This window comes from Arvicanthis niloticus, chromosome 9 (assembly GCF_011762505.2).
Source record: "Arvicanthis niloticus isolate mArvNil1 chromosome 9, mArvNil1.pat.X, whole genome shotgun sequence".
Taxonomy (NCBI): Eukaryota; Metazoa; Chordata; class Mammalia; order Rodentia; family Muridae; genus Arvicanthis; species Arvicanthis niloticus.
The window spans coordinates 61,421,322-61,553,433 of NC_047666.1; the positions used below are offsets into that span (position 1 = coordinate 61,421,322).

A 132,112-nucleotide genomic window follows, 5' to 3' on the forward strand; every position below is an offset into this window, starting at 1 on the left:
CGACTTAATTATGTTTCCACTGGTTCACTTCCCTTTGCCTTGGGCCCTTGAGAGATCTCAGCTCACAATGGGTGTGCACCCCACAGGTGTTTTAGAGGACTTCACAAGTGTTCTTAATTCTATGTTTTCCTGATGAGAATGTTTCCTCAGATGCCAGGTGAGAGGTTCCTAAGCCCTTTGAGACTCACAGTGATTCTGCAAAGGGGAAATAATCAAGGGGTAAGTAGGTAAAAGGTAGATTATACTCCCATGAACTGAGGGAGTGTTTGAATACTGCTGGGCCTGTATCAGGACAAAACAATGCTTTATAAAATTGATCCACATGGACCACATAGCTACATGTTTTATCAATTTGTCGATGTGGTACGAGCGTCTATTAATTCAAGATTCTCAACTGAACAGATATCTGGGTTTTATCAATTATTTTATCAATTTTAGTATGAAATTACTCATTGCTTTTTTTCTCCTGATTGTTCTGATTGTATTCCAGGAACAAGTTTCTTGTTTCTCCTTAAATATACCTGCTTCTCCTGGTTACTATCAAGATGGGGATTTTGTTGTTGGAGGACTCTTCTCCCTTAGAGTGACCTCTGGAGACACCACAAGTAAATTTGGCTTCATAGATGCAAACCATACACCGGATATTGTTTATGTGTAAGTGGCTTCTCTCTTTAAAAAATTAATGTTTCAGTATTTTATACAATTATATATGTTGATCACACCCACCTCTACTGCTTCCCCTCCAAAGTTTCCTGCCTTCAACTTCATGGGGATCTCTCTTTGTTTCTGTCAATCTCTGTCTCTTTTTCTGAGTCTCTCTCTCTCTCTCTCTCTCTCTCTCTCTCTCTCTCTCTCTCTCTCTCTCTCTTTCTCTCTCTCTCCCTCTTTCTCTCTGTCTCTCTCTCTCTCTCACTTTTTAATCTACTGAGTTCATTTAGGCATGCCAGTAGTGCAGGAGTATAGGACATCATCTAGAGTCTAAGCAAGCTACTAGGGCAACCTCCTAAGGAACTGAACTCTCCATTCCCCAGTAGCCACCAAATGCCAAGAGCTACTCACACATGACTGGCTCTCTGTGTGTCTCTCCCCTACTCATGCTGAATTCTCTTAAATATGTAAGAAGGTGTGAAAGCACTTTGCAATTGATAACAATTTTTCTTTCTAGTAATTTAGTGTATTATACTGAGTACACATTATTTTTCCTGTTTAAATTGACTTGATACTATTTTTTGAATTTTTATGCTTGATCAAGCACTGTGTATTTTCCTAAGGTTTATCCTATTTTTGAAGACCACATGAAATATTAAGTTTCAATGTTTGCTATTTCCCACATTCTTTACACTTCCATTTTAATTTCTCAGACACAAATTGGACAGTAAACAGTGAAAGTTGTACATTTGATAGTATGTGGTGGGGAAAACCTTTAATCCCAGAACTTGAGAAGCAGAGCAGGTGGATCTCTGTGAGCCTGAAATTAGCTTGGTCTACAGTAGTGAGTTTCAGTCAAGCCTGGGCTGAATACTGAGACTCTGTATCAACAAAAATTTCAAAAACAATAACTGTGAATTTGATAATGTGTTGTACTATGAATCTTCTTTTTATGACTAATTTCTTTACATTTTAATATAGAATATGCTTCTTGTTTTTTGGAATATCATGTATAATATTTATATGACTTTGATTGCTATAAATAAAAATCCAGAATTTGAGAGGATCATGGGAGAAGCTGCAGGGAAAAGAGAGGGATGTAAATGATGTAATCATATTTTAATTAAAAAATCGAAACAAAAAGAACATAAAAATTTGTCTTTTCAATTTATCCTCCTAGGGATCTCACTAAACATTATCAGCACATGTTGGCAATGTTATTTGCTATAGAAAAAATCAACAAGGACCCAAATATTCTATTCAACATGTCCCTGGGATTTTATCTCTTCAATGTTAACTTTATTGAGATGAAGGCTGTGGAGAGTTCTATGGCATTACTCTCAGGAGAGAGCCCCCCAGTTCCTAACTACAGCTGCAGGCCTGAGAAGACTGATAAGCTGGTTGCTGTGATAGGAGGCATTTCAACAGGAATATCAACTCAGGTCTCCCGAGTTCTAAGTCTCTACAATGTCCCACAGGTATGCAAAGAATCCTGGCTCCTTAGGTTAAACATAGTAATAAATGCTAATTAATCCATTTATCATTTATTGATGAGGTATAAAACTACTTTAAATTTACTATTTAGTGATTATTTTTAACTCTGAAGAATAATTTATTCATAAGATGAAATCATGTTTGTATAATAAATTTAATATCAAAACTGTAAAACATGAAAAAATAAAAATACAGTGATGACAACCTGTATTCTGACCACTCCAAGAAAATGTCCTTTGCCGTTTACCATTGTTAACACTGTTTTTCTTTTGTATGCAATTTTAGAGCATCACAAAGCATAAAGAGTTAATAATTCTACTCACAGACTTTTACGATGCCTGATGTGGGCATATGCCTTATTATTTTGCTGTGGTTTCAGCTCAAATTGCCACATAACATTTATTTTTACAAAGAACCGTGGGTCAGACTTACTCTGACTGGACGTTGGGGCTCTTTGTAATTTTCACCTGTTGGCAGGAAAGTTTTCTGGCTTTGGATTTGTTTAAAAATCTCTCTGTTGATCAGTAGGGATTCCTTATAAGCAATGCTAGAGAGGTAGCATTTACAAGTTAGATTCATCTTAATTAATAACAATATTGAAAAGAACTACTATAAATCTATTAATTTGCAAATAACCGTGATCCAGCATGAACTGTCCCCCAATATCCTCAGTGAAGTGACTTAACTCTTAGTAAATGAACTAGGCTCCCATGGTGATTCATTGTTATTTTTGATTTTTACCTATTTGTTCATTTCTAAGACAGGTTCTCACCATGCCAACTTACCTGGTCTAGAACATCATATGTAGCCCAGGATAGCCTTACAGTGATCCTCTGCCTTTGCTTCCCAGAACTGAGATTAAAGGCATGCACCATTATGTTCTATCTAGATTTTTATTTTTATGAGATTTTATGAGTGAATTTTTAAAAATTGATTATTTATTTATATTTCAAATGCTGTCTCCCTTTCTGGTCTCCCCTCTGTAAATCCCCTATCCCATCCCCCTCCTCACTGACTCTAAGAGGGTGCTCACACACCCACCCATGCTGATCTCACCCCTGTAGCATCCCCCTTCCTTGGAGCAACAAGCCTCCATAGGACCAAGCATCCCCCCTCTCACTGATGCCAAATAATTCAGTCCCCTCTGCTATATAAGTATTGGTGTACCATGGACACATAGGCTCCTATCAGCAAGCACAACATGGCATCAGTAATAGAGTGAAAGATGGATTCCCAAGCATGGAATTGATTCTAAGGTGGGCCAGTCTTTGCTCCATTTTTGTCCCTCATTTTCTTTAGACAAGAACAATTCTGGGTCAAAATTTTTTAGGGTAGTTTAGTGATGCCATCCCTCTACTGGGGGCCTTGTCTATCTACTACTGTTGGTCTCTTCAGATTCTATCTCCCCACTGTTTGTTATTGCTTCTAAGTTCATCTCCATTGAGTTTTGGGAGCCTCTGACTTTCCAGTTCTCTAGAGCTTTCTAGAGTTTCTCCCTGTCCTCTACCACCCATAACTACATATTTCCATTCATTTTCCTGGCCCTTTCAGCTTCTCTCTTGTCTCCCTCCATACCTGATCCTGCTCTTCTTTACTCCTTCCCTCTTCCACCCAGGTCCCTCCCTACCTCTGCCTCCTATGAATATTTTGCTCCCCCTTCTAAGTGGGATTGAAGCATCCTTACTTGAGCCTTCCTGCTTGTTTAACTTCTCATGGTCTGTGGTTTATATAATGGGTATTCTGTATTTTTGGCTAATATCCACTTATTAGTGAGTCTATACCTTTTGAGTGTGTCCTCTTGGATCTGGGTTACCTTACTCAGGGTGATATTTTCTACTTCCATCCATTTGTTTGCAAAATTCATGATATCCTCATTTTTAATAGCTTATATTCAAATTTTGCTCTTCAACCTGGGGCAAGCCGGCAGCCTGTGTCCACTGATAGCTATGTACTTGGCCCAACACAACTTCAACACACTTACAAAGTCCTGTGGCATTTTTGTGATTTCTTTTTGTAATCCACTGGAAAGGGTCTTAAGTGTGAACTGTGGAGCTGGCAGTCCTGTGCTGCTGTTTCCTTTATCATATAGGCATTTTTGTTTGAGTTTTTCTGTGTAGAATAAGTAAACCATCTTCAGTGTATATAAATGAATCCCTAATATATGAAAATTATCCCAACTTTACATATGACAGACAATCCTTTCTTTCTATTTCTTCTCTTTGCTAGCCTACACGCTGTATGTCTGTTCTCGAACATTTTTCTGTGCTGGGTCATCTGTATGCTAAGTCTACATCTTTCTTTCTTCATTTACTTTCACATTTTCCAGAGCACATCCTTGAGTTAAAGAAATTTTATAAAGGTTGTTCAATGGTGGTTTTCATTTGACTGACTTGCATTTTAACTTTCAGCAACTTTATTTGGATGTTTTGTTCTGATTTTTCACATTTTTCCTTCCACATTTAAAAATGTCTCCACTAAATGCCTGTTTGCTAGGTTCTATTTAGATTCAGAGTTGATTCTCTTATTGCAGTTACCTGCTTATATGAGATCTGTTTGTGATTATTTGTGATTATTGATCGCTCTATACAGCAGTGTGACTGACATCCAATCTCATGTCATTTTTCTTATTAGCTTTGATTTCTAATACAGAGGAATTATGAACTCATGGAGGTACATAGTGGTTTGTTCTTTCTATTACTCACTCTACTTCTCTGTATGTCTGTGTACAAATATGTGTGTGCTTGTACATGTGTGTGCATGCATGTATATGTGTGGTATATATGTGTCTGGTGTGTGGCACATGCAAATGAGTCACAAGAATATGTAGTTAGATATGTCAATGCACCCATACATGCAGGCCAGAGAGTCTTCTATCACTTTCTATACTGCTGCCTTGAATTGGAGTCTTTCACTGAAGACCCTGATTTCACAACCTTGAGATTTTGGACTGGCTAGTCATCAAGCTCTTGGGATTTACCTGTCTCTACCCTGCTGTATTGGAGTACACGCAGACGCTGCTATGTCTGACTTTTTATGGAGATGCTGAGGATTCTAACTCAAGCCCTCATGCTTGCAGAGCAAGCCTGAGCTACCTCCCCAGCCTCATGAACTATATCTATGTCTATCTATTTTTTATCTATATATCATCTTTATCTGTCATCTATAGCTATATATATATGTATCATCTATATCTATATATTTTTTAAATTACAAAATAATGGATTTATCATAGCATCTTCATCCATGTATATCATCATACTTTGTTCTACAGTCCCCTCAGGCTTTGGCCTTTCAGATTCCACAGTTAGAGTCTAACACTCCTAGTCAGCAAGACAGTGAACTAAATCCTCCCCCCATAAACTGCCTGAGCAAAGCCTTCTCCTGCCTAACTCTTCAGTTTGTTGCCATTATGACCTCCATTTCCACGCATGCCTCCTGAGGCAGCCTCATCCAGGCCTATTCAGGTGCTGCGGACTCTATGATGTGCTGCTCCCCATTTTCAGCACCCGACAGTAGGTCAGTGTTAGATGATCGGTTCTATTCTAGAGGGCAAACTGCCACACTCCTCTGAGTCATAAGGAGTGACAAACTATAGCTCTTCTGTTTTGTCCATCTTCCTGGAGGAACAGTTGTCTTCCTGAAAGCCACACCTGGATTGGAGACCTGAAAGGACCATGGGCTTGTTCTGGAGGCAGGACAGGTCTTTCCACCACAAACATTTGTCCTATCTTTTGGATACAATTTGTCACACTTCAAACATATTATTTTTTTTAATTTATGGTTTAAAAGTAGTTCACTCAGATTTTTAAAAATATGTTTAATTAACAAAGTTATGTTGATAAAAAACAAGACTCAAATTATATTTTATTAATTAATTTATTTTCATGGGACTCATGAACCCATTAACAAAGTTCGTTGATATAAATTATTATATTATGTGTCCTCTATTTAAAATGCTTACTTTTGTACATTTATTAATACTGGATATTTATGCTACTGTTTTCTTCCTCAAAGTATTCATGTTTACTTCATTTTGTGATTTCTTCTTTCCTATTCCCCCTCCTTCCCACCCATGCCTCTTGCCCAGCCAATTAACATATATTTAGTGTCTTTATTCAATTATCATGATTTGAATTCAATTTAGTGAATTTGAATTCACTAAACACTCAGATTCAGATGCCTGGTGAGAAGTCAGTGACTGGAGCTAGAGCATGAGCAGTGGATTAGGGCATAATCTAGTGGAAATCTGAATTTAGGAGATTATCGAGGGGATTTGTGTGGAAAGGGGGATGACGTCCTAAACTGAGCCATAGGACACTGGGATATTGTAACCACCAGTGTAGAGAGAACTAGAAGATGTAGTAAGCTGGATTAAAATTTTGGCCAAAGCTTGGAAATACTTTCCTTGATCAAAGAAAGATTACTGGAACTCATGAAAGAGTGCACTTTAAGTAAAAGGATTTTTTTCTTTTTATATATTTTTATTGGATATTTTATTTACACTTCAGATGCCATCCCCTTTCCCCATTTCCCCACCTTAGAAAACCCCTATCCTATGCCCCCTTTTCCTTTTGCACTTATACATTTTTTTAAAAATGTTAATCAAAGGCTTTATAAGTTTGGTATTGCTCAATCAGAGGTGTAACCCACTACCCAACATAGATATATCAACTATCTTTGACTGGTGGAGATACATGAACATCTGACTTCCTGTCTCCCCCCTCTTTCTCTCTCTCATCACCTAGCTTCTCCTCTCCTTCTTCTCTTCTTCTTCTTACTCCTTCTCTTCCTTTCAGTACTCCTCCCACCTTAGTTCCTCCTACATATAACCCTTCCTGCTTTTTTTTTCTTTTTTTTTATTAGATATTTTATTTACACTTCAGATGCCATCCCCTTTCCCAATTCCCCCCCACCCCCCTTAGAAATCCCCCATCACATGCCCCCTTTTCCTTTTTGCATTTATACATTTTTTTAAATAATGTTAATCATAAGCGTTATAAGTTTGGAATTGTTCAATCAGAGGTGTAACCCACTGACCGACCTAGCTATAACAACTATCTTTGACTGGTGGAGATACATGAATATCTGCCTCCCTGTCTCCCCCCTCTTTCTCTCTTTCATCACCTAGCTTCTCCTATCCTTCTTCTCCTCCTCTTCTTACTCCTTTTCTTGCTCTCAGTACTCCTCCTACCTTAGCTCCTCCTACACATCACCCTTCCTGTTAAAATGAAACTTTTCTCTCAAAATACAATTAGAGCATAATTATGCCAATTTGTACCAGTGAGGTACAAGATAGTCCTAATACCCAGTCCATCATTTTGTTGACTAACCAGCACCTCTGTCATCTATCCCAACTAAAACATTTAGTTCTGAACCTGGCTTTAGGATGAATGTCAGCTGACTATCATCCACTCAAATCTTTTCTCTTACGGTAAATAGCTATAAGTTTTCAACCCCGTCAGAAATCCAGAATGACTGAGTTAACTATAATTGTGGGAAGCACAAAGCATAGCTTCTAAAACTTAGCCAATTTATAGAGACCTCTGAACACCTGAAAAGCCCCTATACTACCGAACGTTGGAGCATCAAATCTTCAGCCTTCTGGCCCAGAATCATCTGACAGACCTTGGTGATGCAGGATTATAAGGACTGATTACTCTGTCTAGGCAGATATAATCAGTCGACTATTCTGCATGTGTGTCCTTTTCTGGACAGTAATTTGTCTGTAGATGGAGAGAGGCAATTCTTGCCTAGTGGCTGTTACCACACAACTGGAGTAACTCCAAGGATGCTCAATTTCTTCTTAGAATCCATGACAGGAAGCTGTCAGGAGCAGACAGGTCTCTAATCAATATGAACATTAATATATAAATATTTGTAGCATCAGTTCTATGGACTTCTGATGTTTTGAAAACCAACTATCCATGTAAGGTAACCTGGACTGTTTTCTGTTAACTCCTCTCAGCTATTTCTAAGTAAAATATGGAAAGCACCCTAACAATAAACTCAAAAATATGAATTTGCTATAGTCCCTTAACTCATAGGTTAACCATCCCAAATCAGTTAAAAAAGGGCTGGGTCTAGGCATTGTATTCCTAAATGTGTTATACAGGCACAATGCCCATGAATGTATCAATATTCATCTCATTTTTATATTAATAAGAGGCTCGTACCAATGAAAACCTTAAATTTGAGATCAAAGTAAATTTTGTACCATTTAAGAATTTATAACTTCATCTTGATAATAAGTATATAGATTTCTACCAGTAGGTTATGGCTATGCAGTAAGTCCTAGCTAATCCCCCCTGTTCCAACAAAACCACTACTTGTCCCTAGAAAGACAGACCATTATTAACCACATTAGTCCCCAAGCTCAGGGAATAGGGGCGCTGACTCTTCTTTAACTTCTTCAAGCTGATTAAGGGCGTTGAGATTTTAGAAGAGGGGTGGGGGGGAGAGTAAGTTGATAAGCCTCTGATGCTGTGTCTTCACTGAATCCAGATGGAATTCCAGGACATCAGAGGTTTGGGCAGGTCTGCTCAGTTTGCTTGATGAGTAGATACACCAAGGCTGTGCATTCTGCAATATACAATTCTCAGAACAAGTTTTAGTATCAAGAAAAAAGAAAAAAAAAATTTCCACCCCCAGGGGGCTGACATTTTTTTTTTAAAGATGTTGGTTCTAAAGACTTTTTTTTTCCCACTTCTTAAAATTGGTTGTAGTATTTACGTTTCATATTTTATCCCCTTAGCCTACTTCCTCCCACCACCCAGAAACCTATCCCATCCCCCTCTCATGCTTCTATGAGGCAGTGACCACACCTACCCCCCTCACTATCCCCTCCCCGCCCTCACATCCCCCCCCCCACTGTGTGTTCATTCATTCATTTTTCATTCATTTTTTTTTTATGGGACCAAGAAACTCCTCTCCCACCTATGTCTGACAGGGCCATCTTCCCCTACATATACCTCTGGAGTCTTGGGTCCCTCCCTATGTGTTCCCAGGCTGATGGTTTAGACCCTGGGGGGCTCTGGTTGTTTGGTATTGTTGCTTTCCACCTGGGGTCAATAACCCTTTCTGCTCCTTCAGTCCTCTCACTAAGTTCTCCATTGGGAAACCCCTGATCATATCAGTGGTTAATTGTGAACATTGTCCTCTGAGTGTTTTAGTCTTTGGCTGACCTCTAAGGAGACAGCTATATCATGTTCCTCACATTATGCACTTCCAGCCATCCACAACAGTGTTTAGATTAGGTGGCTGTACATGGGGTGAATACCCAGGTGGAAAGGTCTCCTGATGGCCCCTCCTTCAGTTTCTGTTCCATGTTTTGTTTCCCTATTTGCTCCCTTGAGCATTTTTATTTCTCGTTCTAAGTAGAACTGAGGCATCCCCTCTTGGTCTTCCTTCTTCATGAGCTTCATGTGGTCTGTGGGTTGAGTCTTCGATAATACAAGCTTTTGGGCTAACATCCGTGGAGATATGTTTGTGTAACTCTCTTCTTTTGGGGTTTTTGGAAGATTACTTTCTTGCTTTTTCTAGCTTGTAGTTTCCCTCCTTGTGTTGGAGTTTTCCACCAATTATTCTTTGAAGTGCTGGATTTGTGTTGAGATACTGTGTAAATTTGGATTTGTCATGGAATATTTTGGTTTCTCCATCAATAATGATGGACAGTTTTGCTGGGTATAGTAGTCTGGGCTGGCATTTGTGTTCTCTTAGGGTCTGTATGATATCGGTCCAGGATCTTCTGGCTTTTATGGTCTCTGGTGAGAAGTCTGGTGTAATTCTTATAGGTCTGCCTTTATATGTTACTTTGCCTTTTTCCCTTACTGCTTTTATTATTTTTTCTTTGTTTTGTACATTTGATGTTTTGACTATTATATGGCGGGAAGTATTTCTTTTCTGGTCTAAACTATTTGGAGTTCTGTAAGCTTCTTGTATATTTATGGACATCTCTTTCTTTAGGTTAGGGAAGTTTTCCTCTATAATTTTGTTGAGGATATTTACTGGTCCTTTTAGTTGGGAGTCTTCCCCCTCATCTATCCCTATTATCCTTCTCATTGTGTCTTGGATTTCTTGTATATTTTGGGTTAGTAGCTTTTTGTATTTTGCATTTTCTTTGACAGTTGTGTCAATGTTTTCCATGGCATCTTCTGCACATGAGATTCTCTCTTCTATCTCTTGTATTCTGTTGGTGATACTTGTGTCTATGACTCCTGATCATTTTTTTAGGTTTTCTATCTCCAGGGTATTGTCCCTTTGTGATTTCTTTATTGTTTCTACTTCCATTTTTCGATCCTGCATGGTTCTGTTTAATTCCTTTTCCCGTTTGGTTGCATTTTCTTGAAATTCCTTAAGGGATTTTTGTGTTTCCTCTTTAAGGGTTTCTATCTGTCTACCAGTGCTCTCCTTAAGTTCTTTGAGAGTGTTATTTATGTCTTTCTTAAAGCCCTCTATCATCATCATGAGAAGTGATTTTAATTCTGATTCCTGCTTTTCTGGTGTGATGGGGTGTTCAGGGCTTGCTCTGATGGGGGAGCTGGGTTCTGATGATGCCATGTAACTTTGGTTTCTGTTGCTTACATTCTTGCTCTTGCCTTTTGCCATCTGGTTAACTCTAGTGCTGCCTGTACTTGCTGTCTCTGACTGAAGCCTGTCTTTCTAGGTATCTAGCTTGTGTCTGATCTCCTAGGGGTCCAGATGTCTCTGTGATCTTTTCCAGCTGCACTGATTATAGTGGTACCTCTAGGATGCCTCAGGATATGGTGCCTCCAAGGTAGTAGTCCAGCTAGGTGTCTGCTGTTCTGGGTGCAGTGTCTCCTCTAGAATATCTCAGGATACGTTGTCTGAAGCTCTGAGTTCATTTGTTCCTCTGTGGATCTGGATTGAGTGGAACTTCCAGTATGTCTCAGGTGGAATCCGGGGTCCACACAACAGCAGACCTGGCAGAGGTCTGATCTAGGCCTCAGATCTGAGAACTAGTTTCTAAAACACTGTCCAAGTTAGAGCACCTGGGATCCCTGCTTCCTCTGGGTTCTTGGAGGTTGGGAGCAGAGCTGCCACCCAAGGTCTGCTCAGTGCTCTGGCCCAGACCGGAAGGAACCAGTGTTCCAGGCCGGGAGTGACTTCCTGGGTCCTTTTGGTTCCCAGTTACTCCCTGTTTAGGGCAGGCCCTGCTGTCTGCTTACCTAAGATACTGCCTGAGTTCGAGCACCTGGGATCCCTGCTTCCTCTGGGTTCTTGGATGTTGGAGGCAGAGCTGCCACCCAAGGTCTGCTCAGTGCTCTGGCCCAGACCGGAGGTTCCCAGTTACTCCCTGTTTAGGGCGGGCCCTGCTGTCTGCTTACCTAAGATACTGCCTGAGTTCGAGCACCTGGGATCCCTGCTTCCTCTGGGTTCTTGGATGTTGGGGGCAGAGCTGCCACCCAAGATCTGCTCAGTGTTCTGGCCCAGACCGGAAGGCAACCCTTCCTGTTAAAATGAAACTTTTCTCTCAAAATACAATTAGAACATAATTATGCCAATTTGTACCAATGAGGTACAAGATAGTCCTAATACCCAGTCCATCCTTTTGTTGACTAACCAGCACCTCTGTCATCTCTCCTAACTAAAACACTTAGTTCTGAACCTGGCTTTTTCCTTGGCTTTAGGATGAATGTCAGCTGATGACCATCCACTCAAATCGAAAAGGATTTTTTTCATGCCAATATTAGTAAAGTGAATTTGATAATTGGTCATTTGATATAGCAGATAAGGTAATTAATGATCTAGTCCACATCCCACCCCAGAGGAGATGCCCTAAAGTGCACAGGAATAACTGTGTACACATCTCAATTAAAGAATTCAGGTAAAAAGGTTAGCAAATAGGGGTTAACAGACAGCCTGTTAAAGAAGAGATTTACAGCAATTATTGAGGTAGATAGTCAGCCTTCTATTCTAAGCAAGATTATTTTAGAGTAGCTGACTACAGAGTAAGCATTACAGAAAGACAAAAAACTTTGAGAAAAATAGAGAATTCATTAGTAGATTTTTCAGTGCTTCATAGATTCCTCTTTATTGGTTTATTAGTTATGGATTTGTGATTTCAAGTAAAAGGCCTTTAGTGTTAATGTTCCTTCATTTCCATTATCAGGAAGATGAAAGTTTTGATATGGGAAGTGACAGATTCGCAATGCTCTTGTTTGATTAGTTTTACCTCAAATAAAAGCAAGAGATAGACACTCTGTGGTCATGTTTGGTATGCTCTACAAAAGTACAAAGAAAAAGATACACTTGGTGTAAGCAATGAGAAGAAAGTGATGGGTCACAGGTAACAAAATGGTATTTCTTAGCAAAGTGAACTGTTTAATTTCTTATACAGTTCATTAAGAGAAAATGCAAACTGAATCATTTGAGAATAAACCTAATTGTCTTGAATTGAGTTGTAACTTTCTTTCTCTTCAGATCAGCTATGCTCCTTTTGACCAGAGTCTTGGGACCAGAGTCCAGCTCCAGTCTCCTTACCAGTTTCCTTCACCCACCACAGTTCTGTATCAGGGAATTATTCAACTGCTGCTATACTTCTCTTGGGTCTGGGTTGGCCTGGTGGTTCCAGATGATATGAGGGGAGAACTCTTCCTTAGGGACATCACAGAGCAGATGACCAACCATGGCCTTTGTGTTGCATTTGCAGAAAAGGTTCCAGAATTTCCTGCCAAGGACACAGTAAACAGGGAACTTTTTATGGAAAGATTCACATTGACACGTGTTATCATTGCATTTGGTGACACATACTCTCTTCTGAGATTTGTCTATAACATCTTCTGCAATACTCCTTTTGGTAATGTCTGGATCACAACTTCTGATTGGGACATTACCACATTACCCTTTGAACAAGATCTAGGTTATACATACTTTGGTGGAGGGTTATCATTTTCTGTGCGCACAGATAAAATTCTGGGATTCAAGGATTTTCTTGGAAGTGTCCAACCTAGAAAATACCCTCATGATACCTTTATCCAGGATGTGTGGTCGATCATATTTGAATGTCCATATTTTGTTCAGCATGGAGTCAGAGAACTGAGTCAATGTGAGCAAAATGGCAGCCTGAGCACACGACCTCTGCATGTTTGGGATATGAACACCTCACCCCCGAGCTACAAAGTCCATGCTGCTGTGTATGCCATTGCCCAGGCACTGCATGAGGAGCTGTCACTCAGAGTGGAAGGAGGCTCACTTGATAAAAGGAAGGCTCCTCTCCCATGGAAGGTAAAAATAACTGGTCTTGTATTTTCCTAGAGTGCTGGGCCTAAGTTTGTAAGTTCTGCATTTTGATTCATGATCTTTCTAGTTACTGTTAGAGAAATATTTTTATGTTTGTGTGTTTCTTTATGCTACCATGTCCTTCCTCAAACTATTCATGTTTATTTCAAGGGCATAAAGTAGCACAAAGATATCATGATAGAGAAAAAATAAAAAAATCACATTGAATTGTTTTAAAGTTGAACTAACATTTCTATCAGAAAACAATACATGCATGGTGCTGAAAAATAGTTATCTTATTTTAAGCACATTCAAGCAATAACATTTGTGCCTTTTAATTGTCACATGTATTTTTATTATTGCTTTTAATGATATGTGAACTAATTATAATATATAAGTCAAGAGACTTGTACAAGTATAAATATGATATATTTTAATGGATTTAAGGTACATTTGATGCCAAGAGCCTGTTTTGCTTTGATAAAGATTCTAAAAGAACACCTAGCTTCTATAAGGCTAGACAATATCATCCATGACTGTTCTCCAGCCTATGGGAGGCTGAGACAGAAGGATCATGAGTTTGAAGCCAGTCGGAGCTATATAGACAGACATAGTCTTACCAATCAAATCCCAAACCAAACTGAAACAAAAGCAGGTTCTTTAAAATGAAGCTGGATTGAATGGAGTGGCACTAGTCATGACACATTAACTTCCCACATGTCTACTCCTCTGCACCTGCTTATCATTTCAAACCTATTGTTTTTTCAACAATGTATTGGGGTCCTTTCTTCTACATCCTTGTCAATACTTTATATTTTGAGATTGTTTAAATTTGTTCATTATTGTTGGGCACTTTCACACATTTAAATAACAAACATTTAAATATTGGGCATCTTCTATCCCTGTCTCATTGAATTTCCTGCAGTGAGAAAGTGGTTCATGTCATGATGAGTTATATTTGCCTTTCTCTGAGATCAGTGATGTAAAACCTCTTTCCACACTTTATGTCCATATGTACACCTTTCTTGAAAGAAAGATATAACATTCACTTTTTCTTATTTAAACTTTTTGGCTAAATAATTTCATTAATTTCCTATAATTTGGTATAAAAACCCTTCATTAGGTGTCTTGTATGCAAATATCTTCTTCCATTCCATGAATTGTCCTCTTACACTGTCGGTTGTTTTCTTTGCTATGCAGAAACTTTTTTGTTGGGATAGTTTTTGATGGCTTTCATTGACAGCTTTTGATATCATGTTTGAAAATATCATCAAGACCAATGATACCAATGGACTTCCCTTTATATTTTACTCTAGGAGTTTTTTATTCCAAGGTTTTTTATCTGTTTTTTACTTTATTTGATGTATGAAATAGACAAAAAATCCAACTGCAGTTATTTACATGTTGATGCCTTGTTTTAACAACAGAATTTGTGTAATAGATTACACTTCACCCTTTGTGTGTTCCTAGGGTCTTATTGGTTCAGTTGGTTTCTCAATTTCTGTTCAGGTCTTCTGCAATATATGCATGTTATAGGCCATTCTTGTACTGCTGTAATTTTATAAAACTGTTTGGAATGGGAAATGCACTGCTTTCGTTTTTTGTTTTTTGTTTTTTTTCTTGATCAAGTTTGCAAAAGGTATGTGTCTTCTTTGTCGCTCTCCTCTTCTGTGGGGAGTTTAGGCCTTGTTAATCTATGAGAAAAAAACATCATTTAAATTTGAAATGACATTGCCCTAATTTGTGATACCTTTTATATAATGAAGTATTTTTAAACAGTATTAACTTTTTAAATTCTTGATGCTGTTACTTTTCTATGTCTCTTCAATCTCTTTCATCAATGTCTGTCATGTTTTACCATAGGGATACTTTAACTACTTGGTTAAATTTGTTTCTAATTAGTAAAATAATCAGAAATATTGTTTTATTGTTCTTATTGACATATATTTATTATACATGGTATTGGTTTTCATAAGGATACTTACATTTAAGTATATACAATATTAGTTTGGCTATGTTTCCCCTTAATTCCTTCATTCTACTTTCTATTCACTACAGAGGTGTGGTGGTTTGAATCAGAAATGTCTGCCACAGGTTCAGGATTTGAACAATAGTTTCCCATGGCATTTTATTAGGGTAATTTTGATGATGCAGTCTTCCCAGATGAAATACATCAATGCAGAAGGGTTTTGATATTTATATATCTTCATCTTATATCAGGTTTACCTTCTCATCTTGCAATTGAGGATGTGAACATTCAGCTTCCTATGACATCACACATGTCTGCTGCCATGCTCCTCCCCATGATAGACTCTGGTTCCCCTGGAACCATAGGCCCAAATAAACTCTTCCTTCTGTCAGTTGCTTGGATCATAGTGCTTTATCAGAGCAACAGATCAGTAACTAATACACACTTGTGTTAGTCACATTTGATCCTCTACAAAGTTCTTTCTTTACTCCTGAGTCTTTTATTTTTATATATGAGTGTGTGCACACATTTGTGTGTGTGCATATGTGTGTTAATATGTGTGTGCATGTGTCTATGTATGTGCATATTAATATGTGTGCATGCATGCATGTGCACATGTGCGCATTTTGTTTTGTGTGTGTAATATTGGGAATTATAAAAACTATAAACACTACAAACGAGACAAAAAACTGCAATATGTGACTTTCAGAGTCTGATTTTGTTCAATATAATTTTTTTGAACCAATTTTCCCATAAATGGCACAGCTTCATTAGTCTTTATAAGTGGATATAATTCCACTGTGTTTATGCCAATTTTAAGCATTTATTAATGGATAGACACCATATTACTTTCCAGTTACTGTGACAAAACACCATGACCAAGTAAACTCGTATGAGAAAGGGTTTGGCTTGCAGATCCAGGGGGACAAGTGTTCATCATGGCAAGGAGACATGGCAGCAAGCATCAGGCATGGTGATAAGGGCAGGACTCTTGTGGATTTCAACCACAAGACAAAGCAAAGAGAGTAAACTGAAATGTCTCTATATTCTCAAAGCTCACCCAAGTGACATTCTTCCTCCAGAAGGGATGCACCATTGAAACCTCCTGAATAGAGCCAACCAACTAGGTGACAAGTATTCAATACCTGAACTGATGAGTGAAAGTTTTATTCAAACCACTACACACTCCTAATCTGAGTCATGAAATCATTATTGTTGCAATAAGACCTAATGTCAAATACTTCTGATACACTGACTTAAACGTCCTTCAAGTAAACAACAGCAGCTGATATAACTGGATCATGTTGTATGTCCATTTATGATATTTTTAAAGGAACATCCTTTCTGTATTCCAGAGTGGCTGTACTAATTCACGTTCCCACTAGTACTGTGTAATCATTCTCTTTTCTCCATATTATGGCCAATATTTGTTATTATATGGGCTTTCTATTGTTGTAATAAAGTAGCCAAAAGTGACTTATGGAAGGAGGTTATTTCGACTTAGGTTCCACAGGGAGAGTTCTTGATGGTGGGAAGGCATAATAACAGATATCTAGAATAAGAGCAGAGAGATCATATCTTCAACCACATGTAGGTACCCCATAAAGGTAGTGAGATGAGGGTAAAGTCTCAAAGCCCACTTCAGTGACATACTTCCCCCAGCAGTGCTCAATGGTCTAAAAAGTTTATCACTTCCCCAAAACACACAACACACTTCCAACAGTAACAAGTTTTCTGATTATCCAAACATATATTTCCACTGTGTTTTGTTTCTGTGTGTGTGTGTGTGTGTGTGTGTGTGTGTGTGTGTGTGTGTGTGCACACGCACGCACATGCACGTGCTCATCTTTGAGAGGTCAGAGAATTTCTTTTTTTTTTCTTTTTGGTTTTTGAGACAGGGTTTCTCTGTGTAGTCCTGGCTGTCCTGGAACTCACTCTGTAAACCAGGCTGGCCTCGAACTCAGAAATCCACCTGCCTCTGCCTCCCAAGTGCTGGGATTAAAGGCATGCGCCACCACCACCCGGCTTTCAGAGAATTTCTTACAGTGTGTTTTGATTGGATTCATCCCTCTCCCCCTCCCAACTTTTCCTTTCCCTACCAAGATTTGCATCCTACCCTCTTAAAACTCATCAAGACCAATTAATGATGCCCCAGTAATTTGGGACACATTGTCTTCTGCTGGAGCATGGTCAACTTTGCTCCAGGAAGTTGATGTAACTGGAACATATTGTAGGTCCATTTAATCTACCTGCCCCTCAAAACCAGGAAAACAAAATAAAATCACACCCCAAAAGAACAAGTCAAAACAAAATTTCTAATTGTAATTAAAATTGAAGCATGCATGCATGCGCGCACACACACACACACACACACACACACACACAAGCAAAAAACACATAGGGTGTCCATTATTTGTTAGTTGATTATGAGACCTGAATATGAGACCTGCCCTGAAATCGTTGATGTACCCAGTATCATTTCATAGGAGAAACCAATTTTTCCCTCTCCCAGCAGGGATAAGTAACAATTCAGTTGTTAATTTTCACACTACTGTCTAGATTTTCATTCATTCATCCACCCACCCACCCACCCACCCACCCATCCATCCATCCATCCATTTATCCACTTGGTTTTTGTAAATAAAACAAAATTTTAATAAAATTAAACAAAACCTATCACATGGATGTCAGACAACAGGGGGGAAAAGCCCAAATGAGGATGGAAGAGCCAGAACCCACTGGCTTGCATGCTCAGGAGTTCCATAAGAACACCAAAATTGGAGCCACAATATAAGAGCAGAGTACATGGTACAGATCGTTGCAGGCCCTGTTCTTGCTGTTTCAGTCTCTGTGGGTTCATATGAGCTTTGCTAATGTTATTTTAGAGGGAGCATACTGTTTTCCTGGTGTCCTTCATCCCCACTGGCTCTTACAATCTTTCTGCTTCCTCTTCCATAGTGTTTCTTGACCTGTAAGAAGAAATATATTCTTTTATAATTTTGAAAAAAAATCTTCTCTTATACAATACATTTCTAATGCAGATTCCCCTTCTTCCACTACCTCCAGTTTCCATGCTAAACTCCCCTCTCAAACAGATGCCCTGGTCCCCTGTTTCCCTTAATAAAGGAGCAGACCTCCCAGGAATATCAACATGACATAACAAGATACAGTGAGATTAGGCTCATATCCTCATATCAAGTCTGGATGGGGCAACTGAGTAGGAGGAAAAGGATTGCACCAGGAGGCAAAAGAGTCAGAAACACACCCTTTCCTATCCTACAAACACCCCAAGGTAAAGAACCCCAGCATGTATGTAGATGGCCTAGTGCAGACCTGTGCAGGCTCTGAGCTTATCAATTCAGTCTCTGTGAGCCACTCTGTACCCTGCTTAGTTGATTCTGTTGGCTGTGTTCTCCTGCTATCCTCGACTTCTCTGGCTCCTATAATCCTTTTTCATCTTCCATGACTTCCCCAAGCATTGCCTAATGTTTGGCTGTGGGTCTCTGCATATAATTTCATCAGTTCCTAGATGGAGTCTCTCAAATGGAAAATGGGTTAGGCACTGGTCTATAGGCATAGCAGAATATCCCACATGAATCCAATGAATCCAAGTTCATTGTCTTGTTGCTGTTGTTGTTTATTGTGTTTGGTTTTACCTTAAGTCTCTGTCTGAGCCACCCAGCTTCAGGAACCTGGCCATCCAGGCAGTGACTTTTATGGGTTGCCTCTCATGTCTTGAGATTCAATTAGACCAGTCATTGGATTGCCATTATGAACATAGTGAGAACATGTGTCCTTGTTATATGTTGGAACATCTTTTGGGTATATGAGTAGGAGTGGTATAACTTGGTCCTCGGGTTCTGAGGAACTGCCAGATTGATTTCCAGAATGATTGGAACCACTTGGAATCACATCAGCAATGGAGCAGTGTTCCTCTTTCTCCAAATCCTCACCAGCATCTGCTGTCACCTGAGTTTTGATCTTAGCCATTCTGACTGGTGTGAGGTAAAATCTCAGGGTCATTTTGATTTGCCTTTCCCTGATGACAAAGGATGTTGAATCTTTCTTTAGATGCCTCTCAGCCGTTCAAGGTTCCTAACTTGAGAATTTTTTATATAGCTCTGTACCCCATTTTTTAATACAGTTATTTGTTCTCTGAAGTCTAACTCCTTGAGTTCTTTGTATATAGTGAGTATTGTCCCAGTTTTGGATATAGGGTTGATGAAGATCTTTTCCACATCTGTAGGTTGCTGTTTTGTCCTGTCCACAGTGTCCTTTGCTTTACAGAAGTGTTTCAATTTTATGAGATCCCATTTGCCTATAGTTGATCTTAGAGCCTGGGCCATTGGTGTTCTGTTCAGGAAAATTCCCCTGTGCATATACGTTCAATACTCTTTCCCACTTTCTCTTCTATTAGATTCAGTGTATCTGGTATTATTTGGAGGTGATTGATCCATATGGACTTGAGGTATGTACAAGGAGATAAGAATGGATCAATTTGCATTCTTCTACATGCTGACCACCACTTGAGCCAACACCATAGGTTGATTATGCTGTCTTTTTGAAAGTGGATGGTTATAGTTTCTTTGTCAAAGATCAGGTGACCATAGGTATGTGGGTTTATCTCTGGGTCTTCAATCCTATTCTATTAATCTTCTTTTCTGTGTCTGTTCCAATACCATGTGGTTGTTATTGATATTGCTCTGTGGTACAGGTTGAGGTCAGGGATGGTGATTACCCCAGAAGTTCTTATTGTTGAGAATAGTCTTTGCTATCCTGTGTTGTTTATTATTCCAGGTGAATTTGAGAATTGCTCTTTCTATCTCTGTGAAGAATTGATTTGGGATTTTGATGGGGATCGCATTGAATCTGTAGATTGCTTTTGGCAAGATGGCCATTTTTACTAAATTAATCCTGCCAATCCAGGAGCATGGGAGATCTTTCCATCTTCTGAAATCTTCTTCGATTTCTTTCTTCATATACTTGAAGTTCATGTCATACAGAACTATCACTTGCTTGGTTAGATTCACACCAAGATATTTTATATTATTTGTGACTATTGTGAAGGGTGTCATTTCCCTAATTTCTTTCTCAGTCCATTTATCTTTTGAGTAGGCTACTGATTAGTTTGAGTTAATTTTATTTCCAGCCACTTTGCTGACATTGTTTATCAGGTTTAGAAGTTCTCTGATGGAATTTTGAAGGTCACTTAAGTATACTGTCACATCATCAGCAAATAATGATAGATTGACTTTTCCTTTTCAATTTGTAACACTTTGACCTATTTTTGTTGTCCAATTGCTCTGGCTACAGCTTCCAATACTATATTGCAGTAGGCAGCCTTTTCTATGTCCTAATTTTAGAGGGATTGATTCAAGTTTTTCTCTATCAAATTTGATATTGGGTATTGGTTTGCCCTATATCACTTTTATTATATTTAGGTATGGGATTTGAATTCCTGATCTTTCCCAGACTTTTAAAATGAAGGGGTGTTGTATTTTGTCAAATGCTTTTTCAGCATCTACTGATATGATGATTTTTTTCCTTTGAATTTGTTTATAAAGTGGATTACATTAATGGATTTCCCTATATTGAACCATACCTGTATCGCTGGGGTGAAGCCTTCCTGATCATGGTAAAAGATCATTTTGATGTGTTCTTTGATTCAGATTATGAAAATTTTATTGAGTAATTTTGCATCTATATTCATAAGATAAATTGGTATAAAGTCCTCTTTCTTTTTTGGGGTCTTTGTGTGGTTTAGGTATCAGCTTAACTATGGCTTCATAGAACAAATTGGGTAGTGTTCCTTATGCTTCTTTTTTGTGAAATAGGTGGAAGAGTATTGGTATTAGGTCTTCTTTGAAGGTCTATTACTATTCTGCCCTAAAACTATCTCATCCTGGGCTTGTTTTTGGTTGGGGGAATTTAATGGATGCTTCTATTTTTTATGGGTTATTGGTCAGTTTAAATGGTTTACCTGCTCTTGATTTAACTTTTGTATCTGCTATCTGTCTAGAAAATCATCCATTTCATCTAGATTTTCTAGTTTTGTTGAGTAGGCTTTTTTAGTAGGATCTGATGATTTTTAAAAATTTCTTCATTTTCTGTTGTTATGTCTCCCTTTTCATTTCTGATTTTGTTAATTTAGATACTGTCTTTGTGCCTTCTGTTTAGTCTGGCCAAGGGTTTAGCTATCTTGTTGATTTTCTCAATGAACCAGATCCTGGTTTGATTGACTCTTTGTGTAGTTCTCTTTGTTTCTACTTAGTTGATTTCAGCCCTGAGTTTGATTATTTCCTGCCATCTACTCCTATTGAATGTAATTGCTTCATTTTGTTCTCGAGCTTTTAGATGTACTGTTAAGCTGCTAGTGTATGATCTCTACAGTTTCTTTATGAAGGTACTCAGAGGTATGAGTTTTCCTCATAGCACTGCTTTCATTATGTCCCATAAGTTTGAGAATGATGTGTCTTCATTTTTGTTAAATTCTAAAAAGTCTTTAATTTCTCTCTTTATTTCTTCCCTAATCAAGTTATCATTGAGTAGAGAGTTGTTCAGACTCTATATGTATGTAGGCTTTCTGTTGTTTTTGTTGTTATTGAAGACCATATTTTCTCCATTGTGATCTGATAGAATACATGTGACTATTTTAATCTTGTATAGGTTGAGTTTCCTTTTGTGTCTGATTATAGGTCAACTTTTGAGAACGTACTATAAGGTGCTAAGAACTTTGTACTGGCTGGTTTTGTGTGTCAACTAGACATAAACTAGAGTTATCACAGAGAAAGTAGCTTCCCTTGAAAAATGCCTCCATAAGATCCAGTTATAAGGCATTTTCTCAATTAGTGATCAAGGGTGGGAGGACCCATTGTGGGTGGTGTCATTGCTAGACTGGTAGTCTTAGGTTTTATAAGAAAGCAAGCTGAGCAAGCCAGTAAGTAACATTCTTCCATGGCCTTTGCATCATCTTCTGCTTGCTGACCTGCTGTTGTTCCAGTCCTGACTTCCTTTGGTGATGAGCAACCATGTGGAAGTATAAACTGAATAAACTCTTTTCCTCTTCAACTTGCTTCTTGGTCATGATGTCTTGTGCAGAAATGGAAACCCTGACTAAGACAAAGGTATATTTTTTTTCATTTCATAGTGAAATGTTCTATAGATATCTTTTAAATCCATTTGGTTTGTAACATCTGTTAGTTTCACTGTGTCTTTTAGATAAGGTTTCCATGATCTGTCCATTGGCGAGAGTAGGGTGTTGAGGTCTTCCACAGTTATTGTGTAAGTTTCAATGGGTGTTTTGAGCTTTAGTAGAATTTCTTTTACACATGTGGGTGTCCTTGCATTTGGAGCATAAATGTTAAGAATTGAGAGTTCATCTTGCTAGATTTTTCCTTTGATGAGTATGAAGTTTCTTTTTTGAAAGTTGATTATATTCAATATTAGAATGGCTATTCCAGCTTTTTTCTTGGGACTACAAATTTTTTCCAGCCTTATATTATGAGGTAGTTTCTGTCTTTGTCCCTGAGATATGTTTCCTGGATGCCTCAAAATGCTAGGTTCTGTTTATGTATACATTCTGTTAGTCTATGTGTTTTTTATTGGGGAATTGAGTCCTTTGATGCTAAGAAATATTAAGGAATAGTGATTGTTGCTTCCTGTTATTTTTGTTGTTAGAGGTGGAATTATGTTTGTGTCACTCTCTTCTTTTGGACTTGTAAGAAAACTAATTTGTTGCTTTACCAAAGGGTGTAGTTTCCCTCCTTGTGTTGAAGTTTTCCGTCTATCATCCTTTGTAGGGCTGTATTTGTGGAAAGATACTGTGTAAATTTGGTTTTGTCATGAAATATCTTGGTTTCTCCATCTATGGTAATTGAGAGTTTTGCTGGGTATAGTAGCCTGGGCTGGCATGTTTGTTCTCTTAGGGTCTGTATGACATCTTTCCAGGATCTTCTGGCCTTTATAGTCTCTTTTGAGAAGTCTAGTGTAATTCTGATAGGTCTGCCTTTATATTTACTTGACCCTTTCCCCTTATGGCTTTCAATATTTTTTCTTTGTTCTGTGCATTTGGTGTTTTGAATATTATGTAATGGAGATGCTTTTTTTCTGTTCCAATCTATTTGGCATACTGTAACTTTCTTGTATGTTTGTGGGAATCTCTTTCTTTAGGTTAAAAATTTTCTTCTATAATTTTATTGAAGATGTTTACTGGCCCTTTGAGTATGGAATTTTTGCTCACTTCTATACCCATTATTCACAGGTTTGGTACTTTCATTGTGTCCTGAATTTTCTGGATGTTTAGATTTCGGAGCTATTTGCATTTTACATTTTCAATGACCATTGTGTCAGTGTTTTCTATGGTATCTTCTGTACCTGAGATTCTCTCTTCTAACTCTTGTACTCTATTGGTGATGCTTGCGTCTATGACTCCTGATAGCGTCCAAAGTTTTCTATCTCCAGGGTTGTCTCTCTTTGTGGTTTCTTTATTATATATATTTCCATTTTTAGATCCTGAATGGTCTTGTTCAATTCCTTCACTTGTTTGGTTGAGTTTCTCTTTATTTTTTTAAAGGGTTTATGTGTTTCCTCTTTACGGACTTCTACCTGTTTACCTGTGTTCTCCTGTATTCCATTAAGGGAGTTATTTATGCCCTTAATATCCTTGAACATTGTCATGAGATGTGATTTTAGATCAGAATCTTGCTTTTCAGGTGTTTTATGGTATCCAGGGCTTGCTGTGGTGGGAAAACTGGGTTTTGCTCATGGCAAGTAGTATTCGTTTCTGTTGCTTATGTTCTTGCACTTGCCTCTTGCCATCTTGTTATCTCTGGTGTTATCTGGTCTTGCTGTCTCTGACTGTAGCTTGTCCCTTGCAAGCCTGCAAGTCTGGGTTTGTCAGCATTTCTGGGATTTAAGCTTTCTCTGGGTGGTATATGGGTGCAGAGGACTGAAGCACAGGGTCAGCTCTCAGGCATAGATGGAAACCAGAAGGAATTCCCCAGCTGTGCTGTGGTTCCTGGGTCTAGGTGGGTCCCACTTGGAATAAGTATTCAGTCTGTAGTGGTGGTCTCACCTGTGAGCTTGGGTTTGTCAACACTCCTGGGAGACATACTTTCTCTGGCAGTATTGGGGTGTTGAGGACTGTAGCACAGGATCAGTTCACAGGAACAGATGTAAACTGGAAGTGTCAGTTTCATTTTCCAGCTTATATAATTTTCCTTTTCTCTGAAAGTTTCCTTTCACATTGCTACAAGGATGAAACATGAACAAAATTTCACTCCTGTGTATTTTTATCTCAGATCATATTCATTTCCCCTTCATTTTAAAGAATGATTTTGCTGATTCAATCTTAAAAGTAAATCATCTTCTCTAGGGAAGGATTATTTTTCATTTATTTCTTCAGAGAATATTTGTTTGCTTTTCTAAATTTTCTTTTTAGTTTAAATTACAAGGTTAGATGTAGTTGTTTTTATATCAATCCTATGTGGTCTATTAAAATAATTTATTTTATGACAGCTCCTTACAAGCATACAAGTATATAATACCTTCTGTTCACACCCATTTTCCTCCCTCCTTTAACCTCTCTTCATCCTCACAGATCCTCCAGCCTCCTACCATGACCTATCTTACATTCATGTCTTTTGTTTGGTTTTTCTTTTATAACCCACTGGATTTATGACTTACAGGACCTTCCATATGGGCATGAGTATGCAGTTATCCACTGGGGCAGAAGTAACACAAAAGTGGCAGTATCTTTGACAATGACTTCCTCTCCCCCAGAATCTTTTGGTTGCTAATTGTGCTGATGTGGGGGGTTGTACATCATTAGCCCCCTTCCTCATTTTTGGTTAAATATTTTTATGGGCTCAATCTGGTGCTGGTTCTTTACAGGCATACTTAGCTGCCATAAGCTCACAAGTGCCATGATCATGAAATACCTAAAAAACAGCATTTCATGAACCTCTTCCCCAGCATTTTGCTTTTGAATTTTCTATGTTCCCTCTTTCACAATGTTTTCTGTGCTTTGGGAACAGTCACATGGCTGTCTCATTTCAATTTGAGCACTCAATAGTCATTTTTTCTCAAGCACTGATGTTCTTGGCTAAGAGAAGATTCTTTGATACAATCTGACAATAGCACTATTCTATGTGTGTAAATATGTAGCAGGCAATTTAATAATATGCCTTCTTAGCAAAACAGATGTAGTAGGCTCACCCATAGGGCCTCTGATCTTCCTAGACATGGATCTTGAAGAGGTTTGCAGTAATGGGCATGAGTTTCTCTTCTTAAAAAGCCCTCAAATGCAGTCAGTAAACAGTTGTTTATCCCCATAACAGTTGCACCAGTATGTACATTGTGTCTGTGAAGTTGCTATTATAGAATGCAAGGTCCACAGTTGGGAAATGCGTCTGCTGACTTTTCTTCCCCAGTAGCTTGAAGTGCAGCTTCTGGCAGTATGAATAGTGCCAGACAGACAGACAACCAGAACATACAACAGGGAGGAAGAGCCTAGTTCTAGCCTTACTAATGTATCCTGATGCCAGGGTGGTGTCTTCAGCAACAGGGTCTTGCTATCTCGTTGCTATGGGTAAGCAAGGGCAATGATCATAACCTACATAGTCTTGGGTTCTTTTAACAGGGAGGTATCTTCATCTGCTGTAGAAATTATTTATATAATAAACTGTAATACCTCTGTTCAATCTCTTTTAAATTACATTTTTGAATTAGCTTATTGCTGTAGGTTTTTATTATTTTATTTTATTGAATATTTTTTATTTACATTTTAAATGTTATCCCCTTTCCAGGTTCCCCCCTCCCCGAAGTCCTCTAGTCCATCCCCTCCCCTGCTTCTATGAGGTTGTCCCTCCACCCACCAACCCACTCCTGCCTCCCTGCCCTCAAATTCCCCTACACTGGGGCATCGAGCCTTCACAGGACCAAGGGCCTCTCCTCCCATTGATGCCCAATAAGGCCATCCTCTGCTACTGTGGCTAGAGCCATGGGTCCCTCCATGTGTACTCCTTGGCTGGTGGCTTAGTCCCCGGGAGCTATGGGGGGGAGGGTCTGGTTGGTTGATGTTATTGTTCTTCTTATGGGGTTGCAAACCCATTCAGCTCCTTCATTCCTTTCTCTAACTCCTCCATTGGGGACTCCATTGGGGACCCAGTGCTCAGTCCAATGGTTGGTTGTGAATATTTGCCTCTGTATTTGTCAGCCTAAGGCAGAGTCTCTCAAGAGACAGCTATATCAGGCTCCTGTCAGCATCTACTTCTTAACATGTAGAAGCCCTTAAAGAGGAAAATGCTGTAGCTTTACATGTGAGTTCTTCAAATACCTTCAGGTTTGGTTAACTTACCCCCACTCTATTCTCTGTGACTCCCATCAATCTTTGCAGCTCTCCATCACATGATTCTCTCTATTCTACATTACACGTGTTCTGCTTTCCTCTTCCTCCTTATTTACAACCTTTATATTTAAAAGCTGAAAATTTTATTTTATTCAAACTTTCACAAGTAATTTATAGTCGTGAAAGAAAAGGGTATTATTTCTAAAAAGCTATTAAGCAAAAAGTTTAAACCCCCTTATTCAAATTGTTCTTGTTTTTCATAAAAAATAAAATTTGATGGCTAGAGTTCCCATTTCATCACTGATCCATTGAGAAATGCTCAGTCTTCAAATTTGAGTAGTAGTGATAGTGTTGCTAAATATCATGACTATCCTAATATCTACATACAGCCATACTGCTGTCATGTATTAGCTGTATGATAAATATTATTCTTCAAAGTTCCTGTAGAAAATTGTATGTACAACCAGGACAGAAAACTCCACCTAGGGCGTATTGTATCAAGGTCTACTGTGGTAAACAAGGTCTTTTCCCGCCTGCTCAAGGCTGGGGAAGGGCACAATTCCTCCCTTTTCATTTTTTTAAAGATGAGCAGTAATAGTAGCTGATTAGTGGCACAAGATTTACTTGTTTTCCATCATCCCGTCTAGGGCAGAGTGGCCAGACAACCATGTCTTAGGTTGGTGTCTATATCGATCCTTCTTACCTGTCAAGGAGGACAAACATAGCACTGTTGATGTTTGCCTCTGTCTTATGTCAATAGAAGCTCAAGAACACTCTTACCCATCTCTGACTACCGGCCTTTTATAACACACTCTTTCCCATACAGACCAAAGCAACATATAAATATAAACCAAAAGACCTATGAACATGCAGTCAGTGCATTTCTTCATAGCAATGGATAACTGTCATGGTAAATAGCTGAGCTTGTTGAGAGCAATCCTGCATGAAAGCAACCAATCTATTTAAGATATAAGGTCCAAAAATTAAAAGCAACAAGATTATAATTAATGGTCCAAGCAATAGAAATTAAAGTTGTAAGTACAAATGTCTCAGGTTTCTAATACAGTTATTAATTGGTAAGTCCATCAGGTATATGGGAAGTGGTTTTGAATATTAATAAAAAATACTTGCTTTCTAGTAAGAGTGGAGACTACACTCCAGGTTAACTCAGCTGGCAGATATGGATTTTGAGCTATCTTCATCAGTAGCGTTATAGTCGTTAGGCTCAGGATCCATGTCCACTTGACAAACCAATCTTTTAGGCAGACATCAAGCTCCATTTTCTTTTTGTGAAAAAAAAAAAAACACAGATAAAACCTTGGCCCCAAATTAAAACAGGGTGGGGACCATTCCATGTATTAGTTGGGGGGGGTGTCATTTAACCCAAGCAAATGAGCTGGAAGTGACTGGATGCCAGTGGTGATCCACTGAAGACTGACCTTTACCATCAGTTTGCAAAAAATTTAAAACAAATAAGACAAAAGCAAAGTGTGCTTTTGGTGACATTGGAGAGTATAACTCCCCTTTTTTGTCTTCAAAAGCCAAGTTTTTCAGAGTTCCTTGCAAAACCAGGGCAGAAGTGCCAGTAGCTGCTCCTCCCACACTCAGTGAGTTTTGAAGATATTTGAAAGTTCCACAATACCTGTTTCACAATACCTTATCCTTGAGGATTATAAGGAATCCCAGTAATATGTGTAATATGAAATTGTGAGCAAAACATTGCAAATTCTTGACTGCAATAGCCATTACCATTATCTGTCTTAATCTGATATGGAACACCAAGATAGAAAAGTAATGTAGGCAATAACTAATTACATTTTTAGTTGCTTCTCCTGTTAAAGCAGTTGCAACTAGAAAGCCTGAAAAGGTGTCAAGTCACATGTACATATTTTAATTTTCCAAAATCAGAAGTGAATAACATCTATTTGCCATAAATGATTAAGTATAAGTCCTCAAGGATTAACACCATTATGAAGAAATTGAGGACATTGAGAACTAGCTTTTACAATTTGACATACACATTCTCTAGAAATACCAAATTGTTGTCTCAAGCTATTACTATTTCAATGATATAAAAATGAGATTGTATGGCCAAATTAAGGCCTATAATCTGCCTGGTATACAAATCTGTAGATTTCTGGGGACCTCAGGCTGGTCCCTCTGTCATTTCCTGACAAGGGATGGCCCTGATTATCTGTTTTAGATTTACATTCCCCAGCCCAATGATTACTTTCTTGCACCTAATTCTGCTCCTCTCTTCTGAGGCAGCTCTTAGGCTGTGGATGAAGGCCTATCTATGATTCCCACACTTGAAATTTCACTTTCACCCCTAGATGAACTTGGCATTGGGTCAACACCAATTCAGCTTAGTTGTATCTGCTTAATGCACCTGGAATACAGCCTCGGAAAGATAACTAGCCCTGGCATCAATGGTGTTTATTGCTTACCATGCAGGATACTCTTACTTTTTCTATTTTCTGTGGAGCTCCACCAAAGACAGCGTTTCTCAGTCATCCCCCACCCCCTTCTCAGGTCCCTTGTTCAGGTGCCAGCTGTAGCCATTCAGTGGCCACAGACAAACTTGTTTCACCTGAAAGAAAGGCTGGAAATGAAAAGGAGACAAAGAGCAAAGGAAACATGGAGCCAAGACAAAGTTTTCTGACCAAGGCTCAAAGTTTAATATTCAGCACTTTGTATATATAGGAGAAGCCAATGGAACCCATCCTTTGTTTCAGCTAGATTATGTCCAAGGCAAGCTCAGCAGGCAGTCTATTCTTCTCAGTCCTTGTAGGAAGTTGTACATGCAGCCAGGGTGGATAATTCCACCTAGGTCCTATTGTAGCAAGGACTATTGTGGGAAATGAGGTCTTTTCCAGCATGAACAAGGCTGGGAAAGGGCACAACAGTGACTTACAGTGCAAGTTCTAAATAATATGTTCTCTTTTAGCTCCATCCATTCTTACAACAGGGCCAACTTGGGAGAAGCACCAATGTAAAGAAGGAAGGTTCAGCAACTGAGCTTGACATCCTTAATTACCAGTCTCTGCAGAGTGGTACCAAAGCTCAAGTGAAAGTTGGCGAGTTTGTCTTTGAATCTCACAGTGTTCAGCATCTTTCCCTAAATTACAAACACATAACTTGGGGTGAACACCAGAGTCAGGTAAGTATCTTTGAAGTCGGCATTATTTGCTGTTCTCAGAGTGGAATTCCTCAGAGAACACGGATAACAGGACTACTGAGTGCCATCAGGCTGAGAATGCCCTTACTTTGTCCTTTTCAATGCCAAATACCAGAACATTCTGCCTATAGAATCATTAAAAGATGAATTGATTCATTTTGAATGAATTCTTCAGGTGCTCTACCCTTGTAATGATCAGTTACACCTTTTTGTGCCTTTGTTTTTTAATCTTCTAAGTTTTGGGTGATTTATTGTTTGGTTGGGGATTTTGGTTTGTTTTCTGAGAAAGAACTTAAATTTGAGTGGATATGGATAAGGAGAGGATCTGAATAGACTTGGGGGAAGGGAAGGAGGACATGATCAAAGTATATGCAACCTTAAAAACTACATTAAAAATAACAAAATATGCTATATAAAAATAAAAAAAACAGATCAATGAAACAAAAATAAAACAAGAGTTCAAAAAGAGGAGAGAGGGAGGAAGAGAAAGAAAGAGATAAACAAACACTTTGGTTTCACCTTCTCTAAAAGCACGGTAGTTCTTTGTTGTTACAGTACACAGATGTTCTGCTGAAAGTTACCATCTGGATGCTAATACTGAATGTCATGTATTGACTGATTTCCCTCCTCCAATGTCTCCTGTACAGACTCCTGTATCTGTTTGCAGTCACAGTTGTCCACTTGGATTTAGGAAAACACCTATTGAAGGGAAACCATTCTGTTGTTTTGATTGTCTCCCATGTCCAGATGGAGAGATTGCAAATGAAACAGGTATTTGCAAAATGATACTGAATGTGGAAATTTCTAAAAATGGTTCGAATGTGGTAATTTCTAGAAGTGTTTCTGTATGTGGAAATGATACACCATGGGATACAGGTTACACAACACAACACCTGTAGGCACAGTTATATTTATGTATCTAACTTTAAAACAAGTTCTTGCTGTGTAGAGGTTGCAAAGGTTTTAATCCCAACTATCAGTATGTGTATCTCTGAGTATAAGGACAGCCTGATCTGCACAGTGAATTCCAGAACAGCCAGGGCTGCACAGAGAAAAACTCTTAAAAAACAAAACAAAAAACAAATGAAAATCTTGATTTCAATTTAATCATTTTGTTCCTGTTGTTTATCTGTTTGTTTTATTTGCTATGCTACATAGATTGGTCTCAAACTCCTGGCCTCTAGCAATCCTCCAGGCTCATCTTCCTGGGTGACTAAGACCACCTTAAGATGCTCCTGCATCTTAGAGTCTAGGATACCCAGTCTGCTAGAGAAAGTCTCAGGAAGAAAAAGGGATGCTCTGAAAAGTAATTTTAATCTATATTTCTAAGTTCTTCTCCAAAAAAATTCTCTCCTCTAAAAATTCTCTCCATAAGTTCTTTATTTCTAAGTTCCATTTTAATTTCTATTTTCCCTTTTAACTTCTAAATTCCTTTTTAGTTTCTAAGTTATTCCACTCTAATGTCTCCCTCATTTCTGTCTTGTTCTCTCCTCCTGCCTTAGTATAATAATGGCCTACAGGGTATTCATTTCTAGTTTTTCAAACAATTTCTACTGGAGTATATCACACATTTTTTTCCAACCATCACTTTTATTTTTTCACAAAAGTTCATTAAAAGTTCAAACATAAATTCAAATAATGAATTGAATTTTAAGTTTCCAACAGAGATTTTATTACATATGTATCCATTAGAACTCAACATTCATTATCTGTCATCAGCACTACGGGTTCATTGAAATTTAAAACCCATAATTTTGTGACTAAGTTATTATTGAAGTTTTGTATAGATAAACCCAGTAGCAATTTATTTTCTGTCCTTGCACTTACACTAAATCATTAGTTCTCTTTTCATAACCTTTGGTTTATTGTTTTGCAACCTCTTGGAATATGTTCTAAGTTGTAGATGCCTGCTTTCTGTCTCAGGATTAATTAACTGGTAACACTTGAAGACTGGCAGAGTTCTCATTGCAGTTTTAAAAATCAAAGAGGACATAGCAGTCCTACTACATACAGCTTAATAATTGCTAGTATAATTTTAGGAATTCTTACAGAGTCATCATTAAGAATTAAGAAATCATCTATTTGTCTATATATAATCACTATAAGAGAGTATATCTTTGTTAATCTACAGAAATCTACCTCAAAGAGTTAGTACTTTGTGATATGTGTATGTGTGTGTATGTGTGTGTATGTGTGTATGAGTATGTATAACAGGAAATGCATATTAATAAAAGAATCTTTGCTTATATGTATTTCCTTCAGTCTTGCTTAGAAGGGCAAATCCATGTTGACGTCACAGTCCATGGTGAAACCACCTCAGAAAATCACCTGCTAGTTTTCAGCTTTTCTAGATATCTCTTGGCACTCTCCATAATAAAAGCAAAAAGCTTGCAGGAATAAGAGCACCAAGAATCATTGAGGTAGAGAGGGCAAAAAGATTGTAAGAACCAGAAAGAGGACATCTGTAGGGAAGCAGAACTTGTTAGACATGACAGGATCCTTGAGCAAATAAACTCACAGAGGCATGCACCAGATCAATCCAGATCAAATCGGACAAAATACCAGAATGTGTGGGGCACAGGGTCAACAAACTCACTTCTAGCTAGAATCTATTGGAAGCTGATGGCTGCTGGAGGGAAAGAGTCAGGTGTTTGATTGTTTTGTTGGTTTGTTTTTCCAGATATGTGGTGCTGATAGGCAGCTCATGTTATGGTAGATGGCCCTATATTGATATGCATACAGGTGGCATTAACTGAATTCAGTGGGAAAAAAACAAGTAAAGTTGGGAGAAAAATTGTTGGAGGGAGAGAGAGAAGGAGTAGCAGGGGGAAGAAATTCATGGTAGATTTGATCAAAACACATGATATAAATGTATGATATTCTCAAGTAATAAAAAAATTAGTAAACAAAGGGACCAAAAAATATAAAAGCTTCAAAATGAACTTTCTTTTTCTTTTATATGTAGTAAAATATGATTTTTCATATTGCCTGACTTCCCTTTAACATAATTTCTAGATTTATGCTTCTCTCATATTGTTCAAATCCACTCACTTTTTGGACATAATATGGATAGAATATATCTGTATTTTTCTCTCATGAAAAAAAAACATTCATCTATTGTTTTTCAATATTATGGCCAGTGAATATAACCAAGGACATTTCCTTCAAAATTCGACAATTGTTCTGCACAAAATATATGTCCCATTTGTCCATCTTGAGAGTGACTGGTGGAATGTAATAAACCAATCTGCCTCCCTTTCAGATAAGGATCATTGCATCAAGTGTCCTGAAGATCAGTATCCAAATAAGCAGAGGAATCAGTGTCTGCCTAAAATTAAGGCATTTTTGTCCCATGAAGATACTCTGGGAGCTGTTTTGGCTTCTGTGGCCATTAGTTTAGCTGCCTTTTCAGCCATGATTTTAGGATTATTTATCCACTATCGGGACACACCCATTGTCAGAGCAAATAACAGAAATCTCAGTTATCTCCTCCTAGTTTCTCTAATGCTCTGTTTCTTTTGCTCATTAATATTCATTGGTCAACCTAGCATAGTCACTTGTGTCTTGAGACAAGTGATTTTTGGGGTTGTATTTTCTGTTGCCATTTCTGCTGTCTTGGCAAAGACCTTCATTGTGGTTGTGGCCTTCAAAGCCATCAAACCAGGAAGCACCTTACGAATGTGGATGGTGACCCGACTCTCAAATGCTATAGTCTGCTGTGGTTCCATCATTCAAGTGTGCATCTGTGCAGTCTGGCTGGGAACATATCCCCCTTTCCCTGATGTTGACATGCAGTCAGAGTTTGGGCAAATCATCCTGTTGTGTAATGAGGGGTCCACCCTTGCTTTCTATTGTGTTCTGGGGTACTTGGGCTTTCTGTCCAGTCTCAGCTTGTTTATTGCCTTTCTGGCTAGAAGGCTACCTGACACCTTCAATGAGGCAAAAACAATCACGTTCAGCATGCTGGTTTTCTGCAGTGTGTGGATTTCTTTTGTCCCCGCTTACCTGAGCTCCAAAGGCAAAACCATGGTGGCTGTGGAAATTCTTTCAATTCTGGCCTCCAGCGCTGGCTTACTGGGCTGTATATTTCTTCCCAAATGCTATGTGATCCTTCTAAAGTCAGGTGGCCATTCTAGAAAGAAGTTCTTTAAATGACTTCCTCTTTAAGACAAAGAAAGTTATTGTGATTTGTTTGAAATCAACCATGTAAGAATATTTAAAGGAGTGGTGTGAAGTCAATGCAATTCACCAAACAATGACAACTGCAATTTAATCAAGTATCCCTGCTAACCTTGGAGCCAACTAGTCAGAGTGAACCAAGCCACCACAGGTTAGACAATTGCCAACTATCTGGACTTTTGGTGTGTCTACTAGATGTCTTTTTAAATCACAGTTTTCTTATTTTTTTTTAACATAATGCAACAGTACTAAAAAGACTAATTGTAAGAATGAGAGTAAATCACTTGTATGGAGACAAAAGTAACAGAGGTTTAAAAATGTTCTTTCTCTGTGTTAGTCATATGCAGATAGTCATTGCATATTTTTTATATCAACTACAATCAATTTTAAAGTAATCATCAGTTCTACAACAGAAATTTCGTGGTCCCTGCTTCTCCCTTTTGAAGGCCTCATAAGCAACACAATATAAAATGTAAGTTGGAGAGTTTTGTGAGTGTTTTGTGCTTTTTTTCTATGCTCAGGTAGAACAGCATGGGTGGGAGCTTAGCAAAAGTCTCAGGGGAAACACAGACATGTTTACCTGAGGATGTCCAACACATCAGTGGATAGAAGCTTTCATGAGAGAGGGAACAGCTTCCACAGGAAGTTTTTTACTCTAGAGTTAGGAGTTTCCAATTGTCTTTCCACAGTGAAAGCTGATATTATTTACATCAATTGGATTCTATCCTCAAGGAGGGAATGTGTATGATGGTAGATGTGGGCATGGAGAAGAGGTATAAGGCCAGGGATTCAACAGAACATGGAGAATCATGGAAATATGCATGCTAGACCTGTGGCTTTTCAGGTATTTTCTTATATCTAGCCAAAAGCTTGTTTTAAACTTGATTGCCAGATCAGGCCAAGGGGAAACTCAAGTTGGATCTTGTGACATTGTACACACTCACTGCTCAACCATGGTCTTATTAGAAATGTATTAGAAATGGCAACCTGGCCAAAATGGTTTTGTTTATGTTTTGGAACAAGACTTACTTATAGCTTCCATACTTTTCTACTCAAGAGTGTTTGTACACTGTAATGTTAGACACGGTTCCACTGTATGATCAAGAAACATATAAAGTATTCAGAGTCTACTTTGATTCTCAATAATTGATTCCCTTTCATTTATTTAAACTGATATTCTATTGGACTGCATTTGTTATGTTTGTCCATGAAAAAAAGCACAGAATATTTCATTGGAATCTGCTTTGATATGGGTAAAATAAAGTTTGTTCAAAATGTATTTCTTGATGAGCATAGAAACACTTGTGTTCAAAGTGTCTGAAACTATGTACTCATAGGATCTTAACACCTTAAGAAGGAAGACACTCCGCTCTGAAAAGCTCCCATGCAGATTGATACAGGTATAAAGAAATCCCTGTTTTCTAAAGACAGTTTCTCTCTTAGAGCTGTGTACCATCATGTTACAAGCCAAGCACAACACTGACAAATAGATAGAATACTTCCAGGACAGTTCCAGGTAGTTGGCAAGAATCTTACATCCTGGTTGATGCTTATCCAAAAGATTAAGTACCTGGTCTTCAAATATATGTTGCTAACCAAATGTTCAGAAATTCAAGTGTGTTGTAAATGGGCATACCTTGGCAACCACTGTGGGGTTAATTGAGGCTATTCATTACCCAGTAATCTCTCTAAAACAGTTCAAATTTATCACTTGATTTTGACTCATAAGTACATGTTTCCCTTCAAGCATGTTCCCTTCCTTGCAGTTCGCCAGAGGAAGCCTCTTTGTAAGCTTTGTCTTAATTTCATTGTTATGTCTTAAATATCAATTTTCAATTTTAAATTATACTTTGTTAAATTGTTAGTTTTCAGTCTTATGTAAATATGGCATACTTTATGGATTCTCTGATTTACTCCATTTCTTAAGCCTGCTTTAGGAGTTTTCACAAGTATCAGTCTATAATGTAGCCATATTCATTCTTTTCGCTGATGAATATTAAATTTCTGTACATAAAATTATTTCAATAAGCACCAAAATTTCTTGATGAGAGAAATTGGAACTTAATCATGACAAAATTAAAATAAGCTTTATTTGTGTACACATCAGAACTGAATCACCAGATGTCACCCCTAAGGAGAAGTTTATAAGACCAAATTTGCAACATTTTCTATTTTCTTTTTATAGGGCAACACCACAAGGTGGGAGATCTTTCCACACAAGCATGGCTACAGAAGCAAGACCAGGCAGTTACAATTTTATAAAGCATTTAATGAAAATTTCTGGAGTGTTTATTATAGAATGTTTCATGGTTACAGGACAGGGTGTAGCTCAATTTCCATACAACCCAGGCTATTGCCCACACAATACATTGCTTTCCACAAACTTTTACAGCAAGACCCCAGTGCTGAAGACAACACTCACACAACTCATTGAACATGGAGAAGTTAAGCTGGTACCTACATAAAGCAGGAAGGTACTCTACACATTCTCAAAAGGGAAACAAATCTGTCCATGAACCCTTTTGATCTACATTGGTGTCTTACTTGTACGATATGTCAGGGCAATACTGCAACAAAACTTGTTGGCTTAACCAAGTAATAACTGATTTGATTTAAGGCCCACTCCCCAAGATGGAACTCATACCTGACACTGCTTGTTGATCAAGAATATGAGACTAGATAGCTCAGGGATCTAAGGAAAAAGACAACTAACACTGATAAAAATTACTCCTAATGACATTCTGTTACACCCTTATATTTGTAAGTTGTTCAGCTATCATCAGAGTAGCTTTCTTCACAGCAAATGGGAGCAAACACAGAGACCCACAGCCATACATTACACAGAATGAGAGACCTTGGAGCATTCAGCCCTACATGAGATGTCTCCATCAAATCCCTTCGCTCAGAGCTCAGGAATCACTTTGGAAGTGGAGGCAGAAAGAATGTAAGAGCCAGAGGAGATGAAAAATACCAAGAAAACACAACTCTCTAAAGCAACTGAGCATGACCACTCTGTATATATCATGACTTCTAGTTTGATGTTATTATGAGATTCATGAATATGTAAACTTGGTTTCTTATTTTTGGGCTCTTTCCTTGTGTTGGGTTGTCTTGTCCAACTTCTATGTTTTTATTTTACCTCATTATATTTTATTATATAAATTAAAACAAAAAAATATGTGTAAAAGTGTGAAAATTAAAAAATAAAAACCAAGAATAACAAAATAGATAAACAAGCATTATACTGACAGTCAGCATACTTTTCATAGTCAGATGGTTTCAAATTCCCCACCACATTGTGATGTTTTATGGAACAAGCAGTTCTAATGGGGAAGTGTAGTTTGTAGCTCCAGGTTCATTATGGAAAACACAAGCAAGGTTGCTAGGCCAGGGTGGCAATTTGAGTGCTGGGTGACAATCTGAGCACCCAGTATAGGAGGGCTGTCACCTGGGGCTGATGCTTTTGTGATTAGTCTCTCCTTGTCCCATGAGGCTCCTTGTTAGGCCCCATTTTGGCTCTGGTTTGGGCTTTGTGGACAAACCCAAGCCAGGCTTAAGTTTTGAGACCTGTCTTAGTCACTTCCATCCTGGAGTGACTCAACAGAACCTGTTTGGCCCTGCCTCTGCTCAGCTATTGCTGATGTATAGCTTTGCCATTGGCCCTGTCAGTTACCCCATACTCTCTGTTACCCTTCTCTGCCTCCTACGTCATCTTACCCCTCCAAAACCCCTCCTCTCTATGCTCCAAGTTTATATTAACAAGAGGTTGTTACATTAAAGTTGAGTTCCTGCACAACAAGACTCTTGGCCGGATGTGTTTCTTTGGACCATCGACACTCACCATCCCGCTCAGCCCTGGACCTTTCTCCTCTCACCTGGACCTGCCAGCTACAAGGAGCCAACACCTCTCTCTGTCTTCCTACCTAAGAAAGCCTTGAAAAAGAGTCTGGAAATGTGCTGGGATAGGTTGGTGGCTGAGTGTTTGCCTGGGTTGTACAAGCCCTAGATCCTATCTCTGGTGCTGAAAACACAAAATGAAAAAGTAATTTACTGTCTAAAAAGTTATTCAACTTCTTCTCTTTTGCACTGCTTAGAGTAGTCTCTACTATAAAGAACAAAAGTTGCATTTGGGTTAGTGATAAAAGAAAATGAACATCCAAGGATGTGGTAAGAAAACCTCAGGGACAGAGATTGAGCAGAGACTCAGGGAATGGACAACCAATGACTGCCCAAAATTGTGACCCATCCCATGGTCATTAACCAATCCCTGACACTATTAACAGTACTCTGTTATGTATGCAGACACAAACCTAGCATAACTGTCCTCTCAGAGTCTCCACCTAGCAATCAACAGAAAGAGATTCAGAAACCCATAGCAAAACATTAGATGGAGCTCGGGGAGTCATATGGAAGAGTTGAAAGAAAGATTTAGAGACACAAAAAAGATAGGATTGCCATAGGAAGACCAACAAAGTCATAGTTAACCTGGAGCATTAGGACTCCCAGAGACAAACTCAGAACCAGAGGGAGCAGGTCCTGGACCTAGGCTCCTTGTACATACATAGCATATGAGTAGCTTGGTCTTCATACTGGTCTCCCAACAACTGGAACTATGGCTATCCCTAAGTCTGTTCCCCTTCTGTCTGCCTGTGGATTCTGTAGCTCTAAATGGAATCCTTGTCTGCCTTCATTGGGAAAGTATATGCATAGTCCCACAATAAAGTTAGGGAACTTCTGGGAGGTGTTGACACATAAAGGATGTCTTTCCCTTCTCAAGGGAGAAAAGGATGGTAGAATGAGAAAAGGACTTTCATGAGGGGGAACAGGGAAGAGAGGAGGGACTGATATTGTGTTGTAAAGTGAATAAGGTTATTTAAAAAAAATTTATCTAGTCATGTACTATATACTTACATATACTATATACTTAAATATACCTATATGCTTATGTACTATTTAGCATTAATATCAGAATTAATATCTGCCATTTATATAAAAATGCTTAGAATTAATTGACCAACACACAGAGATGGTATATTCTGAGATCTTGTTGACTTCCTGCTTTTGAACCCACTGAATGTAGGACCATGAAAGGCAGCCTGATTCCTGGCTGAGCTAGGTTTGAAACCCCAGTGACCCCATAGATGAACCCACAGGGTCCCCTGCAAGTGACAGTAGGCATTTGCCACACTCCCCAACTCCAGGCTCCTGACAGGAGGCCTCCATAGATTTGGGTCTTTCAGTCACATAAGGGCAACGCCCCTACTAGCCCCTCTGCAGGTAGAAGGCGTGACCACAAGTCAAGTTGCCTCAAGACAGATCTCCATATTAATGAGGTACCTAAAGGCCAGAAGGGCTTAAACAATCATTCCTTCCCAGACCCCCTTCCCTGCAAAAGGTATTTAACTTCAGACCCTCCCTGAGAAAACAGAGTATGGTTTCTCATTTCCACCATGACAATAAAACCCTTAAAACCACGGACTGTTTCTTTTCATCAGGATCCACCTTGGAGAACAACGGAACAGGTCTTTGCTTACAGACCTGCCATCTAATCTCCTGCAGAAGACCTCTCTGCGTTCCCAGCCAGTGTTTGTCTGTGGGTGTCTGCCTCTATCTGAGTCAGTTAGTGGGTGGGGTCTCTCATAGGACAGCCATGCTAGACTCCTGTCTGCAAGCATAACCAAGTATCATTAATATTGGCAGGGATTGGTGCTTATCTATGGGATGCATCTCAATTTGGCCCAGATAATGGTTGGCCATTCCCTCAGTCTCTGCTCCTTCGAGTATTCCTGTATTTCTTGTAGACAGGATAAATTTTTGGATCAACATTTTTGTGGGTGGGTTGGTGTCCGTATCACTCTAACAGGGCTCCTACCTGGCCACAGAGGGAGCCTCCCCAGGCTCCATATCCACAATGCTGTCAGTCACAGCTAAGTATACATCCACTGATCCTTGGGTACCTTCCCTATCTCAAGTCACTCTCTCTTACTGGAGATGCATTCTATGCCCCCATTTGTTGCTTGAAGATTTCTATTTATTTTCATGGCCATCATGACATCCACCCTCCCCTCCTCACACCTGCTTCTAAAGCCCCAAGTCCCCCACATATCTTCTCTTTTATTCAGTTCCCTCCTGTCCTCTGCCTTCCACTATCATTCCATTCCCAATTCCACCTAAATCTTAATATTTCTTATATGTGGATAGTTAATATTACTTATATGTGGATATTAGCTATAAAGATAACCATGCTGCAATCCACAGACCCAAAGAAATAAGCTGAGAATAAGGTATGATTTTCTTCATGTTCTAAGCAACAAAGCCACTGTACACCTTCTTATTTATAGGTTCTTACCCTCCTAAGGGCTTTGATGAAGTGAGTTTTCCACATGAATGTATTTGATATGAGTTGAAAAAAACAAATTACATACCTCTTTACACATCTGAATTTGTTATAAATATGTATTTTTTTTCACATCAAAGTGTGTTAAGTGGTAGGCTTGGTGATACAGACTCGTAACCTCAACTAATCAGAAGATTGAGACAAGATGTTCCCAAATTCAAGGACAACCTCAGAAGCTTAGTCCTTTAAAGATTTATAAAGGATCTGCTTCCCTCTGGAAACTGAGTTCGGAGGCATCCTAGGGAGGTCACGGACCACAGAGCAGCAGGTAGGAGAACCCACACACTGCCCTAGGCCTTAGAACCACAACTGGCAGTAGGGAGCTCCAGAGCGCACCTGGCATCCAGACCCTGCCCCTGCGCAGAACCACTCCCCTTCCGCCAGATACCAGTGGCTGAAGCAGTCTCACAGCCGATCTGCTCCCCTCTGGAAACTGACTCTGGTGGCACCCTAGGGAGGTCACGGACCCCAGAGCAGCAGAGGTACCCAAGAGAGGTCAAGGACTGCAGAGCTGCAGGCATCCTAGAGAGGACACAGCCCACAGAGCTGCAGAGCAGGGGATGCCATATTCTGAAGCATCCTAGAGGAGCAACAATATTCAGAGCACCAAACACCTAGCTGATCTACTACCATGGAGACACCATATCCTGAAATATCCTAGAGGAGCCACTGTACCCAGAGCAGCTGGAGCTCAGGATCATAGAGTCATCCAGACCCCAAGGAGTTCTGACACAACCAAGATAACTGGAAAGGCAGACTCCAGTCAGAACCAGTGAGTGCCAGTAGCACTACAGCTAAGCAAATGGTGAAAGGAAAGCGTAAGAATGTAAACAACAGAAACCAAAGTTACTTGGCATCACCAGAACTCAGTTCCCCCACCATAGCAAGTCCTGAACACCATATCACACCAGAAAAGCAGGACTCAGAATTAAAATCACTTCTCATGATGATGACGGAGGACTTTAAAAAGGACATAAACAACACTCTCAAAGAATTTGAGGAGAATGCAAGTAAACAGGTAGAAGCCCTTAAAGAAATGCAAGAAAACACAACCAAATGGTTGAGGAATTACACAAAACCATCCAGGATCTAAAAATGGAAGTAGAAACAATACAGAAATCTCAAAGATAGATACCAGGTACCAAAGTTAAATGAAGAGCAGATAAACTATCTAAATAGTCACATAACCCCTAAAGAAATAGAAACAGTCATTAAAAATCTCCCCACCAAAAAAAAGTCCAGGCCAGATGGTTTTAGTGCAGAATTCTATCAGACTTTCTAGGAAGACCTAATACCAATTCTCTTCAAACTATTCCACAGAATAGAAACAGAAAGAACAATACCCAATTCATTCTATGAAGCTACAATTACATTCATACCTAAGCCTCACAAAGACCCAACAAAGAAAGAGAACTACAGATCAATGTCTCTTCTGAATATTGATGCAAAAATACTCAATAAAATTCTCACAAACCGAATCCAAGAACACATCAAAGCAATCATCCATCATGATCAAGTAGGCTTTATCCCAGGAATGCAGGTGTAGTTCAATATTTGGAAATCCAGGCCTGGCAGTGGTGGCGCACGCCTTTAATCCCAGCACTTGGGAGGCAGAGACAGGTGGATTTCTGTGTTCGAGGCCAGCCTGGTCTACAGAGAGAGTTCCAGGACAGCCAGGACTACACAGAGAAACCCTGTCTCAAAAAAACAAACAAACAAAAAAAAATTTTGGAAATCCATCAATGTAATCCACTATAAATAAACTAAAAAAAAAAAAAAAAACTAAAAAAAAAAAAAAAAAAACATGATCACCTCAGTAGATGCTGAGAAAGCATTTGACAAAATTCAACATCCCTTCATGTTAAAAGTCTTAGAAAGATTACAAATTCAATGTCCATACTTAAACATAGTAAAAGCAATATACAGCAAGCCAGTAGCCAACATCAAACTAAATGGAGAGAAACTTGAAGCAATCCCACTAAGATCAGGGACTAGACAAGGCTGCCCACTCTCACCCTACCTATTCAATATAGTACTGGAAGTCCTAGCTAGAGCTATTAGACAACAAAAGGAAGTCAAAGGGATACAAATAGGGAAGGAAGAAGTCAAAATTTCACTATTTGCAGATGATAAGATAGTATACTTAAGTGACCCTAAAACTTCCACCAGAGAACTCCCAAACCTGATAAACAACTTCAGTAAAGTGGCTGGATATAAAATCAACTCAAACAAATCAGTAGCCTTCCTATACTCAAAAGACAAACAGGCTGAGAGAGAAATTAGGGAAATGACACCCTTCACAATAGTCACAAGTAATATAAAATATCTTGGAGTGAATCTAACCAAGCAAGTGAAAGATCTGTATGACAAGAACTTCAAGTCTATGAAGAAAGAAATCAAAGAAGATCTCAGAAGATGCAAAGATCTCCCATACTACTGGATTGTCAGGGTTAATTTAGTAAAAATGGCCATCTTGCCAAAAGCAATCTATAGATTCAATGCAATCCCCATCAAAATTCCAAATCAATTCTTCATAGAGATAGAAAGAGCAATTTGCAAATTTATTTGGAACAACAAAAAACTCAGGATAGCAGGAGCTATTCTCAACAACAAAAGAACTTCTGGGGGAATCACCATCCCTGACCTCAAACTATACTACTGGGCAATAGTAATAAAAACTACACGATATTGGTACAGAGACAGGGAGAAAGATCAATGGAATAGAATTGAAAATCCAGAAATGAGCCCACATACCTATGGTCACTTGATCTTTGACAAAGGAGCTAAAACCATCTAGTGGGAAAAGGACAGCATTTTCAGCAAATGGTGATGGTTCAACAGGAGGTCAACATGTAGAAGGATGCAAATCATATCTCCTTGTACAAAGCTCAAATCCAAGTGGATAAAAGACCTTCACTTAAAATCAGATACAACAGCACTTGGGAGGCAGAGGCAGGCAGATTTCTGAGTTCGAGGCCAGCCTGGTCTACAGAGTGAGTTCCAGAACAGCCAGGGCTACACAGATAAACCCTTTCTAAAAAAAAAAAAAAAAACAAAAAACAAAAAACAAAAAAAACAAAAAAAAAAAACAAAAAACAAAACAGATACACTGAAATTAATAGAAGAGAAGGTGGGAAAGACCCTCAAATACCTAGGCACAGGGGAAAAGTTCCTGAACAGAACACCAATGGCTTATGCTCTAAGACCAAGAATCGACAAATGGGACCTCATCAAATTGCAAAGCTTCTGTAAGACAAAGGATATTGTCAATAAGACAAAACAGCAACCAACAGAATGGGAAAAAGATCTTAACCAATCCTACATCTGATAGAGGGCTAATATCCAAGATATACAAAGAACTCAAGAAATTATACTCTAGACAACCATATAACCCTATTGAAAAATGGGGTACAGAGCTAAACAAAGAATTCTCAATTGAGGAAACTCGAATGGCTGAGAAGCACCTTAAGAAATGTTCAACATCCTTAGTCATCAGAGAAATGCAAATCAAAACAACCCCGAGATACCACCTCACACCAATCAGAATGGCTAAGATCAAAAACTCAGGTGATAGTAGATGCTGGTGAGGATGTGGAGAAAGAGGAACACTCCTCCATTGTTGGTGGGATTGCAAGCTGGTACAACCACTCTGGAAATCAGTCTGGCAGTTCCTCAGAAAACTGAACATAGCACTACCTGAGGATCCAGCTATACCACTCCTGGGCATATACCCAGAAGATGCTCCAACATATAATAAGGACATATTCTCCACTATGTTCATAACAGCCTTATTTATAATAGCCAGAAGCTAGAAAGAACCAAGATGTCCCTCAACAGAGGAATGGATACAAAATATGTGGTACATCTACACAATGGAGTATTACTCAGCTATTAAAAATAATGAATTCAAGAAATTTTTAGGCAAATGAATGGATCTAGAAATTATCATCCCAAGTGAGTTAACCCAATCACAAAAGAACACACATGGTATTTACTCACTGTTAAGCGGATGTTAGCCCAAAAGCTTGGAATAGAGAAGACTCAACCTGCAGACCACATAAAGCTCATGAAGGAAGAAGACCAAGAGGGGATGCCTCAGTTCTACTTAGAATGAGTAACAAAAATACTCAAGGGAGCAAATATGGAAACAAAACATGGGACAGAAACTGAAAGATGGGCCATCAGGAGATCATTCCACCTGGGTATCCATCCCACGTACAGTCACCTAAGCTAGACACTGACGTGGATGGCTGGAAGTACATGCTGTCAAGAACATGATATAGCTGTCTCCCAAGAGGTCTGCCAAAGACTAACACATTCAGAGGACGATGCTCACAGTTAACCACTGATATAATCAAGGGTTTCCCAATGGAGAACTTAGAGAGAAAACTGAAGGAGCAGAAAAGGTTTGTGACCCCATGAGGAGAGCAACAATACCAAACAACCAAAGCCCCCCAGGGTCTAAACCACCAGCCTGGGAGCACATAGGGAGGGACCCATGACTCCAGCAGTATATGTAGGGGAGAATGGCCTTGTCGGGTAAAGGTGGGAGAGGAGTTTCTTGGTCCCATAAAAAACGAACACAGAGTGGGGGAGGGAGGAATGTGAGGGTGGGGAGGGAGTAATGGGGGGGTAGGTGCGGGCACTGCCTCATAGAAGCATGAGGAGGGGGGATGGGATAGAAGGTTTCTGGGTGGTGGGAGGAAGTGGGGTAAGGGAATAAAATCTGAAAGGTAAATATAATACCCAATTTAAAAAAAAAGAGAGATAAAAAAGTAAAAAATGAGAAAAAAGAGAAAAAAAATAGGAGATTTAATAACACAAATGGAAGGATTTAGAAATTTAGAAGGCAGTTTATGTTAATGGAAACAGCATCATAGAAACTGGGAAATCACACCCTCATAGAAGCACAAGGAGGGGGGATGGGATAAGGGGTTCCTGGGTGGTGGGGGGAAAGGGATAAGGGGATATAATTTGAAATGTAAATATTACAACCAATTTTAAAAGGGGGAAAAAAAGAAAAGTTGATAGAACCAACATCTTTAAAAAAATGTCAGCCCTCTGGGAAAAAAATTTTTTTTTCTTGATACTAAAACTTGTTCTGAGAATTGTATATTGCAGAATACACAGCCTTGGTATATCTACTCATCAAGCAAGCTGAGCAGATCTGCCCAAACCTCCGATGTCCTGGAATTTTATCTGGATGCAGTAAAGACACAGCATCAGAGGCTTATCAATTTACTCTTCCCACCACCCCTTTTCTAATATCTCAACGCCTGTAATCAGCTTGAAGAAGTTAAAGAAGAGTCAGCGCCCCTATTCCCTGGGCTTGGGGACTAAGGTGCTTAATATTGGTCTGTCTTTCTAGGGAAAAGTAGTGGTTTTGTTGGAACAGGGAGGATTTGCTAGGACTTATTGCATAGCCATACCCTATTGGTAGAAATCTGTATAATTAATATCAAGATGAAGTTATAATTTCTTAAATGGTACAAAATTTACTTTGATTTCAAATTTAAGGTTTTCATTGGTATGAGCTTCTTATTGATATAAAAGTGAGATGAATATTGATAACCTCATGGGCATTGTGCCTGTATAACACATTTGGGAACACAAGGCTTAGACCCAGTCCTTCTTTAACCTTTTTAACTGATTTGGGACAGTTAGCCTATAAGTTAAGGGACTATAGCAAATTCATGGCTTTGAGTTTATTGTTAGGGTGTTTTCCATATTTTATTTAGAAATAGCTAAGAGGAGTTAACAGAAAACAGTCCAGGTTACCTTACATGGATAGTTAGTTTTCAAAATGTCAGAAGTCCATAGAATTGATGTTACAAATATTTCTATATTAATGTTCATTTTGATTAGAGACCTGTCTGCTCCTGACAGCTTCCTGTCTTGGATTCTAAGAAGAAACTGAGCATCTTTGGAGTTACTCCAGCTGTTGGGAGACAGCCACTAGGCAAAAATTGCCTCTTTCCATCTACAGACAAATTACTGTCCAGAAAAGGACACACTTGCAGAATAGTCGACTGATTATATCTGCCTAGACAGAGTAATCAGCCCTTAATAATTCTGCATCACTAAGGTCTGTCAGATGATTCTGGGCCAGAAGGCTGAAGATTTGATGCTCCAATGTTCGGTAGTATAGGGACTGTCCAGGTGTTCAGCGGTCTCTATAAATTGGCTAAGTTTTAGAAGCTATGCTTAGTGTTTCCCATAATTTCAGTTAACTCAGTCATTCTGGATTTCTGACAGGGTTGAAAACCTATAGTCTCATAGCCAATCCTGGCTATTTACTTTGAGAGAAAAGATCTGAGTGGATGTTTTTCAGCTGACATTCATTCTAGAGCCAAGAAAAAAGCCAGGTTCAGAACTTAATGTTTTAGTTAGGAGAGATGACAGAGGTTCTGTTTAATCAACAAAATGATGGACTGGGTATTAGGACTATCTTGTACCTCACTGGTACAAATAGGCACAATTATGCTCTAATTATATTTTGAGAGAAAAGTTTTATTTTAACAGGAAGGGTGATATGTAGGAGGAGCTAAGGGGGAAGGAGTACCGAGGAGAAGAGAAGTATTAAGGAGAGAAGAAGAAGAAGGAGAGGAGAAGCTTAGTGATGAGAGAAAGAAAGAGAGAGAAAGGGGGGGACATGGAGGCAGATGTTCACGTGTCTCCACCAGTCAAAGATAGTTGATGTATCTAGGTTGGGTATTAGGTTACGCTTCTGATTGAGCATTACCAAACTTATAAAGCCTTTGATTAACATTTTTAAAAAATTGTATAAAATCAAAAAGGAAAAGGGGGCATGGGATAAGGGTTTTCTAGGGAGGGGAAGTGGGGATGGCATCTGAAATGTAAATAAAATATCCAATAAAAAATAAAATAAAAAAAGAATAACAGGAATAAAAATAACAAAGTCTGGAAAAAAAAGATCTATAAAGGCTAAGAATGTGACACTATGGTACAATACCAGCATAGCAGGCACCATACTCTAGGTTCACTTTTACAATGCCTGTATCAAAAAAAATGAATGAATGAATGAATGAATAAAAATAATGAAAGAAAGGAAGGAAGCCAGAGAAAGAAAGAAAGAGAGAGAGAGAGAGAGAAAGAAAGGAAGGAAGGAAGGAAGGAAGGAAGGAAGGAAGGAAGAAAGGAAGAAAGGAAGGAAGGAAGAGAAAAAAGATTAAAATGGGGGAGCAGTAGGTATGGTATTTGAAGCAGTCAGGGGGCAGAACAGAAGGGGGTTGAAGTCTGGACTGTAAAAAAGGATTAAAGAGGAGTGACCTCGCACTTGGAGGCCCCTGATGCACGCGCCCAGAGACCCCGCGGCCCCACCAGGCGTCCTTGATTGGAGCCAACTGCGAGCTCACAAGGACGCTTGGGAAGTGGGCAGTGGACAGATGGCTAGCGGCTGGTGCCCAGAGACGCGGCCCTGCGGACCAATGCGCACGGAGCAGGTTCAGGTGGCAGTGTCCTGCTGCCTCAAACACCAGCAGTACACGGACGCAGAGGGCTTTTGAAGCAAGGCCTGAGACTCTCACAGACCCCTGAGGAGATGGCAGCCAAGCCAACCTCACAGTCCAATCAGAATCTAGCTGTGCCAACGCGGTGTCTGCAGCCCCTTGCCAGGCAGAGCCCCAGCAATGTGAAGTGCAGTTTGGACAACTGAGAAGCTATCTCACTGATTCTGACTCCCAGTACAGCAGTGAAGTTATGCCTCTCCTCTACCCTCTCTTTGTCTACCTCCAACTCAACCTGGTCCAGAGCGGCCTCAAGAGCACCGTGGAAAGCTTCTAAAGCCACTTCCATGGAATGTTCCTGCAGAATGCATGTCAGAAGGACATCATCGAGCAGCTGCAAACCATGCAGACCATTCAGGACATTCTGTCAAACTTCCAGCTTCGTGCATTCTGGATAACAAGTACATAGTCCGTCTCCAGGAAGATAGCTACAACTACCTTATCCGTTACCTCCACGCGACAAGAATACTGCAAAAGGTGCTTGCCGTGCACATTCACTTGGACGTGCAACCTGCCAAGAGGACAGTCTACCAGCTGTATGCCAGCGCTGGCTCCTCCCACAGTGAGAGCAGCAGCCTGGAGCCACCAGATGTGCCCAACCCTATTCAGCAGAACAAGGCTGCCCTGAAAGTCTTGCAGGAGAGTATCAAGTGGGTCAAGGATGGACCTCTCTCCCTCACCACCATCTGCTTCTATGCCTTCTATAACATGGAACAGCTGCTGAATACTGCAGAGATCTCCTCTGATAACAAACTGCTGGCTGCTGGGTTTGACAACTTCTGAATAAAGCTCTGGAACTTGCGATCCAAAAAGCTGAAATCAGAGCCCCACCATGTGGACACATCCAGAAATCCATATTCGTCTAGCTTGTGACACTCTGGAGGAGGAGGAGAATGAAGAACAGGAACAGAGATGAAGATCCTGCAGGGACACTGTAGCCCAGTATACAGCACACGGTTCCTCGGTTCCTCGCAGACAGCCAGGGCTGCTCTCTTGTTCTAAAAATATGTCCATCAGGTACTGGGACCTGGGGAGCTTCTTTACAGGTGCTCTCCCTTTCCTTTTCTCCCAATGGTAAGTACTTGGCATCTGCTGGTGAGAAGCAGAGTTAAGTTAAAGTTGTGGGACTTGGCCTCTGGGATGCTTTTTAAAGAACTGAGAGGCCACACAGACAGCATCACCAGTCTGCCCTTTAGCACGGACAGCGGTCTGATCGCTTCTGCCTCCATAGGCAACTCTGTGCATGTCTGGGACATCAGAAGCACACCTACTGACGGCTCTTCGGGTGAGCTCTCGGGTGTGTACACTGGGCAGATGATCAACGTCCTGAGTGTACAGTTCATGGCCTGCAACCTCCTTCTGGTGACTGGAATCACACAAGAGAATCAAGAACATTTAAGTTTTTATCCAGGTGGCAGACTGGGGCTGGAAGACTAGTCACAGTCCAGGACTTGCTAAAACTGAATCAGTGATTGCAAACGAGCCCTCCCCTCCCCCACATGCTCTCAGCACAGCCCTGGTGCACAAGACTCCCTCCTGTTGAGAGCTGGGATGCTCCCGGGCATGAGGCCTTCTGCTTCATGCAGGCTCCTTGCTTTTGCATCTGTCTGTCCCCAGTGGGTGGACAGTTGCAGAACTCTCCCTGTAGCAGCTGTAGACAGCCTCTTCTGTGCCTGCCCCTTGAGGGAAGTGGGGACAGGAACTAGAAAAGGAAGGGATGATCTGGCAGTCTTTTTATCCCATAAGGATAAACCAGGATTTTTATTATTATAATTAATAATTTTATTATTGAGAAGAGAAAACCTAGCACTGGCAGCAAGTGACTCCTGGCATTGGCTATAATACTTAGAATTTTGAGGTTCAGTGAATTGAGACTTTGGTGGCCCAGTGTATCAGGGGAAAAGGGGCACCGTATGCTGTACTTCTGTGAGCAGGCAGGTAGCTCCTGAGCATGAGCTCCTGCAGTGATGGTGGCAAAGGTGTTCTTCTGTTGGGGGCCGACTTTTAGCAGAAAGCGGCTATCAGCTTTGCAGCCATCTTGAGCCATATACCCTGACATATGACTTGGATTACAATAGCCTACAACAGCTGAGAACACTCCGATAATCTTGGTTTAGATACCTTGAGATTAAAGGTGTGTGAGATTAAAGGTGTGTGAGATTAAAGGTGTGTGACTTAAGAGTGTAATTTAGAGATAAGGTTTAGAGACAAGACCTAAGGGCATGATTAAAGGTGTGACCAAAAGGCATGGCTTAGAAGTGAGACATATAAAAGGCAGAGACAGAACAGAACAGAACAGAACAGAACAGAACAGAACAGAACAGAGAACCAGACACAGCAGAGAGAAGACAGGTAGAAGGCACTTGGAAGAGAACTTGGAAGAAGTAACTTGGAACTTGGAGGGACTAGGAGCTAGGGACTAGGCACTAGGAACTCAAGACTTAGGACTTAGACTGAAGAATAAACGGGATTGAATTACACTCTATCTGGTCTGCATTCTTCGAGTTCGTCCTCACTCTAGCTCTTGCTGAACCCCAACCCTCAGACCGGAGCGGCAGCTTGGGCCGGGATACAGTGGCCGCCCAAACGTGGGTCGGCCTAGGCCTCAACATTTTGCTTGGGCCTCAACATTTTTGGCACCCGAACAAGGACTCGAGCTTAGGCCCCAACATTCTTCCATTGGCTGCACTTCTGTCAGCACTTGTACCTTGGGGAGAGGCACTGTGGTGGGCAGAGGGTGGGCCTGAGCACTGGGCCAGTTACCCAGAATTCCCATCCCTACACCATCAACAAAATTATGATAAAGAGTAATTTTGAATAAGTCACAAGACAGACTTAAGAAATGCTGGATTTAAAGATGACTATTTATTCCAAGATGTGGCCTGTTGGTCGTCTTCTCCCTCATGACCTGCGTCCACCTCACTGCAGTGTCAATGAATCACGAGTACACACTCACAAGTATAGACCATGCTCTTAAGACAAAGCAAGTTCTGGTGTCGTCTAAATGATTAAATATTTCTGTTTTCTGAAAAGAGTTATTTTGTATTTTGTTTTCTATTAAAATGTATATAAAATGTAGTTTCAAAAAAGGATTAAAAAATAAAAAAAGATTAACACACTGGACCTCATACAAAATAGACATTTTTTAAAGCTAGTAATATCCTTTGATTTACTTACTTTAGAGTACCTAAATTTGAAATAATGCCAGAGCTTGAAAAAAAATCTATGGGCATTAAAAATTTATATTTAATTTTCACAATGTGTACATATTTCAAATCATTGTATTCATAAGCATATATAAGGCAAGATGTTAAACATATATAAGCTGCATTTTGGCTGGGGCAGACACCCAGCTGGTCTGCTCCTGTGGAGACATTGTATCCTGAGCCATCTTAAAGGAGCCACTGCACTCAGAGCAGTGAGCACCTAGCTGGTCTGCTCCTGTTGAGACACCATATTCTGAGCCATCCTAGAGAAGCCACTGCACTCAGAGCAGCAGGTAAGAACCCTCTCTCACTACCCTATGCCCCAGAGTTACAAGGGGGAGCCAGGGGCACTCAGGACCCATCAGCCACCCAAACCCCATCCCTCCAGAATACCACTTCCCTTCTGCCCCCTCTACACCCTCCCACACACACACCTGTTTTTTTTTTTTTTTTTGGCTGGGGCAGACACCTGCTCCTGTGGAGACACTGTATCCTGAGTCATACTAGAGGAACCACTACACTCAAGCAGCAGACACCATAACCTCGGCCATTCTAGAGGAGCATTCCACTCAGACCAATGAACACCTAGCTGGTCTGCTCCTGTGAAGACACCATATCATGAACCATCCTAGAGGAACCACTGCACTCAGAGCAGCAGGATTTCAGGATCCCAGAGGTGGCCTGAGTCCCAGGAATTCTTCCACCCAGGAGCTTAGGATCACAGGATCACAGAGACATCGTTGACATCTGGTCTCTGAGAAGCTCTGACACAAGCAAGATAACTGGAAAGACAGATTCCAGTCAGACACAGTGAGTACAGGTAACACTAGAGTTAACCAGATGACTAAAGGCAAGCACAAGAACATAAGCAACAGAAACCAAAGTTATCTGGCATCATTAGAACCCAGTTCTCCCACCATAGCAAGCCCTGGACACCACATCACACCAGAAAGGCAGAATTCAGAATTAAAATGACTCCTCATGATGATGATAGACGATTTTAAGAAGGACATAGACAATTCCCTTAAAGAAGTACAGGTGAACACAGGTAAACAGATAGAAGCCCTTAAAGAGGAAACACAAAAATCCCTTAAAGAATTGCAAGAAAACACAACCAAACGGGTGAAGGAATTACACAAAACCATCCAGGATCTAAAAATGTAAATAAAAACAATAAAGAAATCTCAAAGGGAGACTACCCTGGAGATAGAGAACCTAGGAAAGAGATCAGGAGTCATAGATGCAAGCATCACCAACAGAATACAAGAGATGGAAGAGAAACTCTTATGTTCAGAAGATATAATAGGAAACATTGACACAACTGTCAAAAAATGCAAAATGCAAAAAGCTCCTAACCCAAAACATCCAGGAAATCCAGGACACAATGAGAAGACCAAACCTAAGGATAATAGGTATAGATGAGGGTGAAGACTCCCAACTTAAAGGGCTAGTAAATATCTTCAACAAAATTATAGAGGAAAACTTCCCTTACCTAAAGAAAGAGATGCTCATAAATATACAAGAAGCCTACAGAACTCCAAATAGACTAGACCAGAAAAGAAATACCTCCCGTCACATAATAATCAAAACATAAAAATGCACAAAACAAAGAAAAAATACTAAAAGCAGTAAGGGGAGAAGGTAAAGTAATATATAAAGGCAGACCAATAAGAATTATACCAGACTTCTCACCAGAGACTATAAAAGCCAGAAGATCCTGGATTGATATCATACAGACCCTAAGAGAACACAAATGCCAGCCCAGACTAGTATACCCAGCAAAACTCTCAATTACCATAGACGGAGAAACCAAGATATTCCATGACAAAACCAAATTTGCAAAATATCTTCCCACAAATCCAGCACTTCAGAGGATAATTGATGGAGAACGCCAACACAAGGAAGGAAACTACAACCCAGAAAAAGCAAGGAAGTAATCTTCCAACAACCCCAAAAGAAGATAGCTACAAAAACATAATTCGACCTCTAATAACAAAAATAACAGGAAGCCACAATAATATTTCTTTAATATCCCAACATCAATGGACTCAATTCTCCAATAAAAAGATGTAGACTAGATACACAAACAGGACCCAGCACTTTCCTGCATACAGGAAACGTACCTCAGTGACAAAGACAGACACTACCTCAGAGTAAAAGGATGGAAAACAATTTTCCAAATAAATGGTCCCAAGAAACAAGCTAGAGTAGCCATTCTAATATCAAATAAAATCGATTTTCAACCAAAAGTAATCAAAAAAGATAAGGAAGGACACTTCGTACACATCAAAGAAAAAAATCTACCAAGATAAACTCTCAATTCTGAATATCTATGCTCTAAATGCAAGGGTACCCACATTCATACAAGAAACTTTACAAAAGCTTAAAACACACATCACAACTCACACAATAATATTGGGGAAATCAACACCCCACTCTAAGCAATGGACAGATCGTAGAAACAGAAACTAAACAGAGACACATTGAAATTAACAGAAGTTATAAACCAAATGGATTTAACAGATATCTATAGAACATTTCATCTTAAAACAAAAGAATATACCTTTTCCTCAACACCTCATGGTACCTTCTCCAAAATAGACCATATAATTGGTCACAAAACAGTCCTCAACAGATACAAAAAAAATTGATATAATCCCTTGCATCCTATCAGATCACCATGGACTAAGGCTGGTTTTTAATGACAACCAATGAAAAACCGACATGCATGTGGAAACTGAACAATGCTCTACTCAATGATGACTTGGTCAAGGAAGAAATAAAGAAAGAAATTAAAGACTTTTTAGAATTTAATGAAAGTGAGGACACATCATACCCAAACTTGTGGGACTCCGTGAAAGCAGTGCTAAGAGGAAAATCATAGCTCTAAGTGCCTACAAAAAGAAACTCGAGAAAGCATACATTAACAACTTGACAGCACACCTGAAAGCTCTAGAACAAAAAGAAGCAAATACAAACAGGAGGAGTAGACGGCAGGAAATAATCAAACTCAAGGCTGAAATCAACCAAGTAGAAACAGAAAGAACTATACAAAATATGGACAAAACCAGAAGGTGGTTCTTTGAGAAAATCAACAAGATAGATAAACCTTTAGCCATATTAACCAGAGGGCACAGAGACAGTATTCAAATTAATAAAATCAGAACTGAAAAGGGTGACATAACAACAGAAACTGAGGAAATTAACAAAATCATCAGATCCTACTATAAAGGCCTATACTCAACAAAACTGGAAAATCTGGGTGAAATGAACAAATTTCTAGACAGATACCAAGTTCCAAAGTTAATTCAGGAGCAAATAAACAATCTAAACAGTCTCATAACCCCTAAAGAAATAGCAGCAGTCATTAAAAGTCTCCCAACACAAAAAAAAAGCCCAGGACTAGATAATTTTAGTGCAGAATTCTACCAGACCTTCAAGAAAGACATAATACAAATTCTCTTCAAACTATTCCACAGAATAGAAACAGAAGGAACAATACCCAATTCGTTCTATGAATCTACAATCACCTAAGCCTCACAAAGACCCAACAAAGAAAGAAAACTTCAGACCAATCACCCTTATGAATACTGATGCAAAAATACTCAATAAAATTCTCACAAAACAAATCCAGAACACATCAAAACAATCATCCATCATGATCAAGTGGGCTTTATCCCAGGAATACAATATTTGGAAATCCATTAATGTAATCCACTATATAAACAAACTCAAAGAAAAATCACATGATCATCTCACTAGATGCTGAGAAAGCATTTGACAAAATTCAACATCCCTTTATGGTAAAAGTCTTGGAAAATGCAGGAAGTCAAGGCCCATACCTAAACATAGTAAAAGCAATATACAGCAAACCAGTAGCCAACATCAAACTAAATGGAGAGAAACTTGAAGCAATCCCACTAAGATCAGGGACTAGACAAGGTTGCCTGCTCTTACCCTACCTATTCAATATAGCATTAGAAGTCCTAGCCAGAGCAATTAGACAACCAAAAGAATTCAAAAGGATACAAATAGGAAAGGAAGAAGTCAAAATATCACTATTTGCAGATGATATGACAGTATACTTATGTGACCCAAAAACTTCCACCAGAGAACTCCTAAACCTGATTTAAAAAAAAAATCAGCAAACTGGCTGGTTATAAAATCAACTCAAACAAATCAGTAGCCTTCCTTTATGTGAAAGATAAACAGGCTGAAGAAGAAATTAGGGAAATGACACCTTCACAATAATCACAAGTAATATAAAATTCCTTCATGTGAATCTAACCAAGCAAATGAAAGATCTGTATGACAAGAACTTCAAGTATATGAAGAAAGAATTCAAAGAAGATCTCAGAAGATGAAAAGATTGCCCATGCTCATAGATTGGCAGGATTAATATAGTAAAAATGGCCATCTTGCCAAAAGCAATCTACAGATTCAGTGCAATCCCCATTAAAATCCCAACTCAATTCTTCACAGAGTTAGAATGAGAAATTCTCAAATACATTTGAAATAACAAAAAACCCAGGATAGCGAGAACTATTCTCAACAATAAAAGAACTTCTGGAGGAATCACCATTCCTGACCTCAAGCTGTACTACAGAGCAATAGTGATTTTTAAAAAACTGCATGGTATTGGTACAGAGACAGGCAGGAAGATCAATGGAATAGAATTGAAGATCCAGAAAGAAACCCACACAACTATGGTCACTTCATCTTTGACAAAGCAGCTAAAACCGTCCAGTGGATAAAGGACAGCATTTTTAACAAATGGTGCTGGTTCAACTGGAGGACAACATGTAGAAGAATGCAAATCGATCCATTCTTATCTCCTTGTACAAAGCTCAAGTCCAAGTGGATAATGAACCTCCACATAAAACCAGATACCCTGAAACTAATAGAAGAGCAGGTAGGGAAGACCCTCGAATACTTGGGCACAGGGGAAAAGTTTCTGAACAGAACACCAATGACTTATGCTCTAAGATTAAGAATTGACAAATGGGACCTCATAAAATTGCAAAGCTTCTGTAAGGCAAAGGAGACTGTCAATAGGACAAAACAGCAACCAACAGATTGGGAAAAGATCTTTACCAATCTCACATCTGATAGAGGGCTAATATCCAATATATACAAAGAACTCAAGAAATTAGACTCCAGACAACCAAATAACCCTATTAAAAATGGAGTACGGATCTAAACAAAGAATTCTCAACTGAGGAAACTTGAATGGCCGAGAAGCACCTAAAGAAATGTTCAGCATCCTTAGTCATCAGGGAAATGCAAATCAAAACAACCCTGTGATACCACCTCATACCAGTCAGAATGGCTAAGATCAAAAACTCAGGTAATAATAGATGCTGGTGAGGATGTGGAGAAAGAGGAACACTCCTCCATTGTTGGTGGGATTGCAAGCTGGTGCAACCAATTTGGAAATTAGTCTGGCGGTTCCTCAGAAAATTGGACATAGCATTACCTGAGGACCCAGCTATATCACTCCTGGGCATATACCCAGAAGATGCTCTAACATATAACAAGGACATATGCTCCACTATGTTCATAGCAGATTTATTTATAATAGCCAGAAGCTTGAAAGAATCCAGATGTCCTTCTACAGAGGAATGGATACAAAATATGTGGCACATTTACACAATGGAGTATTACTCAGCTATTAAAAACAATGAATTCAAGAAATTCTTAGGTAAATGCATGGAACTAGAAATTATCATCCTGAGTGACATAACCCAATCACAAAAGAACACACATGGTATTCACTCACTGATTATTGGATATTAGCCCAGAAGCTTGAAATAACCAAGATTCAACTCACAGACCACATGAAGCTCATGAAGAAGAAAAACGAAGTGTGGGTACTTTGATCCTTCTTAGAAGAAGTAACAAAATACTCGAGGGAGCAAATATGGAGACCAAGTGTGGGATAGAAACTGAAGGAGGGGTTGTCTGGAGACCATTCCACCTGGGTGTCCATCCCATGTGCAGTCACCAAAGGTAGACGCTGATGTGGACGTCAGGAAGTGCATGCTGACAGGAGTCTGATATAGCTGTGTCCTCAGAGGTCTGCCAGAGCTTGACATATTCAGAGGCAGATGCTCACAGCTAACCATTGAACTGATCAAGTGGTTTCCAAAGGAGGAGTTAGTGAAGACTGAAGGAGCTGAAAGTGTTTGTAGACCCATGAGGAGAGCATTAATACCAAACAAGCAGAGCTCCCAGGGTTTAAACCACCAGCCTTAGAGCTCTTAGGGAGAGACCCATGGCTCCAGCTATATATGTAAGGGAGAATGGCCTTGTCGGGCATAGGTGGGAGAGGAGATCCTTGGTCCCATGAAGGCTAGATGCTGTGTGTGTGGGGGGGGTGGAATTTGAAGTTGGGGAGGTGGGAGTTGGGGGGTGGGGGGAACACCCTCATTGAAGCAGGAAAAGGGGGTGGGATAGGGGGGTTTCTTGTGGGGGGGATGGGGAAAGGGGATAACATCTAAATTATAAATAAAATATCCAATAAAAAAGGAAAAAATATAAAAAATAAATAAAAGAAACTCAACCCATTTAATATATATGCTGAAAATTGACCCTATAAAATATCAGAAATAATGCTTTCTGATGTAAGACTTTGGCTTTGCCTCACAGAAACACTCTAACAGTGATGTTAAATAATTAAGAATCCAGCCCTTCCACTCTTGATGCCTCCTTCAAATGACCTTTCACGACTTAATTATGTTTCCACTGGTTCACCTCCCTTTACCTTGGGACCTTGAGAGATCTCAGCTCACAATGGGTGTGCACCCCACAGTTGTTTTAGAGGACTTCACAAGTGTTCTTAATTCTATGTTTTCCTGATGAGAATCAGGGTCCCCAGGTGCCAAGTGAGAGGTTCCTGAGCCCTTGGAGACTCACAGTGATTCTGTAAAGGGGACATAATCTAAGGGTAAGTAGGTACAAAGTAGATTATACTCACAGGTACTGAGGGAGTGTTTGGATACAGGTGGGCCTGTACTGGGACAAAATAATGCCTTATAACCTTGATCCACACAGTCTAGACAGACACATGTTTATCAGTTGGCTGATGTGCTATCAGGGTTGATTAGTCCAAGATTCTCAACTGAAAAGATTTCTGGGATTTATCAATTATTTATCAATGTTAGTATGAAATTACTCATTGCTTTCTTTCTCCTGATTGTTCTGATTGTATTCCAGGAACAAATTTCTTGTTTCTCTTTAAATTTACCTGCTTCTCCTGGCTACTATCAAGATGGGGATTTTGTTATTGGAGGACTCTTTTCCCTTCGAGTGAACTCTGGAGACATTACAAGTAAATTTGGCTTTAAAGATACAATCTCTACAGCAGATATTGTTTATGCGTAAGTGGCTTCTCTCTTTAAAAAATTGTTTCAGGATTTCAAACATGTATACAATATATGTTGATCATACCCACTTCTACTGCTTCCCCTCCCATGTCTCCTGTCTTCACCTTCCTGGGGTCTCTCTCTCTCTCTCTCTCTCTCTCTCTCTCTCTCTCTCTCTCTCTCTCTCTCGTCACTATCTATCTCTGTTTCTGACTCTCTCTCTCTCTCTCTCTCTCTCTCTCTCTCTCTCTCTCTCTCCATCTCTCTCTCACTTTTTAATCTACTGAGTTCATTTAGGCATGCCAGTACTACAGGAGTATAGGACATCATCTAGAGTCTAGGTAAGCTACTAGGGCAACCTCCTAAGGAACTGAACTCTCCATTCCCCAGTAGCCACCAAATGCCAAGAGCTACTCACGCATGACTGGCTCTCTGTGTGTCTCTCCCTACTTATGCTGAATTCTCTTAAATATGTAAGAAGGTGTTGAAAGCACTTTGCAGTGGGTAACAATTTTTATTTGTAGTTATTTAGCATATTTTACTGAGAACACTTTATTTTTCCTGCTTAAATTGATTTGACATCATTTTTTTGAATTTTTATGTTTGATCAAGCACTGTGTATTTTCTTGAGGTTTATTCTATTTCTGAAGACCACATGAAATACTTAACTTTAATATTTGCTATTACCCACACTCCTCCATTTTAATTTCTCAGACACAAATTGGACAGTAAACAGTGAAACTTGTACATTTGATAGTATATGATGGGGGAAACCTTTAATCCCAGAACTTGAGAAGCAGAGGCAGGTGGATCTCTGTGACCTGAAATTAGCCTGGTCTACAATAGTGAGTTTCAGTCAAGCCTGGGCTGAATACTGAGACTCTGTACAAAAAAAAAAAAAAAAAAAAAAATTTTTTTTTAAAAAAAAATTGTGAATTTGATAATGAATTGTGCTATGAATTTTCTTCCTGTGACTATTTCCTCCACATTTTTAATATAGAATATCTGGCTTGTTTTTTGGAATATCATGTATGATCTTTACATGACTTAGATTGTTATAAATAAAAATCTAGAATCTGAGAGGAAGCATAGGAAGAGCTCCATGGAGAAAAGAGAGGGAGGTAATGGATGTGATTATATTTTAATTAAACATTAATATAAAAAAGACAAAAAATGGTCTTTCCAATTTTTCCTCCCAGGGATCTCACTAAACATTATCAGCACATTTTGGCAATGGTTTTTGCTGTAGAAAAAATCAACAAGGACCCAAATATTCTATTCAATATGTCCCTGGGATTCTTTCTCTTCAATGTTGACTTTATTGAGATGAAGGCCGTGGAGAGTTCTATGGCATTACTCTCAGGAGAGAGCCCCCCAGTTCCTAACTACAGCTGCAGGCCTGAGAAGACTGATAAGCTGGTTGCTGTGATAGGAGGCATTTCAACAGGAATATCAACTCAGATCTCTCGAGTTCTAAGTCTCTACAATGTCCCACAGGTATGCAAAGAGTCCTAGTTCTTTAGGTTAAACATAGTAGTAATATAGTAATAAATGCTAGTTAATCCAGTTATTGTTTATTGGTGAGGTATGAAATTACTTTAAATTTACTATTTAGTGATCATTTTTAACTCTGAAGAATAATTTATTCATAAGATGAAATCATGTTTGTATAATAAATTTAATATCAAAACTGTAAAACATGAAAAAATAAAAATACAGTGATGACAACCTGTATTCTGACCACTCCAAGAAAATGTCCTTTTCCATAAACCATTGTTAATACTCTTTTTCTTTTGTATGCAGTTTTAGCGCATCACAAAGCATGACGAGTTAATAATTCTACTCACAGGTTTATCTGTACCTAATGTGGGCATATGCCTTATTATTTTGCTGTGGTTTCAGCTCAAATTGCCACATAACATTTATTTTTACAAAGAACCGTGGGTCAGACTTACTCTGATTAGACGTTGGGACTCTTTGTAATTTTCACCTGTTGGCAGGAAAGTTTTATGTTTTTGGATTTGTTTTAAAATCTCTCTGTTGATCAGTAGGGATTCCTTATAAGCAATGCTAGAGAGGTAGCATTTACAAGTTAGATTCATCTTAATTAATAATAAACTTGAAAGGGCTACTAGAAATCTATTAATTTGCAAATAACCGTGATCCAGCATGAACTGTCCCCTGATATCCTCAGTGAAGTGACTTAACTCTTAGTAAATGAACTAGGCTCCCATGGTGATTCATTGTTATTTTGGATTTTTACCTATTTGTTCATTTCTGAGACAGGTTCTCACCATGGCAACTTACCTGGTCTTGAACATCCTATGTAGCCCAGGATAGCCTTACAGTGATCCTCTGCCTTTGCTTCCCAGAACTGGGATTAAAGGCATGCACCATTATGCTTGATCTAGATCTTTATTTTTTATGAGATTTCATAAGTGAATTTTAAAAACTTGATTATTTTATTTATTTATATTTCAAATGCTGTCTCCCTTCCTGATCTCCCAACTGCAAACCCCTATTCCATCCCCCCTCCCCACTGACTCTAAGAGGGTGCTCACACACCCACCCATGCTAGTCCCACCCCTGTAGCATCCTCTTTGATGGGACAACAAGCCTCCACAGGATCAAGTACCTCTACTCCCACTGATGCCAAATAATTCAGTCTTCTGCTGTATAAGTACAGGGAACCATGGACCATTCCATATATATACTTGTGTTGTTGGTTTAGTCCCTGGGAGCTCTGAAGGGTTTGGTTAGTTGATACTCTTGTTCTTCTATGGCATTGCAATTTCCTTCAGCTCCTTCGGTCCTTTCCTAAATTATTCCACTAAAGTCCCTGGGCTCAGTCCAATGGCTCACTGTAAGTATCTGCATCTGTCTTAGTTAGGTGCTGGCAGAGGCTTTCAGAGGACAGCCATACTAAGATCCTGTCTGCAAACACAACATGGCCTCAGTAATACAGTCAGGGTTTGATTCCCAACCATGGAATGGATCCTAAGGTGGGCCAGTCTCTAGATGGCCTTTTCTTTAGTCCTTGCTCCATTTTTTGTCCCTGGTTTCAGACAAAAAAAATTCTGGGTCAAAAATTTTGAGAGTAGTTTAGTGATGCCATTCCTCTACTGAGGGCCTCGTCTATCTATCTATCTCCTCACTGTTTGTTTTTTCTCCTAAGTTCACCTCTATGGTGTTTTGTGAGCCTCTGACATCCCAGGTTTCTGGAACTTTCTAGAGATTCTCTCTGTTCTCTAGTACCCGTAGCTGCATATTTCTGTTTGTTTTCCTGGCCTCTGGGCTTCTCTTTTGTCTCCCTCCATACCTGATCCTGCTCCTCTTTACCCCTTCCCTCTTCCACCCAGGTCGCTCCCTACCCCTGCCTCCCATGAATATTTTGCTCCCCCTTCTAAATGGGATTGAAGCATCCTCACTTGGGCCTTTCTTCTTGTTAAACTTCTCATGGTCTGTAGTTTATATAATGGGTATTCTGTATTTTTTTTGGCTAATATTCACTTATTAGTGAGTCTATACCTTTTGAGTGTGTCCTCTTGGGTCTCGGTTATCTTACTCAGGGTGATATTTTCTACTTCCATCCATTTGTTTGCAAAATTCATGATATCCTCATTTTTTTTATTATATATATATTTTTTTATTAGATCTTTCATTTACACTTCAGATGCCATCCCCTTTCCCCATTCCCCCCCTTAGAAAACCCCTATCCCATGCCCCCTTTTCCTTTTTGCATTTATACATTTTTTAAAAAAATGTTAATCATAGGCTTTATAAGTTTGGTATTGTTCAATCAGAGGTGTAACCCACTACCCAACCTAGATATATCTACTATCTTTGACTGGTGGAGATTCATGAACATCTGCTTCCCTGTCTCCCCTCTCTATCTCTCTTTCATCACCTAGCTTCTCCTCTCCTTCTTCTTCTCCTCTTCTTACTCCTTTTCTTCCTCTCAGTACTCCTCCCACCTTAGCTCCTTCTACACATCACCCTTCCTGTTAAAAGGAAACTTTTCTCTCAAAATACAATTAGAGCATAATTATGCCAATTTGTACCAGTGAGGTACAAGATAGTCCTAATACCCAGTCCATCCTTTTGTTGACCTATCAGCACCTCTGTCATCTCTCCTAACTAAAACATTTAGTTCTGAACCTGGCTTTAGGATGAATGTCAGCTGACGACCATACACTCAGATCTTTTCTCTCAAGGTAAATAGCTATAAGTTTTCAACCCCGTCAGAAATCCAGAATGACTGAGTTGACTTTAATTGTGGGAAGCACAAAGCATAGCTTCTAAAACTTAGCCAATTTATAGAGACCTCTGAACACCTGGACACTCGCTCTACTTCAAAACGTTGGAGCATCTGTTCTTCTGCCTTCTGGCCCAGGATCATCTGACAGACCTTAGTGCTGCAGAATTATTAAGGGCTGATTACTCTGTCTAGGCAGATATAATCAGTCGACTATCCTGCAAGTGTGTCCTTTTCTGGACAGTAATTTGTCTGTAGAAGGAAAGTGGCAATTCTTGCCTAGTGGCTGTCTCAACACAACTGGAGTAACTCCAAGGATGCTCAATTTCTTCTTAGAATTTAACATAGGAAGCTGTCTGGAGCAGACAGGTCTCTAATGAAAATGAACATTAATACTGAAATGTTTGTCATGCCAATTCTAAGGATTTCTGATGTTTTGAAAACCAGCTATCCATGTAAGGTAATCTGGACTGTTGCCTGTTAACTCCACTCAGCTATTTCTAAATAAAACATAGAGAACACCCTTATAATAAACTCCAAGTCATGAATTTGCTATAGTCCCTTAACTCACAGGCTGACCATCTCAAATCAGTTAAAAAAAGTTAAAGAAGGACTGGGTCTAAGCTTTGTATTCCTAAGTGTGTTATACTGGTACAATGCCTATGAGAGTAACAATATTCATCTCACTCTTATATCACTAAGAAGCTCATGTCAATGAAAACCTTAAAACTTGTAAACAAAGTAAATTGGTGCCATTTAAGAATTTATATCTTCATCTTGATATTAATTATACAGCTTTCTACTAATAGGTTATGGCTATGCAATAAACCCTAGCTAATCCTCTCTATTCCGACAAAACCACTACTTTTCTCTAGAGAGACAGCCCAACATTTACCACCTTAGTCCCCATGCCCAGGGAATAGGGGCGCTGACTCATCATTAGCTTCTTCAAGCTGATTATGGGCGTTGAGATATTAGAAGAGGAGTGGGGGGGAGAGCAAATTGACAGTCCTCTGATGCTGTGTCTTCGCTGCCTCCAGAAGGAATTCAGGGACCTCAGAGGTTTGAGCAGGTCTGCCCAGCTTGCTTGTTGAGTAGATACACCAAGGCTGATCATTCTGCAATATACAATTCTCAAAACAAATTTTAGTATCAAGATAGTTTTTTGTTTTTGTTTTTTTTTAGAAGAGGGCTGACATTTTATTAAGAATGTTGGTTCTAACCGCTTTTCTATTTTTCCCCTCTTTTATTGGATATAATATTTACATTTCAAATTTTATCCCCTTACCATATTTCCCCCACCACCCAGGAACCCCTTATCCCATTCCCCCTCCTCCTGCCTCTATGAAGGTGTTTACCCACCTACCCCCAGCCTCCCTCCCCACCCTCAGATCCCCCCCCCTCAGTGCTCAGCCTTCAGGGTACTAATTATCTTGTCTCCCACCTATGCCCAACAGGGCCATCCTCCCCTACATATAGAGCTGGAGTCATGTGTCTCTCCCTATGTGCTCCTAGGCTGGTGGTTTAGACCCTGGGGAGCTCTGGCTGGTTGGTATTGTTGCTTTCCTCATGGGGCCACCAGCCCTTACGGTTCAGGGTTCCTTCAATTTACTCTCTAACTCCTCCATTGGGAACTTTGATCAGATTAATGGATAGCTGTGGGTATCTGTCTCTGGGTATGTCCGACTCTGAGAGACCTCTAAGGAGACAGCCTTATCCGGCTACTGTCAGCTTTCCCATCCTGACATCCCTATCAGCGTCTATTTTTGGTGACTGCCTATGGAATAAATACCCAGACGCAATGGTCTCCCTACGACCCCCCCTTCAGATTCTGACCCACACTTTGTCTCCATATTTGCTCCTTTGGTTATTTAGTTACTCCTCCTAAGAAAGACCTAGGCATCCTCACTTGTTCTTTCTTCTTTATGAGCTTCATGTCGTCTGGTAGTTGAATCTTTGTTGTTTCAAATTTTTTGGGCTAATCTCCGCTTATCAGTGAGTAAATACCATGTGTGTTCGTTTGTGATTGGGTTACCTCACTCAGGATGATATTTTCTAGTTCCATCCATTTACCTAAGAATTTCTCAAATTCATTATTTTTAATAGCTGAGTAATATTCCATTATGTAAATGTACCACATTTTTTGTATCCATTCCTCTGTTGAAGGGCATCTGGGTTCTTTCCAGCTTCTGGCTATTATAAATAGGGCTGCTATGAACATAGTGGAGCATATGTCTTTGTTATTTGTTGGGGCATTTTCTGGGTATATACCCAGAAGTGGTATAGCTGGGTCCTCAGGTAGTGCTATGTCCAATTTTCTGAGGAACCGCCAGACCGACTTCCAAAGTGGTTGTACCAGCTTGCAACCCCACCAACAATGCAGGAGTGTTCCTCTTTCTTCACATCCTCGCCAGCATCTACTATCACCTGAGTTTTTGATCTTAGCCATTCTGACTGGTGTGAGGTGGTATCTCAGTGTTGTTTTGATTTGCATTTCCCTGATGACTAAGGATGTTGAGCATTTCTTAAGGTGCTTCTCGGCCATTCGAGTTTCCTCAGTTGAGAATTCTTTGTTTAGCTCTGTACCCCATTTTTTAATGGGGTTATTTTGTTGTTTGGCGACTAATTTCTTGAGTTCTTTGTAAATATTCGATATTAGCCCCCTATCAGATGTAGGATTGGTAATGATCTTTTCCCAATCTGTTGGTTGCCGTTTTGTCTTGTTGACAGTGTCCTTTGCCTTACAGAAGCTTTGCAATTTGATGAGGTCCCATTTGTCGATTCTTGATCTTAGAGCACAAGCCATTGGTGTTCTGTTCAGGAACTTTTCCCCTGTGCCTAGGTATTCGAGGGTCTTCCCCAACTTCTCTTCTAATATTTTCAGTGTACCTGGCTTTATGTGAAGGTCCTTTATCCACTTGGAGTTGAGCTTTGTGCAAGGGGATAAGAATGGATTAATTTGCATTCTTCTACATGTTGACCTCCAGTTGAGCCAGCACCACTTGTTGAAAATGCTGTCCTTTTTCCACTGGATGAATTTAGCTCCCTTGTCAAATATCAAGTGACCATAGGTATGCGGGTTCATTTCTGGGTCTTCAATTCTGTTCCATTGATCGTCCTTTCTGTCTCTGTACCAATACCAAGCAGTTTTTATCACTACTGCTCTGTAGTACAGTTTGAGGTCCGGAATGGTGATTCCCCCAGAGGTTCTTTTATTGTTGAGAATAGTTCTCGCTATCCTAGGTTTTTTGTTATTCCAAATGAGTTTGTAAATTGCTCTTTCTATCTCTATGAAGAATTGATTTGGAATTTTGATGGGTATTGCATTGAATCTATAGATTGCTTTTGGCAGGATAGCCATTTTTACTAAATTAATCCTGCCAATCCAGGAGCATGGGAGATCTTTCCATCTTCTGAGATCTTCTTCAATTTCTTTCTTCAGAGACTTGAAGTTCTTGTCATACAGATCTTTCACTTGCTTTGTTAGATTCACTCCAAGATAATTTATTTTATTCGTGGCTATTGTGAAGGGTGTCATTTCCCTGATTTCTTTCTCTGCCTGTTTATCCTTTGAGTATAGGAAGGCTACTGATTTGTTTGAGTTGATTTTATATCCAGCCACATTGCTAAAGTTGTTTATCAGGTTTAGGAGTTCTCTGGTGGAGGTTTTAGGTTCACTTAAGTATACTATCATATCATCTGCAAATAGTGAAATTTTGACTTCTTCCTTTCCTATCTGTATCCCTTTGACTTCCTTTTGTTGTCTAATTGCTGTAGCTAAGACTTCCAGTACTATATTGAATAGGTAAGGTGAGAGTGGGCAGCCTTGCCTAGTCCCTGATCTTAGTGGGATGGCTTCAAGTTTCTCTCCATTTAGTTTGATGTTGGCTACTGGCTTGCTGTATATTGCTTTTACTATGTTTAGATATGGGCCTTGTATTCCTGATCTTTCCAAGACTTTTAACATGAAGGGATGTTGAATTTTGTCAAATGCTTTCTCAGCATCTAGTGATATGACCATGTGGTTTTTCTCTTTGAGTTTATTTATGTAGTGGATTACATTGATGGATTTCCGAATATTGAACCATCCCTGCATTCCTGGGATAAAGCCTACTTGATCTTGATGGATAATTGTTTTGATGTGTTGTTGGATTCGGTTTGCGAGAATTTTATTGAGTATTTTTGCATCAATATTCATAAGAGAGATTGGTCTGTAGTTCTCTTTCTTTGTTGGGTCTTTCTGTGGTTTAGGTATGAGTGTAATGGTAGCTTCATAGAATGAATTGGGTAGTGTTCCTTCTGTTTCTATTCGATGGAATAACTTGAAGAGGATTGGTATTAGGTCTTCTTTGAAGGTCTGAAAGAATTCTGCACTGAAACCATCTGGCCCCGGACATTTTTTGGTGGGAAGATTTTTAATGACTGTGTCTATTTCTTTAGGAGTTATGCGACTGTTTAGATGGTTTATCTGCTCCTTGTTTAACTTTGGTACCTGGTATCTAGAAAATTGTCCATTTCATCCAGATTTTCTAATTTTGTTGAGTATAGACCTTTGTAGTAGGATCTGATAATTTTTTTAATTTCCTCTGTTTCTGTTGTTATGTCTCCCTTTTCAGTTCTGATTTTATTAATTTGAATGCTGTCTCTGCGCCCTTTGGTTAGTCTGGCTAGGGGTTTGTCTATCTTGTTGATTTTCTCAAAAAAACAGCTCCTGGTTTTGTTGATATTTTGTATAGTTCTTTTTGTTTCGACTTGGTTGATTTCAGCCCTGAGTTTGATTATTTCCTGCCGTCTACTCCTCTTGGGTATACTAGCTTCTTTTTGTTCTAAGGCTTTCAGGTTTGCTGTCAAGTTGTTGATGTATGCTCTTTCCACTTTCTTTTTGTGAGCACTTAGAGCTATGATTTTTCCTCTTAGTACTGCTTTCAATGAGTCCAACATGTTTTGATATGATGTGTCCTCATTTTCATTTAAATCTAAAAAGTCTTTAATTTCTTTCTTAATTTCTTCCTTGACCAAGTTATCATTGAGTAGAGCATTGTTCAGTTGCCAAGTGTATGTCGGTTTTCTGATGTTTTTGTCCATGTCAAAGACAAGTCTTAATCCATGGTGGTCTGATAAGGTACTGGGGATTATTTCAATCTTTTTGTATCTGTTGAGGCCTGTTTTGTGACCAATTATATGGTCTATTTTCGAGAAGGTACCATGAGGTGCTGAGAAGAAGGTATATTCTTTTGTTTTAGGATGAAATGTTCTATAGATGTCAGTTAAGTCCAATTGGTTCATAACTTCTGTTAGTTTCATTGTGTCTCGATTTAGTTTCTGTTTCCATGATCTGTCCATAGCTGAGAGTGGGGTGTTGAAATCTCCCACTATTATTGTGTAGAGTGCAATGTATGCTTTAAGTTTTAGTAAAGTGTCTTTTATGTATGTGGGTGCCCTTACATTTGGGGCATAGATGTTGAGAATTGCAAGTTCCTCTTGGTACATTTTTCCTTTCATGAATATGAAGTGTCCTTCTTTATCTTTTTTGATTACTTCTGGTTGAAAACTGATTTTATTTGATATTAGAATCGCTACTCCAGCTTGTTTCTTGGGACCATTTGCTTGGAAGATTGTTTTCCAACCTTTTACTCTGAGGTAGTGTCTGTCCTTTCCACAGAGGTGCGTTTCCTGAATGCAGCAAAATGTTGGGTCCTGTTTATGTTTCCAGTCTGATAGTCTATGTCTTTTTACTGGAGAATTGAGTCCATTGATATTAAGAGATATTAAGGAAAAATGAGTGTTGTTTCCTGTTATTTTTGTTATTGGCATTGGAGATATGTTTGTGTAGCTACCTTCTTTTACTGTTTTTGGAAGATTACTTTCCTGCTTTTTCTAGGTTGTAGTTTCCCTCCTTGTGATGGAGTTTTCCACCAATTATCCTTTGAAGTGCTGGGTTTGTGTTGAGATACTGTGTAAATTTGGATTTGTCATGGAATATTTTGGTTTCTCCATCAATAATGATTGACAGTTTTGCTGGGTATAGTAGTCTGGGCTGACATTTATGTTCTTTTAGGGTCTGTATGATATCGGTCCAGGATCTTCTGGCTTTTATGGTCTCTGGTGAGAAGTCTGATGTAATTCTTATAGGTCTGCCTTTATATGTTACTTTGCCTTTTTCCCTTACTGCTTTTAGTATTTTTTCTTTGTTTTGTACATTTGATGTTTTGACTATTATGTGGCGGGAAGTATTTCTTTTCTGGTCTAAACTATTTGGAGTTCTGTGAGCTTCTTGTATATTTATGGACATCTCTTTCTTTAGGTTAGGGAAGTTTTCCTCTATAATTTTGTTGAGGATATTTACTGGTCCTTTAAGTTGGGAGTCTTCCCCCTCATCTATACCTATTATCCTTAGGTTTGGCCTTCTCATTGTGTCTTGGATTTCTTGTACATTTTGGGTTAGTAGCTTTTTGTATTTTGCTTTTTCTTTGACAGTTGTGTCAATGTTTTCCATGGTATCTTCTGCACATGAGATTCTCTCTTCCATCTCTTGTATTCTGTTGGTAATACTTGTGTCTATGACTCCTGATCTTTTTTTTAAGTTTTCTATCTCCAGGGTGTTCTCCCTTTGTGATTTCTTTATTGTTTCTACTTCCATTTTTAGGTCCTGCATGGTTTTGTTTAATTCCTTCTCCTGTTTGGTTGCATTTTCTTGCAATTCCTTAAGGGATTTTTGTGTTTCCTCTCTAAGGGTTTCTATCTGTTCTTTGAGAGTGTTATTTATGTCTTTCTTAAAGTCCTCTATCATCATCATGAGAAGTGATTTTAATTCTGAATCCTGCTTTTCTGGTGTGATGGGGTGTTCAGGGCTTGCTATGATGGGGGAACTGGGTTCTGATGTTGCCATGTAACTTTGATTTCTGTTGCTTACATTCTTGCGCCTGCCTTTTGCCATCTGGTTAATTCTAGTGCTACCTGTACTTCTGTCTCTGATTGAAGCCTGTCTTTCCAGTTGTCTCGCTTGTGTTTGGTCTTCTAGGAGTCCAGATGTCTTTGTGATTTTTTTCCAGCTGCCCTGATTACAGTGGTATCTCTCGGATGCCTCAGGATATGGTGCCTCCTATGTAGCAGTCCAGCTAGATGTCTGCTGTTCTGGGTGCAGTGTCTCCTCTTGGTTATCTCAGGGTATGTTGTCTGACACTCTGAGTTCAGTTGTTCCTCTGTGGCTCTGGGTTGAGCGGACCTTCCAGTATGTCTCAGGCGGTGACCGGGGTCCACACAACTGCAGACCTGGTAGAGGTCTGGTCCGGGACTCAGACCCGGGGGATGGGCAGAAAAGGGGTGCTAGCCGGCAGGGGCGTGGGGGAAGGGGGGCGGGGAGGGGTATCTGCTGGGTTCTGAGCACTCAGGGCGCCCAGCTATGAGCTCAGGGTAGTATGTGGGTTTTCCTACCTAAAGCTGGTTGTGGGATCTGTGGATCCCCCCGAATATGTCTGGCGGAATCTGGGGTGCACTCACCCGCAGGCCTCAGACCGGAGGAAGGGCGAGCAGCAGAAGGAGCGTGCTAGCGCTGGCTATGGGTTCTATGGATCCCCCAGAATGTGTCTGGCAGAATCCAGGGTGCACTTACCCGCAGGCCTCAGACCGGAGGAGGGGTGAGCGGCGGAAGGGGCGTGCTAGCACTGGCTATGGGTTCTATGGATCCTCCAGAATGTGTTTGGGGGACTCCGGGGTGCACTCACCCGCAGGCCTCGGACTGGAGGAGGGGCGAGCGGCGGAGGGGATGTGCTAGCGCTGGCTATGGGTTCTATGGATCCCCCAGAATGTATCTGGGGGATTCCTGGGTGCACTCACCCACAGGCCTCAGACTGGAGGAGGGGCGAGCGGCGGAAGGGGCGTGCTAGCACTGGCTATGGGTTCTATGGATCCCCCAGAATGTGTCTGGATGACTCCTGGGTGCACTCACCCACAGGCCTCGATATCCTCATTTTTAATAGATCAAATTCAAATTTTCCTCTTCAACTTGTGGCAAGCCGGCAGCCTGTGTCTACTGATAGCTATGTACTTGGCCCAACACAAATTCAACACACTTACAAAATCCTGTGGCATTTTTGTGATTTCTTTTTGTAATCCACTTGCACATGTCTTAAGTGTGAACTGTGGAGCTGGCAGTCCTGTGCTGCTGACCTTGTTATATTCATGTTTCGTTTCCTTTATCATGTAGGCATTTTTGTTTGAGTTCTTCTGTGTAGAATAAGTACATCATCTTTAGTGTATGTAAATGAATCCCTAATATATGAAAATTATCCCAACTTTTCATATGACAGATAAGCCTTTCTTTCCATTTCTTTGTCAGCCTGAGTGCCATATGTCTGTTCTCATTTCCCTGTGCTGGGTCCTCTTTTTACTAAGTCTACATCTTTCTTTCTTCATTTACCTTCACATTTTCCAGAGCACATCCTTGAGTTGAAGAAATTTTATAAAGATTGTTCAGTGGTGGTTTTCATTTGACTGACTTGCATTTTAATTTTCACCAACTTTATTTGGATGTTTTGTTCTGATTTTTCATAATTTTTCCTCCACATTTAGAAATTTCTCCACTAAATGCCTGTTTGCTATGTTCTATTTAAATTCAGAGTTGATTGTCTTATTGCAGTTACCTGATTATGTGAATTCTGTGATTATTTGTGATTATTGGTCACTCTCCACAGCAGTGTGACTGACATCCAATCTCATGTCATTTTTCTTATTAGCTTTGATTTCTAGTACAAAGGAATTATGAACTCATGGAGGTACATAGTGGTTTTCTTTTCTTTCTCTATCTTATTTTATCTATCACTGTGTGTGTATGAATATGTATTGCTTGTGCATGTGTGTGCATGCATGTGTATGTGTGGTTTGTGGGACATGTGGTGTGTGTCTGGTGTGTGGAACATGCAAATGAGTCACAAAAATATGCAGGTATGTATGTCAGTACACCTACACATGGAGGCCAGAGAGTCTTCCTCTATTACTTTCTACACTGCTGCCTTGAATCAAGGTCTTTCACTCAAGACCCTGATTTCACAACCTTGAGATTCTGTACTGGCTAGTCAGCAAGCTCTTAGGATCTACCTGTCTTTACCTTGGGGTACAAGCACAAACAGCTATGTCTGACTTTTTATGGAGATGCTGAGGATTCTAATACAGGCCCTCATGCTTGTAGAGAAAACACTGAGCCACCTCCCCAGCCTCATGAACTATTTCTATATTTATTTCTTTATCTATACCTATATATATATCATCTATATCTAATATATATATTTAAATTAATGTACAAAATAATGGGTTTATCATGGCATCTTCATGTATGTATAACATTATACTTTGTTCTTCAGTTCCCTCTGTTTTTGACCTTTGAGACTCCACAGTTATAGTCTGATGTTGAGGTCAGCTTCTACTCAGCAAGACAGTGAACTAAATCCTCCGTCCATAAACTGCCTGAGCCAAGCCTCCTCCTGCCTAACTCTTTAGTTTGTTGCCATTGTAACCTTCCATTTCCACACATGCCTCCTGAGGCAGCCTCATCCAGGCTTGTTGAGGTGCTGCAGACTCTGTAATATGCTGTCTCTCCCCATTCTCAGCACCGACAGTAGGTGTTAGATGATCGATGATCAGTTGTCTCCTGAGAGGGCAAACTGCCACAGCCCTCTGAGTCATAGGGAGGGATAAACTATAGATGGCAGCCATCTTGCTGGAGGACCAGCTGTATTCCTGAAAAGGACACCTGGATTGGAGACCTGAAAGAACCCTGCCTGGGCTTGTCCTGGAGGCAGAACAACAGGTCTCTCCACCACAGACCCTTGCCTCATGATTTGTCACACTTCAAACATAATTTTTTTAATGTATGGTTTAAAAATAATTCACCCATATTTTTAGAAATATGTTTAATTAACAAAGTTATGTTGATTAAAAACCATAAGTCAAATTATGTTTTATTAATTAATTTAGTTTCATGGGACTCACGAACCCATTATCAAAGTGTGTTGATATAAAATATTATATCGTCATGTGTCATCTATTTAATTGGTTACTTCTGTACATTTATTAATATTGAATATTTCTTTATGCTACTGTTTCCTTCTTCAAAGTATTCATATTTACTTCATTTTGTGATTTCTTTTTTCCTATTCCTCCTGCTCCCCCACCTACCTCTCTAGCCCAGACAATTAACATACATTAAGTGTCTTTATTCAATTATCTGGATTTTCAATTCAATATGTGAAGTATTCACCAAACCCTCAGATTGAGATACCTGGTGAGAAGTCAGTGAATGGAGCCAGGGCATGAGCAGTGGGTTAGGGCATAATCTAGTAGGCATCTGATGTTAGGAGATTATTGAGGGAATTTGTGTGGAAAGGGGGATCAAGTCCTAATCTGAGCTATGGGACACTGGAATATTGATACCAGCTGTGTAGCGAGAGCTAGAAGATTCAATAAGGCAGACTGATACTGTTTGCCAAACCTTGGAAATACATTCCTTGATCAAAGAAAGATCATGGGAACCCATTAAAGAGTACATTTTAAGGAAAAGGATTGTTTCATGCCAATATTAGATTAAGTAAAGTGAATTTGATAATTGACAATTTGATATGGCAGATTAGGTAATTAATGATCTAGTCCACATCCCACCCCAGAGGAGATGCCCTAGTGCACAGGAATGACTGTGTACACATCTCAATTGAAGATTTCTGCTAAGGAGTTTAGCAAATAGGGGTTAACAGAGGGTCTGTTAAAGAAGAGATTTACAACAATTGTTGAGGTAGATGGTCAGCCTTCTATCCTAAGCAAGCTTATTTTAGGGTAGCTGACAGCAGATTAAGCATTACAGAAAGACTAAAGACATAGTAACTTTGAGGGAAATAGAGAATTCACTAGTAGATTTTTCAATACTTTATAGATTTTTCTGTATTGGTTAGTTATGGATTTGTAACTTCGAGTAAAAAGGCCTTTAGTGTTAATGTTTCTGTACTTCCATTATCAAGAAGATGAAAGTTTTGGTATGGTAAGTGACAGATTTGCTATGCTCTTGTTTGATTAGTATTTCCTCAACGAAAAGCAGGAGATAGGCACTCTGGGGTCATGTTTGGTATGCTCTACAAAACTGCAAAGAAAAAGATATATTTCGTGTGAGCAGTAAGAAGAAAATGATGGGTCAGAAGTGAAATAATGGTATGTTTTAACAAAGTTAAATGTTTAATTTCTTATGCAGTTCATTAAGAGAAACTATAAATCAAATTATTTGAGAATAAACATAATTATCTTGTCTTAAATAGTAACTTTCTTTCTGTTTAGATCAGCTATGCTCCTTTTGACCAGAATCTTGGGACCAAAGTTCAGCTCCAGTCTCCTTATCAGTTTCCTGTGCACATCACAGCTCTGTATCAGGGAATTATTCAACTGCTGCTATACTTCACATGGGTCTGGGTTGGTCTGGTGGTTCCAGATGATATGAGGGGAGAACTCTTCCTTAGGGACATCACAGAGCAGATGACCAACCATGGACTTTGTGTTGCATTTGCAGAAAAGGTTCCAGAATTTCCTGCTAAGGACACAGTAAACAGGAGACTTTTTATGGAAAGATTCACATTGACACGTGTTATTGTTGCATTTGGTGACACATACTCTCTTCTGAGATTTGTCTATAACACCATCTGCAATACTCCTTTTGGTAATGTCTGGATCACAACTTCTGATTGGGATATCACCACATTACCCTTTGAACAAGATCTAGGTTATACATACTTTGGTGGAGGGTTATCATTTTCTGTTCGCACAGATAAAATTCTGGGATTCAAGGATTTTCTTGGAAGTGTCCAACCTAGAAAATACCCTCATGATACCTTTATACAGGATGTGTGGTCAATCATGTTTGAATGTCCATATTTTGTTCAGGATATAGACAGGGAACTAAGTCAATGTGAACAAAATGGCAGCCTGAGCACACGTCCTCTGCATGTTTGGGATATGAACACCTCTCCCCCGAGCTACAAAGTCCATGCTGCTGTGTATGCCATTGCCCAGGCACTGCATGAGGAGCTGTCACTCGGAGTGGAAGGAGGCTCACTTGATAAAAGGAAGGCTCCTCTCCCATGGAAGGTAAAAATAACTGGTCTTGTATTTTTCTAGAGTGCTGGGCCTAAGTTTGTAAGTTCTGCATTTTGATTCATGATCTTTCTAGTTACTGTTAGAGAAATAGGTCTTGTGTTACATGTTTCTTTATGCTACCATCTCCTTCCTCAAACTATCCATGTTTATTTCAGTAGCACAAAGAAATAGTGATAGAGAAAAAATAAAAAAATCACATTGTATTGTTTTAAAGTTGAACTAACATTTCTATCAGAAAACAATACATACATGATGCTGAAAAATGATTATCTTATTTTAAGTACATTCAAGCAGTAACATTTATGCCATTTAATTATCACATATATTTTTTATTATTGTTTTTAATGATATGTGAAGTAATTATATAAGTCAAGTGACTTGTACAAGTATATATATTGCATATTTTAAGGGATTTTACATACATTTTATGCCAATAGGTTGTTTCGTTTTGATAAACAGATTCTAGAACACATAGCTTCTATAAGGCTAGACAATATCACCCATGAGTGTTCTCCAGTCTATGGGAGGCTGAGACAGAAGGATGATGTGTTTGAAGCCAGTCGGGGCTATATAGATAGATATAGTCTTATAAATCAAATCCCAAACCAAACTGAAACAAAAGCAGGTTCTTTAAAATGAAGCTGGATTGAATGGGGTGGCACTAGTCATGACACATTAACTTTCCACATGTCTACTCCTCTGTGCCTGATTATCATCTTAAACCTGAGTGCCTCCCTCTACATCCTTGTCAACACTTTATATTTTGAGATTGTTTAAATTAGCTCATTATTGTTTGGTACTTTCAAACATTTAAATAACAAATATTGGGCATTTTCTATCCCTGCCCCATTGCATTTCCTGCCCCTCCCTCTCCTGTTGAAGACTTCCTCTCAACCAGCCCTCTCTCACGCTCATGATTTCTTTTCGTAGGTGGGATCCTGTGATTTTAACTAAAGTTTCACACACAAGAGTGGGATGTTATTACTAGACTAAGGGCTAATTATCCCATTAGATCACATACATCTTTTGTGTGTTTTGAATTTTGACATCAGGCGTCCTATCACAGAGAACGTGTTACAGCTCATGTGAGCTATATTTGCCTTTGTCTCAGATCAGTGACATTAAACACCTTTCCACACACTGCGTGTCATCATGTACCCCTCTCTTGAAAGAATATCTAACAGGAACTTTTTCTTATTTAAAATTTGGGCTAAATAATTTCATTAATTACCTATAACTTGGGATAACAACCCTTCATTAGGTGTCTTGTTTACAAATATCTTCTTCCATTCCATGGATTCTCCTCTTATACTGTTGGTTGTTTCCTTTGCTGTGCAGAAGCTTTTGTTGTTAAGATAGTTTTTCATGGCTTTCATTGACAGCTTTTCATATTGTGTTTGAAAATATCATCAAGACCAATGATATTGATGGCTTCCCTCTCTGACTTACTCTAGAAGTTTTTTATTTCAAGGTTTTTTTTTTATCTGTTTTTACTTTATTTGATGTGTGAAACAGACAAAAATCCAACTGCAGTTATTTAAATGTTGATGCCCTGTTTTCACAAAAGCATTTCTGTAATAGACTACACTTCACCCTTTGTGTGTTCTTGGTGTCTCATGTGTTCAGTTGGTTTCTGGACTTCTGTTCAGCTCCTCTGCGATGTGTGCATGTTATAGGCCATGCTTGTACTGCTGTAATTTTATAAAGCTGTTTGAAATGGGAAATGCAATGCTTTCATTTTGTTCTTCTTGATCAATTTTGCAAAAGGTATGTGTTTTCTTTGTGGCTCTCCTCTCTTGTAAGAAATTTAGGCCTTGATAATCAATGAGAAAAACATCATTTAAATTTTGAATGACATTTCCCTAATCTGTGACACCTTTTACATAATGAAGTATTTTAAACAAATAAGTCTTCTAATCCTTGAGCTATTATCTTTCTATGTCTCTTGAATATCTTACATCAATGTCTAACATGTTTTACCATAGGGATATTTTAACTACTTGGTTAAATTTGTTTCTAATTAGTAAAATAACTAGAAATGTCATTTTATTTTTCTCATTGACATATATTTATTATACATGGTATTGGGTTTCATTAGGATAATTACATTCAAGTGTATACAATGTTAGTTTGACTATGTTTCCCTTAATTCCTTCACTCTACTTTCTGATCTCTGCATAGGTGTGGTGGATTTAATGAGAAATGCCCCTCACAGGTTTAGGATTTGAACAATAGTTTCCCATGCCATTTCACTAGGGAAAGTTTGATGATGCAGTCTTCCTAGAGAAAATACATTAATGCAGAAGGGTTTTGATATTTATATATCTTTATCTTAGTTCAGGTTCACCTTCTCATCTTGCAGTTGTGAATGTGAACATTCCTATGACATCACACATGCCTGTTGCCATGCTACTCACCATGATAGACTCTGATCCATCTGGAACCATAGGCCCAAATAAACTCTTCTTTCTGTCAGTTGCTTGGGTTATAGTGCTTTATCACAGCAACAGAACAGTAACAAATACACACTTGTGTTACTCACTTTTGTTCCCCTACACAAGTCTCTGCCTTTACTCCTGAGTCTTCAATTTTTACGTATGTGTGTGCGCATATGTGTGTAAATGTGTGTGTATGCATGTGTGTGTGTGCATGGGCATATTAACATGTGTATGTGCATTCATGTATGTGCACATATGAGCATGTTGGTGTGTGTGTGTAATTTTGGGGAATTATAAAAACCATAAACTCTACAAACAAGAGAAAAAACTACAATATGTGGCTTTCAGAGTGTAATTTTGCTTAATATATTAATATTAAATATATAATATATTTGCTTATATTTTCCTTGGACCAATTTTTCCATAAATGGCACAACTTCATTAGTCTTTGTAAGTGGATATATTTCCACTGTGTATATGCCAATTTTTTAAGCATTCATTAATGGATAGACACTATATTACTTTCCTGTTGCTGTAACAAAACACCATGACCAAGTAAACTCATATGAGAAAGGGTTTGGCTTACAGTTCCAGGGGGACAAGAGTTTATCACTGCAAGCAGACATGGCATCAAGCATCAGGCATGGTGACAGGGGCAGGAGATCATATTTCAACCACAAGATAAAGCAAAGAGAGTAAACTGAAATGTCTCTATATTCTCAAAGCTCACCCAAGTGACATTCTTCCTCCAGAAAGGCTGCACCACTGAAACCTGATCAATGCCAACCAACTAGGTGACAAATGCTCAATACCTGACTCTGTGAGGGACAGTTTTATTCAAACTACCACACACTCCTAAGCTGAGTCATAAACTCATTATTGTTGCAGTAAGCCCTAATATCAAGTGCCTCTGACACACTGACTTACAAGTCCTTCAAGTAAACACCAAGAAGTGATGGAGCTGAATCATATGGAGCTGGATCATATGGTAGGTCCATTTCTGTTTTATTGAGGAATATTCTTTCTGTATTCCAGAATGGCTGTACTAATTCACATTCCCACTAGTAGTGTGTAATCATTCTCTTTTCTCCATATTATAGCCAATATTTGTTATTATATGAGTTTTCTATTGTTGTATTCCTGGCCATCAAGGCAGTGTCTTTCATGGGTTGCCTCTCATGGCTTGAGCCTCAAGCTAGACCAGTCATTGTTTTGCCACTACCACAAATTCTGAGCTACCATTGCCCCAGCACATCTTGCAGTCAGGACAGGTTGTAGGTTCAAGGTTTTGTGGCTAGGTTGGTGTCCAAGATACACCACTAGGAGCCTTGCCTTGTTGCAGAAGATGGGCAGTTTAGATTCAATATTCTCCATTACTAAGTCCTCACTAAGGTCACCCTTTGTTGGGAGCCGCAGTGAGCATGTCAGTATCCGCCATTCCAAGATGGCGTGGACATCGTGTCCTCCCACTAGTAAACAATTAACTACGCAGGTGCAAAGGCAGAAAACCCGCCAAAGTCACTGGCCAATCCCGAGGCGTAATACTGGGTGATGAGTGAACAGCCAATCAGAAGTGAACACGTCACTCTAGGGTGTATTTAAGCTGTGCCTCTTCCTGTCTTTGGCCCTTCCGCGATCTTTCACGTCTGCTGATACAGATTAAAGCCTCGCTGTGGTGATACCCGAATTCTGCCTCTGGTGTTTCTCTTCCACGGGTGAAAAGGGGACACGGGAGGCGCGCAACAACGATGTTGGGAGCCACAGTGAGCATGTCAGTATCCGCCATTGCAAAATGGCGCGGACATTGTGTCCTCCCACTAGTAAACAATTTGCGCAGGTGCAGAGGCAGAGAGTAAAGGCAAGCCTCGTTGCACAGAGCCAAATAGTCGCATCTGTGCATTGACGGCTCTTAAATCATGTAAAAGTCTCCACCTTCCGGATTTCTTTTTAATAACAAATATGGGTGTATTCCAGGGAGAGGTAGAAGGTTCTAAATGACCGAGCTGCACTTGTTCTTTAATTAGTTTGGTAGCAGCTTCCAATTTTTCAGAGGATAGGGACCACTGAGGAACCCACACGGCCTCCTCTGTGAGCCAGGGTATGGGCATAGAACCCTCAGTGGCGACTAGGGAAAACCCAGGCCTTGTCTTCCTGTGTTTGATTCTCGTGAGACAGGATCTAACCTTCCTTGTTCGTTCCTGGAATCCCAAGTTATCATTTATTACATTTTGTATTCTACCTTGGCTTCCCTGGACCCAGTTGGGCAGCCCTCTTGGGCCACAATCCCCTGGCTGCTACATGGTGGTTATGTCTCTCTGTCCTGAACCTTCTCAGGCATGGCATCTCTACTTCTCTACCTCTCCTAGAATGGTGGATCTCTTTCTCCTCCTTTCCCCCTGGCCCTAGCCAGAGAATCCTACAAGTCTCAACTCTGACTGCACTGCTCAACCATTGGCTGTCAGCATCTTAATTTAACAATCAGAACCAACTGGGGCAGGTTTTCAGAAGCTATGTGTGTGTAGATGTTCTTGCCTAAACAGTTTTTTGGGGGAAACATAATCAGCATTAATAACACAAGCAGTTATAAATATGTTCAAGGCTTTCCCTACTTTTTCTTCCATCAAGTTCAGTGTGTCCGCTTTAATGTTGTGATTGTCAATTGGAGTTTTGTACAGGGTGTTAAACACGAGTCTATTAGTATTCTTCAACATGACGACATCCAGTTAGACAGAACCATTTCAGAAGATGATTTCTTTTTTCCATTCTGTATTTCTGGCTTTTTTATAAAAGACTTTATGGACACTTTAAGGTATTCATAGGTGTGTGGATTTGTGTCTAGGTCTCAAATTCAGTTTTATTGCTCAATTGTTTCTTTTATGTGGCTTTTATTACTATAGTACTTTGTACACTTTAAAATTAGGGATGGTGATACCTCTAGAAATTCTTTTACCGTATTATGTTAATTCTATTGATCCATGAGCCTGGGAGATCTTTCCATCTTCTGATATCTTCTTTTTTTTCTCCAAGGACTTAAAATTTTATTATACAAGTCCTTTGCTTGCTTGGATTGGCTACCCCAAAATACTTTACATCTTTGTGGCTCTTGTGGAGGGTTGCTTCCCTGATTTTTCTTTGGCTCTTTGTCATTTGTATATAGGACGTCTGCTAACTTACTGAGTTAATCTTGTATCCAGCCACATCTCTAAAAGTGTTCATAAGTCATAGGACTTCCCTGGTAGAATTTTGAGGGATGCTTATATATACTATTATATCATATGCAAATAATGATGTCTTAAATTTATATTTTCTCATTTGTATCCCTTTATCTCCTTTAGCTATCCTACTACTGTTATACCCATTTTGTTTATAACATCTATTTGTTCCAGTATTCATTGAGTCATTGCCTCAATGACTCATCCATAATGCATCCATTAGTGAGAGTGGGGTATTACAGTCTATGAATGTGTGAGATTGGTGTGTGATTTGAGATTTAGTTGTATTTCTTTAACAGACTTGGATACCCTTGTGTTTGTGGCATAAATGTTAAAAATTGACACATCATCTTAGTAGATTTTTTCTTTGATGATTATAGATGTTCTTCTCCATCACTTTTGATTAATTTTCATTTGAAATCTATTGTGTTAGATGTTAGAATGTCTACTCTACCTTAATTTTTAGGTTCAGTGTCTTGGAAAACATTTCCCCAATCCTTTACTCTGAGATAACAACTATCTTTGATGTTGAGTTGTGTTTCTTTATATGCTGTGTGAAAGGTTGGATGCTGTTTTCAGATTCATTCTGTTAGCCTATGTCTTTTATATTAAAGAATTGAGTCCACTAATATTGAGATTTTTCAATGATGTTTTTATTAGGTGCTGGCAGTGGTGTGTGTGTGTATATGTGTGTGTGTGTGTGTGTGTGTGTGTGTGTGTGTTTGTATGTTTACTTTCTTTTTTGGTTTTGCTACTGTAAGGTTATTTATTTCCTGTGTTTTTATGGATACAGCTCACCTACTAGGGTTGAAGTTTTCCTTTTAGCACCATCTGTAGTGCTGGATTTGTGAGTAGATATTATTTAAATTTGACTTTATCATGGAATATCTTGTTTTCTCCATTTATGGTGATTTAAAGCTATGCTGGGTATAGTAATCTGGTCATCTGGAATATCTTAGAGTCTGCAGTGCAATTATCCAGGCTTTTCTGGCTTTTAGAGTCTCCACTGAGAAGTTTGAGCAATTTGAATAGGTCTATCTTTATATGTTACTTGGTCTTTTACCCTTGCAGCTTTTATTGTTATTTCTTTGTTTTATATGTTTAAGTCTCCTGATTATTGTATAGTCCAAACTATTTGATGTTCTTCATGCTTCTAGTAACTTTATAGGTACTTTCATAAGATTAGGAAAATTTTCTTCTGTGATCGTGTTAAAAATATTTTTGGCTCCTTAGACCTGGGAATCATCTCCTTGTTCTATTCCTATTACTCCTATTATATTTAGTCTTTCCCTGTGTCCTATATTTCCTTATTATTTTGTCAGAAATTTTTTAGGTTAAGCATTTTTTGGCTGATGTATCTATTTCTTGTATCCTACTTTTAACACATGAAGTTCTGTTTTTCATCTCTTGATTTCTGTTCATGACGCTAGTGTCTGGAGTTTCTGTCTGCTTACCTAGATATTTTTTTTTTCAGAATTTACTCAATATGTATTCCCTTTATTGTTTCTATTTAAATTTTCAGGTCTTGTGCAGTTATTAATTTTCCTTCAACTAGTTGTTTTTTCTTGGCTTTCTTTAAAGAGATTTATTCATTTCCTCTAATTTTTGTTTGTCTTCTCCTTGTTTTCTTCAAGTGATTTATTCATTTCTGCTTTAAGGACCTCAATTGTCTTCATCAAGTTAAAGTCACATTTTTGAGCTTCATCTGTGTTGAAATATTTAGGCCTTGCTGTAGTAGGATAAATAAGCTCTCATGATAACATATTACCTTGACTGATGATTGTGTTTTCACACTGATATATAGGCACCTGTGTTTGGGGTAATTGTAAGTCTAAGTGCTAATTTCTGGGATGGGTGTTTTGCACCTTGGTCGCTGATTCCTTTCTGGTCTTGTGGTTTATGTTGCCTGTGGTTGAGTAGAAATTCTCTGCATGAATTGTAGACTGGATTTCTGTCGCCTGTGATGGTCTCTTGTTGAGCATAGTATCTATGCTGGAGTTGGGGGTTTGAGCATAGCAAGGAGGAGGGGAAAGGAGATATTGTGTAAAATGGGAAGGCACTAAGAGAATGGGGGCAGTCCATGAGTTGAGAACTACATGGTGTTCTGGTGGCTATTATAATCTTTGTTTCAGCATTGGGTCTCTGTTGAAGTTGGGGGCCAGAATATGGCAACAAAAAGGAGAGGCACAGTTGCCAGGAGGCTGGGTGGAGACTAAGAGAACGGCAGCAGTCTGTGAGCAGCTAGCATACCTGAAGTTCTGGTAGGTTTTGCCTTGGTTGAGCAGGTTGCTTCCACAAGAATCAAGACATGGGTGGGTTTGTTAATAATGAATCCTTATGCTATGGGATGGAATTTAAGTTAAAGTTTGAATTTTCCTGGTACCTAAGGATGGTGAACCTTTTTCATATCTTTACTGGCTATATATTTTTCATCCTTTGGGAATTGCCATCCCATTAGCACATACTGAGTTGTAGGATTTCTCTTAGAGTTTCTTAGCTTTTCTTAGTTTTTACTGTATTCCAGATGTTGTCTTATATCAGATGTGTCATTCTCAAAGCTTCTCTCTCATTCTATAGGCCATTTCTTCATTTCTTCACTTTATTGTTTCCATTGGCATGAAGAAACATTTTAAGTTTGTGAAGATCAGTGGCCTATTCTTGGCATCCTCTGTTGAATGATAGAATTTCTTCTCCTCCCTTTCCTCCTCCTCCTCCTCCTCCTCCTCCTTCTCCTCCTCCTCCTCTTCTTCTTCCTCTTCCTCCTCCTCCTTCTTTCTTCTTCTCCTCTTCTAACTGGAGTTTGGTCCTAGGGGGCTCTTGTTTTCCTGGTGTTGGGACTTTCTGTTGGCTAGCCCCAGCTTTTCATGCCTACACACCTCTGTTCAATTTCCTAACCCTCTGTATATCTCCTCAATCTCCTCCTACTTTTTTTCTCTCCCCCATCCTTTCTCCCTCTCAAGTCCCTTCCACCCTCTACCTCCTATGATTATTTTGTTCCCCCTTCTAAGCAAAAATGAAACATCTACACTTTGGTCTCCCTTTTTCTTGAGCTTCATATGCTCTGTGAGTTGCATTGTGGGTTTTCTGAGCTTTTGGGCTAATATCAACTTATCAGTGAGTACATACCATGTGGGTTCTTTTGTGACTGGTTTACCTCACTCAGGATGATATTTTCTAGTTCCATCCATTTCCTGTGAATTTCATAGAGCTACTCTTTTTAGTAGCCAAGTAGCACCACATTGTAGAAATGTTCCCCATTTTCTGTATCCATTCATCTGTTGAAGAACATTTGGGTTGCTTCCAGCTTCTGACTATTATAAATATGGCTGCTATGACCATAGTGAAGCATGTGTCCTTGTTATATGTTGGAGCATTTTTTGGGTATATGAACAGGAGTGGTATAGCTTGGTCCTCAGATAGAACTATGTCCAATTTTCTGAGGAACTGCCAGACTGATTTTCAGAGTGGTTGTACCCACTTGGAATCCCACCAGCACCAGCATCTGCTGTCACCTGAGTTTTTTGATCTTAGCCATTCTGACTGGTATAAGGTGGAATCTCAGGGTCATTTTGATTAGCATTTCCCTGATGACAAAGGATGTTGAACATTTATTTAAGCGCCTCTTGGCCATTTGAGGTTCCTCAGTTGAGAAATTTTTTGTATAGCTCTGTACCCCATTTTTAAATAGTTATTTGTTCTCTAAAGTCTAACTTCTTGAATTCTTTGTATATAGTGAGTATTATTCCTCTTTTGGATGTAGGGTTGGTAAAGATTTTTTCCACATCTGTAGGTTGCTGTTTTTTCCTGTAGACAGTGTCCTTTGCCTTACAAAAGCATTTCAGTTTTCTGAGATTTTGTTTGTCTATAGTTGATCTTAGAGCCTGAGCCATTGGTGTTCTGTTCAGGAAAATTCCCCTATGCAGATATGTTTCCTACTTTCTCTTCTATTAGATTCAGTATATCTGGTTTTACGTGGAGGTGCTTGATCCACTTGGACTTGAGTTTTGTACAAGGAGATAAGAATGGGTCAATTTGCATTCTTCTACATGCTGACCACCACTTGAGCCAAAACTATGTGTCTTCTTGAAAGTGGATGGTCGTAGTTTCTTTGTCAAAGATCAGGTGACCATAGGTGTGTAGGTTTAATTCTGGGTCTTCAATTCTATTCCATTGATCTACCTGTCTGTGTCTGTAACAATAGTGTTTTTATTATCATTAGTACAGCTTGAGGTCAGGGATGGTGATTCCCCCAGAAGTTCTCTTATTGTTGAGAATAGTTTTTGCTATCCTGGGTTTTTGTTATTCCAGATGAATTTGACAATGGCTCTTTCTATCTCTGTGAAGAATTGAGTTGGAATTTTGTTGGAGATTGCATTGAATCCGTACATTGCTTTTGGTAAGATCACTATTTCCACTATGTCAATCCTGCCTATCCATGAGCATGGGTGATCTTTCCATCTTCTGAAATCTTTGATTTCTTTCCTCAGAGACTTGACGTTCTTGTCATACAGATCTATCATTTGCTTGATTACAGTCAAACCAAGACATTTTATATTATTTGTGACTATTGTGAGTGGTATCATTTTCCTAATTTCTTTCTCAGTCCATTTATCTTTTGAGTAGAGGAAGGCTACTTTGTTGAAGTTGTTTTGTAGAGTGAAAAATTATAAAGGCCATTTTATGAAATGTGTGTAGATATTTCGCCTTAGACCTTGGACAGAAAAGTGCAGATTCCAGAATGAGGAACTGAATGTAAGATTTTCACCACCCCAGGACACATTCCAGGTGAATGTGAATCAAGTCTCAAACAATAGGCCGAAACTAATAATAATAACAGGGCCCTTTCCCTAATCTAAATAGTTAAAAGTGCCTGCCAGCAGGTTTGGGCCCATCTAATTAGTTACAGAGGAGGGGGGGTTACAAGACAAAGGCCTGTTAAGAACATCCCAGAAACTGACTGGCCAAGGGAGGAACTACACCCTGCCCCCATGGTACATCCTGCTAGTGTTCAAAAAAAAAAAAGTAAAACAACCAATCCTGTGCACCCGCGCAAAAGTTCGCTTTTTCCCCACCCCGTCCATATATAAGCGCTAGACCCCTGAGCCACGAGGTCAGTCCCTCTATCCCCTATGCGAGATATGGAGATATGGGCTGGCCCAGAGCTCTGATATAATAAACTACCTCATGTACTTTACAATAAGACAGTCTCTCGTGTGTCCTTTGGGTGCATGCTATCCTATGACTTAAGTGGACCTCCCTTCTGGGGAGTCCAGGACCTTTCAGTTTATCAGCTATAGAAGTTCTCTGGTGGAAATTTGGAGGTCACTTAAGTATACTGTCATATCATCTACAAATAATGGTATCTTTACTTCTTTCTTTCCTATTTGTATCCCTTTCATCTATTTTTGTTGTCTAATTCCTCTAGCTAGAGCTACAATTACTATATTGCATAGATAGGGAGACAGTGGGCAGCCTTGTCTAGTTTGTGATTTTAGTGAGACTGTTTCACGTTTCTCTAATTAAATATGATGTTGGGTATTAGTTTGCCCTTTATTACTTTTATTATGTTTAGGTCTGGGCCTTGAATTCCTGATTTTTCCAAGATTTTTCATATTAAGGGTTATTGTATTTTGTCAAATGCTTTTTCAGCATCTAATGAGATGATCCTTTTTTGAGTTTGTTTAGACAGTGGATTACATTAATGGATTTTCCTATATTGAACCATCCCTGCATCACTGGAATGATGTCTACTGGATCATGTTGAATGATCATTGTAATAAGTTCTTGGATAAGGTTTGTGAAAATTTTATTGTGTTTTTTTGCATTGATATTCATAAAGAAATTGGTCAGTGGTCCTCTTTGTTGAGTCTTTGTGTGGATTAGGTATCAGCTTAACTATGGCTTCATAGAATGAATTTATCAGTGTTCCTTCTGTTTCTTTTTATAAAATAATTTGAAGAATAATGGTATTAGGTCTACTTTGAATGACTGATAGAATTCTGCCCTAAAACTATGTCATCCTGGGCCTTTTTTTTGTTGTTGTTGTTTGGTTAGGAGAATTTAATGACTGCTTCTATTTCTTTAGGGGTTATGAGACAGTTTAAATGGTTTCCCTCTTCTTGATTTAACTTTGGTACCTGGTATCTGTCTAGAAAATTATTCATTTCACCTAGATTTTCTAGTTATATTTATTTTCTAGTATATGTTTTTGTAGTGGAATCTGATGATTTTTTTTAAGTTTTTTCATTTTCTTTTGTTATGTCTCCCTTTTTATTTCTGATTTTGTTAATTTGGATACTGTCTCTGTGCACTCTGGTTAGACTAGCTAAGGTTTTATCTATCCTGTTGGTTTTCTCAGCACCTGGTTTTGTTGATTATTTGTGTAGTTTTCTTTGTTTCTACTTGGTTGATTTCAGCTCTGAGTTTGATTATTTCCTGCCATCAACCCTTCTTCAGTGTAATTGCTTCTTTTTTGTTCTCAAGCTTTCAGATGTTCTGTTAAGCTGCTATTGTATGCTCTGTACAGTTTTTATTTATGGGGGCACTCAAGAGTCATGAGTTTTCTTCTTAGCACTGCTCTCATTGTGTCCCATAAGTTTGGATATGTTGTGACTTCATTTTCATTAAATTCTAAATAGTATTTCATTTCTTTCTTCATTTCTTACCTGACCAAGTTACCATTGAGTAGAGTTGTTCAGCTTCCATATGTATGTTGGCTTCCTGTTGTTTTTCTTGTTACTGAAGACAAGCTTTTCTCCATTGTGATCTGATAGGCTACATGGGATTTTTTTCAATCTTTTTGTATCAGTTGAGGTTTCTTTTGTGTCTGAGTATATGGCCAGTGTTTGAGAAGGTACAATAAGGTGCTAAGAAGAAGGTTGCACTGGCTAGTTTTGTGTCTCAACTTGACACAAGTTGGAGTTATCACAGAGAAGGTAGCCTCCCTTGAGGAGATGCCTCCATGAGATCCAGCTGTAAGGCATTTTTTTTCAATTTATGATCAAGTGTGGTGCCATCCTTGGGCTGGTCGTCTTGAGTTCTATAATAAAGCAAGCTGAGCAAGTCAGTAAGTAACATTCTTCCATGGCCTCTGAACCAGCTTCTGCTTCCTGACCTGCTTCAGTTCCATTCCTGACTTCCTTTGGTGATGAACAACAATGTTGAATTGCAAGCTGAATAAATCTTTTCCTCTCCAACTTGCTTCTTGTTCATGACATTTTGTGCAGGAATAGAAACCTGACTAAAACAAAAGCATATTCTTTTTGTTTTATGGGAAATATTCTATAGATATCTGTTAAATCCATTTGGTTCATAACTTCTGTTAATTTCACTTTATCTCTGTTTATATACTATTTCCATGATGTGTCCATTGATGATACTGGGGTATTGAGATCGTCCACTATTATTGTGTGCATTTCAATGGGTGCTTTGAGGTTCAATGGCATTTCTTTTACAAATATGGCTGTTCTTGCATTTGGTACATAGGTGTTCAGAATTGAGAGTTCATCTTGGTAGATTTTTTTCTTTGATGAGTATAAAGTTTACTCCCTCATCTATTTTGATAACTTTTGATTGAAAGTCTATTATATTTGACATTAGAATGGTTACCCCAGCTTGTTTCTTACGACTATTTGCTTAGAAAAATATTTTCCACTCTTTTATTCTGAGGTTGTTTCTGTCTTTGTCACTGAGGTGAGGTTCTTGAATGCCTCAAAATGATGGATCCTGTTTTTGTATCCAGTCTATTAGTCTATGTCTTTTTACTGGGGAGTTGAGTCCATTGATGTTAAGAGATATTAAGGAATAGTGATTGTTGCTTTCTGTTATTTTTGTAGATAGAGGTGGAATTATGTCTGTGTAGCTATCTTCTTTTGTGTTTGTTGAAAGATTTCTTTCTTGCTTTTCAAAAGGTGTAGTTTCCCTCCTTGTATTGGTGTTTTTTATTTATTATCCTTTGTAGGGCTAGATTTGTGGAAAGATATCAGGTAAATTTGGTTTTGTCATGGAATATATTGGTTTTGGCATCTATGGTAATTTGAGAGCCTGGGCTGGCATTTTTGTTCTATTATGGTTTGTATGACATCTTCCCAGGATATTCTGAATTTTAGACTCTGTTGAGAAGTCTGGTGTAATTCTGATAAGTCTGCCTTTATATGTTATTTGACCTTTTTCCATTACTGCTTTCAATATTCTTTTTTGTTCTCTGCATTTAGGGTTTTCAATGTTATATGATGGGAGATATTTTTTATGATCCAATCTATTTGGCTTACTGCAGGTTTCTTGTATGTCTATGAGCATCTCTGTCTTTAGGTTACAAGTTTTCTTCTATAATTTCATTGAAGGTGCTTTGAGTTGGGAATCTTTGCTGTCTTCTATACCCATTATTCATAGGTTTGGTCTTTTCATTTTGTCCTGGATTTCTTGGATTTTTTATTAGATATTTTATTTTATTACTTTGCAGATGTCACCCCCTTTCCCCATTTTCCCTCCCAAGAACCACATATCTTATCCCCCCTCCTCCTTTTTGCTTTTATACCATTTTAATTATATTCATGTATTAAGGTCAGTTCTACATTGAGGGTCTAGCAATACAATAGATGCAAATAGTCAAGGCACAAGCCAGACAATAAATACAAATAGTCAAAGAACAAGCAAGGCATTAAACCCAATTACATGAACACACCCATGATCACTGTTTCTAAGGGCTTACCAGGATGACCAAAATATCTGAGACTACTTACCTGTCCTAGCTCAAAGTCATTTTCATGTCTAAAGCTTATTTCCTTGTTCTAGCCTAAAATTTAGATTCCTTCCTGAAATTACTTTTTTGTTCTAACCTAATGTCAGATTCCTGCCTGAATCCTACTTCCTTGTCCTTGGCCAATGTCATATTCCTGCCAAGCAGCCCATTTCCTTGTCCTTGGCCCATGTCAGATTCTTAACAAGGAGCCCCAAAAGCTCTCTGCCTCTCCCCCTTTTTTTATTTTATTAACAAGACTGAGCCTGACTTAGGTCTTCCAATAAGAATGCCTTCCTTACCTGTCATAGAATATGCATTATCCAAAGCAATGCACTTCTGTCTTAGGTTGGCAAGGCTCTGTGCAGAATCTTACCCATCCTCTACTTGCCAGCCTGTTAATTGAGTAATTCTGTCTGGAGGTCCATTTTCAAGTTCAAGCCATGTAATTTTTTCAGCTTATATAATTTTCCTTTTCTCTGAAAGTTTCCTTTAACATTCCTACAAAGCTGGGACATGACAAAAATTTCACTCCTGTTTATTTTTATCTCAGATCATATTCATTTCCTATTCACTTTCAGAGGATGATTTCGCTGATTCAATCTTAAAAGTAAATCATCTTCTTTAAGAAAAAGATATTTCTTATTTATTTCATCAGAGAATTGTTTGCTTTTTATTTTAAACTACAAGGTTAGAGGTAGGTGTTTTTATATGAATCCTATATGATCTATTAAAATAATTTATTCTTTGATAGCTCCTTGCAAGCATACAAGTACATAATACCATCTGTTCACACCCATTTTCTTTCTTCCCTCTTCACTTTCCATCCTCACAGATCCTCCAGCCTCCCACCATGCCCCTATCCTACATTCATGTCTTTTGTTTGGTTTTTCTTTTATGACCCATAGGATTTATGATCCACAGGAACTTCCATATGGGCATGAGTACGCAGTTACCCACTGGGACAGACAAAACTTAAAAGTGACATAATCTTTGACAACAATGACTTCCTCTCCTCCAGAATCCTTTGGTTGCTAATTGTGTTCATGTGAGGGGCTGGACCTCATTAGCCCCCTTTCTCATCTTTGGTTTAACATTTTTATTGGCTCAGTCTTGTGCTGGTCCTATAGAGGCAAACTTAACTGTCATAAGTTCATGAGTGCCATGACCATGTCACACGTAAAAACATTTCATAGCCCTCCTACTCAGCATCTTTCTTCTGCATTCTCTCTATCCCCTCTTTCACAATGTCTCCTGTGCCTTGGGAACAGTCACATGGCTGCCCATTTCAATATGAGCACTCAATAGTCATTTTTCTCAAGCACTGATATTCTAGGCAAAGAGACGATTTTATGATAGAATCTGACAATAGCATTATTCTACGTGTGTAAATATACAAGAGGCAATTTAATATTATGCCTTTTTAGCAAAACAGATGTAGTAGGCTCACCCATAGGGCCTCTAATCTCTTAGATTAGACCTAATCTCTTAGATCTCAGACATGGACCTCTAAGAGGTTTGCAGTAATGGGCATGAATTCCTCTTGTAAAGGAGCCCTCAAATACAGCCAGTAAGCAGTTGTATATTTCCATAACAATTATACTAACATTACTCCAGTATGTGCATTGTGTCTGGAAAGTTAGTATTATAGAATACAAGGTCCACAGTTGGTAAAGGCTTCTCCTGATTTTCTTACCTAAAAGCTTGAAGTGTAGCTTCTGGCTTTATGAACAATACCAGACAGACAGATAACAAGAACAACCAGGACAGGGTGGAAGTTTTCAGCTTAGTTCCAGCCTCACTACTGTATCTTGCTGCATGGGTATGTGGTGTCTTCAGCAATAGAGTCTTTCTATCTGCTTACCATGGGTATTCAAAGGCTGTGATTATAACCTCCATACTCTTGAGAACTTTAGAAGGCTTCCTAACTAACTTTGAATGTATACTCATCTGCTGTAGAAATTTTTTTACATAACAAACTGTAACACCTCTGTTCAATCTCTTTTTAAATTACAGGGTTTTTTTAATTGTATTCAATAATTCAATAATATTATAGCTTTACATGTGAGTTCTTCATATATCTTCAGGTTTGGTTAACTTACCCCCTCTCTATTCTCTATTACTTCCATCAATCTTTGCAGCTCTCCATCACATGATTCTCTCCATTTCTACATCACATGTGTTCTACTTTCCCCTTCCTCCTTATTTACAACCTTTATATTTAAAAGCTGAAAATTTTATTTTATTAGAATTATCTTAAGGGATTTATACTTGTGAAAGAAAAAAGGTATTATTCCTAAAAAGCTATTATGCAAAATGTTTAAACCTCACATTCAAACTGTAATTGTTTTTCATAAAAAAAAATGGAATCTGATGGCTAAATTTCTCATTTCATCACCGAGTCATTGAGAAAAGCTCAGTTTTCAAATTTGAATAGTGGTGGTGTGTTGCTAAATAGCATATGACTATCCTAATGTCTACATAAAGCCATTCTTCTGGCATGTATTAGCCCTATAATAAGTAGAAAAATAATGAAAGTCACAGGAACATACACTTAGTGAAAGAGAGGGCAGTTAAAGTAACCAGGTTTATTTGCATCTCAGTGACTTACAGTGCAAGTTCTAAATGATATTTTCTCTTTTAGCTCCATCCATTCTTACAAAATGGTCAACTTGGTAGAAACACCAACGTGAACAAGGAAGGTTTACCAACTGAGTTTGACATCTTTAATTACCAGTCTCTGCAGAGCAGTGCCAAAGCTCAAGTGAAAGTTGGCGAGTTTGTCTTTGAATCTCAGAGTGTTCAGCATTTTTCCCTAAATTACAAATGCATAACTTGGGGTGAACACCACAGTCAGGTGAGTATCTTTGAAGTCAGCACTTTTTGCTGTTCTCAGAGGGGAATTCATCAGAGAACAGGGTTAGCAGTTAACATGCTGAGTGCCATCAGGCTGACAGTGCCCTTACTTTGTCCTTTTCAATGCCAAATACCAGAATTTTCTGCCTGCAGTTTGAATTGTAAACAGAAAACATTTTAGTTAATAAAGCAACATAGTTACAGTATATTTTAAAAGGACACTTAATGTAAATTAAAAATATATTTAGATTTATTAAACAAATGCTGGAATAACCATAAAAAATACACACACACACACACTTATTTGGTTACAGTTTGGTGGGTTTTATTTTTCTTTCTTTCCCTTTTTGTGCTTTCGTTTTTTATCTTCTAGGTTTGGGGTGGTCAGTTGTTTTGGGTGGATTTTGGTTTGTTTTCTAAAAAGAACTTAAATTTGGGTGGATAGGGAGGAGAAAAGGATCTGAACAAACTTGGAGGAGGGGAAGGAGGATATGACCAAAATATATACAAAGTTAAAACTGTATTAAATATCATAAAATATGCTATATAAAAATAAAATTAAAAATTCAATGAAATAAAATAAAGCAAGCATTCAAAAGGAGAGAGAGGGAGAAAGAGAAAGAAAGAGAGAAACAGATACTTTGGTTTCACCTTTTCTAAAAGCATGGTAGTTCTTTGTTGTTACAGTACACAGATTCCTGCTGAAATCTACCATCTGGATGCCAATACTGAATGTCATGTATTGACTGCTTTCCCTCCTCTCATGTCCCCTACACAGACTCCTGTATCTGTTTGCAGTCAAAGTTGTCCACTTGGATTTAGGAAAACACCTCTTGAAGGGAAATCAATCTGTTGTTTTGATTGTCTTTCATGTCCAAATGGAGAGATTGCAAATGAAACAGGTATTTGTAAAATGATTCTCAATGTGAAAGTTATAAAAAATGATTCTGAATGTGGAAATTTCTAGAAATGGTTCTGAATGTGGAAATGGTGCACAATGTGATAGGGGTGTATGTATCACCTGTAGACACAGTTACATTTATGTAGCTAAGTTTAAAACAAGTTCTTGCTTGGTAGAGATTACAAATATTTTAATCCTAACTCTCAGTATACAGATCTCTGAGTTCAAAGTCAGCCTGATCTACATCCAGAGCTGCACAAAGAAACCCTATCTTGAAAACCTAAACAAAAAACAAAAATCTTGATTTCAATCCAGACATTTTTGTTACTGATGTTTGCTTATTTGTTTTATTTGATATGCTGTGTGCATTGGTCTCAAACTCCTGGGTTGTTAACAATCCTCCAGGCTTATCTTCCTGGGTGATTAAGACCCCTGCTGTGAGCTCCTGTATCTTACCCCAGCCTTGTCTTCTGCACAAGGAGTTTAAGTTTTTTTTTCTTTGATTTTCACTAATATTTCTATTACAGCTGTTGCCGTATTAATGAGTAAAGTTAGTTTTCTCTGTAAACTGTAAAAATTTAGTCCTCCCGGTATGCCCCAAACTATAAGATGCATTATAAAGCATGACCTTATTTCATGCTTACAATAAATACTAATAATAACCAATATTTTATTTACAAGGAAATTATACTTCGGGGAAACTATATAAATTGCTAGGATCATACAACCTTGAGAAAGTTTAGACAAAATGCAGACTTGTCAAATAAGAGGAACTGCTAAAACATTGTATCAGAGTGACATTGATGGCAGATATAACACTCCTTTCCTGGGACCATGGGACCCAGGATCTGGGACTCTGGGATTCTGGGAATCTGACACACTGAGACCCTGGGACCCTAGGTCCCTGGGATCAGTGATTGAGAAACTTTTTATGGTAAAAAATAGAAACAGTAAATATTTTTATGAGAAAATAATTATTTGCCTTATGATTTAATACCACTGCTTTGGAATTACTTTGATTTTTGTGAGAGCTCTCACTTTGTATTCCCTGATACTATAAGCTTGCATGAGGTCATTGTACAACCAAGCCCTGAGAGATCCCAGAGGATGAGTGATGTGATATGCAGGGCTGTGAGTGATATATATGGATGTTCTCCCTACTGTCCTCTGACTGTCCAGCTGTCACTTCTTCCTCAAATGTTTCTAATTGCAAGTCCTCCCCAGAGCAAAGCATCAATGCTTCCTTCCAGTTTTTTTTTTTTTTTTTTGTATCCTTATTTCACATCTAACATCTATTTCAAAGCAGGTTGTCACACCAATTTTAATTTCCTGAATAAAATCTTTACTTACCAAAAGTTTATGGAAAATAATGTTGTTTGCTTTTTTTTGGTAGCAAAGTAATGGTAGGTCCAACTAAATACTTCCTGAGTACTGGACTTACAGACAAGCACTGCCAAGTACTTATTCTTATACTTGTATTATTATTATTAACTTTGTATTGGTTCTTTCTGAATTTCACATCATATAAACAAATCCTGGTCATCTTTCTATCCCCTTATGTCCAGTCTACCCTTATAACCTCCCCCACCACATCAATATCATCATCATCAATATCATCATCATCATCAATATCATCATCATCATCATCAACATCATCAACAACAACATCAACAACAAATCTTGTTGTGGAGGTTGTAATGTTTCACAGTGAGTCTCATGTTATACCCTTATGTCCACTCTTTTTTGCTTGCTGATATTCATTGCAATGACTTGTTGGTCTGCTCTGAGCCTCTGTCTTCTATTACTCTACAAACACTGGAACCTCACTGGGACTCTTCTCAGATATCCTGTTGTTGTCCAGTGTCATGAGATCCTGTACTTTTGGATATGTAGGACCAGCCCCTTCGTGTACTTTAACAATTCATAGATGGGTAGAGGTGGGAATGAGAAAATTCAAAGCAATGAGTCTGGGCCTGAAAACTATCAGAGATGATCAAAACACAAACTTTCTTACTTTCATGCCCTTAGGGCCAGCATAACAGCAACTCCTACTAGGAGGGACAGGTCTAAACCTGCTGCCCTTGTAATGTTTAGGGCTTATTTTTTCCAAGTACTACAGCTGGTGAAAATGTGACCAATTCACCCACTCTCATGATCCCAGTGGCAGCTCTTCTGTCTGCCATAGATGACATGTGACAAGGGGGGTATGAGGGAGTCTTTCCTTGGTTGCACAACTGGCCAGCAAATAAGAGGCAGAGCTGGCTCTCCCACATTCATGTACTTGGAGCTGGCTCAACTGCAACCCCATATTTAGGGAAAGTTCTACTCTGCTGATCAGGCAAGTTCCAAGGCCTGTACTCCTGAGTGCTACAAGAGGTAAGGGCAGTGACAGCTCTTCTGCTGTGATGACCTTGGGGCAAGCACTCCTACATATCATAAGACATAAGAGACAATGAGGAGGACATCTCTCCCTTACCCATGTCAATGCATGGCAGTCAAGTGCTTGCCAGCTCTGCCGTGCTCATGCCCTTGGGGTTGGCTCAGCTGTGCTCCACATTCTACCACCAGGGTCAGCTCTGTTGTGCTGCCCACAGGTGGTATAGGGCTATTTTTCCTGAATGCTACAGCTGGTGAAAGACAAAGGGTGAGAAGTGTATCTCTCCCTCATCTACCCCATTGCAGAAACAAGAGGTAGGGCTAGGTCTCTTACGGTGGGGTGCAACATTCACCTGTAATTCCAGATGTCTGCAGGTCCCACACGTCTGAGTACTGCATATGGCCAGAGCTGGAGTCAGCTCTCTTGTTTTCATGTTCCCAGAGCTAGCTCATCCACAATGTCCAGGTAAGGGTGGGGCCATTTTTACAAAGCCATTAGAAACCAACATGTCATCCACTAAACAAACAAACTCAAAGACAAAAACACATGATCATCTCACTAGATGCTGAGAAAGCATTTGACAAAATTCAACATCCTTTAATGGTACAAGTCTTGGAAAGATCAGGAATTCAAGGCCCATACCTAAACATAGTTAAGGCAATATATAGCAAACCAGTAGCCAACATCAAACTAAATGAGGAGAAACTTGAAGCAACCCCACTAAGATCAGGGACTAGACAAGGCTACCCACTCTCTCCCTACCTATTCAATGTACTACTGGAAGTCTGAGCCAGAGCAATTAGACAACAAAGGGAAGTGAAAGGGATACAAATAGGAAAGAAAGAAGTCAAAATTTCACTATTTATAGATGATATGATAGTATACTTAGGTGACCCCAAAACTTCTACCAGAGAACTCCTAAGCCTGATAAACAACTTCAGCAAAGTGTCTGAATATAAAATCAACCCAAATAAATCAGCAGCCTTCCTCTACTTGAAGGATAAACAGGCTGAAAAAGAAATTAGGGAAATGACACCCTTCACAATAGTCACTGATAACATAAAATACCTTGGTGTAAATCTAACCAAGCAAGTGAAAGATCTGCATGACAAGAACTTCAAGTCTATGAAGAAAGAAAAGAAGATCTCAGAAGATGGAAAGATCTCTCATGCTCATGGATTGGCAGGATTAATATAGTAAAAATGGCCATCTTTCCAAAAGCAATCTACAGATTCAATGCAATACCCATCAAAATTCCAACTCAATTCTTCATAGAGATGGAAAGAGTAGTTTGAAATTTTATTTGGAATAACAAAATACCCAGGATAGTGAGAACTATTCTCAACAATAAAAGAACTTCTGGGGAAATCAACATCTCTGACCTCAAACTGTACTACAGAGCAGTAGTGATTAAAAAACTGCATGCTATTGGTACAGAGACAGGCAGGAAGATCAATGAAATAGAATTGAAGATCCAGAAATGAACCCACACACTTGTGGTCACTTGATCTTTGACAAAGGAGCTAAAACTGTCCAGTGGATAAAAGATAGAATTTTCAACAAATGGTGCTAGTTCAACTGGAGGTCAGAGTGTAGAAGAATGCAAATTGATCATTCTTATTTCCTTGTACAAAGCTCAAGTCCAAGTGGATAAAGGACCTTCACATAAAACCAGATACACTGAAACTAATAGAAGAGAAGTTGGGAAAGACCCTCGAATACCTAGGCACAGGGGAAAAGTTCCTGAACAGAACACCACTGGCTTATGCTCTAAGATCAAGAATCGACAAATGGGACCTCATCAAATTGCAAACCTTCTGTAAGGCAAAGGACACTGTCAATAGGACAAAACAGCAACCAACAGATTGGGAAAAGATCTTTAGCAATCCTGCATCCAATAGAGGGCTAATATCCAATATATCCAAAGAACTCAAGAAATTACACTCCAGACAACCAAATAACCCTATTAAAAATGGAGTACAGAGCTAAACACAGAATTCTCAACTGAGGAAACATCAATGGCCAAGAAGCACCTAAAGAAATGTTCAACATCTTTAGTGATCAGGGAAATGCAAATCAAAACAACCCTGAGATTCCACCTCACACCAGTCAGAATGGCTAAGATCAAAAACTCAAGTGATAGCAGATGCTGGGGAGGATGTAGGGAAAGAAGAACACCTCACCATTGCTGGCAGGATTGAGGGCTGGTACAACCACTCTGGAAATCAGTCTGGTGGTTCCTCAGAAAATTGGACATAGCATAACCTGGTGACCCATCTATACCATTCCCGGGCATATACCCAGAAGATGCTCCAATATATAACAAGGGCATATGCTCCACTATGTTCATAGTAGTCTTATTTATAATAGCCAGAAGTTGGAAAGAACCCAGATGTCCTTCAAGAGAGAAATGGATACAAAAAAAATGTGGTACATTTACACAATGGAATATTACTCAGCTATTAAAAACAATGAATTCGAGAAATTCTTAGGTAAATGAATGGAACTAGAAAATACCATCCTGAGTGAGGTAACCCAATCACAAAAGAACACACATGGTATTCACTCACTGATTATTGGATATTAGCCCAGAAGCTTGAAATACCTAGGATTCAACTCACAGATCACATGAAGCTCATGAAGAAGGAAGACCAAAGTGTGGGTACTTCAGTCCTTTTTAGAAAGAGTAACAAAATACTCAAGGGAGCAGATATGGAGAAGTGTGGGACAGAAACTGAAGGAGGGGTCTTCTGGAGACCATTTCACCTGGGTATTCACCCCATGTGCAATCACCAAAGGTAGATGCTGATGTTAATGGCAGGAAGTGCATGCTGATAGGAGCCTGATATAGCTGTCTCCTTAAAGGTCTGCCAGAGTCTGACATATTTAGAGGCAGATGCTCACAACTAACCATTGAACTGATCAAAAGGTTCCCAATGGAGGAGTTAGAGAGAAGACTGAAGGAGCTGAAAGGGTCTTTGGCTCCATGAGGAGAGCAACAATACCAACCAACCAGAGTTCTCTAGGGTCTAAACCACCAGCCTGGGAGCACATAGGGATGGACCCATGGCTCTAGCTGTATATATAGGGGAGGATGGCCTTGTCTGGCATAGGTGGGAGAGGGGGTCCTTGGTCCCATGAAGGCTAGACACTGAGTGTAGGGGAATTTGAGGGTGGGGAGGTGGGAGTGGGGGTAGGTGGGGGCACATCCTCATAGAAGCAGGAAAAGGGGGAATGGGATAAGGGGTTCCTGGGAGGGGGTATGGGGTAAGGAAATAACATCTGAAATGTAAATAAAATAAATATCTAATAAAAATAATAACAGGAAGCAAAAAAAAAAAATAGAAAAAAAAAAAAAAAAGAAACCAACATGTCCTTAGGTAACGACCAGGGACATCAGCCTGGTCTTTGTAACAGAATCCTGCTGCAGCAGGATTACAACTGGATGTGGCCTCCAATGGTGGCAATACCTTGACCCTGATGGTTGTTTCTCACTACCTCGAGTCTCCAGTTCTGCCTAAATTCTTTGTCTCCACAGCCATTTAATCTCTTCCTCATCGATTTCTCTATCACCTAATTGCTCTTCTCTCTGGTGCCCTGGGTCTCTGAGTGTCTGAGGTCATCTTAGGGGTGGTCTCATGGGCTGTTTCCTATTTTTGCTTTATGGTGCCAGGCAAGCTTTATCTCTGGCATGGTCTGCCACCCCTCCCCAGGCCTGCATGATGCACGACTCATGGTCATCTCAGTGTTCCCAAGCTAGTTCAATGTCTAGGCCAGATGGCACCAGTCTGGTGGTCATCTTGGACTCCCTCCTCATCAGGACCGGGGCTCTCAGTCCTAGAAAATGTTCTTCTAGTCTCTGGCTTGCTCTGGAACCATTGAAGCGTCTGTAGCACTGGACTGGCAGTCTGTCAACCCCTCTTTTCTTCAAGGTGTGTTAGGCTACTAATCATAGGTCAGAACACTGAAGGTAGCCTTTGGTCTCTCCTCTCTGCCAACTCCGGCTGCAGGTGTGGCACAGCTGTCATACTTGCAACCCTTCTAGGGGCAAGTCTTACTCTGTACTCTTATGAAGTTCAAATACCACCATTTTCTTAGAAAAGTGATACATTGATAGATATAAAGAGAAGAAAATATATCTACCTCATCTAGAATACCATCTTTTTAAGGTGCCTTTATTTTAACTAATATGCTGTTGAGATCTTTCCCTCTTCACCCCATAGCAGTATTTTCTGATCCACCAACAGAAGGCTTGATGTTTCCAAATATATATGACAGAATCTCTTTTTCTTCATAGTCTTACATCTACCAAGTATTGAAGTACATTATCCTTGAACTTCAATACTTATCCTTTTCATAATCTGAAACAATATTGTTTGTGCTATGCTTAAAGTATTAATTTGGAAAAAGCATTTTGCAAGTGTGCCAGTTTACATTTACTGAAAATCATGATTTTAATTGAGTGATACACTTGTGTAACCCGCGGGAGCATCTTGCCAGCAAGAACGCACGTGGGCACCGGATCCTTCTGCAGCAAGCGCTTATTGTATCATGAAGAGGTAGACAAAAGACCCCAAATGATGCCCGCTTAAATAGCCCTTAAGGCGGCGTGTACATACTTGATTGGCTGCTTGCTTGTTACTCATATAATGCCCCGGGGTTGGGTCGTGAGTTTGGCGCGCTCCTAGCCTTTGCACCTGTGCACGGAACCTATCCGCCAAGATCATCAGTGGATGTGGGTGCCATCCTGCAATAGCGATTATTCGTAAGCCAGGGCGCGGCTCTCTACATCTCCCCCTTTTTGTTTTATTAATTGAGTAGGGTGAATTAGTTGTATCTGAGTGCAACTGTACAGTGAGGGAAAAACAGAGGCCTGATCCCCTGTGCAAATGGAGATATTGTAATGGGTTTCTTCTCTTGTCATCGCACAATGAGTAATACTCCCCATACCCATCCCAATGCCTTTTGTCGGGGAAAGGAGGCCTCCTCTCCATGACACCCAGCGGCTGTCCGTGTGCATAGAAGGGGCTATGGCATCAAACCTTTGTGCAATCAGGCATGTTTTCGGGAAATCTATCCACGTCCGTGGAACATTCCTTGTCGAGTGCTCACTCGACAACCTCAACTGGTAATACGGCACTCTTCAAGGGCTCATGTTAGAGGCCCAGTAAAGGCCAGGAACACCTATCCCAGTGCAATGAGGCGAAGCCTCGATGGGGTGCAAAGGCTGTTCGTGGCTAAGCAATAAAGGCAACTTTTCACTGCTACTTGGAGATATAAATTCAGTTTTTCCTCAGCATAGATAACCACACTGCTGGATTGGCTCCCTGTTCCATGGCTATAAGCGCCTGGGTAATGAGGGCCTTGTCACGTTTTTGTTGAGCTTTGAGTTTACAGACCAACCAGAGCATGAACACTAAACCACAGCATAGGGCTGCACCAAACAGGCCTACCCCCACCCACTCCTTAAAGAAGGAAAAGGCCGAAGAGATCCAGGAGGAAAATCCTTCAGTCAGCAACAGGTCAACTCGTGTTGCGTTGATGTTCACAATCGCTGCTCTCAATGACTCCATGGTTTTCTCAAATCCTTCAGACCAGTTTCCTGTAAGATATAGAGACAATTTTCTAGACAAATTGGCAGCTCGAGTAAAATTTTCATACTGTATGCTAGTAATGCAAAGCGCTCTAAGCTTTCTTTCACATCCCAATTGGGCCAATTGAAAGAGGATGTCTAATCTCTCTTCCACTAAATCAAGGCGCTGGTTAACAACCATCAGCCCGCCTTTTAACTGGGCTGTAGCAGATGCATGGGTATTCATAGCCTCCGCAACTGTAGCTGATAACTGGTTGAGTGTTGTACTTGTTTGTACTGTTGTGGCCATGGCAAATCCAGCAGCAGTCGCAGCAGCGGCTGCAAGAGATATAGCCGTTACAATGGCTGCAGTAATTCCGAAGTCTCTTTTCTGTCGAAATAAGGACAAGGTAGAGGGGGTCTCCACTGGAACTGGAATCCATTGTGGGACTCTAGCAACCATGGCCCGGGACGCCCGTCGGATATCCCAGCAGGGAGACATTTCACAAGTCTCATTGGTGAAGTCTATAAATGAATTATTTGAAAGAATAAACAAGAAAGGGGGATAAACACAGACAGGGATAGGTAAAAAATCTGTCTGATTAATCAGGGTTTTATTCACTCCGGTGACCAACTGTGTTGCATCTCTTAATTGTGGAGCCCGATCACCTTCCTGCTTCACCATGGTTCCATTAATAACTCCCGTAAAGGATGTCCTTCCAGCCGCCCCACCTTGAAAAAATACTAGGGGGTTAAGAGCAGTACAACTACCATTAATTCCACAGAGTAACCATTTGTGAAAAGGGTTCATTTTATGGCCCTGTAAAAAAGGGTCTTCTCTCATTACCGTATCAGCTTTGGGGTCCAACATCATGTTGGGTGAGAAAGAGAAATTCCTATGGTTATCTGCCCATCGTGTTATACGGGACTGACATTCAGACCAGGGCAGAATTCCTCCCTCATCTTCTATGCTACAAAGACGGGAGACTTTGGGTTGACGGGGGTGCTCCCCGTCTGAGAAGTTGGGTGGTAAAAATGTCCCATTTAGCCAAACAGCCGGTTGCCAAAAGGATTGTGAGAACTCAGTATGGTTATTGTTTCTCTTGTCGTTTTCACCCATCCTCTCTTATCATAAAACCACCCCAAATCCCTCCTCAAGAGAGGTATACAGTCTCCGTCCTCAGTTGTTTGAAAACAAAGAGAGCCTCGTTCTGGCAAGGAGTGATTCTCATCTAATGGGGCCCTTGTAGGGTCATATGGCAAATAGGGCAGATCTAGAGTCATATTTGTTGTAAAGATTTTAGGAAAAACTGCTGCATCATGTCTGACCGGCATAGGTTTTGGAAAGGCAGATAGAATAGCCCAACGATATTCTCCCCATATACTAGGAACCCAATTCTGGAGAATCATCGTGAGAACTGGAATTAACTTCCAAGGAATCCATCGGTTCATTTCCAGGTGTTAGGATCTTTCTCATCAATCTTTCAGGTAACCAGAACAGGTTATCTTCCTCCTGTGGAAAAACACAAACAGCTCCCCTGGATCTTATTAAGATAGGATCCGGGCCTTTCCATTGACCAGTCAAGACATCTTTCCATTTGACCATCTCCTTTGGCCTGTCAGGCTCTAAACAATGACGGTCAGCTGCCGTATGGCCCTGACTGTCCAGATTTAGAAAATTAAGAGTAAAGAGTGTTATAGAGATGGTTACTCATGGCACTGAGGGTAGAGCCTCCTCAACTCCCCCTTTTTGTCTTATTAAATAAGACTTGGGAGTGCAATGAGCCCGTTCTATAATGCCTTGTCCTTGAGGGTTATAAGGGAGACCCGTCAGATGGGTCACCCCCGTTTGACAACAGAATTGTCCAAACTTTTGAGAAGTGTAAGCTGGTCCATTGTCAGTTTTAAGAATTTTAGGCTTTCCCCAGGCACTCCATGCCTCGAGACAATGTTGAATAACATGGGCCGTTTTTTCTCTGTCTAATGGAGCAGCAAATATAATTCCAGAACAAGTATCAGTGGAAACATGTAGATATTGTAATTTGCCAAAGGATGGGATGTGAGTAACATCCATTTGCCAGATCTGTAGTGGCCGGATTCCTCGAGGGTTAATTCCAACATGAGGCACAGGTAAGAATTGACAGCAATTTTGACATTAAGTCACTATATCTCTAGCTTCTTTTCTAGTTATGTCAAATAGATGACGTAATGTCTCAGCTGTCACATGAAATCTTTTATGAAAGTCTTTAGCCAAGTCCAATTTTGGCAAAAGGGCAATCGTAATCAACTTTGTGGCTCGATCTGCCAGGTCATTTCCACGGGACATGGGTCCCAGTAGGCCTTAGTGAGCCCTAATATGTGTAATAAAAACAGGGAATCTTCTATTAACCAAGGTAAGCTGAATCTTTTGAAAAACTTCTACAAGTCTACTGGATGTCTTGATTAACCCAGCTACTTCTAATGCCTTTACTGCATTAACGACATAGAAGGAATCTGAAACAATATTTAAGGGACCTGGAAAAATTTCCAGAACCTCTGACACCACTAAATATTCCACAATTTGAGGTGAGGTTTCATGATATTGTTTGAATGTGACTTTCTTATTAACCACATAGGCGCCCACTCCTGTTTTTGACCCGTCTGTATAAACTACCATTCCATCTAGGAGTGGTTCCTGAGATACAATGCGTGGAAATACAATAGCTTGAGTTAAGGCAAATTGCAAAATGGGATGTTTGGGATAGTGATTATCTATCTGACCACTAAAGGAAGTGACCAACACCGCCCAAACATCAGAGGTAGCAGTTAATATTTGGACTTGATGGACAGTATAAGGCACTATTAAAACCCTAGGTTCCATTCCAAAATGGGTAATGGCTGCTTTTAGCCCACGAAGAGCAAGCTGAGCAACTGCATCTGGATACCATTCAATAATCTTTGTGGGAGAAGCATTGGGATGAACCCATAACAAGGGCCCCTCCTGCCATAACACAGCAGTTGGTAAGTATCTAGCTTTTAAAACACATAAGTCAAAGGTTTTGGTTTCATCTATGCGTTTTAGCTGGGCATCTTGTAAGGCATTTTCTACCACTTGTAGGGCACGGCTTGCAGCCGGTGTTAGGGCTCTTGGCGAGGAAATATGAGCGTCCCCTTCCAGAATATCAAACAAAGGTTTTAATTCAGCGGAGGGAATTTTCAGGAATGGTCTCAACCAATTTATATCACCCAATAATTTTTTAAAATCATTCAAAGTGTGCAAATGGTCTCTGCGAATCTCTAATTTCTGAGGAGCTATTTTTTCTGGGTAAATAACTGTCCCTAGAAAGGAGCCAATTTCTGAAATTTGAACCTTCTCAGTAGCAATATGCAGGCCCCACTGTCCCAGGGTTTTTAGTAATAAAGGGTATGAGGTTTGTAAAACAACTAACTCCTTATGACACATAAGAATGTCATCCATATAGTGGGCCAACAACAAAGAGGGAAATTGTTTCCTAATTGGCTCAAGGGCCATTTGTACATACAGCTGACATATGGTGGGGCTATTGGTCATGCCTTGAGGCAAAACTTTCCACTGATACCTTTTGTCTGGTTCAAGGTAATTAACAGCAGGTAAGGTAAATGCAAATCTTTGCCTATCTTGTGGGCATAAAGGAATGGAGAAAAAAACAATCTTTAATGTCTATAATAATAATCCTCCACTGCTTAGGTAAAGCAGAAAGTAAAGGTAGGCCTTGTACAGAGCCAAATAGCCGCATCTGCGCATTAATGGCCCTCAAATCATGGAGAAGTCTCCATTTTCCTGATTTCTTTTTTATGACAAAAATAGGTATATTCCAAGGAGAGATGGAAGGCTCTAAATGACCAAGCTGTACTTGTTCTTTAATTAACCTTGTAGCAGCTTCCAATTTCTCAGAGGATAGGGGCCATTGAGGAACCCACACGGCCTCCTCCGTAAGCCAGGGTATGGGCATGGAACCTTCAATGGCAACTAGGGAAAACCCAAACCTTGTCTTCCTATATTACTCTCTTGTGAGATTGGGCTTAACCTTCCTTATTCTTTTCTGCCAAGGCCTTTTCCTTCCTTATATCCCATCTTTTTCATAATATTGATAGCTTGTTGAGTGTACTCATTAGTTAATGTTAATCCTAGGTCTTGTAAGATGTCTCTTCCCCAGAGATTAACGGGGAGAGGAAGCACATAAGGTATAAAGCTTCCTGTTTGACCTTCTGGTGCCTGCCAAGTCAATGAGTGTGAACTGACTGCAGGGCTGGCTTCATATCCCAACCCTTGTAAGGATCGGGATGATTGTATAACAGGCCACGCCTTAGGCCACCAGTTGGAGGAAATAATACTTCTGTCAGCTCCTGTGTCCAAAATTCCGATAAAGTTCTTTCCCTCTATCATTAATTGTAAGGTGGGTCTAGTTTTAAGGTCAACTACCAAGTGAGCAAAATCAGTCCCTGAAGAACCCCAGTGGATGGGAAACAATTATGTAAATTTGGAAAAACAACCAATTGAGCAATCCTATCTCTAAGAGAGATAGAAAATATGCCTTGTGGACAAGAACAGAGAACTTGAAGTTGCCCGGTATAATCTTGGTCTATCACACCAGGATGAACCACAAGCCCTTTCAAGGTAAGAGAGGAGCAACCTAGAATGAGGCCAACACTTCCCTCAGGCAGGGGGCCTTTAAAATCAACCGTGATAGGTTATATGCCACATAAGGCATTAATAAGAATTGGGAGGTGGAACTGAGGTCCAATCCTGCGGAGCCTCTTATAGCTCTGCGGCTAGAGATGTCCTCCGGTTGCTGATTTGTGTCTCATATTTTTGGGGGCCCTGGGATCTGGGGCCCCAAAACCCATTTTTTGGAATACCTTCATCTCTTCCCACTGGTGGGGAATTATGTTGAATAAGCTTTCCTTGAATATCTCTAACTGAGCGACACTCATTAGTCCAATGATAACCTTTTCTGCATTTTGTACAAAGCCCTGGAGTTCTTTTTTGTGTGGAAGCACGACATTCTCACTTCAAATGACCCGGTTTGCCACAGTTATAGTAGACTTTACGGCTGTCAGGGCTTGGGTGGTTTTGGCTTTGTAAGATAGCCTCTGCAAGGCCGGCATTAGTAAGCAGGCCTCCAATTCCTCGGCAAACCTTTATCCAGTCTGTCAACCCTTTGTTTCTTCTAGGGGTAATGACTGCCTTGCACTCTGGTGAGGCATTTTCATACACCAGTTGTTCTATCAATGGTTTAACTTGCTCCAGGTCTCCAAAAATCCTGCCTGATGTTTCTGTCATCCTAGCCACAAAGTCTGAGAATGGCTCTTGGGGGTCTTGTAATATTTTTTTAGGTGTCCCCCGGCCTCACCTTTCTTTGAGAGGGCCTTCCATGCTTTAATAGCAGCAGCTGAAATTTGGCCATATGCTCCCCAATCGTAATTTGTTTGGTCATTAACAAACTGTCCTTGTCCTGTTAACAGTTCAAATGTCCACTCTCTTTGATTGCCTTCCGCATTGGTGTTGGTCCTTGCCTGTATTTGAGAAGCATCATGCCATAAGGCTTTCCATTCCATGTACTGTCCCATACTAGGGAGAGCAGCTTTTACTGTATTTTGCCAATCATTTGGAGTCATAGCCATAGTGGCAAGCCTCTCAAGCTGCATGACTGTAAAATTAGCATCAACTCCATATCTGTTAACTGATTCAGCAAGTTCCTTAATAGGGGCATATTCTACCGGTGCATGGATGCGACCTCCCTCCGCAATCTATCCCCCTTCGACAGGAAGGAATCTGAGCAGCGCTTCTCCGCATAAGGCGGAGGGGCACTGGGGACAATAGGTTGGGAGGGTGCAACAGGCTGAGAAACCGTGCGGCTCCTATTTCCTGTTTTCTTTTGCTTTCGAGTTTGCAGTGGTGGCAGCTTATCTGGATGGTATCTTTCCTCCTCATAGCAGGCTGCCTGTTCATCTGAGACTTCCTCCTCAGAGGGGCTTAGTTCCTCTGACTCAGAGCTATCAATCCCCAAGATTTCCAGTTCCTGTACCGGATAAAGGGATTTCCTTTCCAGAGCCTTGGCTCCCTCCCCACGTTTCTCTCCCAGGGTATCCTTTCCCTTATCTTTCTCCTCACATTTCTCTCCCAGGGCATCCTTTCCCTTATCTTTCTCCTCCGTGGACTGGGCATCTTTGGAAGGGCCTCTTTTCTTAGGTATACCTTTCCTTTTTTTCTTTGCTAGCTTTCATCCTTTTACCTCACTCTGTTTCTGACATGTTGTCCTGTAATTCTTCCAGCACTCCCTGGCCTATTGCTATAGCCTTTTTTATAGGCATTTCTCATCCTGTAGACATGATCTCACAAGCTTCCACAGCGGTCTGGTTCCAGGCTTTAATTTCCCATTCTGCTGTTCTCTAATTAAGTCACCCTCCAGTTTGTCCCAGGAAGTGAGTGTCAGCGACCCTGAGCATATATACCAGGGTGCAATGCAGTCTACTTCCTTCACAAACCTCTCCAATGTTTTTGTAGGGACTTTTAATTCATGCTGTCGCAAGAGCGATTGAAGCACCGTGGTCACGGAATGTGAAGTTCCCATGTTGCTCTCTTATCTACAAGAGAAGCTGACACACAGGGAGGGGTGCCGAAGCTTATATACGTCCGTCTAACCTCGCCCAACAGTGGCAAGTCCCTTTTAACAAGAATATTTGTGGAAGCAAAATGAAACCAAAAGGAAGAGAATGAGCGCTACTAGCACAATAGTGAAAGCTTCAAGAGCTCCTGCCAGCTGGAGAGAGAGATGCATGCCTCTCAGAGCTTACCTTGTCCTGCAGTTCTGAATCCGCTCCACAATAACGGAGGGTCCCCTCTGCGATGCGGCAGGGATGGTGAGTCTTTCCTGGCATCCCAGGTTTCGGCACCAGCTGTAACCCGCGGGAGCGTCTCGCCAGCAAGAATGGACTCGGGCACCGGATCCTTCTGCAGCAAGCGTTTATTGTACCATGAAGAGGTAGACAAAAGATCCCAAACAGTACCCGCTTAAATAGCCCTTAAGGCGGCGTGTACATACTTGATTGGCTGCTCACTCGTTACTCATATAATGCCCTGGGGTTGGGTCGTGAGTTTGGCGCGCTCCTAGCCTTTGCGCCTGCACACGGAACCTATCCGCCAAGATCATCAGCGGATGTGGGTGCCATCCTGCAATAGCGATTATTCGTAAGCCGGGGCGCAGCTCTCTACACACTTGTACTAAATAATTCTGAGAAAATATTTCTATCAGCATCGTGCATTTAGCATATTTTTGTGCTAGAAATAGAACCTAAAGCCTTATATATGCTAAGCATGTGCTCTAGACTCAGCTGTATACACAGATCATGCAATTATCACCACAAAAAAATGTATCATTACATGTACTACATTCAATCAGGGCTCACCATATACCATTTAAAATAGATTCAGTCTGCGTTCCATGGTCCACTGGCTTTTTAGGGGGCTACAAATACTTCATTATTTGCTTCTTAGAATATTACATCTACTCTCCTGTGTAGCTCCTTATGTCAAAGGATGTATTCTTAAAATCAATGGGGAGACTGAGCAGAACTGATAGCTAAGCACATTGAGTTTAGATCATGACCATGAAGAAACAACTATCTCTGAAAACAACCTGTGTATACCACTGGAAATATCTGGGTAGAATTACTCTTTGAAAGATAAATTAACACTGTAGAATGATCAATACTATACTGGTATTTTTAGAAAATTTTTTATGACATATAAACTCATAGTTGAATATGCAATTGTTTTCCCCCTTCCTTCTTTTGTTTTCTTTTGTTTTGTTTCCTGTTGTTTTATTTTCTTTCCTTTTGAGACAAGGCCTCACTTTAAAAATTTGTCTGGCCTGGCCAGGAATGTGGTATGTAAATCAGGCTGGCTGGTAGTCCTCCTAAGTGCTAGAATTACAGCTGTGCAGTATGGTGCCTTTTTGTAATTAGTTTTCTAATTAAAGATGGGTCCCTGCAAGTATCTTTCAGAGTGAAGGTCATCTAGGCTTAGTGAATAAAACTTCCTAGTCCACTGCATTTGTCTTAAATATTCAAAGATTTACCTTTACCTGTGTTCTTTCTTAAAGACAGTATGTGAAAAAAATAACTAAATTGTTCTGTAAAAGTTCAGGAAACTCAGGTAACATATATATATATATATATATATATATATATATATATATATATATATATATATATTGAATATTTATTGAAAATAACATACAAAATTATTTTTCCTTGAATAAATTTCTAATCAGAGTCCAATCAAGGAAAGATATTAAGAAAGTCACCATAGTGAGCATTTTTTATTTAAAAAAAAATTATTTACCTAAAATATATTTCATTCAGCATTATTTCTAAAACAATGATACATTCTTTGGTAAAATTGAAATCAGAGAAACAAAAGGAAATGCCACATTTCTTAAACATAAATTTTAGTAAATGTTAGGAAGTTTTCTTTCTAGGACTTCCAGTCAGCGGCCAGCTCTGGCAGTCTTGTTCGCTCTTGGAGGCAGCTGAGGTGAGAAAGAGTTTCACAGAGGGCAAGACTTGTTCTTGTGAGATACTTAGGGTTGCTTTTTAATAATAAAACATTTTCCTGTTTTATGTCTAAGTTACTTTGCAGTGGTGGCTTGCCTGCCTATTTCAGTTCCTCTTGAGGCCAGAAACTGTAGCCTCTGACATTTAGCACCTCATAGTAAAACAGCAGGAAATTAATTAATGTAGCCTTTTTTTATTTATATCTGCAGTAACTTAGAGGCTAGGACACCCAGCCTGCTAGGGAAAGTCTCAGGAAAAAAAAGGTATACTCTGGAAAGTGATTTTAATCTCTATTTCTAAGTTCTTCTCCAAAAAAAAAAAAAAAAAATTCTCTCCTCCAAAAATATACTCTCCAAAAATTCTCCTTTATTTCTAAGTTCCATTTTAATTTCCAACTTCCCTTTTAATTTCTAAGTTACTCTACTCTGCTGTCCTTCTTCCTGTCTTGCTCTTTCCTCCTGCCTTAATGTAACAGTGGCCTACAAGGTATTCATTCCAATGGTTTTTCTAACCATCACTTTTTCTTACAAAAGTTTACTAAAAGTTCAAACACAAATTTGAACCATAAATTGATTTATAAGTTTATAACAGAGATTTTACATATCTATCCATTAGAACTCAATATTCATTATCTGTCATTAACACTACAGATTTATTGAAATGTAAACTCCATAATTTTTATGACTAAGCTATTATTGAAGTTTTATATAGATAAACCCAGTCAATATTTTTGTCTTTTGTACTTTCACTTTCACTAAATCATTAGTTCATTTTTCATGACCTTTGGTTTATTGTTTTACAACTGCTTAGAATGTGTTCTAAGTTATAAATGCCTGCTTTCTATTTAAGAATAAATTAACTGATGACTCTTGAAGACTGTCAGAATTTTCATTGAAGTTTTAATATCAGAGAGGACTTAATAGAAGTCCTATTATATGGGGTTAAATAATTGCTAGTCTAATTTTAGCAATTCTTACAGAATCATCATTCGAAATTAAGACATCATCTATTTGACTATATAGAATCACTAAAAAAGAGTACATCTTCATTAATCTCCAGAAATCTGCCCCAAAGGGCTAATATTTGGTGATGTATATGTATATGGGTATGGGTATGGGTATGGGTATGGGTATGGGTATGGGTATATGTGTGTGTATATGTGTTTGTATATGTGTTTGTATGTGTATATATAATAACAGAAAAATCATGTTAATAGCAGGAATCTTTCCTCATATGTAATTCCTTCGGTTTTGTTTAGAAGGGCAAATTTGTGTTTACTTTACAGTCTATGATATAACCATCTAAAAAGATCACCTGGTAGTTTTTAGCTTCTCCTAGATGTCTCCTGACACTTTCCATAATAACAACCAAGAGCCTGCAGGGATAAAAGCACCAAGGATTATTGAGGGAGAGAAGGCAGAAAGATTGCAACAGTCAGAGAGAGGACATCTGTAGGGAAGCAGAACTTGTCAGACATGACAGAGTCCTTGAGCACATAAACTCCCAGAGGCTTGCACCAGATCAATCCAAATAAAGTCAGACAAAATCCCAGAATGGATGGAAAACATGATCAACAAACACCCTCTATTGACAGTTGGTAGCTGCTAGAGAAAACGTGTCAGCTGTTTGTTTGTTTTCTTGTTTGTTTGTTTGTTTGTTTGTTTGTTTTTTCAGATATGTGGTCCTGATAGGCTTCCCATGATATAGTATACGGCTCTATATTGATATGCATACAGGCAGCATTAAGTGAACTCAGTGGGACAAAAAAACAACTAGGCAGAAAAAAATTATTGGAGGAAGAGAGAAAGGGGTAGTTGCAGATCGAAGAAATTTATGGTATATTTTATCAAAATATATAATATAGATATATAATATTCTCAAATAATAAAAATATTTAGTAAAAAAGAAACAAAATGAAAAAAAACTAAAAGCCTCAACATGATCTTTTTCTTTCTTTCATATGTAATCAAATGTAACTTTCATATTGTCTGATTTCCTCTCAACATCACTTCTAGATTTCTGATTCTCTTTTATTGTTCAAGTCCACTCACTTTTTGAATATAAAACAGATACAGTGTATCTGTATTTTTCTCTCATAAAAAAATGACTTATTCATCTATTGTTTTTAATATTATGACTCAGTGACATAACCATGAGCATTTCCTTGAAAATTCAACAGTTGTTCTGCACAAAATATATGTTTCCGTACATATATCTGGAGAGTGACTGGTGAAATGCAATAAACCAATCTGCCTCCCTTTCAGATATGGATGAGTGCATCAAGTGTCCTGAAGACCAGTATCCAAACAAGCAGAGGAATCAGTGTCTCCCTAAAATTAAGGCATTTTTGTCCCATGAAGATACTCTGGGAGCTGTTTTGACTTCTGTGGCCATTAGTTTAGCTGCCTTTTCAGCCATGATTTTAGGATTATTTATCCGCTATCAGGACACACCCATTGTCAGAGCAAATAACAGAAATCTCAGTTATCTCCTCCTAGTTTCTCTAATGCTCTGTTTCCTTTGCTCATTAATATTCATTGGCCAACCTAGCACAGTCACTTGTGTCTTGAGACAAGTGATTTTTGGGGTTGTATTTTCTGTTGCCGTTTCTGCTATCTTGGCAAAGACCTTCATTGTGGTTGTGGCCTTCAAAGCCATCAAACCAGGAAGCACCTTACGAATGTGGATGGTGACCCGACTCTCAAATGCTATAGTCTGCTGTGGCTCCATCATTCAAGTGTGCATCTGCACAGTCTGGCTGGGAACATATCCTCCTTTCCCTGATGTTGATATGCAGTCAGAGTTTGGGCAAATCATCCTGTTGTGTAATGAGGGGTCCACCCTTGCTTTCTATTGTGTTCTGGGGTACTTGGGCTTTCTGTCCAGTTTGAGCTTGCTTATTGCTTTTCTGGTGAGAAGGCTACCTGATACCTTCAATGAGGCAAAAACTATCACATTCAGCATGCTGGTTTTCTGCAGTGTGTGGATTTCTTTTGTACCCGCTTACCTGAGCTCCAAAGGCAAAACCATGGTGGCCGTGGAGATTCTTTCAATTCTGGCCTCCAGTGCTGGCTTGTTGTGCTGTATATTTCTTCCCAAATGCTATGTGATCCTTCTGAAGTCCGGTATCCCTCTGAGAAAGAAGTTCTTTAAATGACTTCCTCTTTAAGACAAAGGAAGTTATTGTGATTTGTATGAAATGCACCACATAAGAATATTCAAAGGAATGGTGTGAAGTCAACACAATTCACCAAACAATGGCAACTGCTATTTAATCAAGTGAACCTGCTAACCTTGGATCCAACTAGTTATAGTCAACCAAACTACCACAGGTTAGACAGTGGCCAAGTGGAGGTGACTTTTGGTGTGTCAACTAGATGTCTCTTTAAATTACAGTTTCCTCATTTAAAAAAAAAAAAAAAAAAAAAAAAAAAAAAAAAAAAAAAAAAAAAAAAAACATAATGTAACAGTACTGGAAAAGACCAAGTATAAGAATGAGAGTAAATCATTTGTGTGGAAACAAAAGTAACAGATGTTTAAAAATGTGCTTTTTCTCTGTTAGTCATATGCAGGTTGACTCTTTATATTAAAAAAATAATAATTTTAAAGTAATCCTCAGTTCTGTAACAAAATTTTCATGGTCTCTGCTTCTCCCTTCCGAAGGCCTCATAAGCAAGGCAATGTAGGATGTAAGCAAGCTGGAGAGTTTTGTGAGTGTTTTGTGCTCTTTTCTAGGCTTAGGTAGAACATGAATGTGAGCTTAGGAAAAGTCCCAGGAGAAACACAGACATGTTTACCTAAAGATGTCCAACATATCAGTGGATAGAGGCTCTCATGAGAGAGGGAACAGCCCCCAAGGGAAGTTCTTTACTCTGAGTTAGAAGTTTCCAATTGTCTTTCCATAGTGAAAGCTGATATTATTTACATCGATTGGATTCTATCCTCAAGGAGGGAATGTGTACGATGGTAGATGTGGGCATGGAGAAGAGGTATAAGGCCAGGGATTCAACAGAACATGGAGAATCATGGAAATATGCATGCTAGACCTGTGGCTTTTCAGGTATTTTCTTATATCTAGCCAAAAGCTTGTTTTAAACTTGATTGCCGGATCAGGCCAAGGGGAAACTCAAGTTGGATCTTGTGACATTGTGCAGACTCACTGCTCAACCATGGTCTAAATCATGTATTAGAAATGGCAACATGGCCAAAATGGTTTTGTTTATGTTTTGGAACAAGACTTACTTATATCTTCCATACTTTTCAACTCAAGAGTATTTGTACACTGTAATGTTAGACATGGTTCCACTGTGTGATCAAGAAACATATAAGGTATTCTTAGTCTACTTTGAGTCTCAATTATTGCTTCTCTTTCATTTATTTAAACTGATATATTAGACTGCATTTGTTATGTTTGTCAATGAAAAAAGCACAAAATATTTCATTGGAATCTGCTTCAATATGGGTAAAATAAAATTTGTTCCAAATGTATTACTTGATGATAGAAACACTTGTGTTCAAAGTGTCTGAAACTATGAACTCCTGGGGTCTTAACACCTTAAAGAGGAAGACACTCCACTCTGAATAGCTCCCATGCAGATTGATACAGGTATAAAGAAATCCCTATTTTCTAAAAGACAGTTTCTCTCTTAGAGCTGTGCACCATCATGTTGCAAGCCAAGCACAACACTAACAGACAGATAGAATACTTCTAGGACAGTTCCAGGTAGTTGGCAGGAATCATATAACTAGGTTGACACTTATCTGAAAGATTAAGTAGCTGGTTCTCAAATATATGTTGCTAAGTAAATGTTCAGAGATGCAAGTGTGTTGTAAATGGGCATACTTTGGCAATCACTGTATGGTTAATGGAGATTACTCATTACCCAGTAATTTCTCTAAAACAATACAAATTCATCACTTGATTTTGGCTCATAAGTACACGTTTCCCTTCTTCAGGCATGTTCCCTTCCTTGTAGTTCTTCAGGGAGAACCCTCATCATAAGCTTTGTGTCAATTTCATTGTTTTCTCTTAAATATCATTTCTATTCTTAAATTATACTTTGTTAAATTGTCAGATTTCAGTCTTATGTAAATATGGCATACTTTATGGATTCTTTGATTTATTGCATTTCTTAAGCCTTTTTTTAGGAGTTCATGCATGTAGCGGTCTATAATGTAGCTATATATATTCAGTCTTTTCCACTGATGAGTATTAAATTTCTGTACATAAAATTATTTCAATAAGCATCAGATTCCCTTCATGATAGAAATTGGAACTTTATCATGACCAAAGTAAAAGAAGATTTGTGTACACATCAGAACTGAACCACAGCTGTCACCCCTAAGGAAGAGTTTATAAGACCAAATTTGCAACATTTTCTATTTCCTTTTTATAGGGCAACACCACAAGGTGGGAGATCTTTTCACACAAACATGGCTACAGAAGCAAGACCAGGCAGTTACAATTTTATAAAGCATTTAATGAAAATTTCTGGAGTGTTTGTTATAGAATGTTTCACAGTTACAGGACAGGGTGTAGCTCAATTTCCAAACAACCCAGGCTATTGCCCACACAATACATTGGTTTTCACAAACTTTTACAGCAAGGCCTCAGTGCTGAAGACAACACTCATACAACTCATTGAACATGGAGAAGTTAAGCTGGTACCTACACAAAGCAGGAAGGTACTCTACACATTCTCAAAAGGGAAACAAAATGGACCATGAACCCTTTTGATCTACATTGGTGTCTTACTTGCACGATATGTCAGGGCAATACTGGAACAAAATTTGTTGGCTTAACCAAGTAATAGTTAATTGGTTTCAAGATGGAACCCATACCTAACACTGCTTGTTGACCAGAGGGAGCAGAGCCTGGATCTATGCTGCTTGCACATGTGTAGCTGATGAATAGCCTGGACTTCATGCTGGTTCCCCAACAACTGGAACAGGGGCTGTCCCTGAGTCTGTTGCCTTCCTTCCTGTCTATGGATCCTGTCCCCCTAAATGGAATCCTTGTCTGGCCTCAGTGGGAAAATATATGCATAGTCCCACAGTGAAGTCAGGAACTTCTGGAGTGTGTGTTGAAATGCAAAGGGTGGCTTCCACTTCTCAAAAGAGAAGGAGAATGTGGAAAGGAGACTGTGCTTGCATGAGGGGAAACTAGGAAGACAGCAGGGGCTGATATTGGGTTGTAAAGTGAATAAATAAATGTAATGTCATTTTTACTATTCATACTAGTCATACTATAGACTTATATATAGCTATATGCTTATATACTATTTAGCATTAATATCAGAATTAATATTTACCATTTATATAAAAATACTTTGAATTTATTCACCAACTCACATAGATGGTATGTTCTGAGATAGTATCTTCTTTTGTGTGAACACAGTGAAAGCGATGACGGAGATCCACCAGTAGGTGGCATACGGCCTTCACATCATTATCAACACTCAAACTAGGTCTACACATGCACATGTGTTCAGTGGGTCTGAGTTAAAGAGAACCTCGAATAAGACAAGGCCTTATCTTTCACATTAGTTTATCCCTAGAAAACTTCCCATACTTCAAAAGCAATGCTACCTATATTAATGCTTGTTAATGAATAAAAACATTCAGTATTTATCAGATTTCAATTTTCATATAAATTTCAAGTAGACATCATGAAAAAGAGGCTAAGTACACACACACACACACACAGAGAGAGAGAGAGAGAGAGAGAGAGAGAGAGAGAGAGAGAGAGAGAGAGAGAATTTCCCCTATTTCTCACTTTGTAGCACTTGTATCCTTCTATCCTCCTCTCTAAACTCCTTCAGCACTATATGGGTCCACATGGTTCCATTTTACTTTTCTGGATCTTGTGGTGACTCCAGGTTGTAAACTCACAGTTACAGATGCAGAGCTAAGATGCACAAGGAAAAGATAAAACTGTTGCTTTTGTCTCTTTTGGTCTTAGTATCTTTGGTCAGTATAATGTTTTCTAGTTTCATCCATTTACCTGCATTTGTGTTCTATCTATTGTGTCTTAGCTATGACATTTCCACCCTTTTTATATTTTTTTTATTTATTTATATTTTTTATTTATTTATATTTGAAATATTGTCCCCTTTCCTGATCCCCCCTTCAAACACCCTCTCCTTAGCTTCAAAGAGGGTGCTTCCCTGCCCACCCACCCACTCATACCTCACCCCTATGGCATCCCCCTTTGCTGAGGCAACAAGCCTCCACAGGACCAAGCGCCCCCCCCCCATTAATGCCAGATAAATCAATCCTCTGCTCCATATGTAGCAAGAACCATGGATCCATCCATATAAACTCTTTCGTTGGTGGTTAAGTCTCTGGGAGCTCTGGGAGCTCTGGGAGCTCTGGGAGCTCTGGGAGCTCTGGGAGCTCTGGGAGCTCTGGGAGCTCTGGGAGCTCTGGTTAGTTGGACTGTTGTCCTTCCTATGGGGTTGTAATCCTCTTCTGCTTCTTCAGTCATTCCCCTAACTCTTCCATTGGGGTCTCTGTGATCATTCCAATGGTTGGCTGTCAGTATCTATATTTGTCTTTGTCAAGTGTTGACAGAGCCTCTCAGAGGATAGCCATACCAGGCTCCAGTCTACAAACACTTTTTGACACCAGCAATAGTGTCAGGGTTTGGTGTCTGTGGATAGGATGGATCCTAAGCTGAGGTGGTCTCTTATTGGCCTTTCCTTCAGTCTCTGCTCCACTTTTTGTCCCTGAGTTTCCTTTAGACAGGAACAATTCTGGGTTAAAATTGTTGAGATGAGTGGGTGGCCCCAAACCTCAACTGGGCAGCATGTCTATCTACTGGAGGTAGTCTCCTCAGGTTCTAGCTCCCTACTGATGGTTACTTCAGCTCTCATCCCCATTGTGTTCTGGGAGCCTCACATATCCATGGTGTCTGTGACTTTCTAGTGTCCCCTCCCCCCACAGTCCCAACCCCCATTGTTACATATTTCTATTCATTCTCCTGGATCTCTAGACTTTTCTCCTGTCTCGTCCCATACTTGATCCTGTTACCTCTTCCCCCTCCTATCACCTCTCCTACCCAGAACCCTCTCTCCCTCCCTCTGCCAGCTGTGATTATTTTGTTCCCCCTTCTAAGTGGGATTGCAGCATCCACATTTGGGCCTTCCTTCTTGTTAAGCTTCATATAGTCTATGAGTTATATCATGGGTATTCTGGGATTTGGGGATAATACCCACTTATCACATACATACTATGTATGTGTTTTGGGTCTGGTTTACCTCACTCAGAATTATATTTTCTAGTTCCATCTATTTGCCTGCAAAATTTGTGATGTTCTCATTTTTAATAGCCTAGGGTACCCTGAACAGATGGTAGGAGATTTGCCTGCTCCTGGGCACCAGGCCCCATCACTAGCCAAAGGCCCCTTTAGATTTGTGACCATCAGTCAGGTAAGGACAACACTGCATGCCCTTCCACATATAGATAAGAGATCTTTAACATCTCAGACAAAGACAATAAAAAAAGAGATCAGACCTGTGGTCACATAGGCTCAAGACAGAGATCTCCATGCTAATGAAGTGTAGGGCCCTGAAAGGGGTCTTGGTTTTGGTCAAAGTGCTGGCTGGAAATAGCCCTGAGACTCAACAGGTGTCCATTGCCTGTGAGGAAGCGGCATCTATTCCGCCGTGCTCCCAGAATCCAGGCTCCTAACACATGGCGTGGAACTCCATTGACCCACACTGTTCAGTCACATTCAGGGCAATGCAGCCCCACCCAAAGAGCACAGGTAGAGGGTGAGACTACGGGCCTCAGGCCCTAGAGTTTCAAACTCTGCCCTGAGTTTCAAAGGGGGAGGGGTGCACCAAGACCATCTACATTCACTATGGACAATAAATTCTTGGAAACCCAAAGACTCCCTCATGTCTATTGGGGCCCACCTTGTGACCATCATGGAGGACCTCCCTGAGAAGCAGCTGCCATTCCTCCGTGGCTTTTTTCCCACAATGAGGTACCTAGAAGCCTGAAAGGCATAGCCTATAAGCTTCCATTCCAGACATTTCTTTCTGCAAAAGGTATTTAATCTCAGGCCCACTCTGAGAAGTGGGGTATAATTTTATACTTCCATTTTCCACCATGGCAATAAATGATTCAGAACCATGGACTATCTCTTTTCATCAAGATCAGCCTTGGAGAGCCATGGAGAAGGCTCTATATAAATAAGCAAATAAGACAATAGGCAAAGAGTCTCTATTTAGTCCCTGGTAGAAGGCCTCTTTGCACTCCCAGCCACAGATACCACCAAGTCTGCTGCTGCCTGTCAAGCCAAGGACTCTCCTCATGGGACCAACCAGAGCTCCCCTTTTACTCTGTCCCTGTCAGTATGTGTACATAAATATACTAGCCAATGGAGGCCAGAGTGTTGGATCCCTAGGAACTACAGTAAAGACAGTTGTAAGCTGCTTAGTGTAAGAGCTCAAAATTGAAATAAAATCCCCTTCAAGAACTATATGCATTCTTAACTTGAAGCCATTATTCCATCCCTATTAGTTTCTTATATTTTTTAAATATTGTACTGTGTAGAACTACATATGTCATAAATATTTTATATGATTATATATTTAAGTATATTATAAATTGAAAGTCACACAAATAAGACATATCTATATTAAAAGATATAAGGCTAGCTGAACAATTTGAACTTCTTGATTGTGGAGCATTGAACTGCTTCAGATATAGAACCAAATATTCATGGGATATCTTTAGTCTAGATAGCCACACATGGCTCATCTCTGAGTTTGATTGCATATATATCATCATATATGATACCATTGTTTCTTCCTCTCCCACTGAGGCTAGACAAGGCAGCCCAGCTAGAACATATACCACAGACATGCAACAGCTTCTGGGATAGCCAATTTCCAGTTGTTTAGGACCAACATAAAGACCAAGCTGTACATCTGCTACATCGGTGTAGTGAGACCTAGGTCCATCCCATGTATGTTCTTTGGTTGGATTATCATTTTCTGAGAGACCCAAGGGTCCAGGTTAGTTGATGCTGTTGGTCTTCCTGTGAAGTTTCTCTCCTCTTAGGATCCTACTCTTTCCTCCTCTTCTTCCATAATAGTCCCCATCTCTATCCACTGGCTATCAGTGTCTGCATCTGTCTGAGTCAGCTGCTGGGTGGAACCTCTCAGAGGGCAGCCTTGCTAGACTATTGTCTACAAGCACAACAGAGTATCCTTAACAAAGTATCAGGAACTGGTTCTTCCTATGGGATGGATCTCAAGTTGGGCCAGGTATTGTTTGGCCATTCCCTCAGTTTCTGCTTCATCCTCCATACTTGAATTTCTTGTAGACAGGATAAATTCTGAATGTTTTGTGGGTATCTTGGTGTCTCTATCACTCCCATAAAGTTCATGCCTGGCTACAGGAGGTGGCCTCTTCAGTTTGCATATCCCCAGTGTTGTTGTTTGTTCCAAGCCCCTCCGTGTCCCCTTCGCCTGCGAAAAGAGACATGTGAGGCAGTGTTCAGGTGGTTACTACAGCGAGGCTTTACTTCTTGTATAAGCAGAAGCGAAAAGATGGAAAGCCCAGAAAAGGTACTGCTTAAATACACCCTAGAGTGACATGTTCACTTCTGATTGGCTGTTCACTCATTACCCATAATATGCACCGGAATGGGCAGTGACTTTGGCGCGCTTTTTGCCTTTTGCACCTGCGCAGTTAGTTGTTTACTTGTGGGAGCACAGGATGCCCACGCCATCTTGTAATGGTGAATGTTGTCACGCTCACTGCAGCTCCTAACATCTCCCCCTATCAATATTATTAAGATGGAACAGCCTATTGCTTATCAAGCGCAGCACCAACTCAGTGAGGGAAAGCAGAGGCCTGATCCCCTGTGCAAAATGAGATATTGTAATGGGTTTCTTCTCTTGTCGTCGTGCAATGAGTAATACTTCCCATACCCATCTCAATGCCTTTTGACTGGGAAAGGGAGCCTCCACCCTGGGGCGCCACCAGGAGAGGAGGTTTTTGGCATCAAAACTTTGTGCAATCAGGCATACTTTCGGGAAATCTATCCACACTCATGGAACATTCCCTGTCGAGTACCCACTCGCAACACCTCTAGATATTCAGGTACCACAGTTATTCAGGCAAGGGCTAGCTAGACTTAGACCTCTCATCAACCCAGTGCAATGGGCTGAACCCTTGGGGTGCATCGACTGAGGGTCTCAGTCATCAGCTACTTTCTTAGCCTAGATAGCCAAATTTCAGGGGGAGATGCTTGCTCCAGGGCTGCGAGTGCTTGGGCAATAGTGACCTTGTCACGTTTTTGTTGGGCTCTGAGCTTACAGACCAACCATAACATGAACACTAATCCACAACATAGGGCTGCACCAAACAGGCCTATCACCACCCTTTAAGAAAGAAGGAAAAAGCAGAGGTAAGCCAAGAAGTAAAATCACCAGGGGTAACAGGGTCTACTCGTGTTCCATCAAGGCTCAAGATCCGGATCTGCAATTGCTGCTGCATCTGGTCCAGCTCCCTAGTCCACTTCCCTTGTAAATATGCAGAAAGATTATGGCTTTGAATAAATGTATCATTCATAAATCTCAGGGGTGTAATACCTAGATGTGGGGTTGCTGACACGCAGCTCATTTGAACCACATCCGTGAGCTGCTCCACATGGGCTTGGAGCAAATCAACTCTCTGATTGACCAACAGGATGCCTGATGCCAAGTATGCATCCACTTTCTGTAGAGTAGTCAAAGCCTCAGAGGTCTTTTCTGAAATTTGATTAACAACAGTAGCTGCTGTAACTTTATTAACCATGCCTGTACCGGCTATCACAGCTGTAGCTGCAGAGATGGTAATAGCAGTGATAATGGCTGCAGTAATGCCAAAGTCTCTTTTATGTCTCAATAATGATGTAGTAGGGAAAGTTTCAGGATCGGCTTCTACTGGGATGGACACAAAGGTAGGCACGTGCACAACCAAGGCTAGGTCTAGTGATCCATTCCAGCATTGTGCCAAAAGGCATGTAACATTCTTACAATCTAAGATATCAGAATTATTTTGAAAGTTGGATAACATAAAGAAAAATGGGGGGTCCACACACACCGACACCGATTGTGTAGATGCATTCCTAAACACCTTATTAATTTTAATGTTATTCAAATGGCTAGAGATATTAGATCGTATAGCTGAAACATTTTGTACTTCATGAAATATACCATTCAACAAGACAAAGGCAGATACACCTTTTTAAACATTCTAAACAGTGGCTACAACACATAATTTAATTGTGTTGAAGCAGGGTAAACTCAAGAAAATACACATATGATTTAATTACATATACTGTCTTCTCAATAGATGAGGCATCTGTAAATATAGTAAATATAGCAAACATCTTTTCCATGGTCTGCATGCATAGTAAATTTTAGGAAATATAAAAGCATGTATAGAGAAAAACTGTAACATATGATTATCAAATTTGTCTAAAATGTTTGTCATGTAATAGGCCAAATTTAATAATTCAATAACCAATTTAATTGTTATGTGGAATAAAGAATAAACCTTTTATCTAAAATGTTTTTAGGATTTTATCATATAAACTTTATTTGTAAATGAAGAAGACAAATCCATATTAATGGTTTCTTTTGTCAAAGGGCGGTTGTGGACATATGAGTAGTAATAACACAAACAGCCAACAATTTATCATAGTCTATATAATTTATCTGTTGATAACTAACAGCTTATATTATTTTCAGCAAAGCTATCTATCTTTATTAGTTAATTATCAAGGGGAATTAGGACTTGCATCCCTTTGAAAATATCAAACAGAGGTTTAAATCCTCCTATGGTAAGCTTAAGATGAGGTTTTAGCCAATTAATATCTCTTAACAACTTTTAAAATTCACTAAGAGCAAATCAAGATTAAAAGTAAACCATTTTCTTTTGCATGTACACTCACAAGCCAGAAGATGGCGTTAGATCTCCACTACAAATGGTTGTGAGCCACCATGTGGTTGCTGAGAGTTCAGCCTTTATCTTTTAAATTTAAGTCTAGCCTTTAACGGCTGAGCCATCTCTCTAGCCCAAACTATCTATTTTTATTAGAATTTTCTGTGTCACAATCTGATTAGGATATAACTGAGGTCTCAAATATTGAAAGATACTGTCTTTGAATCTCTTTTGGAGCAACAAGTACTCTAAAAAATTTTTAAAGCTTGTTATATTGGAGCAAAGGCTTGCTGAAAAAACTTCTTTAGAGAAATCCACTAATAAAGTATCACACAATGAATAATATACACTAAAAGATTTAACCTCTTAATTTTTTGTATTAAAGCAACAACAATATTTATATATATATATATAATGTAAAACAATTAACCATTTTCTGAAGCAATTATTTTTAACAAATATCACTTCATGGGCTCTTAAAAATTATGAATAAATTTACTGCCTATAAACCTCTCACCTTTACCAGAAAGGTAAAGGGATGGTATAAAAACATCTTTTATATCTATAATAATTCTATAAGCATTTACTGAAATGGCAGCTGGAGTAGGCAAGTTAGGCTGTATAGATCTTAAATTTGAACTTTACTTTGGATTAATTTAATAGCCAATCTTTTTTAGTCCAATGAATATATTGGATAAAAGAATAAGATTCTCTAATGATTGTTACATATATTAGAGGAATCCAAAGCATCTCATTTTTAACAACTTTGAATATAAAGGAATTAGAACAATTTGAACAATATTTTATCAGCAGGTACAGTTATTCTCATGGAGGGAAGTAGGCATAATTTTAATGCCTCCAGCATAATCATAACTTTTAGCCCACAGATTGTTGTAAAGCCTTTGGGTCTTAGATTTATCCCTCTTCTCACAAGAAACAATGAAGACAAAAGACAAATCCCTGTAAGCACATTTCTAGGACCAGGTGGTGAAGACCCAGAACAAAAGGGATGTTTAGCACCTGGGCTTCTGTAGCTCAGTCTGTATTGTCTTAATTCAAATGTAAATGTGCTTAACTTCCCTCCGGCCTGTTCTCTGAGGCTTGGCTAGGCCTGAACTGTGCGATTTTGACTTTAACTTTAACTTTAAACCTTAAATTTAAACTGTAAACTTTAAAAGACACATGTTGTATCTTTTCTCTATAAACATAGGCAAATCAAAAATTTTCAAACTCTCGGTTGAACTACCAACTGTAGCCAATGGAATATTGGCAGTTTAACTATGTTTTTAAGCCTCTTTTATAATATTAGAGTATAACCATATTTTTGAGAAACAAAACCAATCTTTAACAATGTAAGCAATCTATTTTCTCTAAAATCAACACCAAGTAGATTACCTTTATGCTATAAAGTTTTGCTGCCATAAAACAAAGTGTAAAATTTAATGGAAAACTTGTAGCATTATATAACTCAGGCTGCTGGCGGGTGCGCCGTGAGGACAGGGCAACCAAATAACACTCAATAGCTGTAAACAACGGCAGCACTGCAGAATTTGAATGTACTGGCATGGGAACAGGCCAAGATCTAACTATGGCCCATAGTGGTATACTTATCCCCAAATCGAACATCAGTATCAGGAGAATCAGAGCTGTCATCTTGCAATCTAGCTTCATTCTTCACAATCTGCACCAGCCGCGTAGGGACCCAAATTGGATTGTCTTCACCTGTGGAATAAACACAAACAGCTCCCCTCCCCGGCCATGGTCGGGGCCTATCGAGTCCCTGACCTTGGAGAAGGGCCGCAGCAAGTCCAGCCTTAGTGAGAGGCCTCCCAGGCCGCAACAGGCTCTCAGCCAGTCTTGTAGCCCCTTGTTCCTACGAGGGACAATGGCTGCATGGCATTCAGCTGTGGCATTTTCAAAGATCATCTGTTCTATCACTGGCATTGTTTGCTCTGGTTCCCCAAAGATTCTGCCATAAAGGAGGGTCCTTTTGTCCTCCACTCTCTCTCCACCAACCGGTGGAGGGTCCTTAACCTTAACAGGCTCTGCAGTAGCCCTTGTTTCTTTTGAGTACTCCTTTCTTTCTCCAGGCTCTTTGGCCTGATCTCCAGGCTCCTTGGCCTGATGCCGGCTAACATGCTCTGTTTCTGGTATGCTAGGGTGGCCCTCTCCTAAAACCTCTTGACTTGCACTAATAGCTGAAAACAAAAGCAACGCAAGCAAGAGGCTAGCTAGTGGAGCGGCGGCGGTGAGTGAAAGTCCGCTCACAACGAAGGCTTCCACCCCAGGCATATCTCCCAGAGACGTACCTCGTTCCTGTAGTCTTTTAATTCACCCCAAAATTTGGGGGGTCTCCGCTGCGCCTTGAAATTCCCGGGTTTCTGGCGCCAGATGTTCCGAGCCCCTCCATGTCCCCTTCGCCTGCAAAAAGAGACACGTGAGGCAGTGTTCGGGTGGTTACTACAGCGAGGCTTTACTTCTTGTATAAGCAGAAGCAGAAAGACGGAAAGCTCGGAAAAGGCACTGCTTAAATACACCCTAGAGTGATGTGTTCACTTCTGATTGGCTGTTCACTCATTACCCATAATACGCCCCGGGATGGGTAGTGACTTTGGCGCGCTTTTTGCCTTTTGCACCTGCGCAGTCAGTTGTTTACTTGTGGGGACACGGGATGTCAGCGCCATCTTGCAATGGCGGAATGTATCACCGCTAACTGTGGCTTCCTACAGTTGTTAGTCACAACCAACTTCACTACCATTGATTCTTGAGCACCTCTCTTACACCAGGTCTCTGTCTCTTCCTGGAGATGCCCCCATCCCCTCATTCCTGTCAGTCACAGATTTTCATTCATTTTTGTGGCCATCTAACCTTCTCTCCTGTCATTTCCCACATCTGTTCCTGAATACCCCCACTCCCCGCCACATCCTGCTCCTTCCCACACGCCTTGCTGATCTTCCTCTTCTCACTATTCCACTTCTAAATGAAACTCAAGCATCCTCTCTTATGCCTTCCTTCTTGTTTAGCTTCTTGTTTAGCTTTTTCTGGTAGTTGGAACACCAGGCCATCACAATTCCCACAAGAAGAGGCTTATTGAAAGGGGAAACAAGCAGGGAAGAGGAAAAAGAGAGCAAGGGGTTAGAGTCTCTTTCTTTTATCTGGGCCATGACCTAGATGTCAGGTAATGATGCACACCACCTTACACACTCAATGCAAGTGAGGAGTGCCCAGGGAATGTGTGGCAGTTGCCAAGGCAACAGACATGGAAGGGTCATTGCTTAGGAATTACATCATCTCGATAGTAAGTGTAAACCACTTCAGATGCCAAAAAGTGGTATCTGTATTTTATGGCTAATATCCACTTATAAGTGAGCAAATATAGTTTATGTCTTTGGGACTGGGTTACCTCACTCCGGATGATATCCTCAAGTTTCATCCATTTTCTTGCAAATTCATGATGACTTGGTATATAATAGCTGAATAGTATTCTATTGTGTTGATGTACCACATTTTCTTTATTCATGCTTCAGTTGAGGGACATCTAAATTGTTTCCAGTTTCTGGCTATTACAAATAAGGCTGCTAAAAACATAGTTATGGCCGGGCAGTGGTGGCCCATGCCTTTAATCCCAGCACTTGGGAGGCAGAGGCAGGCAAATTTCTGAGTTTGAGGCCAGCCTGGTCTACAGAGTAAGTTCCAGGACAGCCAGGACTACACAGAGAAACCCTGTCTTGAAAAACAAAACAAACAAAACAAACAAACAAACAAACAAACAAACAAAAAAACCATAGTTAAGCCAGAATCTTTGTTTGGCGGTAGAATACCTTTTGGGTATATGGCCAGGAGCGGTATAGTTGGGTCTTGAGGTAGAACTATTTCCAGTTTTCTGAGAATACACCAAATGATTTTCAATGTGGTTGTTCAACTTTGCATTCCAACCAGCAATGAAAAAGTGTTTCCCTTGCTCCAAATCCTCATGTGCTATGTCCTGAGTTGTTGATCTTAGCCATTCTGATGGATGTAATATTGGACCTTAGAATGGATTTGATTTGCATTTCCTTGATGACTAAGGAATTTGAGCATTTTTTAAATGCTTCTTGGTCATTTGAGATTCCTCTGTTTAGACTATTCTGTTTAGCTCTGTGCTCCATTTTTTTTTTAAGTGGGTTATTTGTATTGATGATATCTAACTTCTTGAGTTTTTGTAAATTTTCAACATTAGCTTTTTCTCAGATGTAGGTTTAGTGAAGATTCTTTTCAAGTCTGTAAACTGCTGATATGTTCTATTGGCAGTGTCCTTTGCCTTACAGAACCTTTGTAGTTTCAAGAGTCACCATTGGTGTTCTTAGAGCCTGAGCCATTGCTGTTCTATTCAGCGAATTGTCTCCTATACCAGAGCTTTCAAGATATGTCACACTTTCTTCTGTGAGATTTAATGTATCCAGTTTTATGTTCAGGTTTAATAAGGTTATTTGGTTGTCTGGAGTCTAATTTCTTGAGTTATTTGGATATATTGGATATTAGCCCTCTATCAGATGTAGGACTGGTAAAGATCTTTTCCCAATCTGATGGTTGCCATTTTATCCTATTGACAGTGTCCTTTTCCTTACAGAAGCTTTGCAATTTTATGAGGTCCCGTTTGTCAATTCTTGATCTTAGAGCATAAGATATTGGTGTTCTATTCAGGAACTTTTCCCCTGTGCCCATGTGTTTGAGGCATTTCTCCATTTTCTTTTCTATTAGTTTTAGTCTATCTGGTTTTATGTGGAGGTCTTTGATCCACTTGGACTTGAGCTTTGTACAAGGATATAAAAATGGATCAATTTGCATTCTTCTACATGCTGACTTCCAGTTGAACCAGAACCATTCGTTGAAAATGCTGTCTTCCCTTAGAAGTTCTTTTATTGTTGATAATAGTTTTCACTATCCTGGGGTTTTTGTTATTCCAAATAAATTTGCAAATTGCTCTTCCTAACTCTAGGATCAAATGATTTTTTTTTCCCTCAGTTTCTGTTGTTATGTCTCCTTTTCAGTTCTGATTTTATTAATTTGGATCTGTCCCTGTACATCTGATTAGTCTGGCTAAGAGTTTATCTATCTTGCTGATTTTTTCAAAGAACCAGTTCCTGGTTTTGTTGATTCTTTGTACAATTCTTTTTGTTTCTTCTTGGTTGATTTCAGCCCTGAGTTTGTTTATTTCCAGCCACCTACTCCTCTTTGATGTATTTGTTTCTTTTTGTTCTAGAGTTTTCAGGTGTGTTTTCAAACCGCTAGTGTATGATCTCTCCATTTTCTTTTTGTAGGCACCTAGAACTATGAATTTTCCTCCTAGCACTGCTTTCATTTGTCCCATAATTTTTGTATGATGTGTCTTCATTTTCATTAAATGCTAAAAAGTCTTTAATTTCTTTCCTTATTTCTTCCCTGGCCAAGTCATCATTGAGTAGAACATTGTTCAGTTTCCACATGTATGTGGGTTTTCCATTCTTTTTGTCATTATTTAAAACTAGTCTTAGTCCCTGGTGATCTAATAGGGTGCATGGGGTTATTTCAATCTTTTTGTATCTGTTGAAGCCTGTTTTATGACCAATTATATGGTCAGTTTTGGAGAAGGTACCATGAGGTGCTGAGATGAAGGTTTATTCTTTTGTTTATGATGAAATGTTATATAGATATCTGTTAAATCCATTTGGTTCATAACTTCTGTTAGTTTCACTGTGTCTCAGTTTATTTTCTGTTTCCATGATCTGTTCATGGCTGAGAGTGAGGTGTTGAAGTCTCCCATTACTATTGTCTGCAGTGCAATGTATGCTTTGAGATTTAGTATTGTTTCTTTTACAAAAGTGGGTGCTCTTACGTTTGGGCCATAGATGTTCAGAATTGAGAATTCATCATGGTTGACTATTCCTTTCATGAATATGCAGTGTTTTTTGTTGTCTTTTTTGATAGCTTTAAGTTGAAAGACAATTTTATTTGATATTAGAATGGCTACTCCAGCTTGTTTCTTGAGACCATTTACTTGGAAAATTGTTTTCCAGATTTTTACTTTAAGGTAGTGCCTGTCTCTGTCACTGAGGTGCATTTTCTATATGCAGCAAAATACTGGGTCCTGTTTATATATCCAGTCTGTTAGTCTATGTCCTTTTATTGGGGAATTGAGTCCATTGATGTTAAGAGATATTAAGGAAATGTGATTGTTGCTTTCTGTATTTTTGTTGTTGTTGTTATTAGTAGCGGAATTATGTTTGTGTGGCTCTCTTATTTTGAATTTGTTAGAAGAAGATTACTTTCTTGCTCTTTCTAGGGTATAATTTTCCTCCTTATATGGGAGTTTTCCCACCGTTATTCTTTGTCATGATGGATTTGTGGAAAGATATTGTGTAAATTTTTTTTTTCATGGAATATCTTGGTTTCTCCATCTATGGTAATTGGTAATTGAAAGTTTTGCTGGGAATAGTAGCCTGGGCTGGCATTTGTGTTCTCTTAGGGTTTGTATGACATCTGTGTTGATGTACTATTTTAAAATAGCAGCACCCGATCTCTCTTGTGTTACAGAGATGCCATGTTCCTGACTAGGCTAGGCCTGTGGCCACAAGAGGAGGCAGGTTATTCTGGCTGCCACTCAGCTCAGGAGGCCAGAGACACTGTGCCAATCTTCCATGATTGATGCCAGTGTGGGAGATGACTCTGCCAATCTTCCATGCTCTCTCCACAAGGCTGGGCTGAGCCCAGATCATCCTGCCATCCATTAGCTACCTCATAAAAATGGGACTCTAATGCTTAATGATTATCCAAAGGCTTTATATAATTAGAAATGCTCAATAAACAAGGTACCCATACAATTAGAATTGTAACCCAATATCTAACCTTGATATAAGTTGTTACCCAGTACTGCTCTCGATACATGCATGGTAAGCCAAGGCTCCTACAGCTCTCCTCTTTAGCTTCTCCTATTCCTTCTCTGCTGGGAGCCTCTTGGCCTGGAGAAGTTAGTGGCAGGGGCACAGAGTAGGACTCTGGTGTTGGTTTTAAAGTCTGAAGGTTTCAGGGTTTTCTGGCTCTCTAACCTGTACTGAAATGCTAATGATAACTTCTAAAAAGTCCTAAAAATCTCTTCTGAGGGTAAAAGACTGCAGGCTTAAGTGATTAACACCTGCAGCCTAACAGCAGAGGATTAGGCAATGTGTCCTTTGTTCTATCTCTGCAGGAAATGCTGGGCTTTAATTTATGCCTGCTAATCTGAGGTTGCAGGAAGAAAAGACACTTAGAGATGTGGTTATAGCATTTATTACTAAGTTGTTAAAAGTTTCCTATGAAAGCTATCTAAGAGAAAAAGTGGAAAGATCCTTTGTTGGAAAAGGAAAACTCCTATTCTATCTAGGAAAAGGGGAAATTCTATTCTATATAATACTCTAAATAGGGAAAGGTAAAAAATTCTATTCTATCTCTATTCTTTTTGTTTGTTTGTTTGTTTTTGTTTTTTTCGAGACAGGGTTTCTCTGTTTAGTCCTGGCTGTCCTGGAACTCACTCTGTAGACCAGGCTGGCCTCGAACTCAGAAATCCGCCTGCCTCTGCCTCCCAAGTGCTGGGATTAAAGGCGTGCGCCACCACCGCCCGGCTTCTATCTCTATTCTATCTATCTATTCTAACTCTCTATTCTAACTGACTCTCATCTCTTTGTATACATCTTTCAGAGTACATGGTCACATGTTACAAAGTTCATCACAAGTTCACACCAAAAATCAAATCATAAATTGAAATAGAAGTTTACAACACAGAATGTTTACATGCATATCCATTAGGAGTAATTATCTGGCTAAACATCCATCACCTGTCTAGCTCTACAGACTCACTGAAGGTTTAAAACTACAACTAAGAAATTAGTGAAGATTTGTATAGATAAACCCAGGCAATATTTTATCTTCTGTCCTAGCACCTATAAAAATTCATGAGTTCCCTATTAGTGACATTTGGTTAATTGTTTTACAACCTCTTGGAATGTGCTCTGAGTAGGAAAAGGTCTGATTACTCTCCAAGAGCAATTAAGTGGTGACACTTGGGAGACTGGCAGAGTTCTTATTGCAGTTTTGACTATCAGAAGAGGACCTAATAGCAGTCCCACTATAAAAGAGCTTAATAATAGTCATTGATATAATTTTAGGAATTCTTATAAGATCATCATTAAGGCTTAAGAAGTCATCTATTTGTCTATATAGCATCACTACAAGACAGTACATCTTCATGGATCTGCAGATATCTGCTCCAAAGGGGTGTGCTACTGCTTAGTGATTGTTATATATGTTTAATAATAATAATAATAATAATAATAATAATAATAATAATAGGAAAAGCATATTACTAGCAGGAATCATTCCTAAAATAAGTCCCTTACAGCCTTGCTGTATAAGAGCTCACTTGTCACAGATTATATAATAATTCAAGTCAAGCCATTTCAGGATGATCACCTGCTAATTATTAGCTTGCCCCATTATAGCTCCTGATACTTCTCCTCTTCCTCTCCTTACTCCTCCTCTTCCTCTCCTTACTCCTCCCACCTTAGCTCCTCCCAATGTGTGGAGAAATTTCCCTGCTATACATCTGTCCAGCATCTTCTGGCTTTTATACTTTCTGATGATAAGTCTGGTGTAATTCTGATAGATCTGCCTTTATATGTTGACCTTTTTATATGTTGACTTGACCTTTTTCTCTTATTTTTAATATTCTTTCTTTGTTTTGTGCATTTGGTGTTTTGATTATTATGTTAAAGGAGGTATTTCTTTTCTGGTCCAGTCTATTTGGAGTTCTACAGGCTTCTTGTATGTTTATAGGCATCTTTTTCTTTAGGTTAGGGAAGTGTTTTCTTCTATAATTTTGTTAAAGATTTTTATTGGCCTTTTTAAGTTGGGAATCTTTACTCTCTTCTATACCTATTTTCCTTAGGTTTGGTCTTCTTATTGTGTCCTGGATTTCTTGAATGTTTTATGTTAATAACTTTGTGCATTTTGTATTTTCTTTGACAGTTGTGTCCATATTTTCTATGGTATCTTCTGCACCTGAGTTTCTCTTGTATTCTTTGGTGATGCTCACGTATATGACTCCTGATCTCTTTCCTAGGCTTTCTATCTCCAAGGTTGTCTCCCCTTTTGATTTCTTTATTGTTTCTACTTCCAGTTTTATGTCCTAGATGGTTTTGTTTAATTCCTCTATTTGTTTGGTTGTGTTTTGTTGTAATTCTTTAAGGGATTTTTGTGTTTCCTCTTTAAGGGCTTCTACCTGTTTACCTGTCTCTCCTCTGTTTCTTTAAAAGTGTTATTTATGTCCTTTTTAAAGTCCTCTATCATCATCATGAGCAGAGATTTTAAATTTGAATCTCACTTTTCAGTGTGATGGGGTATTCGGGACTTGCTGTGTTGAGAGAACTATGTTCTGATGATGCCAAATACTCTTAGTTCCTGATGCTTAAGTTCTTATGCTTGCCTTTCTCCATCTGGTTATCTTTAGTGCTACCTGTACTCACTGTCTCTGACTGGAGCCTGTCTTTTCTATTATCTTTGTTGTGTCAGAACTCC

At 39.4% G+C, this 132,112-nt stretch overlaps 2 protein-coding genes and 2 pseudogenes across 2 annotated transcripts; 3 read left to right on the top strand and 1 right to left on the bottom strand.

The window, feature by feature from the left end:
- The first annotated feature begins 439 nt into the window (after nucleotides 1-439).
- Nucleotides 440-34,029, top strand: LOC117715343 (vomeronasal type-2 receptor 26-like). The gene is made up of 6 exons (XM_034512113.1): nucleotides 440-654; nucleotides 1,829-2,126; nucleotides 12,583-13,386; nucleotides 29,644-29,856; nucleotides 30,522-30,645; nucleotides 33,137-34,029. Exons 1-6 carry the CDS (start codon nucleotides 440-442, stop codon nucleotides 34,027-34,029), a joined length of 2,547 nt encoding a protein of 848 aa, XP_034368004.1.
- Nucleotides 34,030-47,760: 13,731 nt separating this feature from the next.
- Nucleotides 47,761-49,054, top strand: LOC117715747 (TAF5-like RNA polymerase II p300/CBP-associated factor-associated factor 65 kDa subunit 5L pseudogene; annotated as a pseudogene).
- A 9,292-nt stretch (nucleotides 49,055-58,346) lies between these two features.
- On the top strand, nucleotides 58,347-112,757 carry LOC117715339 (vomeronasal type-2 receptor 26-like). Its single transcript, XM_034512111.1, has 6 exons — nucleotides 58,347-58,561; nucleotides 59,746-60,043; nucleotides 74,118-74,921; nucleotides 91,962-92,174; nucleotides 92,952-93,075; nucleotides 111,865-112,757. Exons 1-6 carry the CDS (start codon nucleotides 58,347-58,349, stop codon nucleotides 112,755-112,757), a joined length of 2,547 nt encoding a protein of 848 aa, XP_034368002.1.
- LOC117715879 (small nucleolar RNA SNORA17) lies at nucleotides 99,385-99,503 on the bottom strand (annotated as a pseudogene).
- Nucleotides 112,758-132,112: the final 19,355 nt, after the last annotated feature.

Excerpts from the sequence above, each read along its gene's own strand:
- LOC117715343 (XM_034512113.1), top strand. The coding sequence starts at position 440 with ATGAAATTACTCATTGCTTTTTTTCTCCTGATTGTTCTGATTGTATTC. Across the intron at positions 655-1,828 it reads ACACCGGATATTGTTTATGT|GGATCTCACTAAACATTATC; the intron begins GTAAGTGGCTTC and ends TTATCCTCCTAG. Across the intron at positions 30,646-33,136 it reads AGAGATTGCAAATGAAACAG|ATAAGGATCATTGCATCAAG; the intron begins GTATTTGCAAAA and ends CCTCCCTTTCAG.
- LOC117715339 (XM_034512111.1), top strand. The coding sequence starts at position 58,347 with ATGAAATTACTCATTGCTTTCTTTCTCCTGATTGTTCTGATTGTATTC. Across the intron at positions 58,562-59,745 it reads ACAGCAGATATTGTTTATGC|GGATCTCACTAAACATTATC; the intron begins GTAAGTGGCTTC and ends TTTTCCTCCCAG. Across the intron at positions 93,076-111,864 it reads AGAGATTGCAAATGAAACAG|ATATGGATGAGTGCATCAAG; the intron begins GTATTTGTAAAA and ends CCTCCCTTTCAG.